The sequence below is a fragment of the Tachyglossus aculeatus genome, chromosome 7 (genome assembly GCF_015852505.1).
Source record: "Tachyglossus aculeatus isolate mTacAcu1 chromosome 7, mTacAcu1.pri, whole genome shotgun sequence".
NCBI classification, from domain to species: Eukaryota; Metazoa; Chordata; class Mammalia; order Monotremata; family Tachyglossidae; genus Tachyglossus; species Tachyglossus aculeatus.
In genome coordinates, this window is record NC_052072.1 from 48,701,417 (window position 1) to 48,826,414 (window position 124,998).

General features: G+C 43.4%; 1 protein-coding gene across 1 annotated transcript; it reads left to right on the forward strand.

The window, feature by feature from the left end:
- The first annotated feature begins 7,787 nt into the window (after positions 1 to 7,787).
- COL18A1 (collagen type XVIII alpha 1 chain) lies at positions 7,788 to 116,669 on the forward strand. The gene is made up of 39 exons (XM_038748676.1): positions 7,788 to 8,539; positions 31,473 to 32,017; positions 47,100 to 47,189; positions 49,723 to 49,773; positions 56,140 to 56,290; positions 58,500 to 58,591; positions 62,200 to 62,415; positions 63,689 to 63,715; positions 65,284 to 65,346; positions 65,827 to 65,913; positions 67,258 to 67,311; positions 67,532 to 67,690; positions 68,535 to 68,597; positions 69,619 to 69,654; positions 74,452 to 74,592; positions 76,020 to 76,091; positions 79,076 to 79,102; positions 81,790 to 81,834; positions 82,977 to 83,039; positions 83,931 to 83,966; positions 84,177 to 84,266; positions 88,996 to 89,058; positions 90,331 to 90,405; positions 91,584 to 91,610; positions 92,912 to 92,965; positions 93,826 to 93,900; positions 95,084 to 95,158; positions 96,501 to 96,543; positions 97,667 to 97,729; positions 99,564 to 99,607; positions 102,049 to 102,180; positions 103,594 to 103,738; positions 103,863 to 103,936; positions 105,556 to 105,684; positions 107,980 to 108,012; positions 109,237 to 109,533; positions 110,435 to 110,632; positions 111,447 to 111,562; positions 113,191 to 116,669. The coding sequence occupies exons 1-39, from the start codon at positions 7,900 to 7,902 to the stop codon at positions 113,405 to 113,407; spliced, it is 4,608 nt and encodes a 1,535-aa protein (XP_038604604.1). The 5' UTR covers positions 7,788 to 7,899; the 3' UTR covers positions 113,408 to 116,669.
- The last annotated feature ends 8,329 nt before the right edge of the window (positions 116,670 to 124,998 follow it).

The window sequence follows — 124,998 nt, forward strand, 5'->3', positions numbered from 1 at the left end:
GCATCTTTTGCCAGTCATTCATTCATTAAATCATATTTCTTAAGAGCTTACTGTGTGCAAAGCTCTGTCCTAAGCACTTGGGAGAGTACAGTATAACAGACAAGTTCCCTACCCACCATGAGCTTACAGTCTAGAGGAGAGACAGATAGTAAGATGAATAAAATTACACCTATGTACATAAGGGCTGTGGGGCTGGGTGAGGGGGGCGATGAATAAAGGACTTAAGTCAAGAAGACACAGAAGGTAGGGAGAGAAGAGGAAAAGAGGTTAGGGGAGGCCTCTTGGAGGAGAGGTGCCTTCAGTAAGCTTTCAAGATGAGCAGAGTAATTGTCAGATATGAGGTGTTCATAGCCTTATACTCTATTTCCCTTACCTGTAATTTATTTTAATATCTCTGTCCCCCTGTAGACTATAAGCTTCTTATGGGCAGGGATCATGCCTACCAACTCTATTGCATTACACTTTTCCAGGACAATGCTCTGCACACAGTAAGCCCTCAATAAATGCCTTTGATTAATCAATAGGGCTTAAAATACCATCATCTTTATTATTAAAGGAGGCTAGTATTGGAAAGTCAAAACTTACATGTTGTACATCTGAAATACGGTTTTAATTCAGAAATGTCATAATTTCTGTTTGTAGCCGGGCTTACTTAGTTAAGCCAAAAGCTACCTGCACCAAATCACCTAGCCACACATCCACTGAAAGAAGTCACTCAGTATGCCTGACTGCTTTATGCTCTGATGGTTGAATTTTAGCCTGTTTTCTTTGTGGTTTGGATTATATTGCTCTGTCCTCCACTAACTCATGTGTGGTCCTAGACTCTTGTTCGAACAAGCCTTTCGCATAATTATCCCAGGACCTTGTATGGTCAATTCTCCCATAACAGGTGTTTTTCCTAAGCATTTTGGCTAGAAAGCTGTTGGGCAATTAGTGAACATTCACTCAATGACACACGCCTGTATGGGATGGGATGGGATGCAATGCAACGTAGAAAAAATAGGTTGAATGTACCTTTCATTAATTAAGGAGCAAATACTCCAACACAGCTTCTCAACATAGGGTTCTTCAAGAACACAACTTGTGCCTTAAAGGAGAACTGACTGTACAGTGCTTGGCACATTGTAAATGCTTAACAAAGGTCAGGGATAATAATTATTTCCAAGTTCCCAAAGACTTGTCACCTTCCTTGTGGTAAAAGTCATTGCTTCTGGAAATCAGATTGGTAGGATTTGCTTTCCTGAGGAATTGCTGCTACCAATTATGTACTAGAGAACATCTTCAATCTAGAGTTTTGTGTCTGCACAATGCTTTCACCAAAAGGCCCTATAAAGATACAAATGCTAGAGGGTCCAAATGTGAGTAGTAGTTTCATTCATTTAAATGCTTACATTTCTGCAAAGCTATTGAACATATTTTTTCTATTTTTCTGCTATTTTTCTACTGTGAGCCCCATGTCGGACAGGGGCTGTGCTTCATCTAATTCACTTATATCTAACCCAGGGCTTAGCATAGTGCTTGACAAATACCATAATAATAGTAATAAAATGACTTCACTAATTCTTGGCTTTACAGCTGGCATTGAGCACCATAAGAAAAGTGTGGGTGCAGTCCAGAAAAGAGGACTGATCCTTCTCACTGTTTTATCCTACTGCCTAACTCGTACATTCGCAAACACAAACATTCTCCTCCCCAAAGTCCAAATGTTTATAGACTGTAGGCTCCTCGTGGGCAAAGATTATGCCCACCAACTCCATTATACTGTACTATCCCAAGTATTTGGTACAGTGCTCTACACACAGTAAGTGCTCAATAAATACCAATGATTGATGATGAACTGAACTTCTGCTCTTGCTAGACAACCCACGTTTGTTTAGACAGTAAGATCATCCTCTATATTATAAACTTGTGGTCAGAGAATATGTCTGTTATATTGTTTACTGTACTCTCCCAAGTACTTAGTACAAGTCTCTGCACACAGTAAGTGCTCAATAAATACAATTGACTGACTGACTAAAATGGGTTTCAGTATTACCTTTTAAACTGCAACTAGGACTATTTTTTAACTTTCTTGCAGAGTGCCAACCCCTAGGCCATGCTAATGTGGGATCCTTTCATGAGCACTACGGGGCCACAAAGCTGACAGCCACAGGGGAAACAGAAGACCTGCACTAGGTGGCTTTTACTTTTTTCTTTCAATTTCTCTTCCTCCCCCTTGACCTGATGCTATCAATCCTGCACTCTCATACATCTCTATTACTCATTTCTTCCCCTTGAACTTTACTCTTCCTCTTGTAGGTCTTCCCTACAGTAGCTCCATGGCAAATCCTCTCCCACCTTCCATAATCAGGAGCGATAATCAGAGTAGCAAGTGAAACAATCAGTGGTGCTGTTGGCTTAAACCGCCTGGAACACCAAGTAACTCATTAATCGGTTGGTTTTTTGAGTGGTTATTTTTCTATTAACTTTTTAACACGAGGTTAGCCCAATTATTTGGTTCTGTCATCTTACAACTGGACAACTGAACTTAGCTTTCTCTCTACCAGCTGGAATACCTCCAGATGTAAACATCTGTGTTTCGAAGGTCCTTAGCTTCCAAAAACAATTCCCCAAAGTTGAAGCTGACTCCTAGCACATTTTTAGGAAATGGCATCCTTTTGTTGAAATATCCACTTTCTGTTGCCCTTGCCAAATAGGTTTTTAGGAAATCCTATGTGAAAATCTCAAAATGTATGTCTGTCCATAATCAGAGCCGGTGAATGTGCCTAGGAGAAGAGTATTTCTCTTACATTTGGATTTTCCAAAGGAATCCAGATGGCAATTTCAATTTAAAACAAATACTATTATTTACAGCAGGCTTACAAACAACTCACTCTCAGTGGATAGAGCATGGGCCTGGGAATCAGAAGGATTTGGGCCGGGAATCAGAAGGATTTGGGTTCTAAACCCAGCTCTGTCACTTGTTGGCTGTGTGACTCTGGACAAGTCACTTATGTTCTCTGTACCTCAGTAAAACAATCCGTAAAATGGGGATTAAGACTGTAAGCCCCATGTGGGACATGGACTGAATCCAACTTGATTACCTCATATCTACCCCAAGTGCTAAGAACAGTGCCTGGCACATAGGAAACGCATAACAAATACCATTTAAAAAAAAAGTTCAAAGAAAGCTCCATGTTGCAGGACACAAACTGGACATGTAGTTATTAAGTGTTTAGAAGGAGAAATGCAGGTCCAGCTTTTTGTTCTACCCCTTTCTCACCCTCAACTCCTGGAAGGCAATAGGAGGGTGGGAATTAGGTCTGGACATATATGCATATATGTTTGTACGTATTTATTACTCTATTTATTTATTTATTTTACTTGTACATATCTATTCTATTTATTTTATTTTGTTAGTATGCTTGGTTTTGTTCTCTGTCACCCCCTTTTAGACTGTGAGCCCACTGTTGGGTAGGGACTGTCTCTATATGTTGCCAATTTGTACTTCCCAAGCACTTAGTACAGTGCTCTGCACATAGTAAGCGCTCAATAAATACGATTGATGATGGACAATGTCTTTCCCTACCAACCACACACCAATTCCTTGGCCCTAATCCCCAGTCATCCACAGCAGAGTACTCTGACCCGGGGGAGGCCCAAGAAGCATGAGGATTTATTGAACAAGAATATCTTCTAAATAATGCTACACCTGAAGGCCACCCAGATTGTTAGCTTCATTATTAGGGCTCACATAACTTTTCCAGAAGAGGTCTCAGGTAAAATATTTCTGAGTGTTCCAGAAGAGCCTCCCTTGTAAAAATGGAGGTTAATCTTCAAAGAGTGCTCTAAGGTAAAGTCACATTCATTTGAAGTTTTTGAAAGCTATCAGAACACTGGAGATGCCTCACTTTTAATTTGACATGTATATAATCCTCAAAGAGGGACACATTTCCATTTAAAACCAAAATAAATTGTGGTATTTGTTAAGTGCTTACTATGTGCCAGGCACTGTACTAAGCTCTGGTATGGATACAAGCTAATTGGGTTGGAAGCAGTCTCTGTTCCAAATGGGGCTCACAGTCTCAATCCTTATTTTACAGATGAGGTAACTAAGGGCCAGAGAAGTGAAGTGACTTGCCTAAGGTCACACAGCGGACAAGTGTAAGAGCTGGGATTAGAATAATAATAATGATGATGGTATTTGTTAAGTGCTATGTGCGAAGCACTGTTCTAGAACCCATGACCTTCTGACTCCTGTGCTGCTTCTCAACTTGTTTCCATTTGAAACAAGTTGAAACCATTTGAAAAAAGAAATAATTACTAGTGAATGAAAGGACACATTTCATACGTTCTTCACTATTCTTTGGTTTAGTATCAGTAGCATTTATTGATCATGCACTTGCTGCTGTCCATTATCCTAGGTGCTCAGGAAGTGCAGTTAAAGAAATGGCCCGTGCCTTTCCTCAAAGTCATAGTGTATTATACAGGTGTCAGCTCCTCTGACTGGTATTCCCTGTATCCTTTCCCTTTGACAACATTTATTTTGCCTCTACGTTTCCCTGTCCTGGATATGCCATCTGAGATCCTAAGCTCTCCACAAAGCCAATAAAGGATCTTAGAGATCCCCAAACATAGATTCTAGAAAGGACATGCAAGGGTGCAGGAGGGTCATGATTCAGGTGCAACAGGAAATTAAATGACATATTTCCTGTTGGCTGGGTTTACTCCCTCAGGTATTATATGTGCTGTGAACAATTAAAAGGGCAGGGGAACAGGTGGTATTTATTGAGCTCTTACTGAGTGCAGTGCACCATACTAAGAGGATGGGAAAGGACCAAACAGCAGAGTTGGTGAACGTGACTCCTGTCCACTTGGAGCTTCAACAAATATTTCCTACTTCATCTCCAACACCCCAAATCCACCAGCCACATCCCTGCTGTTTAGTGATTTAGGTCCATCCTCAGTATTTGTATATTTATTTGCTTAGTGTAAGATGTTCTTGAGAATGCACCACTTCTGTGTTACACTTCCCTAAGCACTTAGTACAGCCATTGTACCCAGTGAATGTTTGGTAAATGTTCATTTTACTCTAGACCAGCATCACTGAATCTCTCTTGTGCCTCAGTTTCCTTATCTAAAAATAGGAATACCAGTTTCTTTTTCTTTTATTTCAGTCTGAAGAAAAGGGAAGGAGAGTTGTAGGAACATGAAGTTTCTAATAAACGAAAAGTGCTAGAATATAGGTTGTTGATTCCCTCTCATGGTGTCAGGGTGGGAGTATTCCTGCTTTTCAAATTGGACATACTGAGTCCTGAATGACAGGTACAGAATTATTCAAGATGTCATCTGCAGCTGTTTCCAGTGTTCCTCAGCATTTGGCTTTCCGTTAAGATTACTTCAGTGTGTTACTTTCTTTTAGGATTGGTTTGTGGGGCAACCAAAGAAATTTTATTTTTATCCTTGTTGACCTCCCTGCTTCCAATTTCTCCCCGCTGCAGTCCATATTTCATTATGATCCCTAGATCTTTTTTGTATAACAACATTCAGTCCAGGTTTCCCTATTCCTCAGAGAACTCCAGTAGGTACCCATCCATCTGCATGCCAAACAGAAACTTCTTCTCTTTAACTTTAAGGCACTCAGTCAGCTCTTCCTTACCTCCATAACCCTCTTACTATAACCACATACTTCAGTCCTCTAACATCAGCCTATTCACAGTACTTGGATCTCTTCTGCTCGCCACTGACCCCTTGCCCGCATCCTCCCTCTGGCTTGGAATTCCCTCCCACTTTATATGTGATAGGCCACTACTCTTCCCATCTTTAAAGCCCTATGAAGATATCTCCTCCAAGAGGCCTTCTCTGACTACCCTTCATTTCCTTCCCCTATTTCCCCTTCCTTCTGCATCATCTCTGCACTTCTGTCTTTACTCCTTATGAACTTTGATATTCACCCCACCTTCAGCCCCACAACACTTATGTGCATATCTTTATACTCTTCCATTTCTCCTATCTGCAATTTATTTTAATGTCTGCCTTCCCCTCACTAGACTTGAGGGCAGGGATCATATCTAACAAGTTTATTATATTATACTCCCCCAAGCATACTCTGTATAGCAATATATGTGATTGTGTTTTTCTGTGGTACCATTGACAGATGACTAGATTTGTGACAAAGTTAACTGGAGGAGGCTGGCTTAAGATGAAGAAGTCCATCTCTTGAATTTCACTGCTCTTAAAGCATGATAACTGGCCCTTGCCCACTCCAAATAAACTCCTTGTTGGGCAAGGTAGGTCGATTGCTCTAGAACTCTGGGTAGAGGCTTTTTTTGCTCCCCGGAACCTTATCAATGAAGTCTGTTTTGAATTAGGTGGTATTGTCACATTATGACCCACTTCAGTATTTTACTGAAGACTGATCATTTATAATTAAGATATGAATTCAGTGGCCTTTGGATCAAGCTGCATTGAAAAGTAGCTAAGGTGCCTTATATACTACAAATAGACATAATGAAGTCAGAGATAGAGGATTATTCTCAAAAACTTCCAGAACTACCCGAGACTCAATGGGAAAATCTTCAAGATTTGCCAAGGAAGCATATCTTGTGAAAGGAAAGAGTGAAGTGGGTGTGCTAGCAAGATCTCCCAAGCAATTTTTCCAGAGTTGTTCAGACAGGTTTTTAAAATGAGAAATGCTTGCTATGTATTCAATAAATGGGATCCTGGCCACTGAAGCATCTCCTCTAGAAGTGTGGAGGAGGAGCACTGGGCTAGGCGATGATCCATAGTGTGTGTTTAATGCCCAAGAAAAGTTCTGGAAATTGATGAGTAGAAAGCACAACATCAGAACAGTGAAATCTTCCAATCTGAGCATCCTCTATCCTTAGCGTGTAGGCGTATAACTAGAGGGCCTGTCACAATTGTGGAAGAACTCATGAGAAACCACTCTTCATAGCTCTTTAGGAACATTAAACAGTCCTGGCTACAGGCAAGCATTTTTTATAAAAGGAAGAATCCAAGTTATTTTAACCGTCAGAAGGTAACAAGTTAAAGCCTTTTTTTATAATTCAAAATTTACCACAAGCCAGTGGCCAAAGGCCAAGGATTTCACGCCAAGTTTCAATTTGGAACCTCCTTGAACATGTATTTACAATGGAATGGCTGAGCGACAATGCTATACTGTGTTAGAACATGAACTCCACGCTTAGGGATTTTTCAGGAAACAGAAAACCTTTTTATAAAATAATCCATCTCTGTTTTAGGCCTTTTTCTTAATGTAGGAGAATATCTTGACCTCTTTTCTGGCCCTGGTGTAAAAGAGGAGTTTGTTCTGTGGGGAGTTGGAAAGGTGGGTGTGTTAATATATGAACTGAGAAGGGGCACGCACAAGTCTTAACCATTTTACATGATTGCATTTATAACTGTAGAACATCTAGTCAGGAAAGAGTTAAAGGTTTAGGCTAGGGTACAAACAGGTAGTAAACAGCAGAAAGCTCAAAGAAGCTTGCAATGACAGTTCAGAGTTGCTAGTTCTCAGATGACTTGGACTATCTTTTGGCAACTTTTTTTTCTCTCCTCTGACTGGCTTTGGTTTACGGCTCAAGGAAACCCTTCGGATATGCTTGTGAACTGTCCCCAAACTCCGGGGCGAACTGCCTTTTCTTCCTGGGAGACCCACACTTGTTTTTGGGAGAGGAATCAGTGAATGGGGAAGGCAGGCTGTAAAGAGGGAGGGCTGACTTGGGATTTGACTAGCCACACCTCCATCAGTTTTGTTGCTCACTTTGGAGGGTTATGCACGCTTTTCAGAGCTGCAGAGGACAGATCAGTGCAAATCGTCCTGCACAGACCAACTCAGCTGCAAGCAGAAATCTCGTTTCTCTCTTTTAATTCTCCAAATCCATTTTTCTTCCTTTTTTGATGGCTTCACCTGTGAATAGTTTGAGGCATCTCCTCCTGCTCACCTACTGTTTTGCTCTCTCAGAGACACAGTTTCTCGGTTTAAATTTCTGGTCTGCTCCAACCGGGAAGCTAAAAACCACCCCCTCAGCCGAGAGCACTGCACCTGTCCTGCAGACCACAGAGCCACCTGGCACTTCTGCAAGTCCTGCAAGCGAGGCACCTCGAACCACCCCAGCGACACTGCTACCAGCGAAATCCCCGGATCCATTTCCTCCCCGGGAGTCAGAGGCCGATGAAGGCGGCACCCTACCCCCCACGACAGCCCCCTCTCCCAAGCCGGAAGAAAGACAGGAAAACATTGCCGGCGTGGGTGCTCAGATCCTAAACGTGGCTCAGGGCATCCGGAGTTTCTTGAAACTGTGGGATGAGAAGACCACAGCCGGCCCAGCTCCGGTCACCCCCACGCTGTCCTCTGCTCCCGGGACGGAACCGGAACCCCAGGCTATTCAGAATGGGACGGCTGCTCCAGCGGATGATGCGGAAAGCCCAGTGGACGTGGGTTGGACAGAGGCCCAAGCCCCGTCCAGGGCGACTCCATCTCCTCTGGAGCAGAACGGGACAGGCGTGCTCTTAACGAAGCCTTCCGCTCCTCCCCCAGGTAGTGCTTCTTTTCCATTTTCACCAGGTGGCCCTGCTCCAACAGCTCCTCGGGGACCCTTTCCGGGGGAAATCCAAGAAGGCACCGGCATCCCAGGGCACGGAGCTTCCCCGGGAAGAAAAGGATCTCCCCCCATTGATACCTCTCCACACCAGCTGGAATCGCAGCGCCACAGCGGCAAGCTTGAGGGGCTTCTGTCCCCACTGGTGGCGGGCGCTTGGGGAAGCTGGCTCTCCCGCTCTCCTTCACCCTCTGAGCTGCCGGCCCCTCTCGGAGGCAGTGTCCACCACGGCCCTAAACGGAACGGCCGCCGATTTTTGCAGGACAGTGGTCCTTCTGGTGGCCATCCTAGACTAGCCGTAGCTGGCACCCATGGGAACGATTCTGTCTCTAATGCAAATGCAGCTAATTTTGTGGGATTCTCTCCTGCCAATAATTCTGAATCTCTTGGGTCTGATTTACTAACCACAACTTTAAGCACTAGCAGCGGGGTGGCCCCTTCCTCCTTGCCCCAAATGACTCCATCCGTGGGCCACTGCTGGCCTGTACCAGCTGACTGGTCCATTTGCAGACGTCTGGGCATTGAGCGTTTCTGGCTACCCAATTATCTCAATCACAGCAGTGACTTGCAGATACGGGAGGCTTTGCATGAGTGGGAGGGGCTTCTCCGATCGCAGTGTCACCGCTTGTTGGAGTGGTTTTTCTGCTTACTGATGGTTCCTCAATGTAACGCCTCTCTTCCGATAATGCCTCCACCATGCCGGGAGTTCTGTGAGGCCCTGAGAGATTTCTGTTGGATTCATTTGAAAGAGGGCCAGCTCCCAATCTCATGCGAGTCTCTCCCTGCTGAGGAAGATGAGTATTCTTGTGTGTTTATCAATGTTTCTGCAGGTAATTGCTAGGGGCAATGGGCTTTCCCCCCACCTTTCCCCCCGCCATCGCCCCCACCCCGCGCCCCGTTTCCTCACCACCAGGTAAGATCGTTCACCTCCTTGTTGCAGAAACATCAACTGAACTATTCTGCCACCCTGAAAACGCTGTCTTGGCTGGCACTCTTGCCAGGAGTGGGTGAGGGTTGGTCAACGTGGGTTTGAGGAAGCGATTTCTCTGCCTGAGTTGTCCTTCAATCAGAGCACCACCAATATGGGTTTGATGGGGTCTGGGCCGTGTGTGACGGGAGGACCATCCCTGCTGAAAACTCCTGCTCTGCTCTGACCTTACAGAGGATGCTTCACTCCTTGTCCTAGAAAGCACAGCCTGAAGCGTGACGGGAAGCAGGCAAGCAGCCGGGCGACATTCCTCCCCTAGACAAGGAAAAGGCAGCATCACTGATTTCAGACCCGTGTGGAGGACTGTTCCTGTCTTGCGAACTTTATGATTCCTCCCACTGTTGTTCCTGAATCTTTAACCAACTTGCCCCTTAGCATATTATGGTAGCACGAACCTTGGTCCTGGCATTTATGCCTTGGCAACAAACCCTACAGATTTAGTAGCATGAGCTGATTGCCAGAGGAGGGTGGCACTTCAGGTTTTAACGGTAAGGGTATTGACTGCCCTTACCAAAAAGATGGGCCACACAAGCATGGACTTTGGAGGCAAATGGAAAAACAAAACAAAAAATCAGTCTTAATAATAATAATAATGACATTTATTAAGTGCTTACTATGTGCAAAGCACTGTTCTAAGCGCTAGGGAGGTTACAAGGTGATCAGGTTGTCCCACAGGGGGCTCACAGTCTTCATCCCCATTTTACAGATGAGGGAACTGGGGCACAGAGAAGTGAAGTGACTTGCCCAAAATCACACAGCTGACAAGTGGTGGAGCTGGGATTTGAACTCATGACCTCTGACTCCAAAGCCCGGGCTCTTTTCCACTGAGCCACGTTGTTTCTCTATCTTCCATGCTTTTTTCTCCCTCTGTTCTCAGATCTGTTAAGATCTTGCTTCAGGGAGTTTAAAAGAGATTTGAGAGAAAAGATGCGCTCCTTTATGGTTTTGTAGAGCAGGAAAAGAGGCCACATGTCATTTAATAATTTATGATGTCCTAATCCCCTGTGGAATAAGTTGTTTGGGACCTGTGGTCCTGGAGTGGTAGGCTGTAGTTGTGCCTTTCTGGTCCCTTTGCAAGCTCTTGGGCCCTCCGCTGGATTGTCTTGACCAGTCTTAAGGATCAGAGCACAACTTCCCAGGGCGCTTTCTCACAGTATCTTAGTAAAAGATGTTTTTGTGGTATGTGTGTGGGGGAGGGAATATCTGAAATAACCCCATAAATGAATTTAACATTCTGCAGATTTCAGGATTTCAGCAGTTTGAGATATGTTACCATCCCCAACTCTCTCCTCCGTTCCTTACCCCTTCTAAGATTTCATTTAAAGATGAATTCCAATTTGGCAGCAGCAGATGGGTCTTCCATGGTTTTCTCAGGGTCAGCCAGAAGCTGACTCGGCCTAACATTTCCAAGTCCAGTGTATGTACTTGAACATCGCAGGGATTATGAGGAACTCTGGCACCCCTACCTAGTGGCAAGATCACGGGTTTGGGAGTCAGAGGACGGAGGTTCTAATCCCAGCTCTACCACTTGTCTGCTGTGTGACCTTGAGCAAGTCACCTAACTCCTCTGTGCCTTAGTTACCTCATCTGTAAAATGGGGATTAAGACTGGGAACCCCATGTGGGACAGGGACTGTGTCCAATCTGATTACCTTGTATTTACCCCAGTACTTAGAAAAGTGCTTGGCACATAGTGAGTACTAAACAAATACAATTACTATTACCATCATTATTTTTATTATTATTACCACCAAGTGTTTGAGGCATCCTGGGTCTGGGCAGCACTGGGATGCAGGCAATGCTGGATGGAAATGTTATGGCATGAAACTTTTTCCGCTGTGGTGTTGGTGGTAAGAAGTGGTGTGGCTAAGTGGGAAGAGCACGGGCTTTGGAGTCAGAGGTCATGGGTACGAATCCCGGCTCTGCCAATTGTCAGCCGTGTGACTTTGGCCAAGTCACTTCACTTCTCTGGGCCTCAGTTACCTCATCTGTAAAACGGGGATTAAGACTGTGAGCCCCACATGGGACAACCTGATCCCCTTGTATCCCCCCCACTGCTTAGAACAGTGCTTTGCACATAGTAAGCGCTCAATAAATACGATTGAATGAATGAATGAATGAAGTGGCACCCCATTGCATAAGGCCCTGGGTTGGGAGAGGCAGCAGCCCCAGCCCCAACCCCTACTAGTCTTCTGGCCGCTAGAAGCCATCCTCTCCTCTTCCTCTGCTGGCTGGATGCTGGCCTGGGACCTGGTTGGGGTGATCTGGACCCTTCCCCTGGCAGCAGACTGATGCCCTCTCACTGCCACCAGTAGAAACCAGAACGTGGAAGGGGTAGAGTCTTCCAGGGAAGAGGGAGAAACCCAGGGTCTGTGAGGAAGGGTCCTGCCCAGCCCTATAGTCCTTGCACACTGGGCTGTGGGGAGAACCTCTGTGTGAAATTAAGGACATTCCAGTTTGAAATTATTTTTAGTTTTACCCCTGGGTGCAAGGAGAGCAAAAGTATCACAGCTGCATGTGTGTTTCAAAACTTCAAATTCTGGATTTCTGACATCGCTTTTAGCAGAATAGCGGTGGCTTGTTTTGGGTCCATGCTTTCCTAGCTCTTTTTCGTCGAAAAGACTAAAGATTTTCGTTAGGGTAGATGGCAAATTGTATTCCCCAGTTGGTGGGATAGCTTAGTGTAAATGATGAGCTTCTGGGAAATACCTGAATTTATTGGGGTACGTTTGCAGGACTCACACACATCAAGTTGTCAAAATCCAGGAAGGTGGCGGTGCAAGATACTTTACCTTACAGTGAGATCAATTTCTGAGTAATATTTCTGGGAAAGATTTTCATGTTCCCCCTGCAATTCATTGCATTCCTCCACTAAAGTGAAAAATTGTTGAGCTGCACAAAATCATCACTTGCCTGTGGGTGCAATTTAAGAGTGGCCCTGTTCGTATTCCATACATGTTCGCTGTATTTGCTGCTCTTTCGGTCAGAGCTCTGAAGAGAGTGGGAAGTCTGGATATGCAGCTGCATGGAAGGGGTACGTTTGCCGTGTTGGGCACAGAGCTCAGGCTGTCTCTAGCATCTAATGAGGGAAGTGCCCAGAGGGCAGTCCGTTTTTTAATTAGTTCACTTGGAGGCCAAGAGTCAGATGTTGACCTGTTTCTGACGTTGTGACCTGCGGCAGATACCTCAGTTGCCTTTGTTACTCCTGAGATAAAGGGAAATGAATCCAGATTGGTCTTCCTCCTTATTAAGGCCTGACAGAAAATCCAGACCCATCATACCTGCCCCCGATTCCAACTGAAAACCAAATACTGAACATTGGAAATAGAGGGGAAGAGTGGGATGGTAATCACAGGAGTCTCTCCCACTGAAATCCAGTAGTGACAACCATGTGGGATATTTCCGTGTTAAGTGAAGGGGTTGAGTTTTCATAACTTGCTTTCCCCGGAGAGACCATGAATATTTATGAGAAAGGCACATCCATAGGCCCATAATTCAATACTCTTGACCTCTGTCTCCATTTAATATACTGTTTCTACAAGCTATTGAAACAATACTAAACAATTAAGTCTTTCAAGCCCTAGGGATGGGATTAAGTTAATTAGGAGGTTAGCAACTTGGAGCAGAATTTGGCCCATAAGGAACATTATCATCCCGGGAAACAACTCTGGAGCCCAGACTAGTTGGTTTGTTCATTCATTAATTTATTCCATCATATTTATTGAGCACTAACTGTGTGCAGAGCACTGTACTGAGCTCTTGGTAGAGTATAATACAGCAATAAATAGACACATTCCCCGCCTACAGTGAGTTTACAGTTACAGTCTTGGGGTGGGTGGCGGGGAGACAGACATCAATACAAATACATAAAATTATAGATATGTACATATATGCCGAGGGACTGGGACGGATGAAGGGCAAAGGGAGCAAGTCAGGGCGATGCAGAAGGGAGTGAGAGATGGGGAAAGTTGGGACTTAGTCTGGGAAGGCCTCTTGGAGGAGTTGTGCCTTCAATAAGGCTTCGAAGGGGGTGAGAGTAATTGCCTGTCAGATTTGAGGAGGGAGGACGTCCCAGGCCAGAGGCAGGACATGCTTTGGGGCTGGCAGTGAGACAGGTGAGTTTCGAGGCCCGGTGAGAAGTTTAGCACTAGAGGAGCTGAGTGTGCAGACTGGGTTGTAGAAGAAGAGAAGCGAGGTGAAGTAAGCAGGGTCAAGGTGGTGGAGTGCTGCAGAGCCAAGAATGAGGAGCTTTTTTTTGACATGGAGGTGAATGGGCAACCTCTGGAGTTTTTTACATCATGTGTCTTGTGATGCTGTTGAAAAGTAAGAAAGTCTGAGGCTTGGGAGGTGTTTTTTTTTTTTTTTGAATGACCTAGAATATTTCCCAAACTTTCAGCTGTGAAATCCCGTTATTTTACCAGACTGTTTGTTTTACTAGACCGGTAGCTCCTTCTGGGCTAGGGACTGTAACCAACCTGATTATTCTTTATCTTCCCCAGTGCTCAGCATGTAGTAAGTGCTTAGGAGTCGGAAATCGTGGGTTCTAATCCTGGCTCTGCCACTTATCGGCTGTGTGACTTTGGGCAAGTCACTCAACTTCTCTGTGCCTCATTTACCTCATCTGCAAAATGGGGATTGATTGTGAGCCCCACATGGGACAACCTGATCACCTTGTATCCCCCCAGCACTTAGAACTGTACTTTGCACATAGTAAGCGCTTAACAAATACCATCATTATTATTATTAAGTACCACAGTTAGCTGATTGAAATATCTGGATTTTGGAGCTTAACTACCTAGCAACACCAAGGAGAATTAAGCTTCATGGGAGCACATTAGGCTGTCTGAACTTAACCGACACATCTCCTTCCACTGCACCCTCGAAGGCTGAGATTATTCAAAGTTAATGTTTACAGAGGGTGGTGATTTTGGTCCATCTCCGATATTAGTGCAGTGCAGGTGTTGAGTGTTTATCACAAAGTTATTTGCACGTATCAGGTGTGTCCGACAAATCAACAACCAGCAGGAGGTCAGAGGAGAGAGTCAGCCATTCAGGGGCCTAGGAAGGGACCCTACTGGAAGGAAGCCAACAGAGACCCTGGCTTAGGTCTCTCTTATTTCCTCCCTGCTTCTCCTTTTAAAAGTACACTGTTCTGCTGTCACAGCCCTTACATTTAATGTCCCACAGCTCTTTCCCTTCTTTTTGCTTCCAGCCCATCATTGCTTAACTTGCCTTTGGGCTAATTTTGCATTTCTGTATCTTTGGTGTCTTGCAAAACCCCATTCCTGAGTCATTACATCCATGAATGTAATGCTCTTATAGTCCGGACATCTTGCAAAGAATTAGGATCACTGAAGATGAGAGGAAAGGGATTTGACTGTGGATGTAAAGATGTTCCTCTTTCCTTACAAGACATATGACCTTCCCTTACAGAGTTCTCAATAACTGAATTTCCCCAATAATAGAATTACTGTTTGGTGCCCTCCTAAAGAATATGTGTTACAGATGTGTTTGAGAACCCTTAAGAATTCATTATGGTCATGGAACACGTCTGCTAATTTTGTTGTACTCTCCCAAGCACATAGTTCAATGGTCTGCACGTAGTAAGTGCTCAATAAAAACAATTAAGAGATTATTGGTACCCTAGGAAATAATTGAAAAGCAGCGTGACCTGGTGGAAAGAGCACAGACCTGGGAATCACAGGACCTGGGTTCTAATCTCTGCTCCACTGCTTGTCTGCTGTTTGACCTTGGGCAAATCACTTAACTTTTCTGTGCCTCAGCTACCTTATCAGTAATATAGGGATTTAGACTGGGAGCCCCTTGTAGGACATGGATGGTGTCCAACCTGATTGTTCTGTATCTACCCCGGGGCTTAGGTCAGTGCCTGGCACATAGTAAGTGCTTAACAAATACCATGAAGAAAAAACAATTCAGACAGAGGGTGGTGGTGGATGGAGGCTGGTAGAAAACGTGAGAACAGTCCCCATGCAAGGGTAACCTAACTTGCCTTCGAAGCTGTGGATGTGAGGTAGGATTCCAAACAGGGAGCTAAAGAGCAGCAGCTGCCCAAAGGAAAACTTGAGACATTTCATCTGGGAACACATCTGCTTCCCTGCAAGGAAATTTTCTCTGGTGATTTCCCTTTGTGCTTTATTTCAAAAGACAATGCAACTTCTGTTACCAGTTCATATGCTTCTGCTACTGTTCCCCACCTGAAGACATCTCTTTCTTCATGGCTCTTTTATTTTTGAGAAATCCCGTGATTGTTGAATATAAGAGCTTGATGAGAGATCCAATTGAGAGCAAGGAGAGAATAGGTAAATCAATCAGTGGTATTTATTGAATGCTTATTGCATGCAGAACACTGTTCTAAGCAGTTGGGAGAGTACAATACCAAAGAAATGGGTAGACATGCCCTGCCCTCCCTCAAGGAGCTTATAGTTCTAGTGAGGAGGATAGACATTAAAGTAAATTCCAGATAGAGGAAGCATCAGAGTGTGATGAATGTACGCCTAAGTGGTGTTGGGTGGATTGATATCTAAATGCTTAACAGTTCAGATGCCTGGAGTTTTAGGTCTACTTCACGCAGCAATTCAGTCCCTTTATGCAAGTCACACAGGTTTGAACAGCTACATTAAGGGTAGGGTTGTCATGAATAAACTTTCACTCAAAATATAGACATTCCTCTTTTAAGGGCCAGTTGCATTCTTACGAGCCCCCTTCTCAATAAAAGAACGTGTTGTATCAACATTTGTTTCAGTGGGCAGAGAGGAGTTAGGGTAAAATGGATTGAAAACAATTGAGATATAGTACAAGGCTTTCAAAGCACTGGGTGAAATTCTTACAAAAGATGCAAAAACCATTTAAAGCTATATGAGGGAATTCAGCTATCGTACTTTACGTTAAGGCGACTTCTAATACCAAGCACCCCTTTGCCGGCCTCGTGATACATGGTACAGATTTTACGTGACACACAAGTGGTGTAGTGACATCGTCAATAGGTCACACATGAAAGGTGTCTTTATGGGAGTTCCCAGAGTCCACAGATTTGCTGAGTGTGTCCCTCAACCAATCAGTCAATTATATATATCAAGTGCTTACTGTGTGCAGAGCATTGTACTAAGCTTCTGTGAGCCCACCTTTTAGACTGTGAGCCCACTGTTGGGTAGGGACTGTCTCTATATGTTGCCAACTTGTACTTCCCAAGTGCTTAGTACAGTGCTCCGCACACAGTAAGCGCTCAATAAATACGATTGATTGATTGACAGAGTTGGTAAACATGTTCCCTACCCACAAGGGAAGAAAAGTAGTAGGGCCTAGTGGAAAGAGCATGTGCCTGGAAGTCAGAGGACCTGGGTTCTAATCCGAACTCTGCCAATTACTTTCTGTGTGACCTTGGTCAAGTCACTTAACTTCTCTGTGTTCTCCCACCTACTTAGACTGTGAGCCCCATGCGGGACAGGGACGGTGTCCAACCTAATTAACTTGTTTCTCTCCCAGTGCTTAGAACAGTGTTTGACACATAGTAAGTCCTTAACAAATACCATTCCCCTCCAGTCTTGTAAACTTGGGTGCCGCTTCTGATCCGCAAAACTCGGCCGCAGGCGTTAAGAAGGTCATAGGTTCTAATCCCAGCTCCACCACTTGTCTGCTGTGTGACCTTGGGCAAGTCACTTCAGTGGGCCTCAGTTACCTCATCTGTAAAATGGGGATTGAGACTGTGATCCCCACATGGGACAGGGATTGTGTCCAACCCAATTAGCTTGTATCCACCCCAGCACTTGATATAGTGCCTGGCACATATTAAGCGCTTAACAAATATCACAATTATTATTATTATTAATAGTAGTTGTAGTATTAAATAGTGACACTCTTGTCCTCGATGCTTTTTGTTTTTATAGTATCTCCAGCAGGGTGATGAAGTCACTGATCATTTCCATCATCCTAGAGGCATAAATGGATTTTTTCTCAATAGTGCAGATGGGAAAATCTGGTAAAAGCTCAAGCAAACAAGCAAAACACCTCCAAGTTTTGTGCCGGTGGGAAAGCTGAGGTACTGGCTCACAGTGTAAAACAAGTAGCCAGGGCACACAGTGCCTTTCCTTATGGGTCTCTGAGCTCCTGTTAATTACATTGTTATCACCTGAATTCTCGACAAGCTCAGATCATCTTGTAAAAGCTCAAGCAAACAAGGAAACACCTCTATATTTTGTGCAGTTGTCTGAACTTTCTAACACGAATAAGCGTTAGTATCAATTCATCCAGATTTAATTGGTTTACTTATAGTATTTCCTTTGCTTGTGTGAGGCAGAAGGCTCATCTCCTTCCTGCTCTGAAATTCAGTTTTAAGATGTTTTAATCAACGAATCAAGTCTGATAGCTTTTTCCTTGGAATGACTGGGGGTCAAAAGCCTGGATTTTGCCCATTCTAGGTGATGAACCAACAGCTGGAAGTCTCTTAGCCTCCAGACTGGGTTTAAATCATCCTTTGATGGTGCAACTGGGAAGGCATGGTCACATGAGCTGTAGGAATAGCCGTTTTCCAGAAAACGGCATGGCTTCTGCAGCAGAGGGATTGCATCAGGTTGCAAACTTGCTGGCATTAACTTATTCATCAGTCAGTCAGTTGTAGTTATTGAGCACTTATTGTGTACAGAGCACTTTACTAAGTGCTTAGGAAAGCCCAATATAACAGACCGTTTTCCCAGATTCCAGAGAACACATATAGTACAGTAATTGTTGAGATTAGAAAACCTTGAGCAAAGACCTTGAGATGAATCCTAGTTCTGGAAAGCTTTAAGGGACTTTTTTTTAGCATTTCTAATAATAATAATAATAATTATGGTATTAAGTGCTTACTATGTGCCCAGCACTGTTCTAAGCACTGGGATAGGTACAAAGTAATCAGCTTGTCCCATGTGGGGTTCACAGTCTTAATCCCCATTTTACAGATGAGGTAATTGAAGCACAGAGAAGTTGAAGTGGCTTTCCCAAGGTCACACAGCAGACAAATGGCAGACCCAGGATTAGAACCCACATCCTCTGACTCTCAAGCCTGTGCTCTTTCCACTAGGCCATGTTGCCTCTATTCAAGAGTTTCCTTTTCTTCTCCTGTAGCATAGGTTGTTACACCAAACTCTCTTTTGGTTCTTTCCTTTAATAGGTATGGAGAATTCGAGGGTTGAAAGAGGGCAAAAATCATGGCAACTCTGTTGTGCTCTCTCAAGTGTTCATTGAGAAGCAGTGTGGCTTAGTGGAAAGAGCATGAGCTTGGGAGTCGGAGGTTGTGGGTTCTATTCTCAGCTCTGCCACTTGTCAGCTGTGTGACTTTGGGCAAGTCACTTAATAATAATAATGACATTTGTTCAGCGCTTACTATGTGCAAAGCACTGTTCTAAGTGCTGTGGGGATACAAGGTGATTGGGTTGTCCAACATGGGGCTCACAGTCTTAATACCCATTTTACAGATGAGGTAACAGGCTCAGAGAAGTTAAGTAACTTGCCCAAGGTCACACAGCAGACTTGTGGCAGAGCCAGGATTCGAACCCATGACCTCTGACTCCAAAGCCCGGGCTCTTTCCACTGAGCCACGCTGCTTCTCTGTTCCTCAGTTACCTCCTCTGTAAAATGGGAATGAAGACTGTGAGCCCCATGTGGAACAACCTGATTACCTTGTATCTACCCCAGTGCTTAGGACAGTGCTTGGCACATAGTAAGCACTTAACAAATACCATTATTATTATTATTATCATTATTATTACAGTGCCTTGCACAAAATAAGCACTCAATGAATATCACTGAGGTACCATTGATGTATCATTGATTATGTTGTGTGCCTACGTCAAAGTTATCAATCAATCAATTGTATTTATTGAGTGCTTACTACGTGAAGAGCATTGTGCCAAGTGCTTGGGAGAGTACAACAGAGAAATGCAATAAAAGAACAATTTTGATAGGATCTCTCCTTCCCCCCCCCCCCACCCTACATAAATACATTAGAGTATTAGAGTATTAGTCAGCTTCCATGTTGGAATGTTTCTGAATCAGAGATAGGATTATCTTTGTCAACTTTCATTATAAAGCGGGTGAAAGGGAACTCTTTTTTTTTTTCCTTCGATTCTGTGCTGGGAAATAAGGGGGAGAACTGGAATTTTTCCATTTTGAATAGACTGTATTTTTCCAAGGGATCAGTTCTCTGTTTCTTGCAGAGAAATTGTAGGCTGTAGGTATAATAATCCTCCTGTGACATTTTGTTAAAATGTAGGAGGGAAATATTTGTGAGCGTGCAGCATTATCAACTCACAACATCTTTTTGTATGAGCTTGAGCATAAAGAACTCCCTAAACAACAGCTGTTGAAACCAGATGGTTTGAATTTGCATTCCTTAGAATAATTTTCAGTGTTAAAGGATTTCATGAAATGTTCTTGTTTCCACACTTTTCATGATCTAATGAATATGGGTCATTTGCCAAATGCTCAGTTTTTTCAACTTCTTTTCAATGACCAGCTACATGTCTAATTTCACTGGGTTATTTAAAATGTTAAGGCTCAATCTTCAAATTTGGCATCGCCAGAGGGTATGTTACAAATTACAAGGTCTGTTTATCTTTTTTGCTCATGAAGCAACATGCCTAGCTGTTCTCTTTATAGAATATTGCATAAGGAACCCTAACGTGGCAAGGTTTGTTTTACTTTGAAGTAAAGTAAATGATTTCTGGGCTTGCAAACTCATTAACTCGCTCTTCCCTTGCCAATGCCTCCTCAGGGTAGAGTCTGCATTTCTCATGATTGGGAAGGGTCGATGCCATAAAAACTCTCTAATAACATCTGATATTATTTTAATGTATATAAATTATTTTCTTTCAAGAAGTTTGCTCACTTCACAAGAAATATCAAATTTTTCTTTCTTTTCAAACATCCCTGCCAGGTAAGCAGGAGACAGGGGATATTGATCTTTGTTTTAGGAGACCAAGACACTTGACTCAAGGTTATGCAAAGTCAGAAGCATTTTCACTTATTCCTTCACCAGACATGGATCCCAGCACTATGATCAGAATCAACAGTATTGAGTGCCTAAGAAATGAGAGAGTATTATGTTAGATCCCCTCTAGACTGTGAGCTCATTGCGCACAGGGAATGTACATGTTTGTTGTTATACTGTACTCTCCCAAGTTCTTAGTACAGTGCCTTGCACACAGTAAGCACTCAATAAATATGGTTGAATGAATCCTAGGGGATATGTGGAACTATTAAGATGCAATTCCTCACCTGGAAAAAATTTTTCATTTAATGGGGAGACAAGGAGACAGTGTCGAAACGGAAATGAATAAACAACTAACACAAATAAATGGGGATGTTGAGGTAACTGAGGGGCTGGATTGATCAGGAATTTAGGGGAATTGTGGCCTCTGGAGGTGGTGGCTCTTAGGAGATTGAGGAAGGTAAGAAGGGGCTTTCTCCTGGGATGTTCTCAAGCAGAAGTGGGAAACAGGAGAGGCAGGATTGAGGAATGGCTAGAAAGCTTGCTTGGAAGGAATAAAGATTCTAGGCTAGGTCATGACTGGCAAAGATAGAAAGCAGATTGGGAAGTAGCATGGCATAGTGGATAGAGCACGGGCCTGGGAATTAGGAAGTCATGGGTTGTAATCCTAGTTCCACCACTTGTCTGCTGTTTGACCTCAGGAAAATCACTTCATTTCTCTGGGCCTCAGTTTCCTCATCTGTAAAATGGGGATTGAGACTGTGAGCCCCACATGGGACAGGGACTGCATCCGACCTGATTTGTTTGTATCCACCTTGGCACATAGTAAGTGTTTAACAAATACCATAATTGTTATCATAGGGAAGAGGGAGTCAACTGCTGGAGAGCCTCGAAACTGATTGTCAGGACTTTTGATTTATTTATAGAGAAGGAACATGACCCAGTGGGAAGAGCACAGGCCTGGGAATCAGTCGCAGTTCTCCCATTTCCCTTCCACGTAACCTGAGGCAAATCACTTCACTTCTCTGTGTCTGTTTCCTCATCTGGAAAATGTTGACTCAGTACCTGTTCTTCCTCCTTATAATGATGGCATTTGATACTGTGAGCCCCCTGTGGGACAGAGACTGTGTCCGATATAATCAACTTGTATCTAGCCCAGCGCTTAGAACGGTGCTTTTTATGGCATTTGTTAAGTGCTTACTTGGTGCCAAGCACTGCACTAAGCCCTGGGGTGGATACAAACAAATTGGATTGGACACAATGGGTGTCCCATAGTGGACTCACGGTCTTAATCCCCATTTTACAGATGAGGTAACGGAGGCACAGAGAAGTTAAGTTACTTGCCTAAGGTCACACAGCTGACAAGGGTGGAGTCAGGTCTAGAACCCAAGACCTCTCACTCCCAGGCTTGTGCTTTTTCCACTAGGCCACTCTGCTTCTCCAGCATATAGTAAGTACTTAACAAATACTTTTGTTATTATTTTGTAAGAAATCCTGTTACTTCATTTCTATTGCATCCTCTTAGCTCACCTCTAAATTGTACCCTCTGAAGCATCCTTTCAAAAACTACAACCAACAATAATAATAATAACAATGGCATTCATTAAGTGCTTACTCTGGGCCAGGCACCATAATAAGCGCTTGGGTGGATAGAAGCAAGTCAAGTGGAACACAGTCAAGTGCTGTCTCCATCATCAATTGTATTTATTGAGCGCTTACTATGTGCAGAGCACTGTACTAAGCGCTTGGGAAGTACAAATTGGCAACATATATAGACAGTCCCTACCCAACAGTGGACTCACTAGGCCACGCTACTCCGTGTTCAAGATGGATAAGATCTGAGATGCTGAGCTAGTTCAACCCTATGCACCCATCCAAATGGATTTTGAATTTGGGTGGATTAAGAAAATGTGGCATCACGGGGGCTTAGGACATAGAATTTAAATGCAAACTAATGAAACAGCCCTAGGAGTGCCAATCACTTGTGTTTATTGAGTGCCTACTGTGTGCGAAGCACTATACTAAATACTTGGGAGAGTACAATATAACACAACTGGTAGACATTTTCCCTGCCCATAGCAAGCTTAAAGTCCAGAGGAAGTGAAGTGGCTTTTAAATTCAGTAACGGACAGTATGATCCCTTTATTTCAGCTTGCATCTTTGTTTATCGTCTGCTTTTTTGTTGTGCTGTAGAGACCCATGCTGATGGGATCATTCTCTAGTGTTGGATCCAAGCCCTTAGTGTTGACACGGCAGATTAAAAGGTATTTGACAGAGTAACAACGTACTGATCATCTGACTGAATCATTGCTAATCATTTCAGTGAATTTTATCATTTGAGTTGGATCTATTTTTAGTGGGATAAAAATGAATTTGATAGTGTCCTGGTGAGAACACAGCACTCCTTTCATTTAATCCTCTTGAAGAGCCTATAGGAATTTTGTGGAAACGTTCAAAAATAGCTTACATTCTCAAGGCACTTTTTAATGAGATTGACTGATTATTATAATTCAGTATTACAGGGAAGAGAAAAATGGCTTCTGAAATCAATCAATCAATCCTATTTATTGAGCACTTACTGTGTGCAGAGCACTGTACTAAGCGCTTGGGAAGTACAAGTTGGCAACATATAGAGACAGTCCCTACCCAACAGTGGGCTCACGGTCTAGACGTGACATTCCCATAAATGGGAATAATTGTTAGACCACATGCATGTGCCCAGAGGATATATAGCAATGAACTAAGTACTTGGATTTGAGTGCAGTTATCTATTAGGAGAAATTAGTTCTTGGTCTTGGGGTGAGATATTCTATATCACTAGTTTGCCCCAAGCACTGAACTGTGGCGGTGAAAATGAGATAGCAAGAAAAAAATTCAACCCTGAAAGTATAGAACAGTGGTTTGCACATAGTAAGAGCTCAATAAATGCCATTATTATTATTATTATTATTATTTAGGTCGATCTATTCCTGGTCCAAATTCATGTTTTGGACATTCTTGTGGGAGGGGGGTAGGAGGTGGGGGAAGGGAGGACTATGATGTCTAGTTGATTGACTAAGTGAAATGGTCCAGGGCATTACAGCTCTTTTTGGGCAGGTCTCCCCCATTAAATACAGATGCTTCACCCTCTCCCAGAACTATTTCATAAGCAAGCTGGGAAGATTACTTTACAAAATGACTATCAGGCATCTCAGTCCTGCGTATCAAATGCAACTGAAACACAAAGAATAATACCAGGACAACTTCAATGGTGCTTTTGTTGGAGCGGGAGTTTTTGTGTTTGTGTTCATGTGTGATTTTTCTCTCACTGCATGAGTGGACGGGGGTAATCACTGGCCTAAATTGTTAGTGTGGAATAATGCTTCTGTGAGTTTGGTTAGGAAAGACTTTCCCGTAGGCTGCAGTTGCTAGGAAAGGGAATATGTGAACAGCATAAATGGGCCCACACCTGTTGCCAAACAGTACAGATTTGTTGGTCAGAAATACATGAAACCAGATGGTTTAAGGAGGAAGAAAAAAAGCCTTGTAAGAATAAAGAGGGGAACTTTTTGCTCATTTCTGTCTTTGGAATCTTTACAAGGCACAGCATGCGGGTCTGAAAGATTTTTCCCTTGCACAAGCAAGTCCTTAAAAATATTGGCATTTGTCTGAACTGCACCCTACATTTTACCATGTTAGTTGGGCTAAACACTAGGAAGAGGTCAAGTAGGGAGAAGCAGATTTCAAAAACCTGGCCTCTTCAAAATTCTCCTCTATGATAGATAATGGGGACTGACCAAAGTCATTCATTCAATCATAATTATTGAAATTTTACTGTGTGCAGAGCACTGTACCATGTCATAAGTTATCATAGAATAATCAACTGAAAGGAGCCTTGAGAGGTCAACTTAATCATCCCCGACCTCCAGGTCACTCGTTTTACGTTTATAACAAAATCCATTCCACAGTAGAGGCCTTCTGGCTCTGGTCTCACCCTAAATGCGTTCTGAGAAATGACCGATAAAATGAACTTCCAAACACTGGGAACCCAGTTTTGCAAAGTAAAACGGGGGTGAGATTCCAGTCATCCATCAATCAATAGTACTTACTGAGCACTTACTGTGTGCAGAGCACTGAACTAAGTGCTTGGGAGAGTACAATATAACAGAGTTGGCAGACATATTCTCTACCCAAAATGAGTTTACAATCTAAAGGGGGAGACAGACATTAGTATAAATCAATGAATTACAGATATGTACCTAAGTGCTGTGGGGGCTGAGGGAGGACCAGAAAACATCTGTGAGAGTGCACTTATACAAGCTGGTGGTTAAGCATGGAAGGTGGCATGGGAAAGAGATTTTGCTATCCAATTAACCCTGTCTTTTAGGGAAAGATATAAACAATGATCATTTTTAGAGTTTCCAGCTGTGTGAGGGTTAGCAGTTACCAGCTTTGCTCACCTGAGGTTTCCATTTGAAAAGTGCATTTAGTTCAGTAAACCCGAAGGAAACAGCGTTCGCTAAATACAATCGTTAAGAAAAAGGATCAAATGCTCTTGACAGCTTCAGTCAATCTGTCATATTTATTGAGGACTTACTGTAGACAGAGAACTGTACAAGTGCTTGGAAGAGTTAAGTATAACAGAGTTGGTAGACACATTCTCTGCCCTCAAGGTGCATACAGTCTAGAGGGAGAACTTGCACCTTCTTCCTTTCACTTCATTTGTAAATTTCAGAGTGCACTCCTGGAAAGTACACCAGAGACTTACCCTGTCCCACTAGACCTAATGATAGAATTAAGAGCTAGGTCCCTAGAGTTTCACTTGCACCTAACGAAAGACACTTATGCATGCACGTCTCCGTATTTGTGTTGGAAAGCCAAAGATATTTTGTACTTTGTTTTAATGCCCTTTAGAATCAGATTAAATTCTGTATTTAAAAGTTATACCCCCAAGTTATGCGCCCTCAAAGCCACAAATGGACGGAAGCAAAATGAACCCCGGAAGAGGCACTTTTAACACCCTGTGTGCAATATGTCATCTGTAATTAAGTGGTTTCCCAAGATGGCCAGAAAGACCTCTAGGACTGTAAACAGTTGGCTGACAATCTCTGAAAAGGAGGGGCTTCAGCCTAAAATACGGGGAAAAAAATACTAGTCACAATTACAGTGGGAACCCATTGAGTAAGCTTTGAAAATTATTTGTAGCTGAAAAAAAGACAAAGCTAAGGGAGAAAGAATGCTTTCTGACCTGTAATACCTTAATGGAGAGGCTTTTCCCATCAAAGTCTTCCCTGCGGCTAGCAATTCTCACAGGAATTTACACGGGTAATCTCCCATTCATGAGGGTGAAACCCAGAACACAGAGAGGTTTTCCTGCCCAGTTTATTAATCCATGACTGAATTACAGTGAGCAGAGACTGCCGAATAGGTGTGGAAATACTTTGAGCCTTGTAAAGAGAATTTCCCAAACTTGCGAAGGCGGATCTATACGTAGGCCAGGAAGGTCATATGAGGAGGCAGGAAGTGTTGACTTGGCTGATGCCTGGACTGCAGCCTCCAGGCAAAGGATCTGCCACAGCCCCAGTGGCACTTGAGGCACACTTCCTCTCTTCGAGTATTTTCTGCTCTCACGCTTGTTTGGTTGGGCGGTGTTGGCAAAGCTCCTGAAGCAGTGCTCGCTTTCACTGTCTTGATAGCACCTTTGAACTCGACTCCATTAAAGGTGCATTGTGGAGGTTTGCATTGTTCCTGTACATGGTAAGCTAGTTATGGGCAAGTAATCTGTCTGGTAATTCTGCCATATTATACTCTCCCAAGTTCTTAGCATGCTACTGTGCACACTGTAAGTCCCTTTAGACTGTAAGCTTGTTACGGGCAGGGAGCGTGCGTACAGCTTCTGTTACATTGTACTCTCCCAAGCAGCTGGTACAGTGCTCTACACATAGTAAGCGCTCAATAAATTCCACTGATTGTAAGCGCTAAGTAAATACCATTGTCAGCACTGGTTAGTCTGGTGAGGACTAGCCAGCGGTTAAGAAGTCACAAAGTAATAATAAGAGTGTTGTTGTTATTTTTATGGTATTTGTTAAGTGCTTACTATGTGCCAGGCACTGTATTTCACCGGGGGAGAAATGAGTTAATCGGGTTGAACACAGTCCCTGTCCCACGTAGAGCTGTCTTAATCCTGTTTTACAGATGAGGTAACTGAGGCACAGAGAAGTGAAATGACTTGCCCAAGGTCACAGAACAAACAAGTGGCAGAACTGGTATTAAAACCCAGGTCCTCTGGGTTGGGACAGGGACTGTGTCAAACCTGATAACCTTGTATTTATCCTAAGGCATAGTACAGTGCCAGACACATAATAAGCACTTAATAAATACCTCCCCAAAAGAAAAAAAAAATGTGTCAAGACCCCATGCTCCCCTAGTTTTCCCTAAACCCCTTAAGCGCTAGCAGGCAATTAGAAAATCCAGTCACTCAGCCAAAGAATGCTTCATGAACCCAACTTTATGAAACAGTCACGGCATAGAGTATGGCACTGAAGAAGGATATTGGTCATTCAAATGGGATTTTTTGCTGGAATGAAGTGGACCCTTTATCATTCAGACAGCAGCCAGAAATTACCAAAAAATTGCCAAATGAAACTTACTTTTTTATGGTACTTAAGTCCTACTATGTGCCAGGCACTGCACTAAACACTGGGGCATATACAAGCTTGTCAGGTTGGGCAAAGTCCCTGGTTCATATGGGATTCACAATCTTAATTCCCATTTTACAGATGGGGTAACTGAGATACAAAGAAGTAAAGTGACTTGCCCAAGGTCACACAACAGACAAGTGATTTAGCCGGGATTAGAACCGAGGTCCTTCTGACACACAGGCCTATGGGAGTCATGGCCCATCCACTGGATCACACTTGCATTTCAAATGACAAATTATCAGAGATCCCTTATGCTTGCACTTCTTTGGGGATATTAGGTGATAGCTTGTGTTTTCCCATTTGCAGAGAGTAGCATGAGATTTACATTCACCTTCCATATTTTAAGCTTTCATTCACTCATTCAATCATACTTATTGAGTGCTTACTGTGTGCAGAGCACTGTATTAAGTGCTTGGGAAAGTACAGTACAGCAATAAAGAGAGAGAATCTCTGCCCACAATGAGTTCACAGTCTAGAAGAGGGGAGATAGGCATCAATAAAAGTAAGTAGACATCAATATAAATAAATAAAATAACAGATAATTACAGATAATTACAGATAACAACATAAGTGCTGTTGGGCTGGGAGTGAGTCAGGGTGACGCGGAAGGGAGTGGGAGATGAGGAAAAGTGGAGCTAAGTCTGGGAAGGCCTCTTGTAGCGCTTTGTACAGTGCTCTGCACACAGTAAGCGCTCAATAAATTTGATTGCTTGTAGGAGATGCACCTTCAGTAAGGCTTTGAAGATGGGGAGAGTAATTGGTGGATTTGAGGAGGGAAGGGCATTCCAGGTCAGAGGTAGGACGTGAACCGGGGTTGACGGTGAGACAGGTGAGACTGAGACACAGTGAGAAGGTTAGCACCAGAGGAGCAAAGTGTGTGGACTTGGTTATAGTAGGAGAGTAGCAAGAAGAGGTGGTGGGGAGGGGGGGGAGGGCAAGGTGATGGAGAGCTTTAAACTCAATAGTGAGGAGTTTTTGTTTGATATGGAGGTAGTTAGGAAACTAGTAGAGATTTTTGAGGCGGGGGAGTGACATGCCCTGAACGTTTCTGTAGAAAGATAATCGCTTCCTGTGAGTTGATTGACAAAGCTCTATCTGTTGCTGGGCACCTTTGAAGGAATAGTATCTCCTACGAGTTGCTGGTGCTAGTGGTTTGGCTTTGCTCTTGTGGAAGTTGACAATGGTTGAACTCCTAATCACAGTGAGGGTATTTTGTTAGAACTCATTTCCCTGGTTTGCCGCTGGTGATCTCACCAAATGTTTGAATTCGGTGACTCAGGCGATTCATCTCGTTATCTGGGTCTTGTGACTCTTGCTGCCGTTGCTTATATTGACTTTGGAGTTCTAGGATTTGCTCCTGGGAGGCAGAAAGTTGAAGAGGATGGGATCTTAAGGAATGTCTAGATAGAGAATCTGTCTCCACCTAGTTCGTTTGCCCAGCTTTCCAGGAACCAGCCAGTCTAGAAGACAGCTGCAGGGATTTTAGTTTTGTTCAAAGGAACAGTGAAAGAGAACTAAGCTACTCGTCAGTATTGTAAACTAGCACCTAAAGAGCAGACACTGATCTGCTGAACCCAACGGATCCTATTGCTCTTCTGGAATGCTTTGTGTGCATGAAAGGGACAGAGGGCCAGTTCTAATTTGCTTGGGAATGGAATCTGGAAACAAGGCTTTCGCCTTGAAAAGTCAGCATACTAATCTCCACCTCTACCTTATGAGCTTGCGGGCTGGATTGAACTATATCCCAAAAGATCCTTAAACTTGAGATCAGCACTGAGGTGGCTCTAAGTGAACCCAGGTCCAAAATCTGACTCCTGATGAGGGGGTTTAATTTTGCCTGTGCCCTCTGGAGTGGTAGGGGTGGGGATGGGGGTATTGAAGATGGGGAGGAAGAGATTTGGGACGCCGACTTTGGCTGGGAGAGCCTCGTTGCCTGGATGCCCCCTCTATTCTGTGCAAGCTCTGAAACACTTGGTAATTTCCTGTTTCTTTAAATGCAGTATTTGTTAATAGTAATGATAGTAGTAATAGCAATAACTGTGGTATTTGTTAAGCGCTTACTATGTACCAGGCACCGTTCTAAGAACTGGGATAGGTACAAGACACAGCCCCGTCCCACAGAAGGCTCACAGTCTCAATCCTCATTCTACAGATGAGGGCACTGAGGCACAGAGAAGTAAAGTGATTTGCCCAAGGTCACTCAACAGACAAATGGCGGAACTGGGATTAGAATCTAGGCCCCTCTGACCCCCAGGCCTGTCCTCTATCCACTAGGCCACACTGCTTCTCACTTACTATGTGCCAGGCGCTGCGCTGCACTAAGTATTAGAGTAGATATAAGATAATCAGGTTGGACATTGAGGCTCCCAGTCTAAATTGGAGGGAGGAAGATTTAATCCCCATTTTACTGATGAGGTAACCAAGGCACAGAGAAATTGGGACTTGCCCAAGGTCACGTGGCAGGCAAATGGCAGAGTTGGGATTAGAACCCAGATCTTCTGACTTCCAGTCCCATAGTCTTTACTCTAGGCCATGCTGCTTTTCTGTTTTCATCTGGAATCTGCCCTTTCCCTTCACTCTCACCCTACAAACTCTCCACCCATACATGTTTCTTCTATTAATTTTGCTTTGGGAAGACTTACTGTTGTCCTCGCTGCCAGTTGAAAATCCCCTTCTTTGAGGAAACAAGTTTACTTCATGGATTGAGGAAGAAATAAAAGGATAGCAGACATCATCTGAATTGAAGAACCATTGTGCATTTGGTTAGGGATCTCTCTGATCATTCCTTGCTTTGGACTTTAAAATGCACAAAATTAGGGTGGTTTTTCATTTGTTTTGTGTCGTTCTCTGTCTCCCCCTTCTAGACTGTGAACCCACTGTTGGGTAGGGACCATCTCTGTATGTTGCCAACTTGTACTTCCCAAGCCCTTAGTACAGTGCTCTGTACACAGTAAGCACTCAATAAATACGATTGATTGATTGATTGATTGATTAAGCACATTTGAACATTTTACATTCCTTTGATTTTTCTCCTTCTAGGTCTATTTACATTTTTGCATACAGTTCATAAAATAGCTAGTTAGATGGGTTGTTTTTTAAACGCCACATCAGTTCCCTCATCTGCAAAATGGGGATTCAGTACCTGCTCTCCCTCCTATTTAGATTGTGAGCCCCATTTGAGATCTGTTTACCTTGAATCCAGCCCAGTGCTTAGCACAGTGCTTGCCACATTATAAGTGCGTAACGAATATCACAGTTCTTGGTATTATTATTACAAGAGAAAGAAACACGAGAAATAAAACCTTCATTACCAGGAATGAGGCCTTTCAGACTCCCAGGTTAATGGGTTTGGCAAGGTTCCTGATTTCCACAGTAGCCCAGCGCTAGTAGCAAGTTTGTAAGAGTAATTGACAGTGGCTCTTTGTGGGAAGCACAATATGCCAACTCCCATTTCACAAACCTATCAGATTCCTTCTTAATACAGTTTTCGGCACACGGTAAGTGCTCAGTAAATTCCATTGATTGATTCTAGTAGTTCAGTAGCAAGCACCTGGACTCACTTTTGATTCTTTGATGAGTTAGAATCAACAAGCTACCTTGAGCTGCGTGACAACTTGAACCATTGCGTAGGCTGTCGTTCATCGTTAAACAAGATGACTAAGAGCAAAGTAACCAATATAGTGATGATAATAGTAGTAGCAATGATATTTATTGAGCATCCATTGGGTGTAATACACTGTTACTGAGTTCTTGGGAAAGCACACTAGAAACACAAGACCCGTTCCTTGTCCATAAGGAGCTTATTCTCTATTGGAGGAGACCAACCATAAAAAGCTATCCAAATAGTATCAGAATAAGTAATTAAATACGCAAAAATGCCGAAGACAGGTACAGTGCTCTGCACACAGTAAACGCTCAATAAATACGATTGAATGAAGGAATTAAATAAATCCAGAAGTACCAGAGGTAGCTGTTGGGTTGATATGACTTGGGGTGTTGGGAAAGGATGGAGCTGGTAGCAGATGATCTGGTTTTGGTTTGGGTTGTATGGGGCTAAGATAAAAGTGTGACAGTTTGGGTCACCATCCCACTCCCTGAAATCCTTTATATTGCTGCAGACTGCACGGTGATTGCAGAGAGAGCGATTCTCCAGCTTCCTTGCCACTTCCCATTAAACACATGATAGCTCACAAGGGATTGTCTTTAATTCTTCTCTTTCAGAGAATTTCAGCAACGAAGTTGGGCTTCTGCAGCTTATCGGAGAACCACCCCCAAAACAGATAACGCAAGTGTACGATGCTGACACGGGCCTCGGCTACGTCTTCGGGCCAGATGCCAACGCCGGCCAGGTGGCCCGCTACTATGTCCCCAATCCCTTCTACAAAGACTTCTCGCTCATCTTCCACGTTAAGCCCACCACAGACGGGCCCGGAATGCTGTTTGCCATCACCGACGCCACGCAGTCGCTCATATTTGTGGGCGTGAAACTCTCCAAGGCGACTGATGGGAAGCAGCAGGTCATTTTTTATTACACAGAACCAGGCACGGAAAGGTCGGTGGTGGCGGCCAGCTTCAGATGGCCGTTGCTGGCCAGAAAGTGGAACCGCTTCGCTGTTGGCGTGGAGGACGAGGAGGCGGTCCTGTACGTTAACTGCCACGAGGTTGAGAGGGTTCACTTTGAGCGGTCGCCGGATGACTTGATCCTAGAAGCTGGATCCGGGCTTTTTGTCGCTCATGCCGGAGGGGCCGACCCAGACAAATTCCAGGTAAAACTCTCTGCAAGTCCACAATGCTTGTCTTTTGTCCCAGAAGTCAAGGATGAACCAAGTGGTCCCAGACACAATGTTATCTAGGCCAGTTAGATGCTAGGAGCCGGTGACTTTTAGTAAGAAGGACGAAAGGGGGCATTAAAAGACAGTGATTTCAACCCTAAGTTCCTGAAAACACTCCTTTTTAGAATCAGGACCAGTGCTTCTTAAAATTGCAGAGACAGCTATAACAACCCAAAGACAGATATCCCCTCCGGAGTTAAAGAAATCTCACCATGAGGAAGGCATCTCATCTCCTAATATCAGCACCTTTTGCAGGAAATATATATTGATAATTTATCTTATAAAGGTGAAAAATTTCCCCTACTTCAAAGATTGACGGGAAGGGATTTAAGCTTGTTTGCACACATGCGGAGGTGGGTCTGGGTGGAATTTCATTATGTTAATTTCAAGTGGTTGTAATAAGTGATGGAATTCTGATTTATGGTTACTTCTGAGACTCCTTTACATGTCAAACACTAAGGTGATTATAAATTAGCATCACCTGTTCTGAGTGAAGTGAATTATGTGTGTTAGAGAAGAAACACTCTGAAATCTTGTCAGCTCATCAAAGGCAAGCCTCCTTCCAAGGGTGATGGGAAGACGTGGAGCATTAGTGCTTCAGAATGTGTCCGTTGGAAAAACCCGGACATGTTTGGGTGTGACTCTTATCCTGTTCCCCTCCTCCTCTCCCCCAGGCAGGAGGCCTTGTAGTTCAGCTCTTTCTTCTGCAGAAAGCATCATCTATCTATTAAGGGAGCAACTTTACCTCCCCCACTGAGGTAACGCTTTCCTTGAACTTGGCTCACAGGAGGGGAAGGGGGCATTTTCACCTCCTCCCCTCCATGCTCTGGGCATACTGGGGAGACTTTATCCCATCTCAGTCTGTGGGGAGCCCCCACCTATCTCTGAGCCTAACCAGCATGCCCAAGAGGTCCCCAAGACTGGGATGAGTGTCCTCAGACAAATCCCTAGAGTTCCATTACTGTCTATTATCAATCAATAGATCAATAGCATTAATTGAGCACTTACTGTGTGCAGAGCACTGTACTAAGTGCTTGGGAGAGCCCAATACAACAGAATTAGCGGATACATCCTGGAGTTTACAGCCTATCAAGATCCAGGCCTCCACTTTACCCTTCCTGAAAGCTCCCTCAGCCCCTATTTTTTTGCTGCTGAGCCTGAAGTCACCCAACATGCCAGTGGTACAGCTGGGACTACAGGCCAGGCTTCCGATCAATTAGTCGATCAGTAGTATTGTGTGAAGAGCACTGAACTAAGTACATTACAATAGAGTTGGTAGGTATGACCTCGGCCCTCAAGGAATTTATAATCTAGTGAGGGTAGCTTTCTGAGTTCCAGGTGTGTCTCTTTCCACTAGAGCTCCCTCACCCCCAAACACGTTTCCTTCCTGCCATTTACAAAGAGAACGGGAATATAGCCCATGAATGTGCCGACTACCTCATAAACTGGATGGAAGCAAGAGCCGTGGGTTTTTTGAAATCCATTAGTTTGTAAACTCCTTCATTAGATTATAAGCTCCTCTTGGGCAGGGAACCTGTCTTCTACTTCTGCTGTATGTTCTCAAGAGGATAGTACACTGCTCTACACACAGGAGACAAAAGCTAAATCCTAATGATAATGGAAAAAAAGTGTTATATATATACCAAGAACCACTATCATTAACTGTGGAAGGTTTTCCCTGGGGTGTTCACTCCGTAGCCATTAAGCCTCGACCGTAACAGCAGATTAGGACTCTCACTCTTGCTCACATCAATAATTTAGCTATCTTTTGGGGAAGGCCAAGAGCAAAATACATGCACTTCTCTTCCGGAATAAACCTGAGCTATTATTAAAACATCCATGCCCATTAGCTCCTCAACCTAGCTGGTGGAGATGGCCTTTGTAGTGTGAAAATTGTTAATGTCAGTGACATGTATTATTTGCTGCTGGAATTTTTACTCCACTTGCCAGGAGAATTTACATTGTTTTCACTGTCATCATTAACAGCAATAACATCAGGAGTGTTTCTGGAGTGCTAACTTTGTGCAGAACACTCTGCTAGGTGCTTGGGAGCTTGCAACTAGAGTAAATAATAATAATGATAATTATGGTACTTGTTAAGCATTTACTGAGTGATAAGCACTCTTCTAAGTGCTGGGGTAGAGACAAGTTAATCAGGTTGGACAAAGTCCCTATTCCACATGGGGCTCACACTCTTAATCCCCATTTTACAGATGAGGGAACTGAGGCACAGAGAAGTGAAGTAACTCGCCCAAGGTCACACAGCACACATGTGGCAGAGCCGGAATTGGAACCCAGGTCCTTCTGACCCGCAGGCCCATGCTCTATCCACTAGGCCATGCTGTGGTCCCCGTCTTTGAGGAGTTTACAATTAATTAAGAAAGAAAAGGGCTCAATGAGGCAGGCTCCCACTCTACTTGCCAATTTGATTTTCTCCAATATTCTATTATAAGATGTGACTGTTGCTGTTTTCTTTCTCTACCAGTCCATATTTGAATATTGTTTTTCTTTCATGAAGCACAATTTACCTCATCCCATGAGTGAGGATGAGTTCTACCAGTGGAATGGTACCAATGATTACTTTGTTGGGAGTTGATTTTTTTTAGCTCTTGAGGATCACTTAATTAATTTTTAAAAAGTACTGTGGATGACAATCACAAATGTGGCAGTTTCAGCAAAGCATAACTTTTTCTGTACTCTGTGTGTGTGTGTGTGTGTGTGTGTGTGTGTGTGTGTGTGTGTGTGTGTGCAGTAAGTGCTCAATGGGTAGTTCCCTTGGAAAACCCAAGGTTAATCATTTGTCGGTGAGTTTTCAAAATGTCATAAATCCTAGATTTTCCCCACACTTGAAAAGCTAATCGTTCACCTGGAAAAGGAACTTTGGACTTGTGAGATTTAGTAGGTACACTGTCCTTAATTGCAATAAATGTGTGTCGGTTTTTTTTACTGAATTCCTAGACAGCATCAATTTGGAAGGTGCAGTCAAGGAAAACTGTCTCACCACTTCTTTAGTGAATAAATTCCCAACTTTTAAATAGAGATGAAATGTCCCTCACTAGTACCAGCCTCCTCACTGCATCTCCAAAATATTTCATTGGGTGATGGGACTTCTGTTTGATTAGGCATTTTGTAATGTTTTCCAATCAAGTGTTGACTTTCCTTTAGTAATGCAGAAACATCTTGATCTGAGAACAGCCCTTGAATGTTGCTGTCCTGAGAAGCGACTTCCTGTTGAATGGCACAAAGACTGGGAATTTATTATGTTTTCCTATATGGGGCACCCCACGTGAATCAGAATTTATACTTGCATATTCCCTAAATTCAAATTTGTCTTATTTCACTTTTAAAATGCTCTGCTGCCATTAGAAACCTCTCTGAGTACTTTATAAAAGTGCTTTAAAAAAAGAACTATTTTCTGCAAGATTTATCTCTGGCCTGTTCCTAGAGAACTACTACAAGTGTGCCCAGGATATGAGTACCAAAAAAAAGAATCTTAAATACATGAAAAAAAACCTGCAATCGTGCATATTCTAAAAGTGGTAAAAAGCCTAGCTGCAGGGAGATTATTTTCTGCATTTCATCAGGTCTGGTCAAAGCTGTTTGTGCTAAATTGAAGAGTATGCTATGCTTTAAAGAGAAGCCAAGCATGGTTTTATTTCTACTGTCCAAAGTAAAGAGATGAAAGGACAGTAACAAAATTTGCTGTGTTCTCATTTCAGCACCAAACCGGACTTTATTTTCAGATTTAATGACCCCGCTAGTAGGAGGGTAAGCTGAACCTTCCCTCGAGATCAAAAACACATTCTTCTCTCTAGAGGCAGGGCCCCTCTGGAGTCAGTGCCAGTGCATCAACTATGGAATCTCTTCCCTTCTTAACTGGAATTACACCTTTAGACTATTCTGTGAAGTGACTGGAAAGTATTTAGAGAAATCCAAATTAAAATGGTTAGGCAAATTATTTCCTCCCTCAAATTTGTACAGGGCTCTGGGGTGGAAATTCTTTCCACACACTGTCATACAGAGGAAGCTCCGTTAAAAATGAGTCCCACTGAAAAGACCTCCATGAGAGCCATCTGAGGTCAAAAAACCCGAGCAGCAATGATGAGTCTGAACAGTAATGATGGTATTGATTAACTCCTTACTTTGTGCCAGGGACTGTGCTAAGATTTGTGGTAGATATGAGAGAACCTGAGTTTTAATCCTGGCTCTGCCACTTGTCTGCTTTATGACCTGGGGCAAGTCACTTGACTTCTCTGTGCTTCAGTTATCTGTGAAATGGGAATTAAGGCTGTGAACCCCATGTAGGACATGGACTGTGCCCAAACTGATTAGCTTGTATCTACCCAAGGGCCTATTATAGTAATCATTTAATAAATACTATTAAAAAATAATCCCAGTTGGACATCACCCTTGTCCTATACAGGACTTACAGTGTAAGAGGGAGGGCACAGAGAAGTTAAGTGCTATGCTTAAGCAGGCATGTTGTGGAGTCAGAACTAGAACCCAGGCCTTCTGATTCCCAGCCCAGTGCTCTTCCCACTAGGCTATGCTGCCTCCCCACATGTTCAGTAGCTCTTCCTTTCACTTTTCTGAAGCTTAGTCCAAGATATTCAGATCTTTCTGAAAACAAGAAGAACATGCCCATTAGATGTAGGGAAAGGATCACAACTGTACTGAATCTTTGGCATGCCTGCCAAGATGTCACCTCCATAGAGGTGAGGGGTCCATCACCACCTGTGGAATTAGCACTCTCTGGTCGAATGCATTAGTTTTGTCCCCAAACAGTTTTGGGCAGGGTGGGATGCTGTAGCTAGCCTGTTCCTCCTTGCCCCTTTGGAGCTGGATGGGAGTCAGAAGCATAGATCAGTTAAGCTCACTGTGGGCAGGGAATGTGCCTGTTAATTGTTATAGTATACTCTCCCAAGCACGTTGTATAGTGTTGTGCACATGGTAAGGTCTCAGTAGATGGTAATAATAATTATGGTATTTGTTAAGTGATTACTTTGTGCCAAGCACTGTTCTAAGCACTGGGATAGATACATGGTAATCACATTGTCCCACGCGGGGCTCACACTTTTAATTCCCATTTGACAGATGAGGCATCTAACCCAAAGAGAAGTTGTGACTTGCCCAAGTTCACAAAGCAGATAAGTGGCAGAGGCGGGATTATAATAATAATAATAATAATGGTATTTATTAAGTGTTTACTATGTGCAAAGCACTGTTCCAAGAACTAGAGAGGTTACAAGGTGATCAGGTTGTCCCACGGGAGGCTCACAGTCTTGATCCCCATTTTACAGATGAGGTAACTGAGGCCCAGAGAAGTTAAGTGACTTGCCCGAAGTCACACAGCTGACAAGTGGTGGAGCCGGGATTTGAACCCATGACCTCTGACTCCAAAGCCCGGGCTCTTTCCACTGAGCCATGCCCTCCCCTTCTCTCTTCCCTTCCCACCACTCCAATGGCAGGAAGCTGCTCCATAGGCCTTGTCGTTCTCCGGATTAGGCCGGTAGCTCTCAATGTCAGCCACAGTCAGTCACTCCAGGCCATCCTAGCACCTGCAGAAGGTACCAAAGCTAACACCTGGCTTTGTAGGCCAGAGACCCTGTGTGCTGTGACAAGGATACCATTCCACCATCTCCAGTTGTCAGAGAGGAAGCTGTGTCACCGCAGTTTCCCAGCAAATTAGTAGCAGAGTTGGGGTCAGAAATCACAGCTCCTGAATTACTTGCCAGAAATTTCCCAGCAAGTTAGTAGTTGAGTTGGGATCAGAAATCACAGCTCCTGAATTGCTTGCCAGTTGTTTTTCCTCGCCTACAGGCTTTAGAACAGAGAAAAGACAAACTACTAGTTCATTTTGTCACTGTCCTGAACGGGGAGCATTTATCAGCCTTCTATCTCCACTAACGACAACACAAGATAGGTTTATGCGTGGGTTTGGTTATTATATTGCTACATATAACAAAGTACTAGGTGGTATGGATGAGGTAACATATCATAGAATAGACAGTCTCTACCCTAAGGGGGCTTTCAATCTAATAGAGACAAGTCAGTCAATGAACACCAAATGACAGGATATGGATAAGAAATATGAAATAGTCCCAGTTCTTCCATATCTCACTAGCCCGCTGCTCACCCTCTGTGGAGTTGGTGACTCCAATTGCTAAATTACCTTTGGTGCAGAGGGACATTTGATTTTCTTTTTCAGATGAGAAAGATTGCTTTGAAATTGCAGAGAAGTATTTTTGAGGACTTCACAGATTCTATCCTTTTGGGATTGAAGTTATTTCTAATATTATCCTATGATTGAAACAGCAGACTAAATTCTGAAGGTTCAGAAACACACAAAGATAGGGTTTTTGCCATTCATTTTGGGTTACTATTTTGGTTTATTCAGTGTAGGATAACTGCCAATAAGGGTAATTTAACTTGTGTCATGTCAAGATAAATCAAACAGCAGTGCAGATACTTATCTCATGGCTGCCTGCAGTTCAAGGAATTTTTTTCACGGGTTTTAGATCAGTTTCCCACAGGGTGGAGAGACATACTTTTAAAAGTATGATTTAATACTATACATAAGTAGTCACTTCCAGTTCTTGAATTATGGTGCTTGGAAGATTAAAAGACCACTGGTATGCATTAAATTATGGAGACTATTTCTAGGAGGACATTTTTGAACACCAAAGTATTGCCTCCTTGTTTGCCACATTTAAACAAATTAAACAAAATTGAATTAAACATAGAAAATAAATTATTCCAAATAACTGACCCTTTAACCATGCCACTCTTACACCAATCAGTGTTGTACCTAGTTCAGTTTTATCCCCTCATTTCCCTGTTTTCAAATTCCAGTTTTATTTTCCCCATGTACACATCTGCTCAGTTGGGATTGTGGGGTTTTTTGGTTCATTTATTTGGCTTTTCCTATAAAAATATCTTTGGTAATTCACTGCTTGACATTTTCAGAAGTTAGTAACTTGAGGAAAGCAGAAGCCCCGAGGCCAGCCATCTGCCACGAGAGAGTATTTCAGGCATTGCCTCTGACTGTAGTGACTTAAGTACACGTGCCAGTTGAACGTCACCATGTTGGCAGGGCCAGCTGTCAGTTTGAGGGCCAACATGTTCTGTAACCTGACAGCTAACGTGTGGGTAGTTGGAAAGATTTACAAAGCAGAAAAGAGAATTTCTCAGAACGCTCACCACGATTACTCAGAAGCAGTATTATCTTGATGAAATACAATGCCTGGGTACAACAGCCAGAAGCCGGTTTTACACATGGAGTGTCATTTAAAATCAGTACACAGTGTAGTCTCTTGAGAGTATGCAGGTTGGAGATGCCACCTAAAAGAACAAGAAACTGGAAAGGAAACAAAGGTGAACATCTGTCACCTTTCAGAGGGTGGCAAGCACTTAGTACCCACTCTTCCAACTTCACATTGGACAGAGTAGTTGCTGTCACTTGATATTTAGAAGTGTTACTTAATGCTCTTTAGACAGAGCACTGTACTAGGCATTTAGAGCATTGGCCTAAGAGTCAGAAGGTCATGGGTTCTAATTCTGGCTCGGCCACTTGTCTGCTGTGTGACCCGGGTTAAGTCACTTCACTTCTCTGGGCCTCAGTTCCCTCATCTGTAAAATGGGGTTTGAAACTGTGAGCCCCATATGCGACAGGGACTGTGTCCAACTCAATTTGCTTCTATACACCCCAGCGCTTAGTACAGTACCTGGCACATAGTAGGGCTTAACAAATACCATCATTTTTATTATTATTATTTGACTTACCAGTATTTGGATTACACACTTACATTCTTATTTAGCATCTTATGTTGTCATCTGGAAGTCATACACCAAAAGAGTTTTTTTGCAGAAATAACAATTAAATCATCATCATTATCATCATCAATCATATTTATTGAGCGCTTACTGTGTGCAGAGCACTGTACTAAGCGCTTGGGAAGTACAAGTTGGCAACATATAGAGACAGTCCCTACCCAACAGTGGGCTCACAGTCTAAAAGAAATACTGTTTGTGTATTCATTACCATATAGTACATTTTTTGAAATGAACAAGCCACCAACTCCAGAACTCGTTTTTCCAGACATTTATGGTTCCCTTGGGAATCCCATAACCCATCCTCCAGGAGGAAGACATCTCTGACCCCTATCAGGAAGTGTGACTTTTCAGAAAGAGAAGTGTGACTAAGGAATCAGGTCACCATAGTCAAACAGAGCTTATATTTTAAACGTATCCATCCCCTTATATTATTAAGACTGTCAACAGTATTGGAGTATTGGAATTCAAAGTCTAAAAACCCATCCGAGATCTGTTTCCAAATGGGAGTTTTCATTATGGACTTCCACATCGCCAAATCATGTGCTTCAAATCTTCTGCTATGAACTGTTGCTGTTTGCTAAAAACACAAAACAAGACAAAAGCGTCCTGGATCTCAGCGAAGTTTGTGTGAGATTGTGACGTTGCCAGCGATTCTCAGCCCTAAATCTGGACTGTAAGAGCCCCCATTCATTTTAGGAGTGCCCAGACCCTGGTCAGCCTCTGATAAATGTTGCCACACCTTCCCAGCCCACATGACTCCCCGGCAACTGAAGCGTCCCTTTCAGCCCTTACTGTGGGCAGACACCCTGACCTGAGATCTCAACAATATTTCATTCGTTTTTAACAAGGTAACAAATGGAAAAAAAAATACAGTTCAAACCACCGTTCCCTGAATCTATTGCTTCTCCTTCCTGACCCTTCCTTCAGGATCTTCTGTACTTTCCTAGGGCATCAAGGGCTCACATTCTTCCTTCTCCCCCTCAGGGGCAAGACCATCACTTCTCCCATATCCTAGCCATCGGACTCTGAACCTCCAGGGATCCTCTCTGATTCCTCCCTGTTCTCTGTGTCCATCCCGGGTCCACAGGGTGAGCTTTCCCCATGTCCTACTCTCCCACAACCACGACTTGCTGCCTCTTGCCTTCAATATGGCCAAGGGCTCCTTCTTTCCCCTACCTAGCTCCTCTACTTTCTTTCCAATTCTTTTCTGTGGTGAACTTGGATTACATTTCCATCAGAGAGGGACACACCATAGAGGACGTACCTGTCTTCCTCCTCCCTCTTAAGGATGGGGCCAAGGGAATTAGTCATCTCCAGGACTTTGTAGCATTTCCCCCTCACTATCTAGTTCCTTGGGGTGGGAATAGCTCCCCTTGTGCCCCAAATTCCTCAGTATCTCTTGTTTTGTTTTATGGTATTTAAGTGCTTACTATGTGCCTGGCACTGTACTAAGTGTTGGGGTAGATACGAGCTATCAAGCTGGGCACAATCCCTGTCCCACATGGGGCTCTCAGTCTTAATCCCCATTTTACAGATGAGGTAACTGAAGCAAAGGGAAGTTAAGTGACTTGCCCAAGTTCACACAGCAGACAAGTGACAGAGCCAAGGCCATGTTGCTTCTCTAGTTGGGATTTAAAAAAATTGTTTTATTTGGAACTGGGAGAGAAGTTTGGAGTGCTGTAGGGGTAAGGCTGACGCATCCTATGGGTGGAATGGCATTTCTACAGGTAGTACAGACAGATTTCTTCAGATTTCTATAGACAGGAGGTGGTGTTTGGTGCCATTGTCCATGCTTCCTTCTCCTCAGGATTTGCTGTGATAGTATCACCAAGGAGCCAGTAATGCTGCTCATCTGTAACTGCAGCAGCTGCAGGCTTTGAGCCAGGTAGCTGTAACTGTGGTGGAAGTGAAGAAGACGAGAGCACTGATTTCTCCAGCACCACTGCCCCCACTTCTTAAAAACGAGAAGGCATTCGGTTGTTGCATTTATTGAGCTAGAGCCTCTCAAGTTTAGGAGAGTGTGTAAATTCAGTTCTAAAGGACTGGGTGAGGTGAGAATTCTGCACAGGTATTACCACCATCTTTTTATCAGACCTGCCCACTCCTAATCTCATTCCATCATTTCTGAAAATACACATTTTCATTGGATGTACTCTAGGTGTTCAGTCTTCTCTGTGCAAACACGTTTGTCGTTTTCTTCTGCATGCTCTGTGGATGCCCTGTTTCAGTTTTCTTTGTTAGCAACTGCTCCTTAATGTTTTCATTTGTGATGTGTAGCATATATGCTGCTCAAATGCAACGTGGCAGCCGCGATCTTTGATTCAAGGCATCTCTCTTCCACAGCACATGTTGTCAATTGCATTTTGGTTATTACATCTTTGATGGAAATAATTTTGTCTTTTTTTCTTCACCCTAGTGGGGAAGCAGTTTTCTGGGTGGCTCCATATGGTGGGAAGAGTTCAACCTTGAACACTATAGAAAGATAATTCTGCTTTAACTCAGCAAATCAGTGACTTGCAAACAAATGATTCTAGCCCTGAAGAAGGGTGAGGGTATCATATGTACAAAATACTTCTAAGGCTTTCATCCTCCGAAATTTAGTTAAATTTCTCTGCATCCTGTGCTATTACTAGAAGGCTAGAAGAACAGAACCTATGATCTCAGTATTCTGGGGGTCTGGGCAGCATTCATATTGAAGGGAGCCAAGAGAGAGCACTGAGAGACTGCCAGGAAGCAGTGTGGATTACTGGAAAGAGTATGGGCTTGGGAGTCAAAGGTTGTGGGTTCTAATCGCATCTCTGCCACTTGTCTGCTGTGTGACTTTGGGCAAGTCACTTAGCTTCTCTGAGCCTCAGTTACTTCATCTTTAAAATAGAGATTAAGACTGTGAGCCCCACGTGGACAACCAGATAAGCTTGTATCTGCCCCAGCGCTTAGAACAAACCCTGGCACGTAGTAAGAGCTTAACAGATACCATCATTAGTATTAGTATTATTATTATCCTGCCCATCAAGTGGAGTTTGTTCTTTATGAGATGGATGAGTAGATTGAGGATAGCCCATCCTCACTGACAGAGGGCTGCCTTCATACTCTTGTGTACCTGAAGAAATAGCAAATAGACCAGAGGGCCTTGGTTCATTGAAGAATTACAGTCTAATTGGGAGAGGTTCTTGTTTGTCTTCCATTCTTTTCTCGAATAGTAGAATTCTTATGTTTTTCATTGCTGAAAAAGCTGTTTTCTTACATGAATTGTCTTCTCCTTAGAGATAAGCTACTGTAGGACAGGTACTAAGCTGCTTACATTATTTCCCTCTAGACTAAGATCAAATACAATTTATTGATTGATTGTAGTGATGAGTGTACTTCTTTGCAGGACTTACTAAGTACCCTACAATGTTATTTACCTGCCTCCCTCCTGTTCTAATCTGCTAGCAATCTTAAATAGTTTTAGGGTTTGCAAAAAGTGGAATACTTAATGGTATGTTGCCAACTTGTACTTCCCAAGCGCTTAGTACAGTGTTCTGCACAAAATAAGCACTCAATAAATATGATTGATTGATTGATTGATTAATATGAATATCCCATTTTCAAATTTGATTGCATTTCAATTTAAAACAAGTCGGCAAAAATATACATTTAAATGTATTTCTCTGGACTGCCTGAATTGTGTAGATTGGGATCATACCTGACCCTGAATTATCCAGATCCACGAGGCTGTACTGTATTTGATGGTGATGACACTCTATCAGTATTGCAGCGAGGGCTACCTGCTGTATTAACACCTCATGTTAGAAAAGTTTCTAACATTTATCTAATATTTCTTTCTCATCCACTTTTAATAAAAGCCAGTGGAGTGATTCATTATTAAATCTTGTATGCTTACACAGTTGGTGTCTGTGTGTGCAAACAGTACTTATTCGCTAATTTAGTAGGCCAGCTGTAAGATAGAGATAAACATGATTTATATTGTCTAACACCGGGAAATCTTGTGATTTCTTCTCCCACACTCTGACTCGTTCTTATGGTATCTGCTCAGTGCCAGGAACTTTTGAACACACTCTGCACTGAATCTTAGATCTAAACAACTGTCTCTCAGAGTGTGTTTTCCATTGGTGGAGCTAAAAGATAGGAAAGTGAGTCAACAAGTGGACCAAAAGTTAATGGTGTTCATAGGTGGCAGCCTTTCAGTCCATCAGTCAAAATTATTGAGAGCATACTCTGCACAGACCACTGTATTATGTAATGTAATGTTGGCATTTATTAAGTGCTGAACTATGTGCAAAGCACTGTTCTAAGCACTGGGGAGGTTACAAGGTGATGAGGTTGGCCCACAGGGGTGCTCACAGTCTTAATCCCCATTTTGCAGATGAGGTAACTGAGGCACAGAGAAGTTAAGTGACTTGCCCAAAGTCACACAGCTGACAATTGGTGGAGCCGGGATTTGAATCCATGACCTCTGACTCCAAACCCCGTGCTCTTTCCACTGAGCCACGCTGCTTCCTTGGGAGAGTATAATATAACAATGAACAGGTACATTTCCTGCCCACGGTGAGCTTATTCACATCTGTGTGGAGTGGTTGCAGAGGTGCAAGAGTTGTAGAGGGGAATAAGTGACGTGTGATTTGGGAGTTGTGGGCAGGCAGGCCACACAGAGCTTTTAAAGTTCAAAATGACTTAATTTTAGATTTATTCACCCTTACTGAGAAAGACGCATGGGATGAATGAAGCTGGAATTCTGTCTCAAAGAGGGCTAACAGTGAATATAGAAGCTCCACTCCCACTGCCACAATTTATGGGGGCACCAGTTCCCATTGCTGGAGCTGTGTTAACCTCTTTGTGGAACTGGGGCTAATGGAACGTGATATGGAACATCTTTGCAGTACGCTACTCTACCCTACAGCACTGCTAACGTGGCCAGATGTTGGGGGGCTGGGATGTCGGGGAGGGGTTAGTAGTAGAAAGTGACTGTGGGAGGGGAGTAATTCCTCTCTCCTTCCCGCCCAGTAATTCTTAGGGCTGGACCAGCATCTGACTGTGCTCTTGACACTAAGTTCTACTTCTATGCTTTGTCTTCACATCTGCCTTCATTTCCAAGATTGCATTGACATTTCAGGTTAACTTTGAGCTTAAGTCATGTTTCCAACCCTGACCTCATTTTGTCCAGTCAGTAAGGTATAGGATTTGCCCAATTAGGCAGGAGAAGAGTATGAACAATGAGAAAGTAACAGAGACTGGGAATTTAAGGTTTTGCACTTTCCAGGTGGGTGGTTAACATGTGATTGGGAGAAAGGGAAATCAGGCTATGGAATAAACTTCACAGGAGAGCCTTTTGTCAAAGTATCTTGGGCTGTTCTGCAGTAAGTTTGATTTATTGCAAGAGGATACATGCGATTGCATCAGACGTTGTACTGCATGGTTTTTTGTTGACCCTCAGCCTTGCAGTGGCTGGAAATCTGGGGTCTAATCTGATAAAATCACAGCATGGCTCAATGGAAAGAGCACAGGCTTGGGAGTCTGAGGTCATGGGTTCAAAGCCCGGCTCCACCACTTGTCAGCTGTGTGACTTTGGGCAAGTCACTTGATTTCTCTGTGCCTCAGTTACTTCATCTATAAAATGGAGATTAAGACTGTGAGCCACACGTGGGACAACCTGATCACCTTGTATCCTCCCCAGCGCTTAGAACAGTGCTTTGAACATAGTAAGTGCTCAACAGATGCCATTATTATTATTATTATTATTATCTGCTGAAATAGCTGGGTACGCCTAGCCAAGTCCAACATTGGCCAGTGCCAGTGGCAGCTCAAGTCAGTCCAACAGCACAACAGTGCCAAAACAAAAGTAGATAGAAACTTACACCACAGAGATATCAAAAAGTTCCAGTCAGATGCCAGAGTAGTGCCCTGTCTCAAGCAAAGAGTTTTTGGTGGGAAAGGGGAGCTGAATGCAGGATACCAGAAGAGAGATGTTCATCTCTCTCTTGTTCATTATCAGGAAACACTTTGGGAGAGGAAAAAAACAACTATCTGTATTAACAGCTAGAACACTATGAATGATATGTTACTGGTGGGAGGGTCATCTTTTCTTCTGGGGGACAGGAATCCCTTGATAGATTCTTGCCTTTGGTAGACAAGACACTGAATTTATTAGTGCCAGCAGCAAAGACCACCCATTGTTATCTTTATCCACTATTCTGACTTCTGAATATTGATTGAGAAGGTTTTTCTTGGACCTGGAACCCCACCTATTCCCTGGGTATTTGGTGCACTGGGGTTTGAGGTGGACAGTTTATTCTGAAACATCCTGAAAAGGCCTCTAGGAGATAGACAACAAAGATCTAAAGTTAACTAAGTGACATGGGGGGTCTGGGGAGGTGATGGGGTGACCGGCGCTCTTTAACGGAATGAACTTACCTGAAAAATTATTATTGTTCTGTCTGGCTTTAAAGTGGATGGATAGTTCATTTCCAGTTCAAGTCACTTAATTTGAAATTTCTCCAAACCCTTAAACATAAACCACTTGAGTGCATGTGATAGCCTTGTGATCTTCTCTTCCCTGTTGGAAATTCCTACACGTAGAACTTGGCCATCCTTACACTTTGCTAATCAGATTGTGAGTGATCGTTGGTTTCATGGAATTGGATGAGGAGTCTGGTCTGGAGACTGAACTCGGAGAGGTTTCCAAGCTCTTTTCCAGCAGGTGGGCGGCCATCTTCTGGCAACTCCTCTCCATTCTGCTACCAGCAGGTTCTTCAGGTCCACCAGCCGAATTCATTCATTCATTCATTCAATTGTATTTATTGAGCGCTTACTGTGTGCAGAGCACTCTACTAAGTGCTTGGGAAGAACAAGTTGGCAACATATAGAGATGGTCCCTACCCAACAGCGGGCTCACAGTCTAGAGGGGGAGACAGACAACAAAACATATTAACAAAAAAAAATAGAATAGTAAATATGTACAAGTAAAATAGAGTAATAAATATGTACAAACATATACACAGGTGCTGTGGGGAGGGGAAGGAGGTAGGGTGGGGGGGATGGGGAGGGGGAGGAGGGGGAGAGAAAGGAAGGGGCTCAGTCTGGGAAGGCCTCCTGGAGGAGATGAGCTCTCAGTAGGGCATTGAAGGGAGGAAGAATGTTCTCCCTTGCTCATTTGGTCACCCTTCCTTACTCTGTCTTTGTTCAGGGGGTGATTGCAGAATTGAAGGTGAGAGGGGATCCCCAGGTGACAAGTCTTCAATGTGTAGATGATGACGATGATGATGACAGTGATGGGGTAAGTACACATCTCTCATCATACACTCATATATACATACATACGCATGCATCCATTTATATGTGTATAGATATACATCTATACTCATCTGTATATACACTGTGTATATATACAACTATATATGCATATATGCAGTAGTTGTATATTTAGCATGTGTAAATGTCTAAGCTTATAAAAAAGTAAGACCTGAATTTCCACCATGTCCTGTGCTTGATTGGGAGGTGGCACTCGGTTGCTGGATTAGCTATGGGACTGGAGCAAATGTGTGGGACTTGTCAGCATGTGTGGCAAGGATAGTTCCACTACTTACACATAAATTCCAAAGTGGAATTACAACAGCTTTGTTTGGGGCACAGAACACCACTAAAGCCACAACAAACCTGGAGGTCTGTTATTAGTTAACTCTTACACTACATAAAACTCTTGGCAAAGAAAGGTGATTTATCTGGTTCCCAGAACTTTCCTACTTAAAATTTTAAAAGAGGCAGGCACAGAGAGAAGAAAGGAGTTATTTCTGAAGTATTTATCTTTATGGGTGGGATTTACACAAGAATTTTTTCTTTGGCATTTAATGCTAATATCTGTGACTTGCCCTGACTTTGAGACAACCACTCAATCAATGAATCATATTTCTAGAGTGTTTTCTGTGTGCAGGGCACTTTAGAGAGTACAGTATAACAGAGTTGATAGACACCTGCCCTGCCCACATCAGGCTTACAGTCTAGACAAGGAGAGAGACATTCATATGAATAAATAAATTGCAGATACATATATAAGTACTATAGGGCTGATAGAGGGGTGAATAAAGGGTGCAAATCCAAGAGCTAGGGCAATGCAGAAGGGAGTGGGAGAAGAGGAAACAAGGGCATAGTCCACACAATCCTCTTGGAGATGTGCCTTCAGTGAGGCTTTGAAGGTGGGGAGAGTGATTGTCTGTCAGATATGAAGAAGGAGAGCATTCCAGGCCAGAGGCAGGACATGGGTGAGAGTTTGACAGAGAGGTGAGATAAAGATACAGTGAGTATGTACGCATTAGAGAGGCAAAGTGTGCAGGCTGGTTGTAGTAGCAAATCAGGGAGGTGAGGGAGCAAGGTTATTGAGTGCTTTAAAGAGTAATTGTGGCATTTGTTAAGCACTTACTGTGTGTCAGGCATTCTATTAAGCACTGGAATGGTAACAAGTACATCAGGTTGGTCACAGTGCCTGTCCCACGTGGGGCTCACAGTTCCAAAGCCGATGGTAAGGAGTTTCTGTTTGGTGTGAGGTGGATGGGCAACCACTGGAAGTTCTTGATGAGTGGGGAAACATGGACTGAATTTTTTTGTAGCAAAATGATCTGGGCAGCAGAGTGAAATATGCACTGGAGTGGGGAGAGACAGGTGGCAGGACAGTCATCAAAGAGGCTGATACAGTACTCAAGGTGGGATAGGATAAATGCTTTGAGTAATGTGGTAGCAGTTTGGATGAAAAGGAAAGGGTGGATTTACCGATGCTGTGAAGGTTGAACTGACAGGATTTGGTGACAGATTGAATATGTGGGTTGAATGAGAGAGATGAATGAGGATAATGCTGAGGTTACAAACTTGTGAGACAGGGAGGAGGGTGGTGCTTTCTACAGTGGCAGAAAAGTCAGGGGGAGGAAAGGGTTTGTGTGAGGAAATAAGGAGTTCCATTTTGAACATGTTACTTTTAAGGTGCCGGCAGTGTCTGCAGGACAGCCAAGGAGAGAGAACCTTGAGGCAGGGGGAAATGCGAGACTGGAGAGAGGAAGAGAGATCAGAGATCACTGCCATGATGGTGGTTGGTGCTTGTGGGAGAGGTGGGGTTGAGGCCACCAACCCCAAATGATTCTGATAATAGGGGTTCAAACTGTGCTCCCTAATTCACCTGCCCTCTGCTTCTGGTTGACCAAAAGGTCACCTGGGGGCTGGTGTTTCCTTGCAGAAAGTAGCACATATCTCTAGGTAAATGTTCATTCATTCAGTTGTATTTATTGAGCGCTTACTGTGTGCAAAGCACTGTACTAGTGCTTGGGAGAGTTCAATACAACAACAGACACATTCTTTGCCCACTAGGTGTTCACAGACTAGAAGGGGAGACATAAATTAATACACATGCACACATAAAAAATAAATAAATTACGGAAATATACTTATGTGCTGTAGGAATGGGAGGAAGGATGAATAAAGGGAGACAGTCTGGGCGATGCAGAAGGGAGTGGGGGAATAGGAGAGGAGGGTTTAGTCAGGAAAGGCTTCTTTGAGGAGATGTGCCTTCAACAAGGCTAAATTTTTTTTTTTGCACTGTCTCTCTGAATAATGCCAAGACTTTGCATTTACCTGAACAAAGAGGATGTAGCAATGCCTCACAGTGGAAAACTTGGACATACACACTCTCATGCTGCAGCTGACACTTATTACCTAGGGCTCTACCTACATCTAGCCAAGAAAAAATAATCAAATTAGTAGTACTAGCTTTTTCCCAGTTCTCTTATGTCCATGACTAACTCCTTTTCCTCTGTTAAAAAATTCAGCCATCTGGAGACTTCGGAAGTGGACTGGAAGAACATCCGCGGAGAGATCCGGTGAGCTCCAGTATGACGCCTGTGTAGTGTTATTCCCTGAGTGTGAAGGGTTGGGTGGGAATCAACCCCTTTTTCACTTTGTTAGTTTTGATCTCATTCTTGGTCAGCAGTGGGAGGGAGGGAAGAAGAGAGGGAGAGGGAGAAATGGGGGAGCAGGGGACATTGTTGAAATCTCCTTTTCCGAGTTTTGAAGTACAAGAGAGATGGTTAGTTCGGGAAACACAAAACCTGCACTCTGCTTTGGATCAGCTGCATTGATGCAATCTAAAATTCACACTCCCTCTAAAGCAGTTCACTTCTTTCAGGAACTTTCTGATTTTAGGTCCTTTCTAGTTTTAAGGCCAAACCACCCTTCCTCCTTAGGCCTTTAGGCCCAGACCACTCTTGGCAAGAAGAGTTGTGAGAAATGGCTTGCTTAAGGCACAGAACACATTTTCCTTTTCTCCCCCAGGATATTTTATTTATTCCCTCACTCATGTTGGCTCTGTAGAAATCTTCTTGGGCCCTGCAGAGTAAAATCAGCTTCACTTTTTTTTTTTGGGGGGGGGGGTTTCAGCTCTTCCGTTTCCTTCTAATCTCAGTAACCATCTTGAGATGAAAACTGTGTCATTTTTCTTTTGTCTCAAAAAATGCTCCCCAAGGACAGATTGCAGAAGTCCATTGCCTTTGGATACAGATGCCCCACACATCCATTTTTCCCCAATACCACTTGCAGTGAAGCTAGATTTCTCTAGTCAGCCCTCCTCCTGAGAAACTCCTGCAACTTTGGTGTTCATAAGCTGAGTGAAATCAATCCACCAACGAATGACATTTACTGAGTGTCTTCTGTTGGCAGGGCACCAAACTGGGTGCTCGGGAGGGGACAACAGAAACAATAGGGGAAAGTTTTGCCTCAATTCTCTCAGAGGCCAATTCCCAAGCTTCTTTATTTCACCCTGAACCCTGTTGAGATGAAGTCCGTGCCACTTCATTGCAGCAAGGCCAGCGATGAAAGATGTTTTCCCTCCCATCCTGCTAACTTCTCCAATAGCAATGAAAATGACCATTTTCAATTATTCACCAACCATGTTGAGTATCAGTTTCCTCAGTAGCCACTGTCACTGGCAAGGAGACACTCCCTGCCGGACCACCAAAAGAGGAAACGAACAAAGATTAGGTCATTTTTGGACTGCCACAGGGACCTTGGCTTGAGCAGAATAAATTAAAACCTCAGTAAATGAGAAGTCTGCTGATGGCACCCAACATAAGAAGCATTGTTTTACTTTACTGTCTCTGTAGACATTCGTAATGGCATGTTAGAATGCAGCCATGGCAAAACAAATTTTCTCTGCATTCCAGAAGCAATCATTAAATCTCTTTCTCATAAATGTGTGCTAAGAAAAGGAAAACTGCCCTTTTCTATAACAATCTCAGATTTCAATCCGAACAGGGCTTCTAAAATTCAATTGCGGTATTTGAGAATGCCACTAAAGCTTTTAAGCTGCAGATTCAGGCCAGTTTGAAGCAGACATTTAACATTTGCTACTATCACAAAAATGCTTTGGCCATTTCATTTCTTTCCCTTTTATTAGGACACATTCGTAGTTTGTCTTTTTTGCTTCTAGGAGCACTAGGAAACTTTTCCTTAGGGAATTCTTCCTCAATAAAGTATATTCACATATCAGTTGGAAGATGGCTAAATGAATTGATTCTAGAAGGAGAGTGAGTGTTGTTAGTGGGTGTGAGCTGGAACTTTTTTCAGAAGCAGCATCATCTAGTGGAGAAGACCTGGGCCTGGGAATCAGAGGACCTGGCTTCTAATCCCAGTTCTGCCACTTGTCTGCTGTGTGACACTGGGCAAGTCACTTACCTTCTCTGTGCACCGATTGCCTCATCTGTAAAGTGGAGATCAAGATTGAGAGCCCTTACAAGTCAGAGACTATGTCCAACCAATTGTTTTGTATCTACCCCAGCACTTAGTACAGTGCCTGGCACATAGTAAGCACTTAAAGTGCCATTTAAAAAAAAAACACATCCAAAACTTATTTTTTGCTCTCTGGTGGTTTTGTCTTTTGTTAGACCTATGTCGATCTTGACATCTAACTGCACCAGCATGAAGATGCTGTGTGTCTCTGGGTTGTCTGTCTCAGCAGACAGTGCATATTTGGTGTCCTGACGACCAACAGAGCCGTCATTGTCCACAGAAATTACCCTCTTGAGATGCTCACATCCTGCATTAAATGGAATGTTGACTTCCTCTGTGAATGAGTTTGAGCAATATCTGCAACGGATGGTGAATTCAATCCACATAATTTGGCCCCAGAGACCTGAGAATGGGTGGAGGGAGAACAGAAGTCTGCATTTGATAACTGCAAGCTTGTGTGCAGAGAGTGTGTCTACCACCCCTGTTGTTAGCCTGGTCTCCCGAGCACTAGTACAGTTCTCTGTACACAGCAAGTATTCAATACATACCATTGATTGAAGTAATTAAGATCTTAAATTTGAGAAATTCGCTCAGGCAGTTTAACTCCATTATCTAGCCACACCTCAGATTTCCTCTGATATAGGGCAGGGTAATTTCATTTTTCGGCTCTTCTTTGCAGCAGTAAAACATAAAAACCTTTCACTCAAGGCGATCAGGACCCAATAGGGTAGGAAAATATTCCATCTCCCTGTCTTCCCACACAAAGCTTATTTTTTTATTACTTTTGTCTTCCCTCCCCACTTTACCCATTGTTTCATTCAGTCACATTTATTAAGCACTTACTGTCTGCAAAACACTGTACTAAGCACTTGGGAGAGTACAATAAACAGTCACATTCCCTACCCACTACAAGCTTACAGTCTAGAGGAAAAGCATAGGGCTAGGTTTTTGAGAAGAGCTGTTTTCCTCTGAGTGGTGAACTTTTAAACATTCTGCAAATGGAGCAGTGAAACCACCCTGGAAAGGAATCTGAATTCTCAGTTCCCTCTCCTCAATTCTGATGTAATAATGATAATTGCATTTTTTAGGCACTTACTAAATGTCCAACACAGCTTGGGTAGATACAGTACTGCTCAGATCAGACACAGTATCTGTCTCACATAGGGCTCACTGTCTAAGGGGTATGGCACTTTTGTACAAATCTGTAATTTATTTATTTGTATTGATGCCTCTCTCTCCCCTGTAGACTGTAAACTCACTGTGGGCAAGGAATGTGTTTGTTAACTGTTGTATTATGTTTTCCCAAGTGCTTAGTACAGTGCTCTGCACACAGTAAGTGCTCAATAAATACGATTGAATGAATGAATAGGGAGTATAGGTATTCAATTCTCATTTTACAGATGAGGAAACTGAGACACAGAGCAGTTAATAGATTTTTCCCAAGGTCACAGAGCAGGCAAATGCAGAGCAAGGATTGGAACCCATCTCTTTAATCCCAGTCCTGCATTCTTTCCACCAGACCACACTGCTTCTCTTTTACCCTATCTTATCCCTGGCCATGATGTCGTCTCATGAGACTGGGACAGTTTTTTAAAGAGGTTTAAAGATCTTAGACTTGAGGTGCTCTTTAACCCCAAGAATGGCTTTTTACGATTCTAAAGAAGTTATGACTTGTCACCTGTATATTGATTTGATGTTTAAAATAGTCTACTAGATTACTGTGTTATACTTCTGTTTAGGGGAAGCTTAGCTGATGCATTTCTTAAAGATATTGAAAATAGATTAAAAATTTGATTTTTTTCCCCAAATCCTTTATTAGAATAAGATTATGGACTCTCTACTTGAGACTTATATTTTATGTTAGAATTTTCTTTCTGGTCACTCTCAGACAAGTGAATTTTTATTTTTTAAATGGTATTTGTTAAATGCTCACAATGTGACAAACACTGTACTAGGTGATGGGCTAGATACAAGGTAATCAGGCTGGCCAAAGTTCTTGTTCCACAAGGGGCTCACAGTCTTAATCCCCATTTACAGATGAAGGAAATGAGGCCCAGAGAAGTGAAGTGACTTGCCCAAGGTCACACAGCAGACAATTGGCAGAGTTGGGATTAGAACCCAGATCCTTCTCACTTCAAGGCCCATGCTCTAACCGCACTGTGAATATCAGGGTGTTGGGGAACTTCAGCATTTGGGGTTTGGTTTTTCAACCAGTTAAAAGTTTATGTCCATTGCCGTTATTATTTTTTAAATTAAATTTGGGCTCACCAGCAAGCAACTTTTTTTTTTTAATTACATTTGGAATCACCAATCAAAGAACTGGACAGGGATTAGCTAAAATCCCTAACAGACATGGGTGCCAATGCATTGGAGGTGATGGAGTGTGGTGGGGGTGTCTCCCATGGTTGTCAGGTTAACTTCCAGCCTCACTCATCCCTTCTCTCTGGCAAGACCTGAGAATTTCCAAATGGGTCTCAAATGTCCCAAAGTGGGGGCTTTCTGACCCATTAGTTCTTTGAACCCTGTCCCCTCTGAAATTTCCACCCCCGTTTCTGCCACTTTTCTGCCCACAGTCTCAAAATGAAAAATTGGCACATATGGACATGCAAGCACGGGAACCCTTCAGACCTAAATTAGTACCACCTGAGACTTCTTGTTATCAAAAATAAACTATGGATGAGCTGGTTTTTGGCTAGCTGAATCCCACAGCCATCTCCTAATTAAGCCACCCAAGGTGCAGTTATTTGTGCAGCAGTTCTGGCAAAATGCCTGTGCTTTGCATTATTCTAGTGGATCAGGGTTTCAGAGAGAGGGTTAATGAGCTGGAACAATGTTCCTGTTCAGTGTTTCTGGGACACTCTGAAGGCCAGAGTAAAGCAGAAGTTTGTGGGAGGAGTTACTGATTCTGGGACCAGGTTTGAAGAGGGGGTACTTTCTTCACATTAATCCTTCTCAGTAAATTGCTTAATGAGAATGAGATGTAGGGTAATGTCTCCTCGTTGAAGTTCCCTAAAGTTAACCCATGTTCTCATCAGAGAGGTGGGAGTTTTGGGAGAGGGGTGGTGGGAGGGAGAAAGGAACCTTTTTGCCAATCTGCTTCTAAAAATCTATGTTTGAAGGCCCCCTCTAAAATTGTTGTGATGCCAACTCTATCATTCAAAACCGTCTGGCCATCAATCAGTCATGCCCTGCTATTTCATGACAAAATGGGCTGGCAGAGGCTTAGCCAACTGGCCTGAATTGACTGAATTCTGAACGGTGTAAACTGAGAATCAAACTCAGGTTGGCCATAAATGCACCGGGTACTTTTATGATGCAGTTGGTGATTAGTTGTAGATCTCTATTAACCAAAAATAATTACTGCCAGTTTAACCGTTTTCTTGCCCTATATTCTGTGGGATCTAGTAAAATAGCTGGTATTGTGAAAAAGGACACTTTGATGGAAGTTAATAAATAGTATTAAGCGTCTATGCATTCAGTGTACTAAGCTTTTGGGAGAGTACAAGAGAACATATAGTCATCATCATCATCATCAATCGTATTTATTGAGCGCTTACTATGTGCAGAGCACTGTACTAAGCGCTTGGGAAGTACAAATTGGCAACATATAGAGACAGCCCCTACCCAACAGTGGGCTCACAGTCTAAAACGGGGAGACAGAGAACAAAACCAAACATACTAACAAAATAAAATAAATAGAATAGATATGTACAAGTAAAATAAATAAATAAATAAATAGAGTAATGAATATGTACAAACATATATACATATATACAGGTGCTGTGGGGAAGGGAAGGAGGTAAGATGGGGGGATGGAGAGGGGGACGAGGGGGAGAGGAAGGAAGGGGCTCAGTCTGGGCTCAGTCTCAGTCTGGATATAGTCATGATCCTTTCCAAGGCATCTGGAGAGATGGATGCTAAAATAATTACATAAAGGAGGAGTTAATAGAGAATAAAGATTTGTACTAAGTGCTATAGGTGGGGGAATAGAGGCTGGGGTGAAAAGAAATTAATTGGGGAAGGCCACCTGGAGGAGATGTGATTCCAGAAGGCATGTGAAGGTAGGGGGTATTTCAGGTCTTGAGCTAAAGGTCAGTGGTGGGAAGGATGAGAATGAGGCAGAATGAGTTATTTCCTGCCTCCAGACTGAAAGCTTGTTGTGAGCAGGGAACATGTCTACCAATACTGTTGTATTCTACTCTCCCAAGTGCTTGGTACAGTGCTCTGCAAAGTGTCAATAAATACCTTTATGTTGAGAGGAATAAAGGCACAAGCTGGGGAAAAGTGAGGGAAGAAAGCAGTCCAGTTTGACCCACATTTTTAAAGTTCAAAATAGCGCACGTCCTATATTTTTGTAAATGTTAGCAGTGAATAATAAAACTATAATTCTCAGACAAATGGATGCATACATCTGAATTAATTGGGACACATCATATTTATTTTCTAATTCTTGTCCTGCCCAGGCATCTCCCTTGCCCCCCGACCTGCCGGAAGCTCCCCCAGTCACTTCGCCACCCCTCGCTGGAACAACTGTACAAGAAGAAGATGAAAGTGAAGCTGATCCCCAACCAGGACAATTAGAGGAGGAGGAAGGCAATTTAGTTTCATCTGGAGGTAAAATGTGTGCCTGTATTTCTGTGATAGCAAAGAGGTGTGTAAAATGGAAGATATCAAGATGAATGTAGTCTAGGTAGCTGTCTGAAATCACTTAAGTAGCCAAGAAAATTAGCATTGCTCACAAAAAGGAAAACCAAGAAAAAATCAAGTTGTGACCCAAAATTAATTTGATATTGTCTCTTCCTCTCTTCTGTTCTCTTTCTTTGTTTTTTTTTTTTTTAGAGGGAACCTACTGGGACTCAGGAGGGAATTTCCTCAATGAGCTTGTATTCTTTCATCCTAGTGTGTGCAGAAAAAAAGTAGGTTAAGCTAAAAGTTGTCTAGAAGGAGAACTACAAGGATAAATATGGGGAATATTGCCAATTTTGTGGGCAAAATATTCACATGGTGGCTGTTCTTTTTTTAGTGCGGTTTTACAAGATTTTGCTGGAGGAGAAGTGTTTGTATTTTCATGGCCACTGGATTAATGAAAAAATGTGTGTGTGTTGGCATTAGAATTTGGAAATAAACACATTTTCAGAAAATAAAAATGCTGCTAGAGCATTTCACCCATTTTGGAGTAGATCTATTCCAAACACAATTTCACAACACAAACACATTTCAGCCAAACACAATCTGAAAATTTTGTTGCATTTCTTAGAATTAATTCTGATAGCTGTTTTTTGATTTTATTGCATGTTCTCTAAATAGGAATGCTTTCTTTATGTCTCAGACTAGTCTGAAGTAGGTGTTGGGTTTTGTTGTGTAGGTCATGCAGTGTTCTACATTGCTAAATATACACACAGAATCATACCTTGTTTTAGTTTCCCGATGGAGAGAAAAGTCTTCAAGTGTATGTGCCTTGGAATTTAATGCCCACTGCCTTGTTTTTCATAATGGTCTGCCAGATTTGCTAAGTTTTTTCAATTTCAAAAATTATTTGCTTTGAGACCATCTTCATACTTGGTTTGAGCCTGTGGGATAATTAGAGAGAGACATTGAAACTACCACCAGCCAATTTCTTAAGTCTAGGGGGATGATGTTCAAAGGATGATGTCATGAGGAGACACAGATAATAGCTAACACCCTCCCTTCTTGTAAAAATGTTCTAGGAAAGGGTTTCAAATGGTGTATTGGAATTTGGGCAGGGATGGCTTCTTAAAGGGTTTAGCTCACTGCGGTTGACATGTTTAGAGATCACCTGATAAAAGAATAATATAAGGGAGGCAGCCCTAAACATGCTGTTGTATTTGAGAGCCTGGAAAGAGGAGCTGGAATTGATTAATTTGTCACAGAAACTAGTGAGGAGCTGTCTAGCGTGAGTATGCTTTATTGAATTTTCTCATAAATTTACAAGAAAGAATGCCAAATATTCAAAAGTATATATCACACCATAAATACTATTGACTAGGGGTGAATTTTCTAGTGGAAAAACTGGTTCAAGATGTGCTTTTGGCTGGAAAAGATGGATGGTCTTTGGAAGGGTGAGGGAATAGGATTATTTTGCAGGCATCCGTGTAGGGAGTTGTGCACGCACGATCCTTTGTACCTGTGCAGAGGTTCAGGGCATTTGGTCCTCCATGCCTCAAAAATCCCTGAGAGAAATGTCTCCTGTGGGGTGTATCTCCCTTAGGAGGCTCTTTTTCTCCCCCCACCCCCCCATCTCGTTGCCTCCCAACCACCCAGCAGCCCAACTGAAGACAAACGTGGGTTGGGCTAGATTTAGCCCCCGCCATGTTAGGAGGAACTGGGCCAGGACCTGTCGGATCAACCTGTGAACCTCTGCCCCCCATCCTGGAATCTACTTGGGATTCACCAACGTTTTATCGCTTAATTTAAAAATTTCAGAGATTTGCTCTTTGAAACGGTGTTACTGCCCCTTTGTGGTCGACGAGAGTACCTGTGGCGAAACATTCTAAAGTCTAAGACTCTTGGAGTCACAGTTATCTTAGTTGTTGCTCATGTTTGCAAATTGAGGGGTTGTTCAGAAGAAGATAACATTATCACAATATGAGTTCTGTATTGACACCTCACCAGGGGAATGCTGCAAGCCAGTTTTCTATCAATTAACACAAACAATTCCGAAACCCTACTGAGCCCTGTCACAGATTTGCTGCAACGTTGTAAAAGCCTGCCTCATTTTGTAACTCATAACCAGAAGAAGGATTCCTGAGTTATAACTCCAGATTGGGTGAAGCTCATAAATGTTTCTCCTTTCCCCTTTAAGCCCAGAGCCATCCAAAAGGGGATAAGGAGAAGAAAGAGGAACATGGTCCAGAAGGCTCCAAAGGGGACTTGGAGGAGATTGAAAAATTGAAGGTAAGATGTAGGCTTCAAACAAAACACCTGCCTAGTCATAGACTGTCATATTCCTCAAGCCAAAGCTGGCCAAACAGAGATTGTTGGTTAATGTGGAAATCAAGAAGCGTCTCTCCTGAAATTGGGAGTTTACCTAGGGAATGGTTACTGCCGTGTCACATTACGTCTGCTAATTCTGGAGTTCCCCTGCCCCCACTAGAAAGGGATGCCTTATAAGTTCCATAACCTGGGTGAGAGCTAAAGTTATCCCTACAAAGTAGATCTAGGTGTCAGGTTTCTTCAAAATTATGCGTCTATTCAATAAGAAATTTTTGCACTTCTAATTTTTTTCTTATGGGGATAAAAAGGAGAATTGGGTTTAAAGATGAAGTCAGGTAACTAAGTTCAGAATTTTCCCATGTCCTAAAGTGGCACTGAAATGATGAGGGAGGGGGTGAATGATATAAAAGGGGTTGGAGCTGCTGCTCACCTCAGATGAAATTCAAGAAGGTTGATGGAAAACCCACCAAAAACTATCTCTAAAGCCTTTTTCAGTCCTGAAGCGCTCCCAAAAAATAGCATTGTCATTCAGAACCTGAATTAGTAGGTCATTAACAATATACTTCAATTGATCAATCACTGAGCATTATCATGAGCAGAGAACTGTACTAAATGCTTGAGAAAGTACAATAGAGTAAGTAGACCTGATCGCTGCTTTCAAGGAACAGCTATAACCTGTAACTTCAGACAGTTACAATTAGGATCCCGTGCAATTCTAATGACCTGGTTCATATAGGCAAGGGAGAAGAACTTGCTGATCATCCTGATCCAGGACAACAGGGATGAAATTCAAGCAGGGTGATTCCTAGAGAAGGAAAACTGCAGCTAATAGGTCAGTTAATTAATCAGCCACTAGTATTTGCTGAATGCCTACTTTACTATGTGCAGAGGGCTGTACTTATTGCTTAGGAGAGTGCAATAATAATAATAATAGTACTATTTAACCACTTACTATATATCAAATACTGTTCTAAGATCTGGGGTAGGTACAAGTTAATCAGATTGGACACGGTCCCTGTCTCACATGGGGCTCAAGGTCTAAGTAGGAGGAAGAATGGGGATTGAGATGAAATAGAGATGGAAGAGATATCCTTAACCTCAAGGAGTTTAAAGACTAATAGACTCAGCACTAATAAACTGGGATAACTATTTTAATCTGGAGAAAATTGAATATGGGTGTTCAGAACCACAGCTGGGAAAACTGAAGTTGGTATAGGGGAACATGTATAATATGTATTTTTAAACCTTGAAGCAACTCAATTTTTTCCACTACTATCAGGTTAGAGGCTGTGAAAGTTGTGTTAGAAGTTAAATGTTCCCCCTTCCGCTAAATCATAAGTTCCCTGAGGGCAAAGATCATGTCTACCAACTCTATCAATCAGTGGTATCCACTGAGTGCTTAATGTGTGTAGAGTAATGTACTAATTGCTTGGGAGAGTTCAGTATAGCAGAGTTGGTAGACATGATCCCTGCTCACAAGGAGCTTGCAGTCTACAGAGGGAGGCAGACATTAAAATAGATTAGTGCTAGGGGAAATAATAGAGTATAAGAATACTTATGTAACTATTGTGTGCTGGGGAACGTATCAAAGTGTTTAAAGAATACACAGCCAAGTGTCTAGTTGATGCAGAGGGGAAGGCAGATATTGGAAGGAGATGGGATTTTAAAAGAATTTCAAAGATAGGGACAGTGGTGAACTGTCAGATACGAAGTGGGAGGGAGTTCCAGGTCCAAGGGATAACGTGGCCATAGGGTCAGTTTCTCCACCAATTGTCAGCTGTGTGACTTTGGGCAAGTCACCTAACTTCTCTGTGCCTGTTACCTCATCTGTAAAATGGGGATTAAGACTGTGAGCCCCACGTGGGACAACCTGATCACCTTGTAACCTCCCCAGCACTTAGAACAGTGTTTTGCACATAGTAAGCGCTTAATAAATGCCATTATTATTATTATTATTATTATCAAAGTACAGAGAATAGGCTGGTGTTAGAGAAGTCAAGAGTGTGGGTTAGGTAGGAGATCAGTAGGTAAGGTAGGAGGGAGAAAGCTGATTCAGTGCCTTAAAGTTTGAGTTTGATGTGAAGGTGGAGGTTTTTGAGGAGTAGGGAGATATGGACTGAGTGGTTTTTCAGAAAAATGATCTGGACAGCAGAGCGAAGACTGGAAAGGGGAGCAACGGGATGTAGGAAGGAGGCTGAGGCAGTCATCGAGGTGGGAAGTGATGTGTGCTTAGATCAGTGTGGTATGAGTTTGGATGCAGAGGAAAGGGTGGATTCTAGAGGAAGCAGAGTGGCCTAGAGGAAAGAGCTCAGGCCTGGGATTCGGAGGGCATGGGTTCTAATCCCAGCTCTGCCACATGTCTTCTGCGTGACCTTGGGCAACTCACTTAACTTCTCTGTGTCTCAGTTCCCTCATCTGTAAAATGGGGATGCAGACTGTGAGCCCACTGTGTCCAATCTGATTATCTTGTATCTAACACAACACTTGGTAAGTGCTTATCAAATACCACAATTTTTTTTAAAGATGTAAAGGTAGAACCAGTAGGACTTTGTGACCTATACAAAGTGTAGGATGAAAGAGAGAGATGAGTTGAGGATAATGTCGAGGTTATGGGCTTGTGAGATTCATTCATTCAATCGTATTTATTGAGCACTTACTGTGTGCAGAGCACTGTACTAAGCGCTTGGGAAGTACAAATTGGCAACATATAGAGACGGTCCCTACCCAACAATGGGCTCACAGTCTAGAAATGGGAGACAGACAACGAAACATAACATGTGGACAGGTGTCAAGTCATCACAATAAATAGAAATAAAGCTAGATGCACATCATTCACAAAAGAAATAGAATAGGTGGTGCTGTTTACAGTGATAGGAAAGACAGGGTTTGGTGGAAAGATGAGTTCTGTACTCTCCCAAGCTCTTAGTACAGTGCTCTGCATGCAGCAAATACTTAATAAATACAATTATCGATTAACTGAAACCTGAGTGGAAGTTTTATTTGCATTAATCCAATCATCAAGCTTTAAAGCTAAATTCCTTTTTATATGCTCTACATGACAAAGGTTAACGTTCCAACCTTGAGGAGCACTGGTACTTACACCAGTCCTCGAAGAATTCAGGCAAGGAATAAAGAGAAATCACTCTGTGGCCTAAAAGAGAATAAGGTCCCCCTCCTCTAGCCTTTTTCTTTATTTTATTAAGAATTGGAGGACAACTTGTGCGTGTGTTAGCTTCAAGTCTTTGTTCTTGGGGTCTGTGGAGAGCTGTAAAGAAATGGAAAAGATGGGAGGCTTGGTAAATATGGACAGGGTGGGAATTTTTCAAGATGTTGAGGGCTTTTGCAGGCCTATAGATGGACTTAAACTCACCTGCAAACATGGGTGATGAAATACTTTCTGACGGGGATGAAATGGTAGTGACTGTTCTTGCTTGGAGGGCTGTTTTCAGCACCATTGAGGAGGAGTTTTTCCCCAATCTTGTGTACACAAGGAAGTGGTTTAGGAGGAAAGCTTTGCTGGTCAGTGGAGTTTGATTTATCTAATTCACACACTCTCTTCTTATTATTAGGAAAATGTAGGATTTGGACATGCAAGCACGAAGGGGCAGAAAGGTGAGCCTGGGGCCCGGGGTGAGCCTGGCCCTGTGGGACCCCAAGGACCTGCCGGCTCTGTTCTTCAAGGCCCAGGCGACCCCACCGTGGAGCAAGTTTCGGGGCCACAAGGACCTCCAGGGCCACCTGGCTCTCCAGGGAATGATGGCTCCCCAGGAAAAGATGGTGAACCCGTAAGTAAAGATTTCCTCTCCACCAGATGTCTTTCAGGGAGAAAGGTGGACTGTGCCAAAGGATGACACAAATTCAGCAGGCGCAGAGAATAGCCAAGTGTTCCCTAGGGCCCACTTTGGCTCCGATCCAGGAAAGACAGGGGCACTGTGGTCCCGGCTGACCGTTGTGGTGTGATGGGATTCATTTGAGTTTAAGACCGACTCTGCCTCTGCTCAGTGGGGTAGAGCCCAGCATGACACAGGTGACCTGACCTGTGGGGACCCCCACCAGAGATGTAGGTTGCATAGGATAGTTAAGGCTAGGCAGGCACGGGTCTGAGGCGGGTGTGATGTGAATTGACTGAATGAGCCATCATCCTGTGGATGCCTGGGACAACGCTGGGGCCCATCGTGATGCTGCTCTGCCCTTCCACACTTCCCCCCTCCTCACGTCCTTCCCATGCCCATCACTTTCCCTACTCTTTATCACCCTGCGCCCCTGACACCTAGGTGAGGGCAAGAGGATGGGCAGAATGGCAGCAGCAAAAGTCCAGTTGGACCAGCTGACTGGTTTGGAGTGGGTTCCAGGGGGTAGCATGGGGATGTAGGTCAAGTATAGGAAGTAAATATAATGTCTGCAGCAGGAGCCAATACACCAACTCCTGGTAATGATGTTTGGCATCTCACCACACCCACAAGGAAAATAATCAACTTTTGCTTTCGTGTTTTCTAGAAGTCGAGGAGTTTTGTTGAGGGAGTAATAACTTTGGTATTTTGCTATGCGCTTACTATGTGCCAAGCACTGTTCTAAGTGCTGGGGGAAGATACAAGGTAATCAGGTTGTCCCACGTGGGGCTCACAGTCTTAATCCCCATTTTCCAGATGAGGTAACTGAGGCACAGAGAAGTTAAGTGACTTGCCCAAAGTCACACAGCTGATACGTGGCAGAGGCGGGATTCAAACCCATGACCTCTGACTCCCAAGCCCGCGCTCTTTCCACTGAACCACACTGCTTCACTGAACCACGCTGCTTCGTGGGAACCATTTTAGATACCAGATTTAAGGGAATTCACTTTTCTTAAATATTGAGGATTGTAGAACCAGTGGTGTTCATATCAAAGGATTCTTTCCCCACGGTCACATTAAGGGAGTTTATTTTTGCACTGAGAGCAGAGTTGCAGACACAAATCTGGGGGGAGAAAAAAGCCCGATTTCCATAGTATTTGTTATCCACTGTAGATGTGCAGTAAGGGCACAGTTTCATTATTAATGCTTTTTTCTTAATCTGCTCTAGGGCGTTCCTGGTGAAGATGGCAAACCAGTAAGTTGCCTTATTTGTCTTCAACTTTTAATGTCATAAGTCTTCAGTTGCATCTTTGTAATTGGGGTATATTGTGCTATGTGTCTGCCAAATGGTAGCCCATAGCTCTTAGAAATTATACCAATGAGGAGTAAAACTTTACTTTTCACCAAAATATGTGATTAGGTATCTAAACTATTGAGATGTAGCAATACATATTATAAAATAAATGAATTATATATTCGAATATAGCACTGTAATTCCACTGCAATAGCTTTTGGATTCATGGGTCCCAGACAAAAACAGACGATAAGCTTGCTATGTGTAGGGTCATTGTCTACCAACTCCATTAGAGCGTACTCTCTCAAGTGCTTAGCTTAGTGTTCTGCACAGAGTAAGCACTCAGTAAATACAGTTGACTCACAATTGATTGAATGATCTGAGAAAATTCAATCCTGCCCTCTGAGAATGCTCACCCCTTAGTTTTGTAAGGTCTTTGTGGGTAGGGAATGTGTCTGTTTATTGTTGTATTGCACTCTTCCAAGTACTTAGTACAGTGCTCTGCACACAGTAAGCACTCAAATAAGAATTAATGAAAAGTGCTGGGAAAGTATGGTAGAGTGGTAGACATGATCCCTGCCTACAAGGAATTTACAGTCTACAGGGGGAGACAGACATTAAAATAAAATAAATTACAGATAGGGGGAATGGCAAAATATAAGAATATGCCCATAAGTGCTGTGGGGTGGGTGAGTATCAAAGTGCTTATAGAGTATATAACCAAATGCAGAGTCAATGGTGAGGGAGGGCTGAAAGGGCAACAAGGGTTTAAAAGAAATCCAAAAATCACTTAGGATGTTTTCCGTTTCCCAAGCCTGTTATTAATCAGGGCCCAGGGAAGGGAGGTGGAGTTCGAAGCCAAGGATTGTGCTGCTGGGAGGGTTTTGGTTTTCCTGCTGCTACATTTGGATCCTTTTTGGTCTGCCTATCTGTTCCTTCCCTCAAGGCTCCCTCCAAACCAGCTCAAGTGGCATAATAATAATAATAATAATAATAATAATGATGGTATTTGTTAAGCGCTTACTATGTGCAAAGCACTGTTCTAAGCGCTGGAAAGGCATACCTTTCCCCAGCTTCTGCAGTAAGTAAGGCATACCTTTCCCCAGCTTCTGCAGTAAGGTTCACTGAACAGTTCTGTGAGATATAATCCATTGTTTGGGTGACCTGAGGACAAAGCGCCTTCCATCAGTGAATCTTAAAAGGCAGACATTTTAGGAATGTGAAGGCTTTAAGGAAGTCATCCAGTTTATAGGGTAAAGTCCTGGATTGAGAAATGCTGGCAATTATCTTGCCTTGGTTTTGTCACTAAGCCTAACTTGGAGACCATGGGCCTCTTGTTTCTTCATTTTTAACAGGAGAAGATCATAGCCACCTCACCAAGATGTTGTGAGGATCAGATGGGGTGTTGTTGAAAGGGTTCTGAACTTCTCAGAAAAAGTGCTGTGGTGTTTTCATTGCTAGTGGTTACCTGGACAACTGGGCCTGCTTATGGATCTCTGAAGTCTTTTACTTTTCCTTTCTTCTTCTAGGGTGATATTGGGCCTCAAGGTTTCCCTGGAACACCTGGAGATATTGGTCCTAAGGGAGATAAGGTAAGTCTGGGAATTTCCTTGAGTAACAGTTGTTTTGTTCATTTGATCAATACACTTGATTTAGGAAGTGGTATGACCTGGGGGAAAAGGCATGAACCTGGGAGCAGAGGACCTAAATTCTAATCCCGGCTCTGCCACCTGTCTGCTGTGAGACCTGGGGCAAGTCACTTTACTGCTCTGGGCCTCAGTTACTTAATCTGTAAAATGGGGATGAAATCCTCCTCTTTCCAACTTAGACTGTGAGCCCCATATGGGGCAGGGACTGTGTCTAAGATAATTATCTTGTATCTATCCCAGTGCTTAATATAGTATCTGGCACATAGTAAGCACTTAACAACTACTATATTAGCAAAAAAACAAAAAAAAAACCCAAACCAAAAACCCTTGAACTTCCATGTCAATTCCAACTTCTGTGATTGTGATATATTTCACGGACTTGAAGGGTGGTGTGTCACCAGTCTTGTGTTTTGTTGTCTTCAGGGGGATCCTGGTGTTGGGCCTAGAGGTCCCCCCGGACCCCCCGGTCCACCTGGACCACCTGGATCTTCCTCGAAAACTGACAAGCTGGTGAGTTGACCTTTTTTCTCTAAGTGCAATGCAAGTATTAGTTCTTTAAGTTTAAAATTGTATAGTTGATACTTAACATTTGGGAAAATATGGAGTATGGGTGAATAAGAAAAAGCCATATGACTTCTGGCAGTTGTTTCAAAATCTTCACTTGAAAGAATTTAAATGTCTGAAGTGCAAATAATCCATGTGGGAGTTGCATAGTTAAAAATTACTATAAAAACATGTTATGGTGAATCCATGACTAGAATGTTAAATGATGCTCTTTTCAGTGCTGTTTCTAGCTGCTGTTCCTTCTTATTTTGTTTACTGGTGTCAACCAGATTTTACCATGAATTCTAGCTCCTGTTTCTGAGAAGTTTTTTTGAATGAGGAGGAGGAAAAGGTGAATGACTAAGTATACATCCTAGTAAATGGTTGAATTAAAGTACACAAAAGATGATGGCATAGTTCCTAAACAGGTTCTGTCAAGGATCTCTGTTTACTTCAGTCACAAGCCCTCCTTTCTTTTTTGTTTTCCCCCTCTCATGTCTAACTACTGTTCCTTTTCCTTCAAAATATTTCTAGGCCCATGTTAACAATCTGTCCCATTTTAGCTAGGACAGCCTAGGATTTTTATAGACCTGTCCTGTACCATTTTAGGAAAAAATGCCCAAATGTCCCTAAATTGGTGCTGTCCTAACTAAACTGGTCTGCCCACCATGCAGTGACACATCTTGCGACCCTCCTCTCTGGGCTGCTCTTGGTAACCATAAACCCTGGGCTTCCATGGCCAGTCTGGAGCAAGTTCAGTACATGTTCACTTTAGGTACCAAAGCACTTTGTGTCTTAAGAGCTTGGATGGCCCCAAATACTTATGTGTTCCACACCTCTCCTTCGCTTCTCAGGATTGGGATTTGGGGTCCCAATTTTCAATGAAAATGATAGAGTCACAGGCTCACTACTCTTCTAAACAACTGAGAGCCCCATCTCTGTTGAAGATGTCCTGCAAGCTTGCATTTTGCCTTTCTCATGGGCTTTTTTCACCCCAGAAAGTTGTCTAGGCTCAAGAAGGAGTTGGATCAATAGAGGGAATGTTAAGAATGAAGGATGGTACTTCCATATCCATTGTGAGAAGTGTCAAGGAGCCTCCTCTGATAAGCCTATTGTTGTTATGGGAGAGAAAATGTTATGGGCTAGATGGACCAATGGTCTGACTCAGTATTATATTTATTGGGTTCCTATGTTCATCCTTAAAACGAGGATGTGAACTTCACATGAAAATTTCAAAGTTGAACTCCAGCTTTTGGTCATGAGATCCGGTGTGATGTTGTAACTGAAACGTATGTGGTTTTCTGTTTTTAGACTTTTATTGATATGGAAGGATCCGGATTTGGAGGCGATTTGGAAAGTTTGCGGGTCAGTATCTGCTTTTCTGGAACCTGGGTTCCAGAGAGGCCCTCCTGGGAGACAGACTTCCTAGGACAACTGCTCTGGCATGATATTTTTGTGAATGACTGGAGAAGGACAACTGGAATAGTCGGGGGATGAGAAAGGAAGGAAGGTGAAATCATGGGGTTGGGGAGGAGTGGATTCTTTTGTATTACCAGAGATTTTGACTTTCATTTTCCCACCTCAGGGCCCAAGAGGTTTTCCCGGCCCCCCAGGACCTCCTGGAGTGCCTGGATTACCAGGCGAGCCGGGGAGATTTGGTACCAACGGAACAGATGCTCCAGGCCCCCCTGGCCTTCCTGGTTTGCCAGGCCGAGATGGGACCCCTGGACCACAAGGACCCCCAGTAAGGATCACTTTGGTTTGGGCTGTGTGGAGGTAACGCTCTGTGGGGATGGGAGTGGCAGGAGGAAGGAATGGGAACAGGTGAAATTAAACACCTGACTGAGAGTCTGGAGTTGAACTGATGAATCATTCTAGGCCAGTGAACTGAGGGAATGACTTAGAAGATGGGCTCTGTGGGTTAGGCAAGGGGCTTCTTCTGCCATTCTCCTTTTAGCTGTGTATCAGGAAACTTCCTTTCCCACTGACGTCTAATCCCACTCATGGGCAGCTGAATGGATTTAGATTAAACTGAAGTTAAGCAGCTTTGCTTTGGACCTGGTTTAGAAGCCCTTGTTTAGTGTAAACAAGATTTAAGCCCTGTGCTCTGAGGCTCCCACATGATTCAGTTGTACAGTTTGGCCTAGCATGGAACTGGAAGCCAGGAGATTTATGTTCTAATCACAGCTCTGCCTTTGTCCTGCTGTATAACCTTAGGCAAGTTATTCAACCTCACTGGGCCCCAATTTCCTCAGTTCTAAAATAAGCATGATAATATCTGCCTCCCCCTGCCTCACAGGTCTATTGTGAGGATAAAATGAGATATGTGATGGGGATGCACTTTGAAAAATAAAAGCACTCCACAAATCCAAGGGGTTTTATTATTATTACTATCATTATCATCACCACGAAGTAATTTGTACAGCTAGTGGGTGCAAAATCTTGGATATTATTTCTTTTCTGTGTTTGGGTTTCTGCTTTTCCCAAGAAAGAGTTCAGGGACTCTCTGAATCATTAAAATCTGAACATTTTATCTTTTCTGCAACTGAATCACTACGGTACCATGCATTTCTTTTCCTTTAACCCAGGGTCCTCCAGGGCCACCAGGAAAAGTTGGAAACCAAGGAGAGATGGGGCTAAAAGGAGAGAATGTAAGTAATTTGTGTCCATGGTAGGAATTCTGTCTAGAGGCTTAAAAAGCAACAACCCCCAGAGGGACAAATCTATTGAAAAATACTCCTGCCATGAGTAAATCTTTTTATGAATATACCTGTTTCCACTCATCTAAGTGCATAGGACCTTTATATACAATTTAAAAGCAATACCCAATAGCCAGTAAGCCTGTTGTGAGCAGGGAATGTGTCTGATTATTATTGTGTTGTCCTCTCCCAAGTGCTTAGTATAGTGCTTTGCACACAGTAAGCACTCAATAAATATGACTGAATGACTAATTGAATGAACTAAAATGAGTGTACAGAGGTTGACAAAAGCCACTCGGGTATTCCTTATCAAAAATAAATTAATTTTTGAAGCATGAACCTGAGGCTAGAGAATTTGATTCAGAGCAAGCACTCAATAAATACCATTGCTTGATTTATTGATTGAGTTGGTCAAACCAAAAATAATCAATCAGTAGTATTTACCGATCACATAGTGCTCAGGCTAGGTACATATCTGTAATTTATTTGTGTTAATGTTTGTCTCCCCCTCTAGACTGTAAGCTTTTTGTGGGAAGGGAATGTGTCTATTATATTGTACTATCCCAAGCGCTTAGTACAGTGCTCTGCACATAGTGAGGGCTCAATAAATACGATTGAATGCAGAGCACTGAATTCAGTGCTTGGGAGAATGCAAGAGTTACTAGACATGATCTCTGCTCTCAGGGAGCTTGAAATCTAATAAAATAAGAATGGACTGTTGTTTAGAAATAGTAAGGGCTGTTATGTCCCTTTAAAATCTTTTTATTAAAGCAACTCATCATCATCATCATCAATTGTATTTATTGAGTGCTTACTATGTGCAAAGCACTGTACTAAGCGCTTGGGAAGTACAAATTGGCAACATATAGAGACAGTCCCTACCCAACAGTGGGCTCACAGTCTAAAAACTCATCTTTATTGGCTCCCACTGTTGTCTGATAATGGTGTCATTCTTCCCTCTTTCTTTCCCCAGGGTGTCATAGGCCTCCCTGGAGCTCCTGGACTCAAGGTATAGTTAAAATTTTCTTTGGCATTAGACATTAAAACCTGAGGCTGCTCCTAGGGAGTTAGCTTATGCTAATTTCCAAGACATGTTTGGAATTGAATTGTTTTTATCGCTTCTGTTATAGGGGCCAGTATCAGAGTTTGCACTGTATTTTGTCAGCAGATTACATTTCTCCACTCTAGGTCACCACACTGGCTGTCTCCAGCCACCCAGAGGGAGTTGGGAGGGCTGGGGGAACAGGGGACTGAGACAGTTTTGTCAACAAGACAGAAGATTTAACAGTACATTTCCACAGCTTTATGATTTGGCTGCCTTTACCAAGGGGGAGGTCTCTATGTCGAGTATCAAAGATACTCGAGCACAAACACTGTTGGTGTCAGAAGTTTCCTCTAAACAAAAGTCATATTTGGAACATTTGCATTACGTTTCACTGGGCTCAGTGTCCTTCAGAGGTCAGCACCGCCACAATGGTCCCACTCCTGCGGAATCTTCTGTGAATTGATCCAACCCTGGGAATCAATCAATCAATCAATCGTATTTATTGAGTGCTTACTGTGTGCAGAGCACTGTACTAAGCGCTTGGGAAGTACAAGTTGGCAACATATAGAGACGGTCCCTACCCAACAGTGGGCTCACAGTCTAGAAGGGGGAGACAGGGAAAAAAACAAAACATATTAACAAAATCAAATATATAGAATAGATATTTATAAGTAAAATAAATAAATAAAAAGAGTAATATATACGAACAAACATATATACATATATACAGGTGCTGTGGGGAAGGGAAGGAGGTAAGGCGGGGGGATGGAGAGGGGGAGGAGGGGAAGAGGAAGGAGGGGGCTCAGTGTGGGAAGGCCTCCTGGAGGAGGTGAGCTCTCAGTAGGGCCTTGAAGGAGGAAGAGAGCTAGCTTGGCGGATGTGGGGAGGGAGGGCATTCCAGGCCAGGGGGATTACGTCGGCTGGGGGTCGACGGCAGGACAGGCGAGAATGAGGCCCGGTGAGGAGATTAGCGGCAGAGGAGCGGAGGGTGCGGGCTGGGCTGGAGAAGGAGAGAAGGGAGGTGAGGTAGGAGGGGGCGAGGTGATGGACAGCCTTGAAGCCGAGGGTGAGGCTTCCAAATCAACCACAGAATGCATTCAGTGGGTTTTCATGTTATGCCCCTCACCCTCCTGGAGGGTCAGAACAGGATTACAACCATATCTTCAGCCTTATGTCCTTGCACCTCGTGTCATTTCACCGATCTGCTGGCAAAAATGCCGAGGTTCCAAGTGGGGAAAGGCTACTCTTTGCTCTCTTTCCATCTCACTTGTTTCTGACAGCCCAGTGATGTAGTTGCTACTGCCTTTTGAAACAGCGAGAAACACAATTGATTTTTCAGGGACCCAGTCGAACTGATACTTGGTCAGGAGAGGGAATCATTTTGACTTCAAACATTGGAATTTGGAGATGCAGAATAAATACTGCCTGCAAAGATGCCTGGTGCTTATTTCCTCATTGAACAAAAGCTACTCTGATACTGCCTGGATCATTTTTGTTCTTTCTGCAAAAAACCTTGTGTGCTAGTATACAGTTCATTGGCATTGTTAATGACAACATTGCATAGTATCCAATTCAGTGCCGGTAATAGCATCTGCTCAGAGTTCTGTGTAAAACTATATAAGAAAATCCATAAGTAAGCAGGTGAATAAAATGGTCATGTCAAATTTGAAACATTTTAAAACCCACAAAAAACCCCCTAGTGATCCTCCATAAAGCAGAAATAGAATGTGAATTCTTATCAGGTGGGGAAAAGGATACCCAGAATAAATACAGTAATTAGCACAAGAAAAAAAGATGGTTTATATGATTATCCTCAAGGGCTGTAGTCTAATAACGTACCAGCCTTCTAGCAATCTAAAAAGGTGTTTCACAAAGGGCCATGGGAAATGACCATTTTATGTGCATTTCCCTTTCAATAAACCTTTTGAATTCCATCACTGACTTGGTTATTGGCCATTTGCTGTTATGACCCCCACACCCCCCATTCACTTTGCTTTTGTCAGTCACATTTCTATTGTCATAGCCTCCGTTCACTATTCATAACCTTGGTAGCTGTGTTATAATTTCCTTATTCTCTTAGCTATCCACTGACTCTCTTGAGGCTTAGCCATGAAGTCTTCCAACTGGTTCTGTTATACGTGAGTGCTTCTGGATTAAGTGCTTAGAAGTCACTTGGTTAAGAAATGTTGAGGCCTCCCCCAGCTGAAGGTAGCCTGGGGCAGATGTACAGAAACAGTCTTCTTTGACAAACAGCTTATCTGTTGCTATGTGAGTTTCACATGTAGCAAGAAGGAGACCTCTGTCTCTATGCCTAGTCTCCTCGTTCACCTGAATGAATGAAGTTTTGTTTTTTTTCCAGTAACAATGCATGTCTGTACTCTTAAAAATCACAATGGTAATATATGTATATATATACTGTGGAATGTTTGCATTGTTGCCTTGATTGTATCATTATTGTGTAACCCTGAATTGAGTGTGCCATCACTGTGGATTTGAATGGATCTTCTTCTTACTCAGCTCCACTTAGGATGCGTTGGGGCATCCAGAAGTGTTGTAGAGCAGGGGTGGGCAAAATATGTCCTGCAGATCAGATCCAGCTGGCCCTGAGTCAGTGGCTTCCACCCACAGCAACTCCTAGCTGGGATCTGAGCCATTTGCAGATGTAGCTAGAGATGCCCCGGGCATTCTGTAACCTTGAGAGCCATGGCGGGTGGGGTGATGAAGAGCCAGAAAGCCCCCACCATCCACAGAATTGAGCTTCAGACGCCTCCTTCCTGCCCCTTCGTCACTTTGGCCACAACAGCTTCAACGATCTTGGGCCCGAAGAATTGCCCACCCAAACCCAAGGCAGAGAACATAGTTTCCATGTAACTGCAAACTCTAGTACATGTCTCAGCCATGCGTAGCTTTCCAAACGCTTGGCATCGTGGCAGTTGATTGACTGCCAAGGCTCATGATAAAACCGTTTCTTATCAGACTGCTGATTTTCTGTCTCTACTCACTTTTTCCCCTGTCTAATCAGAGCAACTTGCCTACTATCCCTTCCTACCTGTTAGAACTTCTTTCTTCCTACTCTACATCCCCCACTGTGGGAGAATCCAGGCTAGAGGTAAAGGCTAAATGTGTGTGGTCCCCTTGCATGATTCTGACTATGTAGAATGAGTTGGAAAACAACAGTAGTGATTCATTTAGATGGAACGTATCTGTAGGTATATGTTTCTAAACCTCTCCTTAGAAGGCAATCTAATCTGCTCAAAACCCCAACACCAGTAAATGATTCATATACAGTGAGCGTTTGCAAGGCAAGTGGGTTTTTATAGGAGTTACAGATTTCTTTCTAAAATGATTTAAGGGATTAAGCTAGGAAATCGTAAGAGCTGTCGGCATTGGGGTACCACATCCTCATGGTTTTGGATTGTAGAGCACGTTAGATAAAATGTAATCTTTTTTGGTGATGAATTGCAGTGATATACAAGACTTCCAGGTGACTGAGACTTGAGAATGACTTGGACTCTGCTGTTGGATTTGTCAGATGCATTTCTAATTTTATAAGTACTTTATTAATACTAAAAGCATTAGAATAAGCACTAATGCTTTTAAAATGCTGACCCTGTGCATGTAGCTTTAATATTCAGTGGAAAGGAGAGTTTCTGAACCTTGGGCATATACCTGTTTAAAATACCAAAACCCAAATTTATTCAATTACCTATCTGGTTCAGACCATTGAAAGTTCAGTTCATTGGCATTTTGCCGTACTGTGAATGTCAGAAATTGCTATCATGCACATATTGAAGGAGCAGTATGCATGCCAACCAACTTTAAGTACTAACTTAGTATGCAAAAGTACTTTAAAACACACATTGGAAAATGAAATTCAGGATAAATAGAAGTGGCTCTTTCCTCTTAGAGAGCACAGCACGTAGTTAATAGAGAGAATGTATTTGTGCTAAATGTTCACATTAGTTAAAGACTGAGGCATTCTGGAGCGCAAATTTCAGGACTCTCTGTGGATCAGTGTAATATCTGTTTGGTTCCATTCCCCTCTCCTCCCACTTCTGAACTGTTTTGGGTTTCCCATCTGGACCAAAGATTAAGACAGTATTTTAAGGGAATGATTTTCTTTCAGTTTGGGATACAAGCAAAAGAGACTGCTAAGTAGCTAAATAGATTTGCCAAGTAGGAGCCATTTTCACAAGCTAAGGTAGGCGTTTAGACTGCATTCTTTTGCAATGTGGTGTGGTGATCCGTTGCCAGATTCAGACCACATTTGTTCTTCTCAGGCCCTGAGCGAGACCTTGAATTTTGCACATCAGGATTGAGAAATCCTGGCAAAGCAGGAAAGGGGGGGAAAGTTGCCCAGAAGCTCTACCTGCTGCATCTCAGTCTTAGTAGTGTTCCCAGGACTTTACTTTCTTTGTCATAAAATAGAGCATGTAGGTTATATTTCTGAGTGTCATGTACACATGAAGGTGTATGTAAAATTTGTCACAAGGGGTTCAGGACTTCCTTTTGTCCTCACTCACCCCTCCTCCCCATTTGCTCTTGCCGTTTACACTGTTTGCCCAGACTTCGGATCTGCAGTGCTTTCTGTCAATGTGTGGAAATTCAAGAAGAGTTCTCCAGTTTATCAGGCATTTAATATTTGGACCAAAGGGCTATTTAGATGGTGGTGCTATTTACCGCTCAAACAGCAGTACCCTGTGAAGCACTCTGGAGAAATTGGGGAAAAAGAAGAGTTCAATCTTTTTTCTTCCCTTGCAGGGTAGCAAGGGAGAAGATGGTCCCATTGGAAAACCAGGAGAAGCGGGTGTGGATGGTCAGCCTGGACCCATAGGACCCCCAGGGCAGCCTGGCCCGCCTGGCCCACCCGGCCCACCGGGTCCCGGCTTCGGAGCTGGATTTGTAAGTAGAAACCATTTGGACTTCTGTGTTCACAGAGTGCATATGTGTGTGTCTGGATGTGGGTGGGGGGTGGGGGGGAAGGTTGGGTGTGTTTGTCTGGGGAGGCAGTGCACATGCACAAAGCATATAAATGAGTGAGTAGCTGAAAAGGCCAAGGTGTGTCGCTGAGAAGTAGCATGGCCTAGTGGATAGAGCGTGGGCCTGGGGGTCAGAAGAACCTGGGTTCTAATCCCAGTTCCACCACTTGTCTGCTGTATTACCTGGGCAAGTTACTGTACCTTTCTGAGCTTCAGTTACCTCATCTGGAAAAGGGGGATTAAGACTGTGAGCCCTACATTGAACAGGGACTGTGTCCAACCTAATTAGCTTGTATGTACCCTGGAACATAGAACAGTGCTATACACATTGTAAGTGCTGAAAAAAAATTATTATTATTATAATCATTATCATTATTGTTGATGATAATAATGATATATATGACAGTCTCTATGACACCATGCACATAGAAATTGTCCCATTCTGTGCAACAACACACAGGGAGTCCTCAGCTGGTTGGGAAAACATGCACACACACACACACACACACACACACACACACACACACGCTGCTGGACAGCCACTATTTAACAGTGACCCTGTCTGTGTAAACTATTCAGTTCTGGCTGAATTGAATTTTTTTCCTTGTCCTCTTTACAGCATTTTTCATTGCTTTCATTTTGCACACGGGAAGGAAACATGACAAAAATCACAGTTTTGTTTCTTTTGGGTAGACTGTAGTTTCACACTAAATTTGGGCTCACTTTATGTAATTGCCCATAAACCTTGTAATATCTATTATCCCAAAGTGATTACTGACTGTGCCATTGAATGGTAAGGGCCATGAAGTGACAGGTTGATAACAGCTTGTCCATTTCTGTCTTCTGAGCTGCAAATTTGTGAAGACATCTGCACTCTAAAAATGGCATGAAATGATTACTAGTGGACCCAATTAAAAGGACCCTGGAGAACTGTGTCTCTGGAGTCAAAGACCTCTGGGATGTTGAAACTCTCAAACCCATCTCTCATGGCTTCCCTGTTTGCAGAGACAAAATGGTTTGCTGGCTATAGGGCAAAGGGAATTTATCATGAGGAACCAAAAAAATTATCATCTTAGCAAGTGTACACGCTGTCAGAAAGAAGTAAGGCAGATCAACTGGTGGATTCCAGCTTTACCAATGTCCCTTTAATACCAGAGACACCTTTTCCAGCGTTGTCTGGGAGAGATCGCTCAAGGAACAGATGGCCACTCTACTATTTGTTGAAAATATGTATTGCTTTTCCTTTTCTTGCCAGTTCTCCATAAGGGAACTATTTTTTTGGATACTTAAGGTCTACTAAGATTGGATTTTTGGCTTTTTGCTCTGAGTTTTCCATTTTTCCCTCCCTAGGATGACATGGAAGGCTCTGGGATTCCATTTCTGACTGGTACTTCGGGCCCTCGAGGGCTTGAAGGGCCTCAGGTATGAGCAAAGACCACTTACTGGATTGGGTCTATCAATCAATAATATTTATTCAGTACTTAACATGTGCAGAGTGCTGTGTTAGGAGCTTGGGAGAGTACAATGTACCAAAGTTGGTAGATGCACCAATAATATTTATTGAGTGCTTAACATGTGCAGAGTGCTGTGCTAGGAGCTTGGGAGAGTACAATGTACCAAAGTTGGTAGATGCACTTCTTATGAAAATTTACTTGAGAATTATCAGTTTGCAGGAGAGATTTAATTGGAAATTGGCTTGCTTCCAAAATACGCTATCTTCTTAAGTTGATCCACTGCTTGAAAGCAGAAATAAATTGGCTGATAGGGGAATGTCTCTAAGGCCTAGGTAGAGTGGTCACTGACACCACTAGAGCCTTCCGGCTGTCCCTTTGCCGAGGAGGAAACAATGTTCAAAAATAATGTGTTATATCATCTAAAGTAACCTAACTGCATCATAATGAAATACAAGATCTGAAGTTGTCCCGAGCCAAGTTGATCCAATAGGAGACTAAAGGAGCCCAAAGACTGTGGGGACAGGGAAATTCAACTCCAGGTTCAGTCCAAGCCTAATCAGCCTTTACTCTTAGGACTCTAGGTCACAGACTAGGCATGTGATGGCTATCACTGTCCATTACCAGCCTTAGACGGCTGTTATTTAGATTCTTATACAGTGCAAGGCTCATATACTGACAGGGAATTTCAGAGAGGTAAGACAGAGGAAATGGGCCATGAAACAGCCTAGAGAAAAGTTAAAGTTAATAAAAAAAAGTATGGGTGGAGGCTAGGGAAAGTTAAACCAAGTACTACGCCATGGATAAATCCTTCTACTCAATTTAAAGCTCTCTTCCCCACAGGAGAAGGTTATAGTTAGGTTTCTTTCCATTTGAAATAAACAGGACTGGAACATAATCATGTATTTTGTGGAAGATGGAATATGCAGAAATATAGTGATCAGTACTCAGGAGAAATTGTTCTTGAGCCTAAGCCATTTAGAATTTCCTTTGTCTACCGTGATTATGTATGGCATATTCTCATAAATAGATTGGGAAGAAGAAAATCAGCAATTATCTACATAGATATAGCTTGATGGTGGGAATGTTGAAGCATAAATGTAGGGGATTACAAAACGCAAATGAACTCTAGGTGAATTAGAGTCTAAATTCAAATGATTTTCAGTGCACCAAACAAGAAATGCATTGTTTAAAAATTTGGTAATTTGCCATATTCTGTTTCTTGTGTTTACACTGGAAAAATATCAACTTTTCACTAAAAACAGGTTTTTCACTCTGTGATAGTAAAATCACAAAAGACACAAGCAAATATCAAAGGAGTTTAAAAACCTGTGCTTGCTGTCATAACAGGAACCCCAAATATATCTGGTTTATGTGAACTTGCTGCGGTTTCAGTGAAATTTGAGTAGTAGGAAAGGTGACTCAGGCTAAGTAACAGATCAGAATTTCCAAGGTTGCCACCTGTAATTACTCTTTGTCTACTGACTTGCCTGAACTCCAGAGGTTTTATTGAGGCTCAGTTTTTTATCTCTAAATTTGGGGTGACAGGGCTGATCAGTTCCATAGGGTTGTTTTGGGAAAAGATTAAGGAAAAAGTGTTTGTTAAAAAAAAAAAATCTTCAGTGCTACGTTTTTCAGATGTTCTCACTTGGGGAAGCAGTGTAGTCTCGTGGAAAGAGTGTGGACTTAGAAGTCAGAGGATCTGGGTTCTAATTATAGTTCTGCCCCTTGACTGCTGTGTGACCTTGCGCTAGTTGCTTAACTTCTCTGTTCCTCAGTTTCCTCAAATGCAAAATGAGGATTTAATCAATTTCTGTTCTCCCTCCTACTTAGACTGTGAGCCCAGTGTTGGAAAAGGACTTTGTCCAGCCTGATTACCCCAGTGCTTAGAACAGTGCTAGCTCATTCTGGGCAGGAAACGTGTCTACCAACTCTGTTATTATATTGTACTCTCTCAAGCACTTACTACAGTGCCCCCTCTTCATATCTGACAGATGATCACTCTCCCCACCTTCAAAACCTTATTAAAAGCACATCTCCTCTGAGGTCTTCCCTGACTAAGCCCTCTTTTCATCTTGTCCCACTCCTTTCTGTGTCACTTGGATTTGCACCCTTTATTCACCCCTTCCTCAGGCCCACAGCACTTATGTGTATAACCATAATTTATTTATTTATATTAATGTCTGTCTCCCCCTCTAGACTGTAAGCTTGTTGTGGGCAGGGAATGTGTTTACCAGCTGTGTTATGTTGTACCCTCCCAAGTGCTTAGTACAGTGCTGTGCACACAGTAAGCGCTCAATAAATACAATTGATTGATGGTGCTAATAGTCCTCAGGCTCCCAGCTGCCTTCAATACTGTGCACCTCTCATTTCTCCTGGAAACACTAGTGAACCTTGTTTTTTCTGACATGGTTCTCTCCTGTGTCTCCTCTCACTTCTCTGTCTCTTTCGCTGGTTCTTTCTCTGTCTCTAATATAGGTGTCCTTAACTTCTTGATTTACACTCACTCCCTTGAGGGAACTCCTGTGCTCCTACAGCTTCAACTACCGCCTCTGTACAAATGACTCCCAAATCCTGACCCCCCTCTCTCCTTTTTCACAATCTTGCATTTCCTTTGCCTCCAGGATATGTGTACCCAGATGTGCTGCTGCCATGTCAAACTCAGAATGTCCAAAACTGAGCCCCTCGTCTTCCCTCCCAAATCCTCTGCTCCACCTAAGTGTCCCATCCTCCCCATCTCTCAAATCCCTAAGCTTGGCATTATTCTTGAATTCACTCTTTTTTCCATTATGTGTCCATGCTATTGTACTTAATTAAATAGTTGCAGGTTGGATTTATACCTTTAATGTTCTTGAAGCCTTCTTTCAAAGCTTTACTCTTTATGGTAGTCACCAAAAATTTTCCCTAGGTAGTTGCACTGATATCTTGTTTGGTGTTTATTTTTTCCTCAACTAGGGCCCACCTGGACTGCCTGGACTCAAGGTCAGGAAACATTTTCATTCCTGTTCTAAATGCGTTTAACCTTGTGTGCTTGGCTCTGTTTATGCTGCAGTAACCTAGTTCCCATGGTTATGCTGCTTTTCCATAATAGTCTTTGCGGGGGGGGGTTTGTTTTTTTAAAAATTTCAGTGAGAGATTTAAAACTGCCTCATTTCTACGTGTTGACATTCGACTTCTGAATTAAGAAAATGACGTTGAATTGTACCTGGATCAAATGCTATGTTATAGCGCAAGAAGCATGAGAAGGGAGAGCTTGTTACCTCAGTCTGTTCTCTGACTTTAAATTGTGAAAGTCACTGACCATAGTGAGTGGAGTTTTCAGCTTTTAGAGCAAGTTCATGTTCTCAGTCCACAGCTGTTTGGGCTGGACTTCCCATTTTACTTAACCTGAACCTCCTTCAAGATCTAAGAGCTTCAAGAGTGTGGGGCTGAAGAGTCTCCCAAATTAGTTTTGTTCTTCCTAGCCTGAATCCCACTCCAATGTCTCCTCCACCTGCTTTTCACCCTTGCTCCAATGGTGAACAATGTGGCATCTATAATGGTATGCTTAACTTGCTCTAAGACAAGAATATGAGAAACCTCATGGCCAGACTTGGGAGTCAGAAGGACATGAGTTCTAATCCCGGCTCTGCCACTTGTCTGCTGTGTGATCTCGGACAAGACACTTAATCTCTCTTCACCTCAGTTTCCTAATCTGTAAAATGGGGAGTAACACTGTGGGCCCTATGTGGGACAGGGACTGTGTCCAACCCAATTATCTTGTATCTACCCCAGCACTTAGAAGAGTGCCTAGCACATAGTAAGTGCTTCACAAACACCACTATTATTAAGAATAACAAGAGCCATGGCACAAATGTGAATTTGAGTCTCTTATCCTAATCTACTAGTATCCCAGAAAAGAACATTTAACTCCAAAATGGTCTCTCAGTGGCTTTCTCTCCTTTGCCTTTCTAAGTGGTAGAGTAGTCCCATGGTGCAGCTATCCCCAGAAGCAGAACGTGGTGGCCCACTGAAGCAGTGGCTGCTCCCTCCAGAAAGGGAAGCACAGGGATCCCAGTCCAAAGTGGAGAAGGATTAGCTGAAGCAGATGAGAGGAAACACTGGCCAAAAGCGAAGGCCAGTCAGTGGCTCTGGAAGCACGAGCTGTGGGAAGCTAGCATCCGAGGGCATCAACTGGAACAATTTATCTCCCTGTCTGCTCTATCTGATGCTTGTTTGCAACTCCAGGGACCATTCCTTAAGGCCACTGCAGGAAGATGGATGGCTCATAGTAATAATGACATTCATTACTGTGTGCCGAGCACCGTACTGATTACAGGAGAAAAGTGTGGGGAGAATTAGGAGTGATCCTTAGCAGCTCAAGAGAATCACAACCTAAAAATGAAAGGGAAGGTGAGAGTTTGTGACCGATTCATTGGGAAAGATGAAACAATAACAAGAAAATATGAGCGGCAGGGCAATAAATGATAAATACAATAAGAACAATAGAGTTTCATGGTTAGAGGAGGAGAGTTTCAAGCTCCTGTATGCTCAGAATCCAACAGTTATAAGTCACAACCACAGCCTTCCTAATGTTGGAAAAGTACAGAAGACTCCATGCTGCTGGTGTTTCCTGGGAAAAGCAAGGAACTAAAGCATTCCCAGTGCTTAGAACACTGTGTGATGCATAGTTAAGGCTTAACAAACACAACTAACCATTAAAAAAGTTTCAATGGGTGAAGGCCTTGCTATGTGATTTGAAAACCACAGTGGAATGGTTTTTAAAATGCTAAAAGTTTGCAAATTCCTCAACTAGAAGAATTTTCTTGTTTGCTTCCCCCGTCAGCCTCACACTTTTGCCAGAAGACTCTACAAGACCATTGAGAATCAGGCTATTCGGATCTCTTTCCCATCATTTGATGGGACTGTTGTTGTCTGTCATTTGAACTGAGGGACTGTAAAATACCAACATTTCTTCATGGAAAAGATTCACAGGCTAAGTGATTCATAGTATGAGAAGCAGTGTGGCTAAGTGGAAAGACTAAGGGCTTTGGAGTCCGAGGTCATGGGTTCAAATCCCAGCTCTGCCAATTATCAGCTGTGTGACTTTGGGCAAGTCACTTAACTTCTCTGTGCCTCAGTTACCTCATCTATAAAATGGGGATTGACTGAGCCCCCAGTGGGACAACCTGATCACCTTGGAACCTCCCTAGCACTTAGAACAGTGCTTTGCACATAGTAAGCACTTAATAAAGGCCATTATTATTAGTAGTAGTATTAGTATTATTATAGTAGGGGGCAAATGAAAATCAATTTTGCTTTAGTATTTGATTTTTTTACAGGGCCAGCATTGAACTGGATTTCAGTTGGAATGTTCACATCTGTATTTGTAAAACTGAAAAAAGGTTCTGTTCCCAAATCATTAGCTATACATAGGAAATTAAGGGATTAGACGCTGCATGGGCTTAATAAAACTATGATTGTAATGGAATTGTGCAATTTTTACAGCATTTTGTTTCCAGGCAGGCACTTTTTCAGTGTAAATCATTTGTCATATTTGGAGTGAAAAATAGCTTCCATTTACTCTGCTCTTTTGTACTTTCTGGGGAAAGAGCAGTCTTGTAATGACTGTTTTTCATTTAGTTGGGCTGCATTACCTAGTTTCAGATGGTTTGGCTTTTTAATTTCAGGGTGACGATGGAATTCCTGGAATAGCTGGCCCACCTGGAGCGAAGGTAAGAAAGCATCTTTTCCGGGATCAGAAAATCTCAAAACCTATGTGTAGCAAGAACTCCAGATGGAACCTCCTCGAAACTCATACTTTGGGAAGCAGCTTGGCCTTGTGGAAAGGGAACGGACATGGGAGTCAGAGGACCTGGGTTCTGATCCCGGCTCTACCACATACCTCCTGCTTTACCCTTGGACAAGTCACTTAACTTTTCTGTCCCTCAGTTCCCTCATCTGCCAAATGGGGATTCAGTGCCTCCTACTTAGGATTGTGAGCCCCATGTGGGCTCTGATGATCTTGTTTCTCCTCCAGCGCTTAGTATAGTGCTTGGTACATAGTAAGTACTTAAAAATACCACTATTATTTAGCCTCTGGGGGAAAAGGGTGTCTACTGTGGGTCTACTTCCCATAGAGCAGGGGTTATTGTTATATTGTAATAATAATAATAATGACATTTGTTAAGTGCTTACTATGTGCAAAGCACTGTTCTAAGCGCTAGGGAGGATACAAGGTGATGACGTCCCAGGTAGGGCTCACAGTCTTAATCCCCATTTTACAGATGAGGTAACTGAGGCTCAGAGGAGTTAGGTGACTTGCCCAAAGTCACACAGCAGACATGTGGGGGAGCCAGGATTAGAACCCATGACCTCTGACTCCCAAGTACTTAGTACAGTGCGCTGCACAAAGTAAGGGCTCAATAAATATCATTGACTTGAATGAGGGATTGTGGCCATTTATACAGTACTCCCTACCCCTGCTCCCATCTCCACCTGCTACTCTGGTGAAAAGTCATCCTGGTAGCATCTGGGAGGAGAGTATGAGGCACACCTTAATATTGACCTCAATATTCCCTGTCCTAAGAAGCAGAGTTGTTTCAGAGAAGGACTAATCCAAGTCTTAGGTGGCCTCTTGGCCTGTGACTCACTCTGTCATTGTAGGTTGTGTGTCATTTGTGCCTCATTAATTATAAGCCACCTTCCCAAAATATCAAATGTTCCTTTAAATGTGAGCAGTAATGTCAGTTGTCCTGGGTTGTCTTTGGGGCTGTTTCCTGGACCCGTGGGGCTATAAAGCCTGCAGTCAATATCTTTTGAGCATTATAGCTCACTCTGAGGAGTCATGTTGCTTTTCTGTGTGTGTGCATTACAGGGAGATCATGGAGCCCCAGGCTTGCCTGGCCAACCCGGGATGGAGGGTCCTCAAGGGCCTCAGGTGAGTACATTCCACCCTAGAGACTTTGCAAATTGGAAATCCTTCATGAGAGTAGTAGATGAACCTTACCTCCAAATCTGGGTCCTTGCTTCAGACTCCCAAGGGGAAAGACATTTGTTAGCTCATCATGTGTGCTGATTTACTTGTCATAGTTCCTCATCGCTTGAAGGTGGGTCCGGGCAATTTCAGAAGACTATACAAAGTTCTAGGTTTAACAGCTCAGCCTACTTTGCCCCAACTCCTAAAAGCTCTGCCCATCTTAAATTCTTGGTCTTCTGTAGCATTCTCGATGCCTGTTCAGGTTGGCTATAGTAGCATTCTGAGACTTTAGTCAGCTGTCCCAGAATCCTTTTGGCCTCCCTTTGCCCCTCACACACACATTTGATTAAAGGAAAAGGGGAAAGTACACTGCTTGACATGATTTAGTCAAGAGACTGTAACTCCTCCTTTCCACCAGATAGAAGGGATGGTTGGCATTCATTAATAACAATGGTTGTTTTGATGCCTGCTTCAAGGATTGTATTTTCCTCTCAATTCTACTGTTTCTATTTACTCTAATCTTCGGAAAGCTCCAACTACTAAGGGAAGTTGGACGAATGGAGGTATCGACACAATATTTCCCAATATTGTCTGGCCTCCATCACTCCCATCTTCTCTTCCTGTGCACCTTGTCTTCTCTTCCCCTAGATACAGATGGAGAATAGACTGAAATTTCAGTCTGTGAGTAAAAGGAAAGTCACATTCAGAGAATGAGTTAGGGAATGTCAGAACTTATGAGTAAATGGAAAACCACACTCAGGCCGGAACTAGTTCATAACCTGCTTTGTTGTCACCTTCTGGATTAATTGACCTTCCGTGCATGACTGATCATTACATCTTCTCCCCACTTAGGGCCCAAAAGGTGACAGAGGATCCCCAGGAGAAAAAGTAAGTGCCATCAAAAATTCTAAGAAACAAGTAAATCTTTTCATCTCTTTTGAAACTGTGGCCAGAATATTGAATCATTAGTTTCCCAGGTACCTAGTACAGCAGCAGCAGTGAATGGTCTTAGAGGATAAAAGGGTAGGTATGGACTGTCTGCTCACTTGTCAGACTTCCTTCTGAATGAACATTTTTCACCTCTTCCTTTTCTTGCAGGGCGAACCAGGGAAGGATGGAGTGGGCCATCCTGGTTTACCCGGACCACCAGGACCACCTGGACAGATCGTCCATGTATCACCTGAATATGTAAGTATGGTCATTTTATCTTGGCTTCTTTTTCTCCGCTCTACATGTGTGGAAGAAGCCTTACAATTATTCTGGAAGTTCAAATGAATTTTTGCTTCCCATACTCTCCTACTCCCATAGGATCATGTTGTACCAGTAGTTGTACCAGTAGCAGTGGTAGTAGTACTGTTCCTTGTCTGTGAATTCAAACCTGATCATCTCTGTGCCACATTTTTCAGAACTCAAGCGAGATGAGTGTGGTCCAGAGCAGGAATCTGGATCTAATGTTAGTTTTAGACCAAGGCATTAAGCTTGAAGAAGAAAGAGTATTTCTCAGATGTCTAGTAAATCATTTATTTTATAGTGTGCTTTCTATTTAGAATTCAATCCAGTTTATTCCACATGCTGTGTGGATTTAGAAATTGTAGGGAAGAGTGAATCTATTTCAAAATCAAATTTTTGTTTAGGAATTTGAATAGCTCAAAGTGAAAAGTAGCCTAGGTGATAGAGCAGTGTGGTCTAGGGAATGGAGCAGGGGTTTGGGAGTTAGAAGGATCTGGGTTCTAATTCTGGCTTTGCCACTTGTGTCCTGTGTGATCTTGGGCCAGTCACTTGACTTCTCTGTGCCTCAGTTACCTCACTTGCAAAAGGGAGTTCAAACCTGAATCCCATGTGAGACATGGACTGTGTCCAACCTTGATTAGCTTGTATCTACTCCCAGCATTTAGTCCAGTGCTTAGAACAGTGCTTTCCACATAGTAAGTGCTTAAGAAATGCCATCATCATTATTATTATTATTATTACAGTGCCTGGCACATTGTAAGTACTTAACAAATACCATTAAAAAACAGGGATTCAGGAGATCTGGGTTCAAATCCCTGCTCCATCACTGCCCTACTACTGTGTGACTGGACAAGTCACTGAACCTCTTTGGGTCAGATTCCTCATATGTAAAATGGGGATAAGAGATTATGAACCCCAGTTGGATTAGGGACCATGTCCAATATCATAACCTTGTATCTTGTATACATTTAAATGCTCCTATTAGAGGTAAAGAGAATTAAATTCATTAAGTGAATTTAGAGAACTTTTGGATTTTGTTCTTTTTCATTACATGGGATGTCATTGCTGTTATTTTTCAACCTGGAAATGTCACTCTGCTTTACTCTCTAATAAGATATGTATATATATCTTATCACCTAGGCCACTTTTCATTTTGAGCTATTCGAATTCCTAAACAAGAATTTGATTTTGAAATAAATTCACTTTTCCCTACAATTTCTAAATCCACACAGCATGTGGAATAAACTGGATTGAATTCTAAATAAATCTACATATATTTTATTAGATTATATAGATTAGATTACATATAATCTCTATTAAGACATATATACACATATGCTAGTCTTTTCCCATATTATAGAAAAATTTTTAAAATGCATCAGGACTAAGGCATATGAGGAAACTCTATAGCAGTACATAAAGTATTCTTTTTTCTAATTGGATGAAAAATGTTACTTTTTCCCCCTTTTTGTTTACTATTTTCTTACCAGTATTTATATCAGCAGTGGTGTCACTTTGCTCTGGAAATGTAAAGTCACTCTGATTCGAAATTATGCCTTTTTCCCCAGGACTCAATCATGTTGATTTCATTTCCAATCTGAACCCGAAATAATAGATAATGTTGCCTGCATGGAAAAGAAAAGAAATGGGAAAATTTAATGTAGTCTTTGGGATTTTAATTAGTGTTCCAGGTTAAGACACTTAGGACCAGTAATCTTGAGAGGGGTTTGAAAATAATTAAAAAGATGGAAAAAAATGATTGATATCCTTTTTTAAATTATTGGGAAGCTGGGGTTTAAAACATGAAACTCAAATTTTTAATCAAATTTCTCAATATTGTGTTTTTAAAGAAAGCATCTACAAGTTTGCCAGGGCCAGAGGCAGGTAGCACATTTGATTTCCAGTCAGTTCTGTTGCATTTCTTAATTAAGGATTCTAGATGTATATCTGACTGAGCAGCATTTGATCATAATTGCCTGCATAACAGTGTATAGTTTGCACAGGGTAAACCAGGAAATGCTGTGTTCTCAGCACGTGGTTTGACCTCAAACTTCTACCATTTCTAATTCAACCTATTTGATAACATCATTTGTCATATAAGCCTAGAAAAGAGGTGGTAGAGAAGCGGTCACTTTTCTGTTTTTGCTAATGACTAGGGTACCTGCTTGTCTTTTTATTTCTATTAAATAAATTCTTAAATTAGCCTCACACTTTTATTTTTGTTCATATTTATGAAAGAACTTTTAAGAATGCTAAATTGCATGATTTAATGGAAAGAGCATGGGCCTGGGATCAGAAAGACCTGGGTTCCAATCTTCCACTCATCTGCTGTGTGACCTTGGGCAAGTCACTTTACTTCTTCGTGGTTCATTTGCCACATCTGAAAAATGGGGATTAAGACTGTGAGCACCACGTGGGATATGGACTGCGTCCAACCTGTTTAACTTGTATCTATCCCACTTCTTAGTACAGTGCCTGACCCTTAGTAATTGATTAACAATATCATAAAAAAGGAATGCATTTTTCTGGACTAAGCAGGTGCTGAAAATAAAGGATTCAGTAGCACCTTCATTACAATACTGTGGTACTATTTATTCCTCATTGACTTTCTAGCTATAGCATTTACTGCCAAATACACTTCCAACTTCCTTCTGCATCATCGTATTTCTTCACATTTTCTCTCTATCTCCTAGTGCTCTTTCAAATGCTTTCAACAAGATAGAAGCCTCAAACACTAGCTATTCCATTCTCTCTGTTCATTCTCACCTACTCTGTAAAGCTAACCCTGCTACTTATGCATGAGACCTAACCTCTCATCTCTTAAAAAATTTTCCTCCTCTTTCTAACTGCTACCTTCTGGTTCCTCTTTATCCTCTACTTTTAAATAGGCTGCAGTCTTTTGTCTACTGAAAGCATTACCCCTTGACCTCCCCTTATCACAGCTTCCAGACATTGCCAGCACTCTTCCCTTTTTCTGTTTAAAATGTCCAGTGGGTTCTAGGCACCCACTGCCTCTATTTTCTCTCTCAAATTCACCTTGCAATCTAGATTTTTTTTGTCCTCAATTCAACTGAGAATACCATCTTTAAAGTTTCCAGTGACCTTCTGGTGAAATCTAATTATCTATTTTCAGTTCTAATCCTTCCAGAACAGCTCTGCTCCTTTTGCCCTGTCTGACCAACTTTTCCTAGAAATTTTCTGCAGAGCTTGGTTTTATAGGCACAATACCAGGTTCTCATCCACCACATTTTCCATTGCTGTCTCTACTTCCTCTCTTCCCAAACTAACTGGGGATTGTCCAGGGCTCATTTCTGGGCCCTTTCCTTCTCCTTGTTTCCATTCAGTTGGGGAGCATGTCAGCTCATATCATTCCAACTCCCAGCTCTAGACAAATCTACATTTTTGACTCTGAACTCTCTCACCTGTTCTACAATCCATTTTCTTCCTTCCTTCAGGAAATGGATGACCTGCCATACCTTAAACTTAATAGTGGAAAAATGGGAGCTATAACCTTCCATTTTAAACCTTCTTCTTGAGCTTATCTTTAACCTCCCTGTCCCTCAAACTCACAGTCTAGACTGTGAGCTCACTGTGGGCAGGGATTGTCACCCTTTATTGTCACATTGTACTTTCCCAAGTGCTTAGTACAGTGATCTGCACACAGTAAGCACTTAATAAATACGATTGAATGAATGAATGAATCTTGTTGTCATCTTTAGTTTCCCGCACTGAATCTATTTCCAAGTTGTGTTTGTCTTTCCTCAGTTATATTTCACCAATCCATCCCTTACTCTCCACCTGACCAGCACTCCCTATTTACCTAATTTTTTCCTGACTAGATTAACAGTTCTCTTTTCTGGCCTCCCTGTTTCCAGCCTCTTCAGTCTATTTTACACAGAGCCATAGTTAACTTTCTAAAGTAGTCAGTAAACATAGCCTCATCCTCAAAAATCTCTAAACCTTTTACCAAGAACACACTGAATGTATAGCACAATATTAGACTTTTAACATGCATGATGGCAGGGAAACTGCCATTTCATTAGTGATACTCTGTTGCCAAGCAGTTTAGGCAACACATGAATCTGGTTACATACTTAACAGCAAGAGATGTAACAATAAAGTAATAAAGCATTTTAAAAAGTGCTTAATCAATTCATCAATAGCATTTATTGAGTGCTTACTATGTGTAGATCACTGTACTAAGCACTTGGGAGAGTACAATACATCAGAAGTTGCAGATGCATTCCCTGCCTGTAATGAGCTAGATGGCATTGAAGTTCTTTCTTTAAAAAAAAAAAAGGATTTCACATGATAGCCCCCTCTTTAATGGAGACCAGATTGAGCATTTTGGAGGGAGTTGTTGGTCCCATGACAATTAGTCACACTTGAATGGAAATTAAAATAATCAAAGTCCTACACTGCAGCCTTTACTTATTTATGTAGTGTTGATGTGTGTTCATCTTAAGAAAGAAGTGATCTATAGTTCTAGGCCAGCCTCTATGTTTGCTAAGTTTGATGTCATAGTCATCTTAGCTATCCTGGAAAATAGTGTTTTTTTGTTGTGTTGTTTTTTTAATCAGTGTTCAGCCTTCATCTCCACATCAGAATTTGGCCTTTTTATGCTGGTTGGGTGTGAAATTATTTGGAAGTCCCCTTCTTAGTTATTCCTCTATGATTTCCTTTGCAGGGTTCAATTGGACCAAAGGGAGACTTAGGATCGAAAGGCTATTGGGGTACTCCAGGACCAAAGGTAAGACAGCTGAGTTTGATTTTCCCCAACTCTTTCTCTTAGCTGAAAATAAATTACTTTCCAGATTGATGAGGTCTCAGCCTAGCTCTAAGTTTATTGAAGTTCAAGAAAGAAAATCTTTAGTGACTTTGAAGAGCCTTCAAGTAGAACATGGAAAAAGCCTTCAATTGTGGATAGAGGGTGGAGCATACAAAGCTGGTAAAATTTAGGTGGAGATAAAAGATAAAAGGCTCTTCATGATTTACAGAGTTTGAGTTAAATGATATGGGCTCTTAGTATAATCTCCATTCCTATTGCCTGTGTGCAGACTCAGTAGAACATGATAGAAAATTGAAATATTTGACGTCAAGATTCCATCTGATTACCCCAAGTAAAGGCATTCCCAGCAACGTGGCCTATTGTATAGAGCACAGGCCTGGGAGCCAGAAGGACCTGGGTCCTAATCTGTCACTTGTCTGCTGTGTGAACTTGGTCAAGTCACTTTACTTCTCAGTGCCTCGGTTACCTCATCTGGAAAATGGGAATTAATATTACGAGCCCCATATTGTGTCCAGCCAGATTAGTTTGTATCTATCCTCACACTTAGCACATAGTAAGCGCTGAACAAATACCTCAAAAAACCCACTAACTCTTTGATTTTTGCCTGATACTCTAATCCTCTCAGCTCAGTTTGTTCCCTTCCTTGGAAAGGAAGAAAATGCCCTCACCTTCCCACACAAAATTTCTATCCTATCCTGTTTTTTTTTTCCCTTTTGAAATTATGAAAAACAAACTGACGGTAATAATAATAATTGTTGTATTTGTTAAGTGCTCCCTATGTGCTGGGCATTGTACTAAGCACAGGGGTAGATACAGGAAATTGGGTTGAACACAGTCTTTTGGTCCAGTGGATCAAGCATGGGGATGGAATCAGTAGATACAGATTCTAGTTACCAATCTGCCCTGGCCTACCCAATGAGCATGGGAAATTTAACCTTTGCTGGGTCTCAGTTTTCTCATCTGCATAATGGAAATAAAACACTTGCTCTCCCCGACACTTAGGTTGTGAGTCCCATATGGGACAGAGACTTTGTCCCCATCAAATTACCTTCTATTTCATCCAAACCTTAGGACAAATAGTTAGTGCTTAATAGATACCAGTATTATTAGCTATACTGTAGATAGTTTTGCCAATGAAAGAGCTTTCTTTGTGAGTTTAATGTAGTTGCTATCTTGTGGTCTGTTCTGAGACTTTCCTTTCTTTCATGATTTTACCTTTTTCCACATTTCAAGGGTGAGAAAGGAGAGCCAGGAACGGTTGTTGGTTCTGACGGCATGGTCTTAGCACCTGGACAGAAAGGAAACAAGGTCAGATTCAAATTGTGTTTAATCATACTGGAAAGATTGAGATGTGTTTCCCTTCCTCATTGTTATGGGAAAGGTTGAAACACTCGGTAAAGAACAGGTTTTCCCTCAAGTGGGATGGTTAATTGTGGGGCTGAATCTTTGGAGGTTAGGATTTTTTAAATTATTTTTGGCCAGAGAGGACCTATTCCATCTTCAAAAGTGGCCTGTGTTGTACTATGCCAAACGCTGTTTAAAGTTATATGGCAGGGGTAAACATGTAATACTCTAGGCTGAAGCTGGTGATCTATTTAGTGATCCTGTATTGAAGCAAATTGCACTATTGCCTCTGCATGGAGTGGAAGGCAACTGCATTTATTTCAGTCAATCAGTGGTATTTACTGAGTGGTTACTGTGTGCAGAGCACTGTACTAAGCTCTTAGGAAATTACAGTACAACAGGGCTGGTAGACGCGTTCCCTGTCCGCAATGAACTTACAGTCTAGAGGGGGAGACAGATATTAATGTAAGTAAATCATGGATGTGTTTACAAGTGATGTGGGATTTATGGTGGGGTGAATATCAAGTGCTATAAAGGGTGCAGATCTCAGTGCATAGGGTAGGAATCCAGTTGCAAATACATTTATTTGTTCCACCACCTCTGGAAAAGTTCCCATTTAACTTCACTGAAACTCGATGATCCATACCCTAGCCCACTATACATAGTTTTAATTCCTCATAGATGCTTGAACAGCAGATGGGAATTGATGATGTGTTACTGGAATCATCTTCCATGGTTTTATTACTGAACTTTGATTCATTTGTTTGGGAGATAAGGAAGATTACAGACAAACCCCAGGCAGGCGGTTTCCTTTCTTTGCTTCAATGCACATGGTCTTGAGGACTCAGCTAGTAACTCTTTTGGATGGATGAGCACAGGACAGGGAAAATCACGGTAAAGCCTGGTGAAGAGAATCCAGAGTGGTGCCAGAGATGCTAAGAATTCCTCACCTTTTATGGTAGACTGATACTTCAAAATTGGGCACTGTATGTTTTTCACAATTTATCCATGATCATGCATGGGTCAAGCAGGGAAGAAATGTAAGAAAAATCACTGTCACAAGAAACATAACCGGAATTATTTGCATCAGTCGGTCACAACGTAGTGGCACTAATGACAGCTTCTGCTTTTCTTTGGCACAGGGTGACCCAGGCTTCAGGGGACCCCCTGTAAGTGACATTTTTTTCTATCAAACCTGATTAATAAATCTAATTTATTTAAGTATACATTCAAGGAATTTTGTAAATCACCATATAAATTAGATATTCCAGGTGACTTCTGTAATTTTCTTCTGAGTTCTGTATTTCACACACCAATAAACTAGCCCACAAGCCAACTGAATAAACTGAGGGATGTTGAAAGGAAATAGAAGTTACCCCTCTATCCTAAAGGTTAAATGTGCCCAGCTAATTTCCTTGAGTTTATTGCATCCCGGTATAAAGCATCTTGGAAATAAGGCAGTTCTCCTTTAAGGGAATAATTTCACTCCTAAAGAATTTTATGTTAAGAATCCTGACGTCACACACATGAGCACAACTATTTCTTCTGACCCCAAATCTCAGTATATCCAGAATGATGTGTGTTGAAGAAAGAACACTCCCTTATTCCTCAATGGCATACTGCAAAATAGCATAATAAAAACACTTGCTAAGGTAAACCTGTCTGCTTACTTTTGTGGCTTCCAGAAAAATCAGATGTAGGTGGTCAGTCTTAACATATGAATATATTTATTTTCCCAATAAATCTAGGTATGAGACTCCTGCAAATAAACTGAGTGGGTAGAACCTTTTCTAGGTCAAAAATTTGGAATACTTTCTCCAGAGGAAGCTGATGCTTCACATCTCAGTATGACACCTGCTGATATACTTTGGATGCTCATACCTCAAATATACATATACATATATACTGAGATTTGTAGACCCTATATATCATCAGTGGTATTTAATGAGTGCTCACTACGTGCAGAGCACTGTACCACGTGCTTGGGAAAGTACAACAGAGTTGGCTGACATGCTTTCTGCCACAATGAGCTTTATAATTCTTGTCTGAAAGGGAAAACACTAGACATGCACATCTGCTATTTTGTGTTTCTACTTTCTAGACAAGGTCTTGTTCTGTTCTTAAGTTGGCACATAACTAGAAAGAAACGCACGGCACACATGAACCTCTTTGCTATATGTGGCACTCTTGTTTGTACTTTGAATTTTGGGTTTCAACTACATATGAAGCATTTAGTCTGTCAGTCGATCGTATTTATTGAGCACTTACTGTGTGCAGAGCACTGTACTAAGCTCTTGGGAGAGTACAATATAATAGACACATTTCTGACCCAACAACGAGCTAACAGTCTAGAAGATGAGCTTACTACTTAGATCTGTCATGAGGAAAATCAAATCCTGACTGTGTAAGTGGCACTTGCATTTCCTTACAAATGTTCCTGCTGACTCTCCAACTCTTCCCTCCACTTTAGGGTCCTTACGGACGACCTGGGCACAAGGGTGAAATCGGCTTCCCAGGGCGACCTGTAAGAATTTTTATTCCCTTGTTTATTTTCTCGTTTAAGAGTTTCTAATTTCCAAAGGTCCAGGTCCAGATGTAGTTTTCTGCCTGCCCAGTGGTTCCCTGCAACCTCTGCTTTGGCATTGCCCTCCTTTACACCTGAGCACGCTGCTCATGGAAAGGATTCATTGTCATAAGCAGAAGTGTGGCTGGCAGGGCGGTTGTGTAACCACCTACCTCTGCCACCTTTGTCATACACTGAAACCTCCTTTGGTTCCTCGGACTAACAATTGCAGCCAGAGTCTGCAGGCCATAATGCTGATTGAGCCAGAATCACATGTTAACATGAGGCAGAGACACTCCATCTGTTTTTCTAAGATCTGCTGTCAGGGTCAGTGTTAACTGAGAGTTTTCAAGCCAGCTTGAAGCCATGCCCAATTTCTGTCATGGCCATCTCCCTTCTGTTGCCATAGAGCAAGCATGTTGGCATATGAGAGTGATGGAAGAGATTGAAGTTGAATTCATGCAACAGCAGAACTACAGAATCAAAATTAGGATGTGTAAGGAAGAGCATCCCTCACACTGTTCCTCCCAGCATCCCCTATTTCCATCATTGGACCGAATTCAGGGTTGGGAGGACATCATTTTAACTCTGTATGGCATTGCTTAGGCTCTTATTTAGAAAACGAAAGAGTCGAGGAGGGAAGGGCAAAGGCGTAGGTTTCCAATAAGCCCCCTTGTGCGTACAACATCTTGTTATTCTCTCTCTGTCAGTACACCAGACCTTGTGATGTGTCTGATGGCACAACCAGGGCAGAGGATCTAGCTGGGAAATAGAAATCGTAATGAATCGTGTCACACTTAAACATGCTGCTCTCTTCTCAGGGTCGTCCTGGGATGAATGGGCTGAAGGGCGAGAAAGGTGAACCAGCAGATGTCAGTGGAGGATTTGGCTTCAGGGTGAGCATCCCACAGCATCTGAAAAGCCTGCTGCTAGTCTGACGACAGCCGAAGTGTGGCCGGCTGCGGGTCATTTTTTCAGCTTCTATTCATTGTGATGCCGCCAAAAAAGATGACGTGATTGCTGTTGTGGGCCCTTTTCCTCCTGAGGAGACAAAGTGCTTTCAACTAAACAAGGAGAGTGGTGTGGAAAACAACATCGTGTGGAGGGAAAGAGGAGGAAGAAGAGCAGGAAGGCATATAGAGGGAGGGGGAATGGGAAGTGAGGGGTAACAATGGTGGGAGAAGAAGAAAAAGAGAAAAAATTGAATGTTTATAATTGCTCAGGGATAGAAGAGTGCTCCAGATTGTCTCTTCAGGAAATATTTTTACCTTTGAATTCAAGCTATTTCCTCTAATGACAATATAGGTCAGTCTTCCTTCATGCTTCTTTCTGAAGCATTTACAGAAAATCCATAAGGGTACCTCCAAAACACCCAAAAGATTAAATAGTTCACAATCAGCTAGCTTTTTGGAGGTTCAGAAAGTGCCGTTACAGTGTTATCCTTCTCTTAACCCCAGTGAAGTTTCTATGTGGAAGGCATTGCCTTTGAATAAACTGGTTTCTTTCTGAGCCTCTGAACCCAATAGGAGAGGAATTTGAAGTTCAGATTTCCCTTCCTGTAGCATGTCTTAGGAAATTAGATTTCAGATCTGCTTGCCTCAGTGAGTTGGTTTTTAACTTTGCAGTTGTTCTTTTTGCATGAACAGATTCCAAACCTGTAGCATTAATGTATGTGCATATGGTCAAGATATTTTTGCTTCACCCATGTTTACAAGTGGATGTTTTGCAAAGAATGTTTACAGAGTTTAGTCCTCAGGAACATCGGTTCTTCCATCGCAGCTCCGGGAGGTGAAGCATCTTGCCCTTAGCACTCCAGCACAAAAATAGGCTTCCTACAGGGCTCCTTTCCCTCCCATGGCGGTAACTAAGCTCATACCCACCAGCCTCATATCCATCAGCATCATTCCTGTGTCCTATTCTGTAGTATAGAGAGGCCAGCTAAGAAAGGGTTTTGCAACTCCAGATGCACTCCCACAAAAAGCTGTTCTACTTGGGAACATCATGTCCAAGCTGTTTTCCTTTTATGATTTTTTTTCTCCTTCGATCCATTTAATTCTTTCATTCATGCTCCTTCTTTAGGGTCTGCCTGGTCCTCCTGGCCCCCCAGGTCCCCCCGGCCCCCCTGGTGCTTCAGTTCCTCTCTATGACAGTAATGTAAGTAACCCACTCACGCGTTGAACTCCACTTTCCCATCCGCTCCTGCCACACTCAACCTCCCCACCTCCCACCGTCAGCCTCCCCCAAATACCTTAGAAAACTCAGACTAGTGACCACTCTGCATCTACTCTCCTAGAGTAGATCTGCGGTGTTTACAAACTGTTTATCGGCTTAGGTGAGCCATCCCGGAGATGCTGGCTGATGTGACCTTTGCCCTGCTTGTTTGGAATGCAGTATGCAGAGCAGGAAGGCATATAGAGGGAGGGGGAATGGGAAGTGAGGGGTAACAATGGTGGGAGAAGAAGAAAAAGAGAAAAAAATTGAATGTTTATAATTGCTCAGGGATGGAAGAGTGCTCCGGATTGTCTCTTCAGGAAATATTTTTACCTTTGAATTCAAGCTATTTCCTATAATGACAATACAGATCAGTCTTCCTTCATTCTTCTTTCTGAAGCATTTACGGAAAATCCATAAGGGTACCTCCAAAAAACCCAAAAGATTAAATAGTTCACAATCAGCTAGCTTTTTGGAGGTTTAGAAAGTGCTGTTACAGTGATAGTCCAAGAACGGGACTGGTCATGCCGAGATTTGAGTTTTGAGCTTGACTCTTCCACTGACTAGTTAGTTTCACTGAAAAATAATTGAAAGAATATGCAGAGCTAGGAGAATTGGTATCATTCAGCCTGTAGGAAAGAAGTGTGAGGAGGACTTCCTCATGAAAGGAATTGATTTGGAGGGTGGGTAGAGGCCATTTTCTTATTCTTTCATCACCAAGAAGGATAGAGAAAACAACTGAATCGAAGATTGGGTTTCCTCCAGAACTTGTCCACATTCCTTCTCTTGAGGTCTTTCTGGCTAGGGTAGATGCCATACAGTCTCTCTCTTTCCTTCCCTGGGGTGGTGAGGCAGATGCTTGGATGGGCATATTAAATGAGCAGGCTTTGCCCAGGTGTCCTGAGTCCCACAGCTACACAAAGATAGGCTCAGCACCCAAACCCAGGTCTTTAAACTCCCAGTCCAAATGTTGGCCACCATACCTTCAAGCTGGTTCACACCAGTTAACCACATCAAGGGCTCTTTCACACATCAGAAGTTTTTAAAGTGTGTTTTTTCCAGGCCTACTAGATAATGCAAGCTACCCATCCAGGGCTTCAGTTCCTCCTCTCTGTCAAATGAATGTGGTGACATTTGAACAGAGATCAGCCCTGGTTAGTGACAGGTCAACCGCGGATGCCTTAGGTGAAGGTGGCTTGGAAAGGTGATGTTTGTGGGTGGGTAAAGGGAAAGCTTCAATGGATGCCTTTTCACTAGTGTGTTTCTTCTGGGTGCTTGTTTTCAGGCATTTGGTGACACTGGGCCTCCTGGGCCTCCAGGATTACCCGGTAAGGACAATTCAATGAACCAAAGTAGGTACTTCTTAAGGGAGCAGGGGGAGCAGTCCACTGTAGTACAGGGGGGCTTTGTAATCGAGGGTCAGGCTGTAGGAAGGCCTTGTTGACCTGATGAAGGCATGGTAGCATCTCTCCTTCATCTGTTGTAGAATTCTCTTATTCCTTCTCAGGTAAAATCTCTCAATTTCCCCTTTTCAACTGAAGGATGGTTGTCTGGATTCTGGCACTTTGCATAATTATGCATAATAGTGATGGTATTTGTTAAGCACTTACTATGTCCAAAGCACTGTTCTAAGCACTGGGGGGATACAAAGTGATCAGGTTTTCCCACATGGGGCTCCCAGTCTTCATCCCCATTTTACAGATGAGGTAACTGAGGCACAGAGAAGTTAAGTGGCTTGCCCAAGGTCACACAGCTGATAAGTGGCGGAGTCAGGATTCAAATCCATGACCTCAGACTCCCAAGCCCATGCTCTTTCCATTGAGCCACGCTGCTTCTATGCATAGCCAAAGCCCTTGGGCCATTTAATTACTCTGTGGTTTCTCAACATCCTTGTAATGTCAATAATGTCATTGTCTAGCTGGGGGGTTTGGGGAGGGGTTTTTTTATTTGTTCTGTTTTGTATTTGTTAAGCACTTACTATGATAACAATAATGATAATAATTATTGTGGTATTTGTTAAGTGCTCTCTCTTACTATGTGCCAGGCACCATTTGAAGTGCTTGGGTAGATACAGACTAATCAGCTTGGACACAGTCAGTGTCCTACATTGGGCTTGCAATCTTTATCCCCGTTTTACGGGTGAGTTAACTGAGGCATAGAGAGGATAAGTGACTTGCCTAAGGTCAGGCAAGTGGCAGAGCTACAACTAGAACATGGGTCCTTCTGACTCCCTTTTCCGAGCTCTAGCTGCTAGACCGCACTGCTGTGTCTAATATTGCAGTATTGCCCAGCTAAAGCAATTTCCATAAATCTGAATAGCATTCCTGCCAAGGCTGAGTCTTGACCTCCGAAACGCCCAGCCCTGCATGCGACTAAACAATAGTGGTTGGTGGTGAATGTTCTCTGCTTCCTTAAAACATGAACACTTCACTCTCTGTTTGTTTTCTTTAGGTTTTCAGGGTACCCCTGGACAGAAAGGTGAAAAAGGAGATATCGGTCCTGTAGGGCCCCCAGGTAAACAGTCATTCATTTTTTTAACAAAAGAACAAAATAAAAAAACCTTGGACTTGGTGTAGCTACAGGATGGGCTGGGGAGCTTGGATCAGTCAATCAGTGGTACTTAGTGCATGCCTACTGTGTGTGAAGCACCTATGCTAGGGAGAGTCCAATACAATTGAGTGGACATGATCCCCACCCTGAAACAGCTTACAGTCTAATTTGGACTGACAGTTGGATTGCAATTTGATGATTGCAGCAGAGGAGAAGCGTCTGTCATACTGGTGAGGTTTAATAATATGAATGGCCCAACCAATTCATATAGAGCCTAGTCCAACTTCTTTCCTTTCTTGAGTTTCTGAGTGTCTTAACCAAAGAAGGCAGAAAGTGGGATGTGTGCTTTTTCCTGCTCCTCCTCCTCCTAAAGATAAATATGGTGGACTGGTAGCTATGTTTCTGAGACTCTGGTTAAAAAAAATTGATTTCTCTCATGCCTATTATTTATTATGTATCTTGAGTTTTCCCAGTTGTTGGTCAGTAACTACTCGACTAAGTGACTCTTATTTACTGACTTTCAATATTGAGCATAATATGAAAAAATCAGTAACAGGGACCGGCTAGTGGTTCATGGGAAACTGGGAATACATAGTTGTGATGTAATACTGGGAAACCTTGAGTTGGTTTCATGACTAACTTGAAATAATAGATTTCAACTCTCTTGATCCATGTGAAGTTCCACAAGGGTCATTGTTAAAGGATCTAATGGTCCAAGCCTGTACGTTGGTGACCAGCGGGTCACACCGGAAATTAAACCGTGATAATTGTTCATTCATTTATTCATTCATTCAATCTTATTTATTGAGCACTTACCGTGTGCAGAGCATGTACTAAACGCTTGGGAAGTACAAGTCGGCAACATATAGAGATGGTCCCTTCCCAACAACGGGCTCACAGTCTAGAAGGGGGAGACAGACAACAAAACAAAACGCATAGACCGGTGTCAAAATCGTCAGAACAAATCAAATTAAAGCTGGAAATCTGAAGAGAGAAGCTAGGGATAAAAATGGCATTGCTACTACCTCAGTCTTTGAATTAAATAAGGTGCACATCAAACAATACCAGTGGTATTTGCGGTATGGGATGAGGCTCGCTATAACCAAAGTACCAACCAAACCACTAAATCCTTGAGTAGAGTTCTCATTTGCAACTTGACCTGCCAAATAGCCTGCAGATCTCTTTCTAATTCTGAATCTTTATCTCTTAATAGATTGTGTGCGTGTGTGTTTGTGTGTGCATGTATATCAACCATATTTATTGAATGCTTATTGTGGGCAAAGCACTGTACTAAGCACTTGGGAAAGTACAATATAACAGAGTTGGTAGACATGTGCCCTGCTTTTAACGATCCTATAGTCAGGAGGACGAGCTTACAGTCTAGCATAGTATACATGTATGTGTATACATGCATATTTAGTATTTATTGAGTGCTTACTTCATCAGAGCACTGTACTAAGCACTTGGGAAAGTAGACCCAATCCCTGCCAGTGATGTTACAGTTCACCCATGGATGCACATGTGACTGAAAAGGCCAACCTGAGACCCACAGTCCTGGCTGTGTTCTCCACTCAATTAATAGATTAACTTTTAACAAATAAGAGTCTTTCTAGCCGATAGTGTTAATAAAGGTAGTTATCTGCTTTTGAAGTACTTAACCTAATTTTTATGATGTTTTAAAATTCCACTTATTTATTTATTTTTGACACCACCAATATGTGATATTCTGCAATGGGAATGTAGAGGTGTCATTTATTTCAGGAAGTGTCTAACTTTGATCTTTTTAATGCTCTTGCAGGACCATTCCCATATGATTTCAGCCAGTTTGGGACCAGTGTTAAGGTGGGTACAGTTCCTTATTGAAAGTATTTTTTTCAAAATGCCAATTCGGTGGTAAAAGGAAAAATGGAAAATGCAGTCTGAAGCAAGTAATCGCAGTGAAATATTTGCACCACTTTATTATCATCTCAGAACTCTGTTTACAAAGAGTGTTTCTCCTGTGGTACCTTGATTCTAGTTCCGAGCCACCAGATAATGTCAAGGAGAGGAAACTGTTTGGGGCAGATCAGCTTGGATTGAGTGTACCTATGGTGGGGCATTATGCCTGTGTCCAAAAGAAGACCCTGCCTCACTGATTGTTTTGTTTTGTTACCCCAGTCTCAGTTTTCATAGTCATTATTTTACCTGTATAATTTGCCATAGTTTCATTTCAAGATTCCCATGACTATCTCTCTGAACACTACACATTCACTCTCCAGTCAGTCAGTCTTCTTTACTGAGCGCTTACTGTGTGCAGAGCCCTATATTAAGTGCTTGGGAGAGTCCAGTGTAATAGTAAACAGGCTCATTCCCTCCCCACAATGAGCTTAAAGTCTTATCTCATTAGTCTCCACATTCAAGCTATCACAAGTGGCATCACTTTGAAGCCCAGCTTTTCTTACTCTGCTTTTGGCTTTGTATAAAGCACCGTACTAAGCACTAGAATCAGGTTAAACACAGTCCCTGTCCCCAATATGGCTCACATTTCTAAGTAGGAGGGAGAAGAAATATCTCCATTTTACAAATGAGGAAACTGAGGCACAGTCTTTTAAGTGACTTGTTCAAAGTCATGAAGTGGCCAAGTGGCAGAGTGGGATTGGAACCCAAGTCCTGCCAGGCTCATACGCTGTCCTCTATCCACTAGGTCACACAGTCTTTTTCATGCTCTCTTTTTGTCACCCTGGTGTGACAGGTTTTTTTGTGGCCAATAGTGGACATTAGCAGAAGGTCTGAGCCATGTTTTTATCCAGGTTTCACTTGAGATCCTCAGGATGGATCAGTTTTTGTATGTTCCAGCAATAAGTGGAGAGATCCATCCTGAAGATGCCAGGGGAAGTGCTGGGAGAAGCAGCGAGGCCTAGTGGAAAGAGCACAAGCCTGAGGATCAGTAGAACTGGGTTTTAATCCTTCCCCTTCCACTTGTCTATTCTATGATCTTGGGCAAGTCACATAATTTCTCTGTCCCTGTTAACTCATCTGTAAAATGGGGGTTAAAGCTGTGAGCTCCATGTGGGATAGGGACTGTCTCCAACCTGATTATCTTTCATCTACTGTGCCTGATACATAGTAAGTGCTCAACTAACATCATAAAAAAAGTAGAGAAGATGTTGATCCAAACAGCCCATGGAAGGGCTATTGAGATTTCAAGGGATGATCCAATGATATTCTAATCAGAACTGCTTGGTCTCTTAAGTTAATAGAAGGCAGAGATTGCATCAGTTTTAACTTGATCTGGGCTCATCCCACAGCCCCGCTTTATTCACAACAAATGGGTGGTTAAAGTATGCCTTCTTATAATGATAGTCTACATCTAGTAGTCTTTGCCAAAGGGTTTTCAATAAATCTAGGAAAGAAGCTCAATTAATAAATACCAAGAGTTAAAAAAAATGAAACTAAGTTTCTCTGCTCTCTTTGTGGGCAAGCAGTGGTCGATTCATACTCTGCTTGCCTGTGACCATCTGTGAGAGCGGTTGACATTGCTACCTGTGAATTATGTGCTATACTAAGGCACTCAGTTCTCAAATAACACAGGGAGTTAATAATGGTGGTATCTGTTAAGTGCTTACTATGTCCAAACCACACTGTAAGTGCTGGAATAGATTCAGTGCAATCAGATCAAACACAATCCCTGACCCACAGGGTATTCACAGCCTAACAGGGAGCGAGAACAGGTATTTACCCTATTTTCCAGATGAGAAAACTGAGGCACAGAGGAGATAAGTGGGTGGCCCTCCAGGGCCCACAGCAGGAAAGTGGCAGAGCCGGGATTCAAACCTAGGTCCCCTCCTGACTCATTTGGCTTGTATTGTGAGGCGAATCAGGTTATCTTTTGGGGTGGTGATTCCAAAGAGGGATAACAGGACTGTTCGATGAAAAAGGCAATTCAAAGACCAAAGTGAAGTATTTGGAAACTACCGTATTTCTCAACTCCATTTCCTCCTTACTTTGAGTGAGGCCCTGTTGGGAATGAACTGTGCCAGGTAAACCCTCTTTGGAAAGAGCCCCCTGGAACCACTTTGGGTTCTCTGTCTCTAGGAAGTGAGAGAGTAGGGGCATTGAATCAGTCACCACACCACTCAAGCAGGCCAGTGGGCTTATTACTGTTTCTATGGTGTCCAAGATTTGGGTCCTCATCAAAATGGCTTCTGTGATGGTTCAAGACCACCTTTAATTTTTCTTCTGTTCATTTTATTTTTACTTTCTATACTCTGTCCTTTAAAATGAATGAAAACCAATATCTCCAGGGTGAAAAGGGAGCACGAGGAGACGCTGGGCAGAAAGGTGAACGGGGTGAACCTGGAAGTGGTGGATTCTTTGGATCAAGTGCCTCCGGCCCCCCTGGCCCTCCTGGCCCTCAGGGGTATCCTGGAATTCCGGTAAGAGGCTGTCTCACGCTCCCCAGCTCTTATTCTCACCATTTAGCCAGAGGCCCAAGATCACTGATAAGTGTGGGATCTTCACAATTCCTGGACTTGTGTTGAGAGAGAGAGAGAAAAAGCATTTCCTAATAACCAGCTCTCAGCCTGGTCAGAAAAACCTCAGGACCGTTCTGAAGCTAACTAACTCTTCTGCGAGAGGAACGAGTAGAATCAGAATTGACTAAGAGGGAAGCACCTCTTTCCTGGAGGGGAACAGTGAGGATTCCCTCCATAAGTGCCTGTTTCAGCTCTTCCCATTGCCCCAGGCTCCCAGCTTTGATCCTTTCTTCAGAGAGGGACAAAATGTAATTTTCTAGGACAGGAAGTAGGGATGGGACAACCTCTGTCACCCTCTGGCTTGTTTTTCCAGACCTCCTGCCGTTCTGGGATCCGGTAGGGTGGTTCTCCAGGGGATGCAGGCTTGGGTAATATTAGCCCAGTTCCCAGAGAGAGTGCTCAGCCAACCCCTTTCCAACCCCCTGCCCAGCTGTGGTTAACTTGGAAATCATCTCTAGGGAGTGCAAGTCTGAGGACAAAAGTGTTAAAGTCTCCCTGTCTGAAAATCACTGTGAAGGGTTGTGTGTAGGATTTGGTTGTTGGTTATTTGGTTATTCCTCAAGACTCCCATAACTCCCTTCCCCCCTCTGTCCCCCTGGACTTAGTCTGAACTGTCACTCTTGCTTGTTTGAAAGATCTTTAAAAAGCAGTTCATCCCACTCATTCACCCTGGTAATCTCTTCCCTGTCTACTCCCTATGCAGCTGGGAAGCTAATGTTGTCTTAGCTTGCTATGTCACTGTCTCCCCTTCCCCACCCCATTCCTCCACCCTTGCTGTTTCCCATGTCCCCATCCACCCTCAGTGCACATCCGTCAGCCCTACCCTCTCTCCTTTCAATTCCCCCGCACTTCCTCTGGGAAGATTGAGCGGGATGCGGGGAAAGGACCCTCTCACCATACCCCTCTGCCAGGCCGAGGAAAGATGAGTCCCTTCCCTTCCCTCCTGCCTCAGAACCTGCACATTGTGGTTCCAGCTCCATTTCCTCTTCATCAACTTGTGGAAATGTTTGGGAATGGATGAGGGCAGGTGGGGGCCCAGAGCGAGGGCAGCTCTGTGGCACAGCGAGGATGGGAGCATGAACTCGTGTCACTGTTTCAGCCTGGTGGTTGGGGACTCGGGTAGAGCCCCCCACAAATAGCGGCTGCACTGGCTTTGTACGCCCAGCTTGGGGTTTGAGCAGGTGGGATGGGCTCCAGATCCGGGCACTCGGGCAGCTGCGTGATTGACCTCTGCTCAGTGCACGTTTTCTCCTCGGAACCCCATATTTTGGCCGCAGAGAAGACTCACCATGTATTCTATTGTCTCATAATCAGGGTCCTAAGGGAGATAGTGTAAGAGGCCAACCTGGCCCCCCTGGAGCTCAAGGACCCCCTGGCATTGGATATGCAGGGCGACAGGGACCTCCAGGCCCTCCCGGGCCCCCTGGACCACCCTCCTTTCCGGGACCACATAGGCAAAGTAAGTTGTCCTTCATGAATATATCTGAAACACCGTTTGGAAGAAAATTTGTCTGTTTCTGCCCAAGACTGACCCCCTCAGTGATGAAACTGATATCCCAATGTGTGGACTCATTCCTTTTCAGCTATAACTGTTCCCGGACCTCCAGGCCCCCCGGGTCCCCCCGGCCCCCCAGGAACCACAGGACCATCAGCAGGGGTAAGGAGCAAAGACAAAATGGTCCTGGGATCGGTTGAGGATCCACTTGCAGGTTGATCAGGCCACCTGGAAGCCAGGTCACCAGCAAGGGAGCAGGATCTGAACTGGAAGGGGAAGAGGATACGTTCACTGAGTGTTTTGGGGCCACACAATGGGTGGCGGTGGCGTAAATCTGCACAGTGGCGGGAAATTAACCACCATGAGTTTCCCCGGTGGAGCGGCTTGCAAACCTTAGATCTGGTCCGTAATAATAATAATTATGGTATTTGTTAAGTGCTTACTGTGTGCCTACCCCTGTTCTAACAGTTGGGGTAGATGCAAGATAATCAGGAAGGACACAGTCCCTGCCCTACATGGAGCTTACAGTCTCAATCCCCATTTTATAGATGAGAAGAAATGAGGCCCAGAGAGGTGAAGTGACTCATCCTATGTCACACAGCAGATGTGGTGGAGGTGGGATTATAACCCACATTCTCTGAGTCTCAGGCCTGTGTTCTTCTCACTAGTCCATACTTTCCAGGGGAACCACCCACGAGGCTGCCAGAGATGCTCCGTTAGGTCAATCATCTGGTCGCGCCCACCGTGGTTGGAAGGGGGCTCCCTCAACCAGGGTAAACCCAGGGTAGAAAGGGAGACGGGTTCTGAGCCCAATTTGCTCCAGTCTTCCACATCACTTCGAAATGTTAGTCCCGCCCGTGAAGTAGGAATTAAAAGATGAAAAAGTTTTGGCTCACTGAAAAAATCAGGGCATGCATACTGAGCTTAGGGAATATTACCAGCTCGTTGGGAGAATGGTGTGAGGAAAACCCACAAACCCTAATTGAATTGGAAGTAATTGCCAACACTTTATGAGATGGGAACAGAATTTGGCTGAATTGTTTTGGAAAATAAAGATGACTGGAAAGAGTTTATATGCAGAGGTTTATTCCAGTTCTCAAATAAAGACTATAGTATCTCTGAGAAAGACACCGAGGACATTAGAGGGATTATAAAAGTGAGTGGGCAATTCCACAAAAGTTACATTGCATTTTTCATATTATTTCTAAGGTCACTGAAAGTATTTTTCTTGCCCAAAGCAGCCTGGGGTCTTTGAAAGCTCGGGTTCCATTTTAAATGAAAATACAAGATAAATTAGTCTGTTTACTTTTTCAGGTCTGTCCAAGAAGATGAACTTGGGCAAGAAATGTGTCTACCAACTCTGTTATATTGTACTCTCCCAAACACTTAGTATAGTGCTCTGCATATACTTAAGTGCTCAATCAAATTTATTGAGCACTTACTGTTTGCAGAGCACTGCACTAAGCACATGGGAGAGTACAATATAACGGACATATTCCCTACCCACAATGATCTGTCATAAGATCAATCGATTGATTGAATTGGAACATTTAAGCCACCTCCTTATGTGCTATCTTCAGCACCTGATATAAATGCAGCTTTCCAGGAGAAGTGAAGGTTTGAGTTTTGCACATTAATAGCTATAAGTAATGTGGGTGGACTTGTTTTTCACCCCCTTCTGCCATTTTCCTCCTTGCCAACACATTCAGAGCTTTGTCTGAGAAGAAAGCTGTTCTTTCTAGGAAGAATAAATATTTGTTTGCAATTTTGTTTCCCAGCAGCTGAGAATTTTGTCAACATACCAAGCCATGCTAAACAAAGCCCATGAGCTGCCAGAAGGGTGGGTTATCTTTGTGGCGGACAGAGGCGAACTTTATGTCCGGGTCCGGAATGGATTCAGGAAAATCATGGTGAGGATTTTATTAAATATTGAAAAGAATTGATCCGTAGTCCAGGGTGTACAATGCTGTAGGCATATCTTAGCCTCTGTCAATTCAGCAGATCCTTTAGCATTTCTGTTGTTGCGTTTGTAAAACCCAGATACTAGCTCCCTTGAGGGGATGGAAGACAACAGTAGAAAAGAAAAAAATAATTTAATCCTTTGATTATTCATTTGTTTAACTTGTTTTTATCATGTTTGTCAATGCCTTTGCTGTTTTGCTGATTATATGTTTGGGCCCCACTACCCCACGCCGTTAGATTGTAGATTGTAAACTACTCGAGGTCAGGAACTGAGCCCTGTACTTCTAGCGTGTGTTCTCAGCACCTCATTCAGTATTCTGCAGTTGAAGTAATAGTACTCATTAAGCACATACCTTTCGCAGAGCACTGCACTTAGTGCTGGGAGAGAAAACACAGTTGGGAATTAGATGTGGACACAGTAGACTGGTGTACACGGTATGCCCTCAAAATATACTGCCGATAATGATGCAGATGATACCTGCGAAGTTAATAACTGATATTAGAGACCTCTCTATCACTTTTCCTGCTACTTTCTCCCCACCTCCACTCCCAACCCCACACCTCTGATGCCTTCCTGGGGGCTTAGAAACAGCCCAGTGAGTCCCAATCTACAAAATGTTGGACTCAAGTTCACTGAGGTGCTTGTGCTGCCCCTGTTCCATGTGGCTGAAACCCATGTTGACTGTAGGCCCTGAGGTCATGTCAGGGGTACAGGCCTGGACTGTGCCAACTTGTACTTCCCAAGCGCTTAATACAGTGCTCTGCACACAGTAAGCGCTCAATAAATATGATTGATTGATTGATTGGTACTGCATCCATGATGGTTGGTGGGGGGGGGGGGGGGGGGGGGGGGGGAGCAGGGCATTCTAAGGGGGCAGGCTTGCTCTGGGGTTGTCCTAAGCAGGCTGGGGTTTGCCAGAGGAAGGGCCAGGTGATTCTGGGCCCCCTCACTCGATCCTGGTTTTCTCCTTTGCCTTTCCCAGGGCAATCTGGGACCTCTCAAGGCACCCTGCTTCCCAGAGCCTTAGGATAACTGGGGCCACCTACCAGCCTCAGGGAGTGTCACCCCCAGCATCTCTGGAACAGCTCATCCAGCCCAGACTTTCAGTCTCTGGGGACCAAGAACGGTCTGGGACTCCAGGGAGATCCCCGAATGCATCAGGCCAGGGGACCCTTTGGACTGCACAGAGCCAGTTGTAGCCCTGAACTTGCCTGGCACATATTCTATCAAAACATGCCAAAGTAATTAACAAGAACCCAGTAATATGGCAATTTCAGTCTGGGCACAAGATTATTTTTTATTTGTGTAAAATGGGTGACTTGTATGGGATTTCAAAAGAATGGATAGCAATGTCAATGAAATAGATAAGGTAGGAACACAGTCCGGTGGTTTTAATATGAACGGGCTTGACTGACTCCAGGCATTTTCCCCTTTGGCTTCTGTTCTGTTTAAGATTTCATTAGATTGGACAAGTTCGCTCTGTCCCCTGAGCCTCAACCTGGATCCCACCACCCTTTCAGTTCTGGGCTGTCAGCAGCTTCTCTGACTTCCCTGGTTTCCTCAGTGAGTGGAGATGGGAGTCTCTGCCATCTTCCCAGAGGAATCACTTCCCTCTCAAAGCTCCTTCAAGGTTGAGGGGCCACTTTCTTGTTTTTCAGCCTAGCAAACTTTTTCAGTGTGCTCTTGCCTCTAAGGAAAGTTCCGAAGCCTCTCATAAAGAGGAGCTCTTGATCTCATCTATCTTGCCTCCAACCCCTCACCCACATCCTACCTCTGGCCTGGAATGCTCTCCCTTCTCCAATCAGACAGATAATTGCTCACCTCCACTTCAAAGCCTTATTGAAGGCACATCTCCTCCAAGAAGCCTTCCCTGACTAAGGTGTCCTCTCTTCTTCTCCCACTCCATTCTGTGCAACTCGTACTTGCTCCTTCATTCATCCTCCCTCCCATCCCCACAGCATATTTGTATATATCTGTAATTTATTTATATTAATGTCTGTTTCTCTCTCTAGACTGTGAGCTTGTTGTTGGCAGAAATATGTCTGTTATCATATTGTATTCTCTCAAGCACGTAGTACAGTGTGCGCACAGGAAGCGCTCAATAAATATGATTGAATGAGAGGTTGGGTTCTAGTTGCTGTTCTTTTAGGCTGTAAGCTCCTTGAGGGCAAGGACCATGTGATTAGTACAGTGCTCTGTGCATAGTAAACGCTGAATTGATTATGTTTTTGTTTTTTTTCAGCTTGAGGCTCAGATTCCACTCCCACAGGGATCGGTAAGTGAGGGTCTCTCCTTATCTTTTGGGATCAATCAAGGATCTCCACTGGAATGGACCTTGCTATAGGTCCTGCAATACATTAGGGATCCAACGGTTGGAGGCTGAAAATAAGAGGCATGGAAATAGTATAATAAGTGGGAGAACTGAAATACCTAGGATTGTAGGAGTAATGAATGGGGCAAATAGATTTTCGTTCATTTAGAGTTTCATGGGGTTTGTTTTGTGGGTACTGTTTGAGTTAAAATTATAGGTAAAACCGTAGGAAGATATTTAACTACTTTTAGTTGAAAGATGCCATAAACGGTGAGGATTATAAGTAAAATAGTTATGTATCAAGTGGATGTGTCTAGTTGGGGTATGTCATAAAGGAGAAGAAATATCTCGGTCTTTAACTTAAAAGGTTACTGCTACTATAGCTTCTTTATGAGGATAACATTATTGAAGAAGATCAATTTTCGAAGTACTTTAATGGGACTATTTCGAGTACAATAGGTATAAAGCTATGATTTGAACCACAAATTTCTGAGCATTGACCATAAAATAAACCTGGATGTGTTGATGTAATGGTAGCCTGATTAAGTTGGCCTGGAATGGCATCTGTTTTTAAACCTATAGATGGGAGAGCTCATGAGTGTAAAACATCTTCAGATGAAATTAACATGTGGATTGGTAGTTCAATAGGTAGGACTAAATGATTGTCTACTTCTAATAAACGTATTTGCCCTGCAGTTAGATCTTGGGTGGGGATTATGTAAGAGTCAAATGCCCTTTCCCTTCTGTTCTATGCAATGGAAAGTGTGATAGTCCTTGTTCCCAAGGACTGTAGTGGGAGTCAGAATGGAGACTCTCCTCAGTGACTCTGTCCTTTAAATCCAAGCGTCATCCGTAAAAGGTCCCAAGGAAGCACATTTGTCCTCTCTCTCCCCCACTCCCTTAGCATTTACGTCCATATCTTGATACTTTATTGCTTCTCCCTACCTCTAATTTATTTTGCCGTCTCTCTCCCCCCAGTAGATTATAAGCTTCCTGAAGCCCAGGATTGTGTCTACTAATATATTGTACTCTCCTAAGTGCTTGGTACAGTGCTCTGCACACAGGCACTCAATAAATACAAGTTATGATTGATTGATGATTGATTAAAGCCATGTATTGCTAAGCAAGGAATAGGGCAGTGGGAGGAGGATCTGTTAAAGAGGCACTGTCGCTCTTTTGACCCACCAGGAGAACGAAGTGGCGGTGGTGCAGCCCCCCGTGGTTCAGTACCCCCAGTCAGGCTCTCAGTTTAATGACGGCAACAACCCTTACCCCCGCCGAGAACAGCCTTACTCCACCGCCAAGCCCTGGAGGGCTGACGATATCCTGCCTGGCTACCCCCGCTACCCGGATCAGTCCAACAGTCATCAGACTTACCATGGGGCCCAGCATCACCAGGAGCACCAACACAGCCTCTACCCAAACCTACGGCCTGAATACCTCACCCCATCCCCAGTTCACACCCATCACGACTTCCAGCCTGCTGTGAGTATCCCCTGCCTCCCAGATATCCTGCTGAGCAAGGGGCTTTGTTGTTCTTGCCCAGATTTTCCCCTGCCCCATCTGAGCATTTGTTTAAGAAGCTTTCCCTGGGCTCTCCACAGTACTTATTTTCCCAACCAGCTTTTCTACTGCCTTCAGAAGTATTTTTTAAGATCTTTGGAAGTGCCCAGATTTGCCTCTTGCATACGCTTAGAGGCCTTTGGAGAATGAAACTGACTATTGCTCCAAGTTCATTCTCATTCCCTGGCCAGTAATGGGTCTACTTTTTTTGGAGACTCACTGTTTCTGTTCCCTCCCTGTTCACTGAAAGCTACCTGTCCATTCACCAATGCTAAGACCACCCACGAAACGGCAAAAGTGAAAGGAAAAAACCTTTTTTTTTATCTTTGTGTACATTATTGACCTATCTTAACTTCTTGTGACATGAACCATGTGGAAGTTAGGAATCGTGAAACCCAGACCCTCCGGTCCCCCAGGATTAGGCCGAGGGGACCCATGTGATTTTATAATCTCTGTTCGGTTTTCAGACCTGAGGTGGCTTTGGGCTTCTGCCATTGCTGGCTTTCGGCAAAACTGAACTAGAGATGAAAGCTCCTCCTTTTCTCTCTCCTTGTCTTGCAGCCATGCTCTGCCTCCCAAAGACTTCGCCAGGAAGTTAACAGGATAGACAAGTAGAGAGCTGAGTTCAGAACTGAAGTTCAGGGGTTTTTCTGCTTAAAGAAAACTCACCGGGGCAGAGCTTTGGGTTGGGCAACTTTTTCCTGTTCCCCTCTCCCTGGTTCCGAGGACTGTGGGAGTGAAGCCAGGGAGTATACCCGCTCTCCTCTGGGCAACCCTTGTCTGTTGGTTTTGTCACCAAGGAATGTGTCTGTCCCCTTGTCAGCTCCACCTGATTGCGCTGAACACCCCGCTGAGCGGCGGCATGCGTGGCATCCGGGGCGCCGACTTCCAGTGCTTCCAGCAGGCCAGGGAAGTGGGCCTGACTGGCACCTTCCGAGCTTTCCTATCATCCAGACTTCAGGACCTCTACAGCATCGTCCGGCGAGCAGACAGGAACGGGGTGCCGATCGTCAACCTCAGGGTACGCCACCACAGACCCCGGGGTGGGGGTTCAGCACAGTGTGGGGTGACAGTTGGCCCGTTATCTTTGGAGCAGTGGGACCATCAGAACTGTGAATGCTGAGTCTCTGGAGCACCAGCCTGCTGATTGGTTTTCTTCAGTGAGAACGATATCTTTTGCCATAGTTCAGGCATCACTGGGCTCCGGGCCAGTTTCAGGTGACCAGCCTCAGGCCAAGGCTCTTTGATTGGTGATCCAGACCACCGGAGCTGGTCAGGAAGCTCTGGGAATGGGGCAAACCCCTAGACAGTGCTCAGCAGGCAGGGCTCCATCTCCCTCACCTCCCCAGAGCCACCGTGGCTGTCCTGACTGTAATGGTGGAGAGCCCACATTCTGCCTGTCACTCCTCATCAATCCCTCACTGCTGAATGGCCTGCCATCCCCTACACATACATACACTCCCCCCCCTCCTCCCCAACACACTCTCTCTCTATCTCTCACCTGCCCACTGCCTTCTCTCTGACAAGTGAGACACTGCACTTGAAAGAACACCTCCCTCTGCCATAAAGTACTGCTTATCATGGCAGATGGGATAAAGCAGTGATACTGACTTGAGCTTTGAGCCCGCAGTAGGCTCTGGGGTGATCAGAAATCTCTGGATTCCCAGTAAACAGTGTTGAAACAGTAACAGGCCAGCTGAGACGGGGTTCGGAATCGGATAACTGCCCAACAGTTTTCTTTCATTTTATTTTAGCAATATTAGCTTAAAGGTGAAGTCACTTGCCTGTCTCTCTCTCCCTCTCAATTCCATTTCTCCCTTGGCTCTTCCCCGAAGGATGAACTTTTGTTTAACAACTGGGAGGCCCTTTTCTCTGGCTCAGAAGGCCAGCTGAAGCCTGGCTCTCGCATCTTCTCATTCGATGGTAAAGACGTCCTGAGGCACTCTTCCTGGTAGGTTCAAAATGTTTCATTCATTCTTTGCTTCTTTGTTTCCACTTGGTGCGCCTGGCAGAGAGGAGAGTCGCGAGGGACCTGGTTTAGTTTCCACTTGGAGCCTCATTTCCAAAACCCCTCAAAGGTTCCAGTGGGTTAGGGGGCGGGATGGGGAAGTGAACTGTATTTAGCGGAAGGCTGGTGGCTGAAGTCAGACGGGGCAGGGTCCTGGGCTTGCGACTTGCTACATCGCTAGCTTTTAAAAGGGAAACTCTAAACCAGAAAACAAATTCCCTTTTTTGACTTTCCCCTCAGAGTCCCACATTTGAATTGATAGAGGAATTTATGACAAATGGTTTCAGGCTAGTTATGACCTGAACAGAGGTCCCCATTCCACAGGGTCCTCGGGGACTTCGGCCCCTGCAGATTTCTGAGCTCCCAGGCCTGCTCGTTCCAGGCCTGTGACGTGATGGGAAAATTTCCGGTCAGGCTCAAGAAGATGCCAAGTGGTGGCTTTCTGGCCAATGAGCTCTTTGAAGCCTGGCCCCTCTCAGAATCCCTCCCCCTGCCAAATGCCATCCTGTTTTCACCCCCTGTGCTCAGAATGAAAAGTTGGCTGTCCCAGAGTTAGAGTTCTGTCCTGTAATCGTGGAGCTGTGGCAGGGGATATTATGCAGTAACTTCATCACCAAGGAAAATGAGTTGCTGTGAGGATTCTATTTCTGGAGCAATCTTTATGTGGAGGGAAAAAGGGAATAAGGCTGATGGTGAAACCAGTTTTATAGAACAGTGCTTCAGTGCTTAGAACAGTGCTTTGCACATAGTAAGTGCTTAATAAATGCCATCATCATTATATTATTATTATTATTATTATTATTATTATTATTATTATTATTATTAGCAAATGCGTGAAGGAGAGCAGCAGCCACTACTGTATACTAGACTAAAACTGCTTCATAGGTGCCCAGAGCTGTCTGCCTGTCTGCATGACATCCCAGTGTCCCCAGCTCCTTAATAATAACTAATTATGGTGGTAACTGTTAAGTGCTTACTATGTGCCAGGCACTATACTAAGTACTAGGGTAGATACAAAGTAATAATAATAATGGTATTTGTTAAGCACTACTATGTGCAAAGCACTGTTCTAAGTGCTGGGGGGGGATACAAGGTAATCAGGTTTTCCCACGTGGGGCTCACAGTCCTAATGCCCATTTTACAGATGAGGTAACTGAGGCACAGAGAAGTTGTGACTTGCCCAAAGTCACACAGCTGATAAGTGGCAGAGCCGGGATTAGAACCCATGACCTCTGACTCCCAAGCCCGGGCTATTTCCGCTAAGCCACACTGCTTCTCACGCTGCCAATCGTGTTGGACACAGTCCCTGTCCCTGATGGGGCTCACAGTCGTAATCCCCATTTTACACATGAGGTAACTGAGGCACAGGGAAGTGAAGTGACTTGCCCAAGGTCACACAGCAGACAAGTAGTGGAGCTGGGATTAGAACCCATTTCCACTAGGCCATGCTGCTTTCCTGGCTCCGTAGGAGATGCCAGAGTGAAGGAGCCCGCTGAGGTGCTTCAGGGCAGAGCGAGATCGAAGTGCATCCCCTCAGGCCTGGGACCCTCAAACCCCCCCCTGTGTTTCAGGCCACAGAAGAGCGTGTGGCACGGCTCCGACTCCAAGGGCCGACGGCTGACCGAAAACTACTGTGAGACCTGGCGGACGGACGAGGCCGTGGTGACGGGCCAGGCCTCCTCCCTGATGTCCGGCAAGCTGCTCGAGCAGAAGCCCATGAGCTGCAGGAACGCTTTCGTCGTCCTTTGTATCGAGAACAGCTTCATGACCTCCTTGTCCAAGAAATAGAGGCCCGGACCGCAAACAATGGATGGACAGGAGGAGGGCGAGGGGGAGCGGGCGGAGAGACCCCCGCCTCTCCCCCCCACCCAACCGCCGCAGGACAAGGCCGGCCGGGCTCCCAAGGCGGGCAGTGTTACCAGACAGAGTAACCTAGCCATTGGGTTTACTTGTACAGCTCATACGTTCATGTAATCAATCAAGAAATAAAAGAAGCCAAAGAGTGTATTTTTAAAAATGTTTAAAACAAAACAGCCTGATGCTGAGACTGTTTCTCCCTTCTCTTCCTCTACCCAACTCACCTGAGGCCCATATTCCTCCATGACCCCACCCAAAAGTCATTTAAAATGGCTCCTGAAGCCTAAGCTGAAGGGAATCTGGACCCGAGGCATTTGGTTGGCCTTGTGTCCCTGATCCTCTTCACCTAACCCAGATGGTGCACGCCCCTTCTTCTCTACACTGAGCATTTTAAACTATTACACCAAGGTTGAAGGGGGTGGCTAGTTCCCCCCTTTCTATGTCCTTTTTCTTCTCTATTTACAGGATGCTCCTTTTATCCAGAGACACCAAGGGTTTGTAGCTTTGTCAAGCAGAGGCACTTACAGAAGCGGTTGCCTAAGCAGAGACGGCCCTCACGAGTTAAGACGTTTCTCACCTGGTTCCGATGTTCTGTTTGGATTGACGTTTCCCATCCGGGAATGCCTCTAATCATGTCCCTCTCCGTGGTCGGCTCCCCAGGTAGCCAGCCTGCTACAGATCGAGGGCCCGCTGCCAGTTAGCCCCACGCCAGGGCTTCCTTCCTATCAGTCCCTTGACCATTAGAGGCCCGTCCTGACCAAACAAACAGGGCTTGGTTTTCTCAAGGCTCTTGGTTATCCCTGGAACTTTAAAATCCAAAGGGGTTCCTTCCCAAAGGGAGCTAGCTCCACTGAGAAACCTGTGTTTGGGATGCTTAAAACCCGACTTCACATTCCCACTTGGAGTCTACTCTCCTTGCAGAGCAGAGCCCTGTTCCTGCCCACGCCCATGGAGGATTACAGCTCTGCTTTTGGCTGTACCCAATTAATATGTACTTTCTTCTGTATTCAAAAGGCAAACCAGCATCCAGGACCTGTGGTACAGGCTTCCTGCGTATCTCGGGGAGACTCCAGGAGTGGTGCAAGTGGCCTGCTTTTAAAAAGCCCTCAGGAACTACCTCTACCTTCAGTTGTCAGTCCTAACCAACCCTCTCCGGGGATGAAGAGGCCTCTTCTTTTCTCCCTGGATTGACAGTCTAATCTCAGTGCAGATATCCATTGTATTTCCAGCTGGCGTTGCTTCTCTGGCCATAGAAGAGGAAGTAAAACTCCAGCCCAGCAGCCACTGAGGGAGTCCACAGTCAGTCCTCACACTACACTGGCTGAATTCTCCCTTCTTTTCAGGTTTGGTGTATGATATTTAAAGAAAAGAAAAATGAAATTCAGGTCCGGCCATAGAAAAGACAATGTTGAATGTGGTACTAGGTGTGAAGATTGCAATTGTTTGTCCAAAAAATTAGGAAAAAAAACTGTTTTGGGTTAGTTTGGTTGGTTTTTTTTTTTAATTTTTAAATTCAGATGTTCCCCTCACACCCAGCCTGTTGGGTGAGAGTGTTTTGCTTCACTCTCTGTGGATTAGATGCTGGTTTCTGGGGTTTTAAGGATGTGGCTGGAATTCAGGCCCCTCCTTCCTCTCATTTCCTTCCTGAAGAAGTATCTCAAATTCTCACAGGACAGTGGTTGCCTCAGATACTAAAGGGCTCAGCCTGATGGCTTTTGATTTGGGACACTTCTCCATCCCTTCTAGAAATTAGCCTTGATGCCTTCAGTAGAGCAGTTTTCTGTGAGATCCCATCTGCCCCCCCGGCCAAATGCACAAACCCAGGAGAAAATGGCATGATGATTATCCACCTTCAGCTTGGGTTTTTCACATGACATGACTGGAGCCTCTGGTCCACTGTGAAAACCACAGAACAAGAGATTGCTGAGATGTTTTTCAACTATTCACCCCACCCTTATTCACTTCCATCTCTATTGTGTAGCCATGAGACAGGCTAACTACTGAATTTTAACATGGTCACTACAAGCATGGAGATGTTTTGTCTCTGGACCACTGCTCAATTGGATATACTGTTTTAAACTAGTGACACCAGTCAGAGACAGGCACTAAAAACAATTCTGAGCGAATCTGTTTGATCTTTTTATCAATGCTAATTTTTCTGTAAACTGGGAAAGAAGGGCCCCTTGCCACTCTTGGCTTCCACAGTCCCCAACTTCTTGCTTTCAAAGCTTCTGGCTTGTATTCTCCTGGGCTAATCTTTTAAGGAGCTGGGAAAAAATAATTGGGAGGCAAAGACTCTGAGTGCACCTCTAAGGGGGAGTTGACATGAAAAGCAAATAATTGTGGGACATGCTGGAGGAAAGAGCATGAGTGGAAAGAGCAATAGATCTCAAGTACCAACTGTCAGTTTAAAATGCACAAAGGGGTTATGACTAGAAACAGATTATTAATGTTTACCTACTTGCTCAGAGCACAGAGAGCCTGTTTCTTGCATGTGCCTAGGAAAAATCAAGATGGTCCTGTTGGGATTTTTGAAAAGGATGGAGAGATTTGGGGTTTAAAACCAGATCTGGCACCTGTACCTTCATCTGGCATTGGCTTGAGTGGTATGTGGCAATTTTGTAGTTAAAACCCTTAGAGGCCTGAAAATGTTTTAACTGCACCATGAATGGAGAAGAGGAACACTGTAGGACTTGCAACTTTGGGATGGGAGTGTGGTGGTGGAGAGAGGGAGAGTGAGAGAAAGTGTGTGTGTGTTTGTACATGAACAAAAGAGAAAAGCTTCTATTCAGCCACTAAAGTGAACCCAAACTACAAGTTTGAATGTTAGAATATGTGCTCATCAATTTAAAAAAATCACATTTTGCGGTTGTTTTCTATTGGCATCCCAGCCATGAGCTGTTCCTGCTTCCAAGCCAGAAATCTGGGTGACCCATATGTGCTACTTATGCATTTGTTAAGCACTGATTAGTCTGAAAACATGAGGTGCTAAATATTCGATTAACTTTCTCATACCACCCTGGAGTGATTATAACAATCTAAGCCACCCAATTTATCTATATCTTACTATGTCTACTGTATTTTGTGTAAATGCAATTTAAAACCTGTGTAAACTTTTATTTTGTCTATTGTGTGCTACAAGCCATTTTCGAAAGGCACTGACTGAATAAAGAATATTTCCTCTTGGACCTGACATCGTTGTATGTGGAGAGTTTTATCTTTTTCCCCAGAAATGCCAAGCTGGTTGGAAAATGGCAAGACTGCTTTGGGTGATGGAGCTGGTGCTTTTAAGATCTCAGCTGGCTCTCCTTCCAGAAGAATTATTTAAGCTCCCCCCAGACTAGCCTTCGACAGTTCACTTGAAAGACGGGGAAAGAGCAGGAGGCCCCTGCTCTTCCCAGTTTCCTGAGCACCACCAGTTTTCGAGCCTAACTGACGCTTGGAAGCTGATTGCCTTTTTGTTATGTGGCTTCTGGGCCCTCGCAGGATCAGTCTCAGCAATCCAGTCGTGCCCTGTGAATCCCCCCTCGAAGGGAGCGAGGGTCGGCCAGAGGAGGCCAGAGTTAGTGGCATCGGGCCCAATCACCTCACTCATTCTTGAGGCTTGGTTTGAATTGAACCAGGCTCTGGGTTTTCATGATAATAATAATAATAATTGGCATTTGTTAAGCGCTTACTATGTGCAAAGCACTGTTCTAAGCGCTGGGGAGGATACAGGGTGATCAGGTTGCCCCGCGTGGGGCTCACAGTCTTAAACCCCATTTACAGATGAGGGAACTGAGGCCCCGAGAAGTTAAGTGACTTGCCCAAGAACACACAGCAGACACGTGGCGGAGTCAGGGTTCAAACCCATGACCTCTGACTCCAAAGCCCGTGCTCTTTCCACTGAGCCACGCTGCTTCTCTAAGCATGCTTTTCATCTACTGGAGAAGCAGCTTGGCCTAGTGGAAAGAGCACCAGCCTAGGTGTCAGAGGACCTGGGTTCTAATTCCGACTCCGCCAACTGCTTGCTGCGTGACCTTGGGCAAAGCGCTTCACTTCTCTGTGTCTGTTACCTCATCTGTAAAATGAAGATTAAGACTGTGAGCCCCACGCAGGATGGTGACTGTGCCCAACCTGACAACCATCTACCTCAATGCTTAGAACAGTGTCTGATACATAGCATTTAAATGAATACTATAAAAGAAAAAGCTTTAACATTTCTGCTGGTGTCAATCTGGAAGCAACTCCTCCATGGAGATAAATACTAGATTGTAAACTCCTAGAGAGGAAGATTTGTGTCTACCAACTCTGTTGTACCCAGCCAAGTGCTTAGTACAGTGCTCTGCATATGGTAAGTGCTCAGTAAATACCACTGATTGACTGAAGCAGCCTAAGGTAGGCCAACACTGGGGAAATGGTGAAGGTATTTGTGGATTTTCTTTAGAGGAAAACTGTTTGGCTGGAGAAGAACCATACATAGCAAGACTAAGGTATTATAAATCTTCCAAATCCACTACGTTCTCCTATTATCTTTTTTATGGTATTTGTTAGCACTTTCCCCATGTCAGACACTGTTCTAAGCACTGAGGTAGGTATAAATTTATCAGGATGGACACAGACTGTGAGCCCTACGTGGGACAGGGACTAAGTCAAAGGGAGGAGGTTTAATCCCCATTTTACAGATGAGGCAAATGAGGCACAGAGAAGTTAAGTGTCTTACCCATGGTCATACAGCAGACAAGTGGTGGAGCTGGGATCAAAACCCAAATCTTAGGACTCCTTGCTTCTCTCCAATATTGGCCTTTTCTGATAAATATACTGAAATTGAATTTTAGTCCCTCCTGCCCCTGAGGATCCCTGCTCCCAGCATGCTCTGTGCACGCTAGGCCAGGGAGAAAACCCGCTTCTGCCCGCTCAGACTTCTCTATCACTATTGAGACTTTGAGCCCATTTTGTCTATTTTTGTGTGTTGTGTTGTAATATTTCACCATTCCTCGTGTCTTTCTCCAATTCTTACCCTCACTTAAACTCTTTTTTTGTTTTTATTGTATTTAAGTCCTTACTAGGTACCAGGGGAAGAAGGCAACAGCAAACCACTTCCGTATTTTTACCAAGAAAACTATGGATACACATGCCAGAACGAGGAGAAGGTAGGACGTTCTGGAGAAAGTGGGCAGCACTTGATGATGACTTTGTACCAGGTACTGAACTAAGTGCTGGGGTAGATTCAAGTTTGTCAGGTTGTTCACAGTCCCTGTCCTGCATGAGGCTCACAGTCTTAATCCCCATTGTACAGATTCATTCATTCAATTGTATTTATTCAGCGCTTACTGTGTGCAGAGTACTCTACTAAGCACTTGGGAGAGTACAACATTAAACGGACACAAGATTAGGTAACTGGCGGCACAGAAAAGTTAATCATCATCATCATCATCATCAATCGTATTTATTGAGCGCTTACTATGTGCAGAGCACTGTACTAAGCGCTTGGGAAGTACAAATTGGCAATATATAGAGACAGTCCCTACCCAACAGTGGGCTCACAGTCTAAAAGGGGAAACAGAGAACAAAACCGAACATACTAACAAAATAAATAGAATGGATATGTACAAGTAAAATAAATAAATAGAGTAATAAATATGTACAATCATATATACATATATACAGGTGTTGTGGGGTAGGGAAGGAGGTAAGATGGGGGGGATGGAGAATGACTTGCCCAGGGTGTTACAGCAGACAAATGGCAGAGCCAGGATTAGAATCCAGGTCCTTCTGACTCCCAGTCCCATATTCATTCATTCATTCAAATGTATTTATTGAGCGCTTACTGTGTGCAGAGCACTGTACTAAGCGCTTGGGAAGTACAGGTTGGCAACATCTATTCACTAGGCCACAGTTTCCCCTTGAGAGACAGAGACTATGTCTAATACCAGCCTGTGCGTTCTCTTCCATTACTTAGTAGAGTGCTCAATAAATACTATTACTACTGCAACAAAATGCTCTCTTGGGTCTGGTCGGGATGCTGTGAGCCACCCTAACTGGCTGAGGATCTGACTCTCAGGGTTCGGAAACCAGGGCTTGGCTCACCCAGTGCAAATATCTGTTGTTGGCTGTGGTTTACTGGTTCCGTATCATTCTGCTCTCCCACGACTGAGTGAAATAGTCATAGCCCTCCGAGGGACAGGGACAGTGTCTAATTCTCACCTGGGTATTCTCTTTCTGAACTTAGTACCTTCATTCATTCAATCGTATTTATTGAGCGCTTACTGTGCGCAGAGCACTGGACTAAGCGCTTGGGAAGTACAAGAAGTCGGCAACTTGTAGAGACAGTCCCTACCCAACAACGGGCCCACAGTCTAGACGGGGGAGACAAACAACAAAACAAAACGTGTAGACAGGTGTCAAAACCGTCAGAATAAATAGAATTATAGCTATATGCACATCATTAATAAAATAGAGTAGTAAATATGTACGAGTAAAATAGAGTAATACATCTGTACAAATATATACAAGTGCCTTTTAGACTGTGAGCCCACTGTTGGGTAGGGACTGTATATGTTGCCAATTTGTACTTCCCAAGCACTTAGTACAGTGCTCTGCACATAGTAAGTGCTCAATAAATACGATTGATTGTTGCGGGGAGCACAGTGTTCTGCACACAATAAAGATTCATTAAATGCTATTAGTACTTAATAATAATAATAATAATGGCATTTATTAAGCGCTTACTATGTGCAAAGCACTGTTCTAAGCGCTGGGGAGGTTACAAGGGGATCAGGTTGTCCCACGGGGGGCTCCCAGTCTTAATCCCCATTTTACAGATGAGGTAACTGAGGCCCAGAGAAGTGAAGTACTAGAGAGCAGCAAGCAAAAGCCCACATACACCTGCTGTGAATGCTAAAATGGTTTAATTGACATTGATGCCTTGCCCATATTTTGTGATTACATGTTTTTTGTGGAAACTACTGGCACACCTTGAGGGTTTTAAAGCTGCACTGATCAAAAAATGTGTCCTGCTGAGTTTCCACCTCTGTCTCCCCATGGGTCTGGCAGGATGTGCAGGGCAGAATTGATCGGACTTCTTTTGCTTCTGTGTGTGTGCATGTCATATAATTCCTAGACCACCTTTTCAGGAGTTGGAAGTGCCGCCAGCGGTGGTGAGGGTATCAGTTTTGGTGGTGTCCCATTGCCCTGTTGCGGAGTTGTCAAGTCTTCTACCTCCTTTCCCACAAAAGTGATCCTGCCTTTTTTCAGGATTGTAGAGGTGAGTGGATGGAGCATGGATCTGGGGGTCAAAAGGACCTGGGTTCTAATCCCAGCTCCACCACATATCTGCTGTGTGGTCTTCAGCAAGTCACTTAACTTCTCTGTGCTGCAATTACCTCATCTGTAAAATGGGGATCAGGAATGTGAGCCCCATGTGGGACAGGGACTGTGGCCAACGTGATTAACTGGTATTTACCCCCGCGCTTAGAACAACGCTTGGCAAATAGTAAGCATTTAGCAAGTACCATTATCCTTATTCTTATTGATTTCTTCAGAAGGTACAGCAGCGGGCCTTTTTAAGGCATTTGCACCATCACTCCCTCCATCTCAGACATACACACATGGCCATCTCCTCCCGCTACCCTACTCTTCCCTTTTTCACAGAACAGCATATTTTCACAGCCTCCTTCAATCTTGATTTTTTAAGAATTAGATGAATGCAGATTATAAACAGTTAAGCTCACCTTGGGCAAGGGACTTGCCTACCAACTCTTTTGTATTGTACTCTGCCAAGCACCTACCATTGATGATAATGACAATTCACAAAGATTCATCCACTCTCTTTGACATTTCTTTCCCCATGCTGTCTGTCTCCCACTCATGAGCAAGCCACGCTGCCTCTTCTCTCCCACCGCTGGTGTCTTGATTTCTGCCTGTCTCTACTTCTGTCCTCATCTTTCTTTGTCTCCCAGTCTCTCTGTTCTTCATTTTCCGGGTCTGCCTCTGCTAGTCTTCCTGCCCAATTCTGGGCTCAGTCTGGGAAGGCCTCCTGGAGGAGATGGGCTCTCAGTAGAGCTTTAAAGGGAGGAAGAGAGCTAGTTTGGCTGATGTGTGAAGAGAGGGCATTCTGCCACAGGCTTACCTCCTGCCAATAATAATAGTAATAATAATGATGGTATTTGCTAAGCACTATGTGCCAAGCAATGTTCTAAGCGCTAGGGTAGATACGAGGTTATCAAGTTGGACGCAGTCCCTGTCCCGCATGGGGCTCACGGTCTTAATCCCCATTTTACAGATGAGGGAACTGGGGCACAGAGATGTCAAGTGACTTGCCCTGGATCACACAGGGGACAAGTGAAGCAGCATGGCTCAGTGGAAAGAGCACGGGTTTTGAAGTCAAAGGTCACAGGTACAAATCCCTGCTTGGCCAATTGACAGCTGTGTGACTTTGGGCAAGTCACGTAACTTCTCTGGGCCTCAGTTCCCGTATCTGTAAAATGGGGATGAAGACTGTGAGCCCCACGTGGGACAACCTGATTACCTTGTATCTACCCCAGCGCTTAGAACAGTGCATTGCAGATAGTAAGCACTTGAATACCAACATTATTATTATTAACTTCTCTGTGCCTCAGTTACCTCATCTGTAAAATGGGGATTAAGGCTGTGAGCCCCCATGGGTCAACCTGATCAACTTGTAACCTCCCCAACGCTTAGAACAGTGCTTTGCACATAGTAAGTGCTTAATGGGGATTAAGGCTGCAAGCCCCCGTGGGTCAACCTGATCACCTTGTAACCTCCCCAATGCTTAGAACAGTGCTTTGCACATAGTAAGTGCTTAATAAATGCCATCATTATTATTATTATTAAGTGGCAGAGCCGGGATTAGAACCCTATTCTGATATTCAAGAAACCACCTTAATTGGGAAGCAGGTAGAAGCTGCTGTTGGGCTTGATTTTGTTTTGTTTTGTTTTGTTTATTAAATGGTATTTAAGTGCTTCCTATGTGCTAACCACTATACTAAGCACTAGGGGAGATGCAAAATAATCAGGTTGGACACAGTCCATGTCCCACATGGGGCACACTGTCTTAAACTCCATTTTACAGATGAGGCAGTGGGCACAGAGAAGTTAGGTGACTTGCCCAAAGTCATATAGTAGGCAAGCAGTCAAGATTAGAACCCAGGTCCTTCTGACAACCAAGCCGTGCTCTATCCACTAGGCCATGCTGCGTCTCTTTGCTTGTTTGCTCTCTCAGACCTTACTGGGATGCCTGATGGTTTGCCTTGGTTTCCCCCAGGTAATTATGAAGAGCCCATTGCTGCCCAGCAGTCTGATTTTTCACTGCTGGGCTGGGTAGTTGAGAGTAGCTGCTGAGCCTTGCGTAGGGGTTTTGGGAACAAATCTGCCCACCTTAGGATCAATTCCGAGATGGGATTTTTCTGATGGAACAGAAATACTGGAAAAGCGGGAGACAACATTATTGAGGATCTATACTATCACACATCTATACTACTATCCATCACACACTTCTAGACTGTGAGCCCACTGTTGGGTAGGGACCGTCTCTATATGTTGCCAACTTGTACTTCCCAAGCGCTTAGTCCAGTGCTCTGCACACAGTAAGCGCTCAATAAATACGATTTATTGATTGAGGAATAAATTGGGTTTATCCTGGCATCTCCCCAGCACTTAATAATGATAATAATAATTATGGTATTTGTTGGCTCGAGGTCCCAATCCCCAGTTTATCAATGAGGTAACTGAGGCCCATTCATTAATTCATTCAATTGTATTTATTGAGCGCTTACTGTGTGCAGAGCACTGGAGTAAAGCGCTTAGAAAGTACAATTGGGCAACAGAGACAATCCCTGCCCAACAATGGTTTTATTTGTATCGATGTTTCTCTCCCCCTCCTTTATTCATTCATTCATTCTATTGTATTTATTGAGTGCTTACTGTATGCAGAGCATTGTACTGAGCGCCTGGAGGGTGCAATTCAGCAACAGAGACAATCTGTGCCCACAATGGGCTCACAGTCTAGAAGGGGGGAGACAGACATCAAAACAAGTAAACAGGCATCAGTAGCATTAATATAAACCGATAGAATTAGAGATGTATATTCACATCAGAACAAAACAGGTATTAATGTAAATAGAATTATAGGTATGTACATATATACACAAGTGCTGTGGGGAGGGGAAGGGCAGAGAGAGGTGGGGGGGCAATGGGGAGGGGAGCAGAAGCAGAGGAAAAGGGGGGGGGGCTCAGTCTGGGAAGGCCTCCTGGAGGAGATGGGCTCTCAGTAGGGCTTTAAAGGGAGGAAGAGAGCTAGTTTGGCTGATGTGTGAAGGGACGGCATTCCAGGCCAGAGGCAGGACATGGGCCAGGGGTCGACGGCAGGACAGGCGAGAACGAGGCCCAGTGAGGAGGTTAGCGGCAGTGGGGCGGAGGGTGTGGGCTGGGTTGGAGAAGGAGAGAAGGGAGGTGAGGTAGGAGGGGGCAAGGTCAGGTGGCAGTGGTTATCAACTTAAAGTGTTGTGATTATTATCATTGTTATTATGATTATTGTGTACTTATCTGTACTTTTATTTATAATAGTAATGATAATGATGGTATTTAAGTGCTGTCCTAAGCACTAGGGTAGAAACAAGCAAATCGAGTTGGACAAAGTCCCTGTCCCATGTGGGGCTCACAGTCTCAATCCCCTCTCCACAGATGAGACAGCATCACTTTGCTTTTCCTCGGCGGACAGATGGATGGACAAACAGAGGGACGGATGGATGGACGGACACAAGGACAGACAGACGGACGGACAGACAGATGGACAGACAGATGGTCACATAGACATTAGGACACATGGATGGACATTAGGACAGATGGACGTATACAAAGATGGACAGACATTAGGACGCACAGACAGATGGACATTAGGACACACGGACAGATGGACATTAGGACAGACAGATTGATGGATGCACAGACAGATGGACATTAGGACACATGGACAGATGGACAGACGGAAGGACAGAGGGATGGATGGACAGATGGACTTAGTACAGTGCTCTGCACACAGTAAGCGCTCAATAAATACGACTGAATGAATGAATGGACAAATGGACAGAGAACTCAGGTCAACAGACTCCCATTCCTGCCCTCTTTCCACTAGACAGTGGGTTTGTAGGCACTCATTCAGGGCACTTTCTAACATTCCTGGAGCTGGAGCTGTATCTTCCCCCTGCCGCAAAGCCCCAGTTGTTCCCTTCAAGTCCCTGTGGGCAAACACCAACTTCTTCCAGCCATCAAGACAACAGGTGTGCACCAAGTTACCCGCAGTGCCCTGCCAATCCAATACACCATCTTTAATTCGACTTACCTTATGCACTTACGTGACCAGAGCCGAAGGCCACGTGAGATCGGTGAGCACGCCGGCTGCCTTCCCAACTTCTGCTGCCGATCCAGTCGCAACAACATCCCCTTTACTACTCCCTGGCCATCCGGGTGGCCCAGAGAAGCGAAGTGCCTCGCCTGAAGTTTTGTGGCAGAGCAAGAATTAG

What these genes read in the sequence shown, in the direction of transcription:
- COL18A1 (XM_038748676.1), top strand. Translation starts at nt 7,900, where the DNA reads ATGGCTTCACCTGTGAATAGTTTGAGGCATCTCCTCCTGCTCACCTAC. An exon ending in CAATTTAGTTTCATCTGGAG is followed by an intron (nt 56,291 to 58,499) that starts GTAAAATGTGTG and finishes TTCCCCTTTAAG; the next exon opens with CCCAGAGCCATCCAAAAGGG. An exon ending in ATGGATTCAGGAAAATCATG is followed by an intron (nt 105,685 to 107,979) that starts GTGAGGATTTTA and finishes GTTTTTTTTCAG; the next exon opens with CTTGAGGCTCAGATTCCACT.